This window comes from Pseudopipra pipra, chromosome Z (genome assembly GCF_036250125.1).
Source record: "Pseudopipra pipra isolate bDixPip1 chromosome Z, bDixPip1.hap1, whole genome shotgun sequence".
Lineage (NCBI taxonomy): Eukaryota > Metazoa > Chordata > Aves > Passeriformes > Pipridae > Pseudopipra > Pseudopipra pipra.
In genome coordinates, this window is record NC_087581.1 from 29,628,322 (window position 1) to 29,772,500 (window position 144,179).

A 144,179-nucleotide genomic window follows, 5' to 3' on the forward strand; every position below is an offset into this window, starting at 1 on the left:
TGGAAAAGACCTCTAAGATCTTTAGTTCAGCCTTTGATAGATCACAACCCTGTCAGCTAGAACCATGGCACTAAGTGCCACATCCAGTCATTTCTTGAACACCTCCAGGGATGATGACTCCACAACCTCCCTGGGCAGCCCATTTTAATGCTTGACAATCCTTTCAATGAAGAAATTCTTCCTAATGTCCAACCTGAATCTGCCTGGCACAGCTTAAGGCTTTGTCCTCTTGTCCTATTGCTAGTTGCCTGGGAGAAGAGGCTGAACCCCACCTGGCTACAACCTCCTTTCAGATGATTGTCTAGAGCAGTAAGGTCTCCCCTGGGCCTCCTCCAGGCTAAACCACCCCAGCTCCCTCAGCTGTTCTTCCTATGATTTAGTCTCTAGATCCTTGGCCAGCTCTGTTGACCTTCTCTGGACTTGGTCCAGGACCTCAATGTCTTCCTTGGGGTAGGGAGCCTAAAACTGAACACAGGTTTTGAGATGCTACCTCAACAGTGCCGAGTACAGGAGGACAATCACTGCCAATGGTATCCTGGCTTGGATCAAAAATCCAGGCCCAGCAGGACCAGGCCAGTGATTGTCCCCCTGTACCGGGCAAGCGTATATTCCACACTGTTGGCTCATGTTCAGCTGCTGTCGACCAGCACCTCCAGGTCCTTTTCTACTGGGCTACCTTCCAGCCACTCTCCCCCAGCCTGTAGCGCTGCCTGGGGTTGTTGTGACCCAAGGGCAGGACCCAGCATTTGGCCTTGTTGAACCTCATACCCTTGGCCTCAGACCATTGATCCAGCCTGTCCATATCCCTCTGCAGAGCCTTCCTACCTTCCTCCAGCAGATCGTGCCCGATTTGGTGTCATCTACAAACTGACTAAGGGTGCACTCAATCCCCTTGTACAGATCATCAATAAAGATATTAAACAGGACTGGACTCCTGGTACATTCTTTTGACATCCATGTAATGAGTTTCATTGCAGATCCAAAGACATAAAAAAAGGAGGGTCCTCTTGAGAAGGCAGAATGCTACCAGGCCTCTTGCCAACATCTGTATGCATTTTGTTTCCCATTAATAATGCTGCAGGGCACCTCTGTGCCTCAGAGCAAAATCGCAGAATAACAAAATCCAAAACACATAAACATCCTGCTGTAGGTAGGATATTCCTTTAGTTCTTCCTCCATCATAAGAAAAGTTGTCTAATTTATTTTCTCCCTCTTGTCTTTCAGTTCATTTTATTAGTATCCTTACCTTATTGCAAACAATATTATAACAGTCAGAATTAACACACTGTGTAAGATATCTGCTTGTGAGGGAAGAAAAAGGAGCAAAAAGCCTCTTGGTTTTTAATTGTTTGGAATGATGTAGTAAGTTTTAATCAAAGCTAATTCTAGGCTCTTGATTTGCAGTTTCATCCTCCTCAGGGAAAACTGAGAGCAGCCTGTGTGCAAACATCCTCTGGGCCTGAAATTTAAGCACAAGCTCTAGCAATAGTATCACCTTCTATAACTGACAGAAGAGTCTTATTTCTCTATTCTTGTATTTCAGGAAAGTAATTTACCCAGAACCACTAGTGCTAAAATGGCATGAAAGACACACTAAATAACAGACTAAAGCATCAATCACCTTGCAATAATGCCAGCAATTACTTCCATACATCTTCTTGACAGCGACTCCAGCTTTTCTCTTTAGCTGTGATATTCATGCTACCATACAAATTGATACTGATGATAGCCACTAGATTAAAAGAAGAGGCAGCATGTCCCCGTCTTTGAAAATCATGTTGAAAATCAGCATCCCCACAGCCACCTTCTTTTTGGGAAAGCTGTTCAGGTGAAGCCTCACTAACCAAGTTTTCTTATCCATCACGTGTATTGCCATTTTAACCTTTTACTTTTATTTTGTGACCACTGTTTATGTAAACATCCTGTCTCAGTGGGCAGGAAAGCAATTTTCTTTCTAGCACTCTTAGAATCCTTCATGCCAAGGAGAGCAAGATTTCTGGGATCCAGATGATTTTATTTCTCACAAACCCATCACAGTTGCTTCCACTGTGATAAATACAAGGCCAATTAGATTTAAAAAAAAAAAAAGAGTTTTACATTAAAAAGTTTTAAAATACATTTATGTCATGATTCCACATCAAACTAGTTTTGAATTTGTAACAATATAAGTCCCAAGCTTAACTGACTAACTATGCTTCTAAATTCATCAAACTCAAAAATTTAAATAGTAGAAACTGGTTTAGTTTAAAGATAAAAGATAGTGCTAAATTAAATATGGAGTACATCTCTGCAACTAATTGGTGTATGTACGCTCAACAGGCTGGCTGCCTCTCCATAGCACACCTCTGTGCATCTCAGTGCTCTTTTGAACAGTGTACACAGTCATCTTCCTTGCCTGTACTGATCCACCACGGCACTCAATCATGCAGATCTGTGACTGTATGGACTTCTCATTCCCACTGTTTGTTTTCTAGACTGCACCCTTAAAACTCATAATTCTTGAAGTTATTCTACCTTTAAGTTAACGTAACTAATGTTCTTTAGATTAAAAAAAATTATATACCCTACGTTATCCTGACCTTTTGAGAGGACAGTGAGTGAATATCTGTTAATTAAACTGGAAACATAAAATAACCTTGTTCATTATGATAGCAATGCTAATTCATTATGTTGTGACAGCATGACTGCAGTGTGTGCACACATTGCACACATGTGGAGGGCTTAACACACATAGAAAGACTGTAAACATCGTTCTTTAAAAAATAATTTATTCCTTGTGAAGAAAGTAGAATGATGATCTTACATAAACCCCCCCATATCTGTAGCTGACGTAGCATCAGGTTGCTGCATTCGACCCTCTACTTACAGATCACTATGAAATTATTAGGACTAGAAGGAAAGTCGCACACATCCAGTCACAAGGCATGGAATTTTACCCTAAATACCCCTGAATCTATTGCATCTGCTCTATTTTAAAGGGCAAAACACGCATACACTATTAAAAAAAAGAGGGATAAACCACAGAATTTTCACAGTATATGGATTTTCCCTTGAAACTCCCATATGTCCAAAAGCATTTAGAAAGCTGAATTAATTGCACATAAAGATTAAAAAAAAAGACATTTTCTAGGTCATTAAAAAAAAATCCAACCATTTTCTCAAATGGAGTATTTCTGACATAGCTGTGTTGAGCACCACTCACACTTCCCACACAAAGGGCTGTATGTGCACCATGCAATCTTTTATCTAGGTTCCAAAGAAAAATTGTGAGACTGTTGAATTTCCATGGAGAGAGGAAAACAAGCAAGAAGCACAGAAAGTAAGTAAGTGCACAGGCAAAAAAATCCAAGGGAAGTTTCTGAACATTCATCCAATAATAAAAACACAAAAAAGGTGGAAGACTATGACTATCTCAAACATCTATACAGAAAATGCAATTCCAGCTTTAAAATGTTACTTCCCTTTTTCTAAAAATATTTGCAACTGTGTAGAAAATTTCAAAGACAGGTACAATTCATACCTGGAAATGGCCACAACTATTTCGGTAACTGATAGTTTATGTATTTGATAAAGTTCTGAAGTACTAATGATTCTATTTAACATCTGTTCATTACATCAGAGGTATGTGCAGTTCAAGCTAATAATTTCAACAGGAAAAGAAAGATGCTGAAGTCTACCGTGGTTGGTTAATAAACAGGATCACAAATAAGAAACAGCAATTCATACATGGCAGTTTGCTTGTTTGCTTCTAAGAATTTTGGTCTGACTGACATTCCTTCTGCTATTTTTTGTCTAGACATTGTTTCTGGAAAAAATGCAGGGGAATTCTTTCTGTCAGCCTACTGTACCAAGTACAGTTCTTTGGTTGGGAACTGTCCCTGTCAAGATCTCCACTGAAAATGTTAACTGAACATGTGGTGCCTGCCACAGGGCTGTGCTGATAAACTAATGTAGTGTTACATGTATTTACTGAAGAGAACAGACAATCAGACATACTGAGAAAATTGTACTGAAGGCCCCCGGCTGAAAGAAGGAAAACAACCAAAACACCCAAACCGACCCGCCCAATTACTTCATAGCTGCTGGAATCCAAGCAATCCTACTTGTACTTCTAATTCAGGACTGCAGTTGGAAGAATGTTAAGTATGTGCAGTGATATAAATGCAGGGTTGTCTTTTAAATTTTCCTTCTGACAGAGCCCCTGCAGGAAGGACAAGACTCTCGCTAAATGAAATGCAAAATGCCAAAGGGTTTATACAGTACGACAATACACAATTCCATTACTGTGCATTTTTACAATTTGCTTCTTCCAAGAGCCACTCAATTCCATTTAGCAAACCATCTAAAGTTGCAGCTACATTGTCCTGCACCTGTGAAAATAAAAAAGAAGCTAATGTATTAGAGATATCAGGTAACAGGATCTAACAGTATTTTAACATCACTCCATGTCCATCCATGAAATCAGAAACAACCATATAAGATCTAAATTTTTATTATTGGTCTAAAGGTCCCTTAGATAAAAAAGGCTTCATAAGAGTAAGCAAACAAAAAAACCCCACATTAAAACCCATCAGAAAAGCTTTCACTCTTGGTACCAATGTGTGTTTTTTCTCAATCATTCCATCAGGTATTCTGGAACACTGTCCTTAATTTACAGATGACAATGTACTTGAAAATTCTTCTTGTAACTCTTAAAGCAAAAATGCTGCTAGCTCTAGACTTCTACGCATATTATTACTATTCGGATTTTGTAACTTTTATCAAGAGGTTATTACAAACAGTTTGGGTTTTTAAAAGCCTGTAAACATTTTCCTTATGAAAATGAAGGAATTATCTCAAATCAAAATTTAGGTTTTTTCTGGTTTTATTATTCTTCAGCTACACAACATTAACAAAAATTAATTATATGTGGCTGAATCATGCTAATATATACTGTGCTCGACAAGCATAAAAAAACAGGTTCAGGACCTCACATCCTATGTAAAAAACTGATTTGTCAAAAACTTGAACACATCACATCAAGCGAGCAACAGTCTCCTAAAAATGGCCCAAAAATCTATCTTGTTTCCAAGGCCTTGGGTTATGACTCAAGTAATTTAGATTTAAATTAACTGAAGCTTCCTTACTCCCTTCAAGACCAGAATTTGTCCTTCCTTACATTCTGAAGTCTCTTGTGTGTTCCTGGAGAAGCCACTGAACTCCCTATTCTCAGACAGACTAATGATTCCGCTTAGAGGACCAGAGAAACTAAATCCCTCACTTAAGTGGAGGGCTCATGTGCCGGTGTTAAAAGCTGCACACTTGCTTAGGTAGGAGTGGTTCAGGAACCTGAAAGCCTAAACTGAATGTAAGTCAAAAGAGAAACAGAGAATAAAGGTTTAAATGCAAGTACCATCCAGGGCTGACGTAGCAGATTTAGTTGCAACTGATGTGCCACATAAACACATGGAATTCTTTCCACACCAATGTGAGAGACACAGGACAAAACCAGCAGAGGTCTGTTCGGAGGCCCGAGGGCTGGATCAATCATGGCCAAAATACGAGCCCATTCCTCCTGACGATCATGCTCTGAGAAACAATTTTTAACATGAGTCTTAAATACACGCAAATCCATGGAAGCATTTTGTTGTTATTTCGGAGGATTTTTTTAATTTCTTTTTTTATTTCAGAGGTGACGAAATAGAGGGCTGGAAGGGCGAAATGATCTAGTTCTGCCTATCACAATACTGATTCACCTGCACTCATGTCACACAAATATTAATGTCATGTTTAGATGTTATTTAAGGTCTCCATAGATTCTACAGGCAACCTATTTCAGTCCTTAACATCAGTGTTTTCCTAGTACCTTACACAGATCAAAACTGCAACAAGCCATTCAGACATACTCATATACTGTACAGTCAGCAGCTCTTCCCTACTGGATGTACTTTTCTCCTTAGTATATCCCTTCACATTTTTTTTTACCCACTTCTTTTCTGAACTAGTCCTTTCTCTCCATTTAAAGCTGATGAACGTAAAGACAGTTACAGTAATATTTGGATTATTCTCTTACAGGACTATACTAATTTAGACTAATTGCATCTTTTACTGAAGTTTTCCTGGTGAAAGTTCTGTTTCCAGACTATTACACCACAATGTATTTCAGGCTTCTCCTGCACATGGCCAAGGGTTTTGTTTATGTTGTTTTTTAATCCATATATTTCCAACATGTAATTTAGATAGCAATCGTATCAGTATGTGCCCCAAACAAAAGAAGGAGCCATAACCCCTCAAAGGTTGATGAGAAAGTGTCTAGGATAGGGAACCTCTTCCACAGGATAAGCCATGAAGAAATAGCACTAATAAAGCAGATTTTGAAAGGATGAGAATGTGGATTTTGATGTATTATATATTCTTTGTAATTTTTATAACTTCCAATTATTCTCAAAGTGTGAATAAATAAAGATAAAGCCCTTACTTTTATGAGCTTCTGCATTAGCAACATAAATGAATCCATCAACTACTTCGCACACCTTCTTCACTTGATCTATTACACTGTAGTGCACGGCTTGCTGATTCCCATCTGTGCTGTTCTCTTGGTAAAACATCTTATTCACAGCAACAGCTTGCTCTGTCCTTGCTCTCCTCCTTTCCACACTGGAAGATATTTCAATATTTCAGTAGTCAGGTTAACTGAGAAAGCAAAACTCAATCCTGAGAGTCTAGGTAGCAGAGGAAAGGGACAAGAAAATGGTATGAACCAGCAAAATGATTTTGCTCCCTCCCGCCCCACCTTCTTTCCTGGTGTTCATATAGAGATGGCTAGCAATCTGCATATGAAAATACACCCCGGGACGAGTTTATATAGTGTTGCAAAAGGGAATCAACCAAGGTTTCAAGAGGGATTGAAGCACCTGTACTGTAGGTATGTAAGAGGCTTGGAAAAGGTTTATCACTTCCATGTGAAAACTCAGCAATTGAAAAAAAGAAAGGAAAAACAAAGATATTGATGCTTCAATTTATAGGGAATTTCGATGCATGTGAATGCACATATAGAAGTCACATGACAAAAAGATGAGGAAGGTATGAAATGAATGAGAAACTGTACTTTTTATTTAGCAGAGACCAAATCTTATCTTACCTGGTGGTGGAGTACAATGTCAGAATATTGAATTTTTGACTGTTATTAAACTGAAAACTGACTCCTGATCCAATTCCTACAGGGAAAAAATGAATACATGAGATTACAACTACTTGGCTACTGAATATAATTAAGTAGTAGTCTGAATATTCCAGTGGTGCTATAATATGGATATATTCAAGCCTAGATACTGCTGCTAGGGGTAGCAGATTTACTATCTTACAATTAAATTTTATACATGCCCTAATTGGTCAGACTATTAATTTAATGAAAATCAATTCAATTATGTTCAAAAAAATGAGGCATTTCCATATTTCTGATAATTAGACTTGAACCTAGAAACCCAAATCAGAAAGGAGGCAGACTTGTGTTTACCAGCTGAAATTGTCATAGCAAAGGCTCTAGTCTGTTAAAGACAAGCTGCATTGAAAAGGATGGAGAGAAATTAAAAAAAAAACAAAACAAAAACTAAAAAATAATTTTCACACTTCCTACAAATACAGTTTAATTATTCTAATTCTGATGTGCTGAAATAAACATTAGTTAAAAAGTAATACATTTTTGTCTCTGGTTTGGACTGAAGTGAAATTACAGATGTTCAAAGTTATTCTTTTACACACCAAAAAAAAATCCTTCACCTGCTCCTGTAACTCTTCTAAATGAAAATTACACCATTTGACATAATCATGTAAAGGATCAGTCTTGAGTTCTTGTATAAAAACAAAAATGTGGTTTTTAACCCCTCACTGCAAGCAGTAGTACCTAAACGAAGTTCTGTCTGCATTTATCCATTACAACAAGAGCTGTAACATGGAATTTTGGATGAAATAAGTACGAGGAGCAAAATGATCCTTCTGACATTGTGCAAATTTAGTCATAAATTCACTGCAGCTATTAGTTTGTCCCAAATGTTCTCTGCATTTATCCTTCTGAATGAATACAAAGAAAGAAAATGGGTTTTTTCCATGATGTTACTGACTTTTATGGGGACAAAAAAACCCATCCTTTTTCTCTGTTTCTCCAACCGCATTTTTTTGTGTTATATTTGTTCACAAAATATAAAGGTCAAAAGCCAGAACCATCATTACCATGAATTTGTCTATGAGGTAGGCCAGCTACTACCAGAATTTCTGGGCACGTCATCATCTTTTGCACTAACGAGTTGTCCAGCTCTTCCAAACCCGGCCCAAACATGGCAAAGCGAGGCTCTGCCTGAGTGACCAGTGATTGCAGAAAGGAAGTCACAGCCCCATATCGGGGTCGGCTTGATCTCAAACTTCTTCTACCCTGAGGACAGCTCTTTTTGTATCTGTGTAAAATAGATGCAACTAGAAATTAAACACAAGATACAGAAGAGGTATTAATCAAACAACATAAATTGACTTAGGTCCCACACTTCTTATGCTTTGCTACTGGTTCAACTCAGAAAGCATAGGTCAAAAATTATAGAGTTCCAAACTGATGCTTTCAAACACCAGTACAAAGCAGGCAAAGACATCGGTTCTCTTGAAGTCCAAATACTGACTTTTTGGACCTTGTTATGTTGCTATCAATACATCATTCAGTTTATTTAAAACAAAATAAAATAAATTAAAATAAAATAAAATTACACATTCCCCCACCCTCACTGAACACACAATACAGATAAAATAACATCAAAGCAGATGAGTCACATAAAAAAATAAAATTAGGAAAATTAGACTGTTGAGTGCATTTCAAACTTTAATTAGACTGCATCTGTGCTTGAAACAGGTAACCACCTGAAATGGACCATATCCCCTGCAGGTTCAGAGCATGCATGCTGTGAAAGATGAGTGTTGTCTGCAAGCTTATGCGCTTGCTTGGTGCACAAGCTAGAAAACATGAAAAGACTTTGGTAACCAAGGGGAAGAGTAACAGTAAGACAGATATCCTAGAGCAGCAGTTTCAGCCTGCTTCTGCAGTCATGGTAGACTGTTGCTGGACAAACCCCTTCTAAATGAAATTTACACCATGTGACGTGATCATATAAAGGATCAGTCTTAAATTCTTGTATAAAAACAACAAATGTGTGCTCTTCTACACCTACACTGAGGTACTTCAGTTGAGATCAGCAGAACCACTAAGTGCAAACAGACACAATAGAAATCAGTGGGAGGTGGTTTCAAACAGGTGATGCTCTGAAGTATTCAGACCTGAAGAGATTTAAATCCAATCTCAAAATCAGTATATATTTTGCACTTCAAATTCTGGGTGCATTGTTCCTGTCTGTAAAGTGCGGCTGAAGGGCACAGAGATTGCAGAAGCTAGTCCATTTAACGTGAAAAAACATGTTAAGCATCACCTTTGGAAAATTTAACTGCAAATAAATAAAAAACCCCAAACAAATCCACGAACCACTACTACAAATTAATCAATGGAATTGAATGAAGTTAAAAAAAAATTCCCACAAAATAATCTGCTTGTTTAAGAAGTTCTTGTCAGTCATCTAAACACATTGTGAGTGTTGCTATTCTTGTCAACTATACTATCTGAAACCAGTCTTTTACAGCCTTCAACAATCAGAGCTAAAGCAACACTACTTGTTCTTCTGTGCGCATTCAAAAAAACTTTTTTTTTTTATTAGGTCTTCCATGTAAGATGAAAAAAATAAAGATTCATTCCACTTGCCATAGTTTGAAAACTTCTTAGTACTTTTATTAAAGAAGAAATCACTTGCCATTGTACTGAGAGCAAAGAACACTTCTTATCAACAGTATGCAGAGCTTTTGAGATGACTGTATTTCTGTGGCATAGCAAAGCATAGTTTATGAACAGCTTTAATTAGCTCTTTTTTTACAATGTCTTACATTCCTGTTGAGCTACGAACAGAAAGAGCTGACCAGACCATCGAACAGCAGGAAACTGTATTTCCAAAATAAACAATGGATTTGATAAAAGATCAAAATTTAAACAGGAGATTACAGCAGAGCTTTATTGCTGTATACATGAAACATGCCTGTGGGCTGAGTATTACTTCTGAAGAGAGACTGAAAGTCATGTAAGGCAACACGAAGATACTTACACTGCCATGTAATCATACAGTGCCTTATCGCTGGCCTCTGAAAAGGCTTTATTAAAAACCTCTACATCTGGGAGCGACTTCCAATCAACAGACGTCCAGAGGGGGAGATCCCGCAGGAGAAAATACCTCCACAACAACGGGTCCCGCACCGCCGCCCTCCAGTAACTACTCGTGCTTCCCAGGCGGCACAGATCTTGGGGCGAGAGGAAGGACATGATGTTCAGCTGCACGTCGATCTGAAAACCAGGGAGAGCAGCGGTTTAAGCGACTCGGGAATGTTCCGCGGCGGAGCCGGGAGAGGCGGGATGTCCCGACCGGGCCCCACTCACCGGCAGCCTCTGCAGGGCGCTCGCCTCCTCCGCATCTCCCGGGAGCGCTGGATGCGGGGGGGCCGCGAACGCGGCGGGACCGCCGCGTTCGCGGCCCCCCCGCATCCAGCGCTCCCGGAGGACACGCAGCCCACCCCTCACAGCCGCTTCCAAGCCTCCTGCCCGCTCCTCTCCTCCCTCAGCAGCCATGGCGCCGCCGCCGCCCCTCACACCGCAGCGCGCCGGCGCCGCGGACTTTGGCACCGCCGAGGAGGCGCCGCCATCCTGCCCCGAGGGCTGGTTACTTCGGCAGCTTTGTTTGAGCGTGGGGGGTTTTTGTTTTGTTGGGGTTTTCCTCCCTCTCTTCCCCCCCCCCCCCCCCCCCCCCCGCTCCCCCGCCCTTCCCCCTCAGAAATACTTGATTACACTTTGGACCTTGGTATTCCAGTTCTTTGAGATTGTGCGTGTGGGTTTTTTTTTTAATGCAGCAGAAGTATACATTTCGATTTAAAAATTAATAATAATAATAATAAAAAAAAATAAAACCAGACACGGAAGCAGAGGCAAAACTCCTTAGTTGTGCTCCGAGGACATGGGGTTTCTTCCGGAGGTGGATCTTAGCTGTGGGATTTCACAAAGTCACGCAACATTTGTTTTGCCGTCGTCGTGTTCCACCCTTGGCCTTTTAAAGGTCCCTCACATACGGTCACATACTTCGTTAACATGTTTTTCCCTGTTTCTTGGAAGTCCAGCCACACGCTCTGTGTTCCGCTGCCCAGGCTGCTGTCACACACAGGATCTATTGACTCAGGGCTTTCCTGCTTCCCTTCTCCCCCGTGTTTCAGTCCCCAGTAGCACATTTCTCCACTGTACATCATTGCCAGTAAGTGTGTGTCACTAAATACACCTGCAAAAATAATTTATATGGAGTACTTTATTGTTCTAAGAAAGTACACAGCTTGTTAACTTTTTTTTGAGTTTCCTGGAAAAAAATTCCAAAATGACAGTCTCAGCCTGTTAAATAGGTAAACCAAAAAAACCAACTCTTAACCTTGGGATGACTGACAATGCCCAGAAGAGAACACAGATCAAGACTGTGCTTATTACTCTGTCCGTTTTGACCCTCCATAATGCTAAAATCTTTAAGATTGCCATCTAACCAAAATTCTGATAATTATGTTTGCCTATTATCGTTGAGAATTTCAGTATTACGCAAAGGCATGACTGTGCATATTAATGTTAGAATATTTCTGTGCCTCCCATAATTCAAGACTGAAAGAAGATAGTTCTATAGATTGCTCTATAGTAATGCAACTTACATAAAGCTATATAGGGATAGAGAGAATTTGCCAAATCTGAACAGTTCTGCATGTAGTTTTTACCTGTGTGAAGTCTTTAATTCTTTGTACCTGTGTTATCCTAGAGCTAAACGGGCAGACCAATAGGCAGACATCTAGCACCCTCTGCAGCCGTATCTGTGCCTTAAACATCTGTCAATTGTCAACTGGATGGCTGCAAAACACACATGCTCAGCATAAAACACCCGCAGTCTCAGTTCACCTTCATCCAGTGTGCTCAAAAACACAGCGAAAATGACCACTACCACTTTCTAAAATCTACGAGTCAAAAAAGAAGGGGGTGAGCACTGCTGCCTGCTTATTTGCCTCATTATTACCTTCTTGTTCTAAAAAGTGACAGGTTTTGAATACAAATTCAAAGAATGAAAACACACAAAAAACCACTTCATAAAGTGAAGCAGTTATTAAGAGGAGGGGGTTGTGGGTTTTTTTCAGGTTTTTTTGGGTTTGTTTACCTTCACTGAGTAATCTAGCTGTGTCTTTATCTTGAAGTAAGACATCTTCATTTAGCTGAAGAGGGCATCTAAAGCTAAGCATCTTCATCAAGTAATGAACTCCATCATTAAGACACTGAGTACAGTTAAAAATGAGGAAAAAATAAGTTCTGGTTAAATTAATGGTAGCCAGAAATACTTCTATGAATACCCCAAAACCCTACTAAAAAAAAAAAAAAAAGATAAAAAGAAAAAAAGATAAAAAAGCAGCCATATTTTAAAAGTGAAGAGTCAAACTTGTATTCACAAGCTCATAGAATGTTTTCATTTACTTTACCTTTTTAAACGTGGCAATGTTTCCTTGTAGCCATTCTCTCCTTTCTTTTGCTGTATGACAGTACATGTAAAGCAGGGCTCCTTTCCTCCAGTAAAGACATTCTAACAATTCTGCACCAAGGATGTTAATGGGCTGAAATAAAATCCAACAAACTGGGCTAACACAAAAATAACCCACCTGAACTAGTCATAAACACAGTAACACATGCAAAGAGTCTCTTACTTCAGAGGCTGTACTTGACAGCAACACTCAGAAACACAAGACTAACCGAATACTGAAAACGGTCAAATCAAACTATCATTAACATGTCATACAATCGTAAAATGTTAGTGAGAGAAATTCTGAGCATGCAACAAGTTATTTGAAACAATATTTTCAGGAATCAGTATTTAAATACAAGAAAGAGTTGAAAATTTTTCAAAATACCTCAAGTTCTGCCCATCAAAAATACAAACACTACCATCCTGTTTCAGATTTTTTATTTTAAAATAATGAAATAATTAATCCTCTGGTTCAAGAACATCAGTACTCACTTCTTCATCTACGTTGCATTCCCTCACTACATCTTCTGGTTCTGAAAGAATACAAATAAGTTCTTTAAGTTTTTGCAAGGAAGTTTCTTCTGGAAAATCGTCATCCACAAGCTGGTTTTCCTCAAAATACGTTATGTCTAGGACAGCCTATGAAAACAAGAAGACATACAAAGGAAAAACGCTACCGGCAAAATAATGAAGTAGTGGTGTGTTGTAACATAAAAAACTTGTTAGTTTATAAAACAATACAATTTGAAGGTATTTTTTAACATTTTGTTTATTAAAGGTGCAAGTTATAAGTATTGAAAGATTGCTGGCAGTGAACGTAAAGTCAGCCCCCTTTCTGTCCCTAAAGTATCAGTACAATTATTCTAGACTCCCAAGTTATCCAAGTCAACTGCAGCCATGTGCTTCACAGATGTTCACCGTACACACCAAGTAACAAGATATCCTCTTCTGCTCTATCCTCCTTTTTACATCAAAGCTTCTCTCACAGTATACACAGATTTTCTTGAAAGTCAGCTTGATGGTTTAAATACAATACCTGGGTATAGAGCTGAAAAAGAGCAGAAGGAGGCTCTTTCCCTTCGTTACAGAGGTCCTTCAGCTTCTCCAGAGCAGCTGAGCCTTTTGCTAGGAAGGTATCTGAAGGAAGAACATAATGCTTCCTTAGCACTGAAAGGCACTCAGCAGGAGCCTCGCTTCCTCTCCTTTTTCACATGGCTTCATCCACCCCCGCGGTATTTACAACAGCAGCTGGGTAACACAGCGCTTAAGCAAGCCAGCTGTCCTGTTAGCCCGCACCTTTCACAATTAAGTTGAGGGCATCCGCGGAACGCTCCGCTGTTCCCAAGCCGACCCCCACGCTCCGTTCGCGGGGATGCCCTACACCCCTCCCTGAGGGCCGCCCTCCGCCTGGTTCTCGGCCCGTCCCCCCTCGCTGTGCCGCTCACCGTCCCCGGCCGCGCCCCGGGGCGCCCCGAGCCGCCGGCCCAGCGCCGCCAGCCGGGGCCGCAGCGCGGGCACTGCCGGCAGCGCCATGGCCGCGCCCGCGCACACGCGCAGGCGCAGCGGGGCCGCGCCGGCGGGGCGGGAGCGGCGGGGCTGTGGCACAGCGGAGCCGCGGGAGCGGGGGCGGCGGTGCCGGGCGTCGGGGCTGCCTCACCTCCCTCAGCTCCCGCCCCGCCGGGACAGCCCTGCGCGCAACGAAGGCCGCGAGGGCAACTCTGGTTGTGTGGAGGCGTGAAAGCTCTTGAATGACAGGCGTCCATGGCGTCTGCGGATCCGTGTCACGGTTCCCCAGGAGAGCCGCTCGCGTGAGCCTGTGTCAGCAGAATTTATGTAGTGAACTTACATGTTGGAAAAGATCTTTGGGATCATCCAGTCCAAACTATGACCAAACACCGACATCTCAACTAGACCATGGCACTTAGTGCCACGTCCAGTTTTTCCTTAAACGCCTCTAGGGGCGGTGACTCCACCACCTCCCTAGGCAGCCTATTCCACTATTTAGTCACTCTTTCCCTGAGGAAATTCCTCCTAATGTCCAACTGAAACTTCCCCTGGCACAGCTTAAGACTACATGCTCCTGTCTTGTCTCTAGTTGCCTGGGAGAAAAGACCGATCCCCTCTGGCTATAGCCTCCTTCCAGGTGGTTGTAGAGAGTGATGAGGTCACCCCTGAGCCTCCTCCAGGCTAAACAACTCCAGCTCCCTCAGCTGCTCCTCGCAGGACTTGTGCTCCAGACCCTTTGGCAGCCTCCATGCTCCGTGCTCCAGCACCTCAATGTTCTTCATGGATTGAGGGTCCCAGAACTGGACACAGGAAGCCACATATGTGGCTTCACCAGTGCCAAGTATAGAGGGAGAATGACATCCCTGGTTCTGCTGGCTACACTATTCCTGATACAGGCCAGGATACCATTGGCCACCTGGGACACAGCTGGGCTTTGTTCAGCTGGCTGATAACCAGCACCCCAAAGTCCTTTTCTACTGAAAAAACTTGATGGGGGTGCTGTCCCCATCAAGTAATGCTTTCCAGTGTCACTGTAAAATAGGTGTTACCCATAAGCAAACTGAAACAAAGGCAGCAAGGATCAAACAGTTTATTTATCAATAAATGTTTTTTGTTTGTTTGTTTTTAAACTTACACTTTAGTATTGAATTACTTATCATGCAGAGGTACAGCTGTGAGAGTACACTTAAATCATCCTGAGACCACATACTTTTTGTTAGAGGAATCAGGCACTTTCTTCAACATTTTGTCCAGCTTCAAACAGCACTCTTCATGAACTTCAGAAGTGACGAGTAGTTTTCCTTTTATTTGTAACAAAATCTTGCTACTATGTGACAGTAAATCATGCACTATTTTATGTTGTTCAGTTATAATAATACTGCATTTCACTATACTGTTTCCCTAGCCTTCACCATCTCTTTACCTGCCTGGAAAAAGCTAATGCATCAATGTCTGTTGGAGTAATGTGTCACGAACTCACACAATATTCACGATATTTTTACTTGAATATTTAAAAAAAAAGTTTACGAAATACATTATCCCCTTTTCAAGTCATATACTGTTCATCCTGTTAGAGCTTGTGACCCACTGAAGTACTTAAGAAAAAGGTGCCATTTACTTGGGTACTTTAGACCATGAAAAGCTGTCTACTTGAAGGCACAGATGTTTTTGCTGTTGTCTGTCTTATGAAAGAGTTGCCAAACAGATCAAATACAACAAAAAATGTAGAACGTAAAAGGCAAAATTGTGTCTGCTTCCAGAAACGGTTCGATTTATAGAAGAAACCCGTGTTTTGATTGGATATGTATTGTTGTTCATTCCTGCATAGTCAATAGTCAGATACAATTTTTCATCTAAGGAACAGCCAATACTAAAAGTATTCTGGTAGTTAACTATATCCTACCTGTGAGTGGAAGAGGTGGTGCTTCATGTCTTAAGTAAAATACAATGCTTTCCATGTTGTCATCTTTGGGACTGAAGAATGCCTGCGACATTGACAAGTGCCCTTCTTCAGGTCATTTGCTTGCTTGATCCTGCCCTTACTTCTCTGTTCCAATACCCAGCTATGATTTAAATGTTGCTTTTTTTCACAATTAGTCAAGTGGGCAGGTGTGTCAGCCCTTAATAGTGAAGGAGACATCATCCAGCTTTCAAGATGTGTCCTGTAAAAAACTAAAAAATTAAACCCCCCCCCCCCAAGCAACTCAAAACACCAAATGGTTGTGTGCTGACTCATTTGATAAAGGAAGTGGTATGTTTTCTTCCTGTGCCTCAGGCACTGCTGCAGCTTACTTTAGCTCTGTCTGTTTTGAAAGCTGGATGTATATGCAGTGACTGGGTTTTTTCCAGAAATGGTTATCCATGCTTTCTTTAAATATATAGTGAAATATGGCTTTGACCTTATCAGTGCCTGAAATGGAAGAGGTGTGTGGCTGTTAACATCAGGTTGGGAAAATAGAAGTTGCTACAAATTTTTAAAAAGAGGGTGATGCACAGTTCTCTTGGAAGATTTGTAGGGGTTTGGGTTTTAATTTCCCCAAACCTGATTTTGCCATGAAATGTGTGAGGGAGCAGAAGACACCTCTAGTGGCATTTTTCTTGTATTATACCTTAAATACTCCCACTGGGAGATGGTTTGTGAGAAATAGAGGTGACAGGACTTCTGGGCAAATACCCAAGAGACTGTGGAGCCTGGAAGAGGGGCTGGGCTGAACTAGGATGGGGGTGGTGCCTCCTCACTGCAGTGGGGGGGGAGCCTTCACTCCTCCCTGGCAGGGAGCTCTGCCTCCCTCCTGGGTGGAGTAGCCTCTGGGCAGCCTGTGTCCTTCCTTTCTTTCCTCAAAGCTGTATTCCCTTTGCCACTAAACCTGCAAGCTAAATTTTATAATATGTGGAGCTGCCATACTAGTCTTTTCCCACACCTTCCAAAGTGCTTTGGTGTCAAGAGTGGTGAAAGATAAGGTGTCTGATTGAGGGAACGGTGATTTCAGTTTGCCTTTTGTTTTCACTAAGAATCTGTTCAAATAAACTCCCTGCCAGATATTTGAAAGCCAGTGGCCCAGTTAGGGCTTTACTGCCTCTCACTGTTCTTTTCAGGGCTTGGAAATCTTAACGTTCAGATTTTTAGAGCTTCACATAAAGTTGCATCACAATATTTTTTTTTTAATTTCTGATGTTTAAGAAGAAACATTCTTTCTGAGTGACACAACATAAATTATGTTGAAGCAAAAAATGTTTCACTCCATATTCTAGGGAACAGTTAAAGTAGGGTAAAATGATCTCAGGTGAAGGGATCCATGGGGGATTTGTGATCTGTCAGTGCCTACAACTACCTGGTTTTAAGGCTGCTGGTACTAATGAGGGAAGGTGTAGGGTGTTGACTGTTTAGAGACAGGCTCTGTTCCTAAATTGGTGGAAGAAAACAGGAAAAGTGTGGTGCCAGCAGTTATGGCTGATGGAAGAGAGAAAGCTGTGATTTTGCCCTTCAGAGGCATTGCCACAACTGTTTTCTTTTTTGGGATTTGTATATAAATCTCTCTCTATATATGCAAAGGTATATATGGTGTGAGTGTAAATTAGATTCTGTAGATTGCTACAGTAGGTTCTGATGCTTCTTTCCTTCCAAACTCTAAACTCTTCCTGTCCTTCTTGAGATGTGTGTGTAAATGTGTATGCTGCTGGTTGTAATTAAACATTTGGAATTATTTGTGTCCTATATATTCTGTCAACACTTACTAAGTGCTCTAATATATGTAACTGTGAAACTGGGCTAGCCTGATGTTTCTGAATACCTGAAAACTTTGAACATACTAGAACAAGTAATGTCTTGGATATACGTAATTGTCCTACTTTAGTAGTTCTAGGACAACTTATTTTTGTATTGAAAATTAAGCAGAACTTAAAACACAAGAGTGTCGTTCCTTTGTATATTTAATATTATTTAAACCAGGGAAATGTTTTTAGCTGTAATTAAAAATACAGAGTCATCTAAAAAAAGCAGATTTGCGCAGCAATGACTGATACATTTTTATCATTATTAGCAGCTTCAAGAACTTGTAAGTTTTGCAGGTTGTGCAAATTTTCTTGAACTAGGGCACTTTAAATAGGTGATAATGAACTCATACAAATTCTTGGAGAAAGTAGCCAAGACAGGAATTTTAGTGGGTTCGAGTAGGTTCATGTTCATAGAATCACAGAATACTGCAGTTTGGAGGGGACCTGTAAGGATCAGGAAGTCCAAATCCTTAATGCCCACCGTGAACTTCCCCTGATGCAGCTTCATTCCATTTCCTCAGGTGCTGTCACTGGTCACCAGAGAGAGGAGATCAGCAGCTTCCCCTCGGCTGCCTCCTCCACATCCCGTGGGGAAGGTGTAGACTGCTGTGGGATCCCCCCTCAGCCTTCTGATTGTGGATGTTTTGTTCTCTAGGAAGAAAGCTGAAAGAAAGAGGTTTTACTTTCAGCAAATTAGTCCTCTGAGCAGAGGTTACTAAGCCTGATGATGATCACTTGATTACTTACTGCTTTCTTTGGTTGTGAACTGACTCTTAATGTTTAAAAAAAAAAAAAGAGGAAGAAAAGGGTATGTGTGAAGGTGGAAGTAGTTAGTAATGGAAAAATTGAATGGAATTAGAGACATGGAAAACTACATGAGGCCTATTCAAACAAGACTCAAATAATGTCAGACATTATCCCTTATCTGGCAGATTCCTAACAGTTTTAGAGTTTGTGGTCAAATTTTGTATTTGAAATGAACAGAGAAGACATCATGGATATTAACACAGAAGTATTTGGCTAGTTTGAGTTTATAGCAAGTGAATCAAGTATAGCATGCTTCAAGTCCTGTAGAACCTGGGAGAAATGATAATACTGTATTTGGTACAGCATCTTAGAACGACGCTGAATTATTATAATTTCAAGGCACATATTTTGACTCTTGGGGATGGTCCTGTACAGGGCTAAAAGTTGGACTCCATGATCCTTGTGGGTCCCTTCCAACTCAGCATATTCTGTGTTTCTGTGATTATGTGAAATGTATGCCCTTAATAATGAGTGGCCCTCATAAATTATAATAGGTAATTTAAGTGTTGGACTGCAGTCTCTGAATTCTATACAGCAATTATAACTGAGACAGATGTGAGTTGACTTAGAAATTATGAGATAGGCATATTCATCTATATGATAGGTTTTACAAATGTATTCATTCTCTGGTAAAATACTTAAATCAGGAACATATTTATAAAATATTAGGCAGTAATGGTGTATTTTTGTTAGCAAAGAAATGAGACTGACTTACCTTCTTTGTTTTTTTTTTTATTTATGAAAACTGCAAACTTTGACAGTGAACAAAAGCATAACTGCCTAAATCGATAAATTCCATTTTATTGGTTCTTAGTGTGAATTCAGGATTTTATCAGAAATTTTTTGTGCATGGTGGACATTATGCTGATTTAGCTGTCTTAGGAATGAGACTGTTATGGTGCATCTCTAGTAACTAAAGAGCCACTTCACAAAAGTTAATAAAAAGTACCTGCTGTTTTTACTTACTTATATGTATTAATGAACATTTATTCATTTTTGCCTCTGTGGATTTGAGTTGCTCAAAATAAGTTTGAAGTTTATTTCAGATCCATCTTGTTTCATTTTGATGAGTTTTAGTGAGCAAAGAGGTGAACTGAAGCAATGTGCCTTCACAGTCTGTTCTGTGGCTCCCCTGGTCAGAGCTGCCTCAGCAACAACTGGATTGTTGCACTCAGTCTTAGCTGTCAGACTTGCACCATAAACTGTGTTAGCTGAGAAGTATGAGAAGTGTTGTTTATAAAACTACTGAATTTATTAAAATGTGTTACAGAATATTTGGTCCTCCACATATGTTTCATCACTATATTATTTGAAGTAAATATTCCTGCTTTTGAAAATAAGCAAAATAAATATTTGTATTTATGCACAAAAAAATATGAAACAGAGGTCATTATTTATTGTATGTGAGCTTCATTAGTTTATTGTATCTAATAATATCTGTAAGAAAGATGGTCAATACTATGGTATCACCTTTCAAAATCCTCAAATTCAGAAACCCTCAAAACTTTGGTATCACCTTTCAGTTCCTCAAATGCAAAAAAGGAAATGTAAGTTCTGTCTTGCTTTCACTGTGTGGCTTTGCAATTACCAGAGAAGGGGTGTAAACCCAGAATTTATTCAGAATAATGCTAAGAAAGGGCAGATAATTACCAAAGATTTCCTTCCTATTTGTGGGATGAAGGACTATGAAATAATTTCCAGAATCCAGTGTCATGTTGAATAATGTCATGGTATTGTTCATATAATCATTGCTCATGAAATTATATAATACAGTATCAAATTCAGTCAGTCCTCTTGAAATGAAGCTGTGTGTTTAGCCTGAAATTTATCTAGTTCAGAGCATTTGTTACACTGTCAATGCCAAATGTGAAATCAGGGAATAAGGGTGATCTGTAATGGAATTTTACCACTGTGTCAATTGATGTGAAATAGATTTATTCTGCAGAAGCATGTGAGTGCCAACAGTTAGTGAAATTGCGGGTGTGTCGTATTTTTGTTTGCCTAGCCTTACATGACTTTGTTCTGCCTGATTTCTACTTTGTATATAGTTCAGGTGGTGCCCTGACAAAACATAAACCAGCTGCTTTCTTATAGCCTGCTATTGGGACAGTACCTGATTTGAAAAGCTTCTGAACATAAAAAGTGATTTGGCAGTTTGATTTCTGGTTGTTAGAGTGGCATGCACTGAACTTTGATGTTGGAATCGCTCTCTTCTACAGAGACCGGCCTAGAAGAGGGGAGCATTAGAGGCTGACAAATAGGAACTTCTTGCTGTTTGAGGGAAAGCTGAACTAGCTTCTTTTTAAAAAGCAATTGTAAAGTGTACAATATTCTGTAAGGGAATGAAACAGTTTACTTGCAACAGGCAAGGAAATCTGTGTTTTTCTATTATATGGTTAATGAACAAAGAATGGTGTGTACTGTGGACACCTTCATCCAGAAGAATGCTGTGCCTACCACATGTCATTTGTAGGCTCCTGTCAGTGTTGGTCTGGTCTGGGAGAACTTGCTTACAGCAATCTCCATCTCAGTCTCCAACTGTTACAGATCACTGTGCGTGTAACTGAGAGTATTGCTTCACAGTCAGCTTCTAGCAAATGCAGAAGTAATGTCCTTTGGTCAACAGACTCATGTCCCTAACTGCATGTTCCCATCTTTAATTGTATTAATTCTAGAGTCATGTGATTGCTTGGTGTATAAGGTCTGCTCGCTTATCTGACTGAATGCTGCCCTTTTTTCCCACAGACCTAGTCTGCAGTTGGATCACCAAGCTGATCTGAATGGCTGTAAGATGAGACCGTAGCTTCCTTCTGAAACTGTAATATGTAGCATTCTGCGAGAGAACCTTTATTTGGCTTTTACTCAAGCTTTTTTGCCCCTCTAAGAGGTTTTATACAGTTAATTCCCTTGGGTCATAGCAAAATTAAATCTACTAATTTGTGTATTGTATTAATCTATGTAGCAGTCAGCATTAAAGTTTTTCCATTTCTTCTAGGGTTTCTCTTTATAGGAAAAAAAAACCCAAAACAACAAAACCAAAACCAAACAAAAAACCCCAACCAACTAACATTCCTGAAAGGATCATGGAATGGATAAGAAGCAATGTTACAACTGAGGTGTACAGAAGACAGGTGTCATGCCTTAGTCTGGTAAACATTAGTTTCAGAAGAATACTAATTTAAATGTCTGCTCTGCTGTCTTGCCCCTTCTTCTCCCTCTTTATGAAAAGGCATTTTAAGTTGTGCTTCTGTGATTGTATGCAGTGAAAATCCCTCACTCAGCACCCTTTGGGGTGAAAGAATCTACGGGAGACAGACTTTGTTCGGGCAGAACTCTCTTGTAACTTTATTACTCCATTTATATACAGAATAAGGATCTGAGCTATCAAGCCAGGCCAGGTGTTATCTGCACACATTCTACACAGACACTCCTGTGGCCGTCTTCACCCACAAAGAACAATCATGATCCAAGCGGCTTTCCAGCTTTACCTTGCGATTCTTTTCACACACACACTTAGCTCTGGCTCACTCAGGACCACAATATTTTTGCTTTAATATTTTATTCTTCTTGTATCATCCAGGTGGCCGATGATGTCTTTAGCTGCTCCTACGTTTGTATCTTTGAGATGAACACGACTGGGAAGCTCATCGCTGTTAAAAGCCTCCCCACCCCTCTTCTAGTACTACAGTTGAATGTTCAACCATGCAAATCTATGTACTGCTCTCGCTGGAGCAAGAAATCCATGTTTGTTGAACGTTAAGTGTGGAGTAGAATGTGAAATGTCTGTGGTGTTCTGGCTGGCTTGCTGGAAATCTGCTACCTGGGAGTGTAAGTGCCAAGAGTACCCTCTTGAGTCTATGTTCAACTAAATACCCATCTTTCAAAGTCATAAGAAAATAAATATAAACATACTGATTTTGAAGACCTAAGTTGTCACAGGTAATTCTTCTGTTTTGATGCAAACTGTTGAAGTGGCAAATTATGATAAGGTTTTACACTGTGAGGTAAATGGAAAATCCAAGATTGCTGACAAATTTTCTGATTCCTCTTGCAGATAACTTGCTAGCTGAGTGAAATTCTGGAAGTGCTTGCTTGAATTCTTAGCAATGTAAATGCACTACAAGCAAAAAGCATCATGTTTATCACTTGGATAAATGTTCTAGTCACGTGAATTACACATTTTAAAATTATGTGGTAATCTGAGACCCTTTTTGCCATTCCAGTAGTAATTAGTTTCAACCAAGTTTTTCTGGTTACCATTGGTACCTAATGTTCTCCATGCCACACGTGCTACAGAAGTAGCAACTCGTTGGAGCCTGTGAGTCTTAAGTGAGGACAGGCATTGGTGCTGAGAAGACAAATATCAAAGACCTCGAAGCCATTTTTGTTTGAGAGTTCAGCAGAATGCCACAGGGTGTCACCAATACGCTCAGTATAGTCCAGCTTTTAACCATGACATTTCATGGAAGTGATGTCAACATGAAATGATTGTGTTTACTGAAACTCTGCAAACCCCAAAAACTGGAATATAGAATTCTTCAGTGAACAGCTGGGGTATGGCTTCAAACTGACTCCTGAAAGAAACCATCAGGATCTTTGACAAGATGTTTTGAACTGGTGAGATTGTGAGCAAGAGGCCTAAGAGCTCTGTGACAAGCAACAATGTGCTTGTAAATGGAGGGAATCTGCTGCTTAGGCTTATCTCTGCTGCAGACTTCCAAGCTCCTTGTGAGTGTGTATCTGTAGAACCAGGTTTAAAATCCAACTTTACCAAAACCAGGGAAGAGCGGAGGGAAAATAGGATGCTCTAAGACAATGGATTCTGAAGGCCTTTTAAAAAGATGGAAGAGTGAATGGTAGGCATTCATTTTAAATCACTTTCTAAAAGAAATTTTTAAATTTTGCTATATATCCTGTGTGAAAGTTGTTACCTTCCCTACAAATTCTGTTCATGTGATTGTGACTGAGAAATGAAATGTCACAGTAAAGGCCTATCTGCTTTTTCATGTGTAAGTTTTGGACCGTTGAGAATATTAACCAAGCCGTTGATGAGCTGCCCACTGTAAGGGGGAAGCCGTTCTGACAGCTGTTCCTCCTGTAGTTGGATGTACTAGAAGAATTAGGCAAAACAATTGGCACCCAAAACAGTTGGAGAATGGATTGGCACTTGATTTTGTCAGTGCATGCAGGGAATTGCCTCCCTTGTCAGGAAATGATAAAGTAATTACAAGGGCTTAGGTTGCATGCATGAGTTTGTGTGCTAGACTCTTGTAGACAAGAAGCAGTCCTTTCCAATTAAGCTCCACACCCACAGAACAGATGGCAAAGTCCAAGTTTCAAAGGGGGAAAACCAGAGTTACAGGCAAAACTTGCTGCCAGGCAGGTGTTGCCTTTCTTCATTTATATGCTTGGGCCTGTAGCCTTGCTGTGCAGAACCAGTGAGGTGCGGAGTGAGGTGTGCGTGAGATCTGTTTACTCTGTACAACCTCTGCAAAACAAGGTTTGCATAATCATCTTAGGGCTCTGTTAGTTGTTTGTTTGTTTTTTTTTAATACACTGTGTATCAAACACAAGGAATAAAATTTCTTCACTCGTATTTTTACAAAGTCCACCTAGGTTCTGTGTTTATGGTACCTTCTATTGCTGTTGAGGTTTGTTTGAAAGAACCCTGTGGAGCTTATTAATGTAACATTGCACTGCAGAATCTGGAAAAGCCTGTTACAGTAGTGCTACCAAACATGAACTGACTTGCAGTGTGACAGCTGCTCAGGATTCCTGTTTACAGTTTATTGTTTCTGTAGCCACTTTTGCTGTGTTTACTCTTACAGTGCTATTGGTGTGTAGCGTAAAATAAACCCATTCTTTCAGCTTGTTCAGAGGGTGTGTGGGGAAAGACTTTCCTGTTCTGTTGCATTCTTGCAGAAAAAAAAGTGAGGAGTGAGAAATTAGTAGGATTTTCTGAATAGGAATTTAAACCGTCCTCTACAATTATCAATACACAAACATATGGTACTTATGCAGCTGATGTCTGCAAGTATCTGCTGAGTAAGCATTTTGGTTTTTCCTCACTCCTGCTGTAAAAGAATGATAAGTCACTTATCCTTTCTCCAGAACTAGTAGACATACTGACTGTCACCTTAGCTTGTTTAGACAATGTTAATGCCAGTTACTAAATGAGCAATATATGAACATGAATGGAAGTGCCAAGGATCATACTGAGTAACAGACTTTGTGGTTCCATTTAAATTAAAATGACACCTTAATTTTAAGTGCTGTATAATTAGATCTTGTAAGTACTGTGGTTTTGAATGAAGTTGCAGTGTTTGCACTGGTCAGAAAGCTTGAAGTTTTGTCATTTTTTTAAGACGACCAAAGTGAAGTAACTACTTAACTGTGGATTTAAATGCTGATATTTCAGGGACTATTTCTCAGTGCTGTCAAGGTTAATTAGCTGCGGTAACATTAATTCTCAAATTTTGCCCAAGTATATAATGTTCAGTGGCTTTTAAGAAGTTCTGCATAGTTGTTTATCTTAGCTCATAATAATGAAATAATAGTCTGACAAGACATAGAAGTTTCTGTATCCTTTATATGAGAGCAGGACATTCTACCTAAAATATGACAGCTGTTCCTAAAATTCTACCTAAAATTGCCCAAGATCGTTTTTCACAGCATGGACCTCCTCATCCAAGTAGTGGGGTTTTTTTATTATTATTTTCTTAATTAGATGACCTCCTGTATTCTATTAGGATATTAATTGTAACAGAAATATTTCATGACTTACTGTTATCTGCTCAAGAGGTCCTTCAGGGATAAAGAAGTAGTCTTGCCAAAGGATTGTTGATTCTTCCTTATTATGTAGCTTCATGATCGTTTCATAGTTTTGTGTCCTTCTTTATCTTCAGCTTAGGACTATGAACGAAAAATTGGCAAAGAGATTCCTCAACAACTCCACATGTTTCTTTCAAGAACCTTGGCTCTGTGGTTCTTTCGTTTGCTTTACATATGCATCTAGACAATAGCTTTTAGGGCTTGGGGTTTCTAATTGTTTTTTGTTTGTTTTCCAATTTAATTTTGCCTTTGGTATTTATATTTAGTTATGTTTGAACTTTCATTTGCCAAATCTCTCCTGATTTTTAACATGTGTAATTTTCATTAGACTTGCAAATATTCATTTTTCTTTGTAATGACCTTCCTTTCACTGAAATCTTATTAATAAGTTGAGTATTTAAGTTCACATGGTTTGCTCAGTCATGTAAGCATTGGTCATACAGGTGGCAGCCCTCTTCTCTTAGTTAATTATACATCCTGTAAGTGCTATGAGTTGATCTTAAAATTGTCAAATGTATTGCACAGGGGCTTGTAATTATTGTCATGTTATCATATTTATAATTATGTAATGCCTTTAGGTCAGTATCACTCTGTTCTCATAGGAATATGAGAATGCTGTGAAATAATTTTTCAATTTTCTTTGACTTTCCATCTCATATCAAAGGAGTCAGGTTTATTGCACTTTATGAAAGATGAGTTGCAAATGCTTTTAAATGACTAATATAAAAATACTTTAATATTTTGAGTAATAATCAAAAGTACTAAACACCAACCTCTTGTTTCAGAATTGGGACCTACTAACATGTTGAAGGTAAGTTTAGGTGTTCTCTGTGTGTTCTAGTTGCTGCATAGTTAAATGAGCTTTCCCTTCCCCTTCTCACTGTGGCTCTATATGCAGTTTTCATGCCTCACTAACTGAATTTTCTTGCCAAGTTCCAATGGGTCTGAAAGAAAGGTAAATTACTAAATTTTCATTAGCTAAAATCTGGATCAAGTATAAGCAAATTAAAAAAAAATGTCTAGAAACAAAGTTTTTCACCTCAGATTTCGGTTTGTTCCTCCTGTGCAGGTAAATGAAACTTGCAAACTCTCTGCTAACTCTTTGATGGCTTCTTGGGGAAATACTGTTTCACCGTATTGGAGTTCTGACTTTGACATCTTGTGCTTGATGGCAGCATAAGTAAGCTGGTGTTATACAGTGTGTATATAATGATTAACCTGTGGTAGCTGTAGAATGCCTACCTGCTGACTTGTTTTGGGCACCAAGGGCTCAAAACTCTCCTCATTTGTAAATGCTGTTAAATTTGGAAAGTGTTTTGACTCACATTTACTGCTGTTATGTGATTTACTTCACTGAACAAAATATTAAAAACATTCTTGATCACTTTAGAGACTTGTTTCACATTGGCCACTTAGTTGTAGTTCTTGTTGTGTGACGAGCTTTAAGACATCTTAAAAAAAAAGACAAATTAGATGATCTACTGTCCTTTATAAACTCCAAAACAAATTATTTTATCTACTCTTTCAGTCATGCTTTGAGCTTTTCTAAGCCAAAATAAGATACTTGCAGTCCAAAATATGTGGATTTTTCAATTTTTTAAAAAAATAATTTTAGTCTTACATAATCTGTAGCAGATGATAAGGAAAAGTTAGTTTAGAAACTGTAATTTATGCAAGTAGAATAACCAGCTTTGCATAATAGATGTTCCAAGTAGGTATTAATACTCATGCACATATACAGTTAGCCCTTTTCCTTCAGTCTGCAAGGAGGAATGCTGTTGGAATCCCAAATAGTGCAAACTCCATGCAAAATAAAATGCTAGCTGGGTATGTAACAAGTACTCAACGCTGAACACTTTGATAAGTTTGAGAGTGCACAGTATTGGTTTAAAGGAAGATAATTTATTTAACTGAAAAGAATAAACTTACTTTATTGAACTGAAGAAAATAAACTTAGTTTAGACAAGTTTTTCTATGCTTAGGGAAATTTTGTCATGAAAGGAAACATGACTTAAGGAATTTACATGTGTATATAAAATTTAGGAGGAACCAAGGTTCAGAAATCCAGCCCTGCGAAAGTTTTCTGCTAATGCTTAGCCCTGGAAGAATACAAGCTGTGCTGTTATTTTGGTTTTAATTCATTAAGCCTCTATAATTTGTAGCTTTTGACACCTGGAACTGGCCCAGACTTAACTGATTAGCTAAAATGATGAATAACTAGAAAAAGCTAACCAACTGAAAACCTTCACAACAGTCAAGGCACCACCACCACACTTCACTGGCATCTGCAAGGTTTGTCTGTTATGTGAAATATAACTACAGGTCCCACCTTTTAAAATGGATAGGAGAGTGGCATGCCACAGGCCATGAACCAGCACCTGCAAGGCTGGACCAACGCTCTGAATAAAACGGACAGGGTGTGTAGCACATTCTTAAACCTTGGTTTCCTTGTAAGTTATCCTGCTGCATGTTGATTACTGCAATGGCAAAGTACAGAGAGGCTGGCAGCTGCAATGGAAACAGCCTGGAAACAAGACGAGGAGCAGCATGACCTGCCAGAAGGGTGACTTGTCATGCGCATGAGAACTTATTTTCCTGCATCTGAACAGCTTCTCGCATTTTCCTGTGAATCCTTCTGTTCTATTGGGCATTGTTGGGGCATGCACTGATTATGTGGGGTATTTTTAGAGAGCATAAATAATGGCAGAGTCATGCTTTGAATTGTCCTCCTAGAAGCAGCAGAAGGGCCAGGAGTTCACCTCACGTGGCTGCTGCTTAAACGAGCCGACATCTATTCTAGTAATATTTTCCCACCCAAACATAGCATCCAAGCGCCCTGTGGAAACCATGTGCTTACTGGAGCCTGGCTCACCCAGGCTGTGCTCCGAGGGCTGTGCACTGGAAACGTAAACCATTCAAAGCCTCTGTCCTTTCCTTTATTCTTGTGGTGTTAGTCCTCAGCCAGAAAGTGATAGGGCAGAAATTTAAGCCACCTTAACTTGCAGGAAGACAGCTGCGATGGTGCATCTGAGCTGTCCATTTGCGGAAACCGTGGAGAGGAAAACAGGAAAAAGGAAAGGAAAACAGGAAAACCTGTTGTTTATTGAAGTGATTGTAACAGTGATGTAACACTGATTGCTTTCCCACCCGTGTGGGCTCTGATGGTTTTTATGAACAAAACCGCTGTCTGATGGGCCGGCGGTGCCAGTGGCAGCTACCGGAGTAGGGGCTGCTCCTCCCCGTGGGAGAGCGCCAGCGACGGGCACCCTGGGCTCGGCAGCGACGGGAGGCTGGACAGCTCTCCCGGCTGCCGGACGGAGCCGGGCCAAGGGGGCTCCGGCAGCCGCTATCCCCGGGCCCCCTCAGCCGCCGGCCCCGCCTCGGCCGCACCGACGTCAGCGCGCGTCAGGGCCGAGCCCCTCGCACTCCCCCGCCCGCGGGATCCGCCGTCCCGCCGCCGCCGCTCCCCTCGCCCTCTTCGCCCTCCGCCGAGCGCCCGCACCCGCCGCCCCGGCCCGGCCGCCGCCCCTCGCTCCGCTCCCCGACAGCCGCGCAGCGCGAAGATGGCGGCGTTCAAATTCCTGCTGCAGCCCCTGGGCCGCCGCATCCTCCTGCCGGCCGCGCGCAGGGCCGAGGTAAGGGCGGGGGGCGGCGGAGGAGGCGGCTCAGACCCCTCAGACCCCTCAGACCCCTCCGCCTGCCCCTGCCCGCCGCTGACCTCGGCGGGGAACCCGCCCGCAGCCGCCCATGCCGGGACCACCGTGTCCCGCGGGGGTGGCCGGAGCCCCGGGCGGGGGCGGCCGCCCCGCAGCCGCGGGGGAGGCTCTTCCCGCCCTACGGGGCCGCGACGGGCTTTGTTCGTGAAGGGTCTGTGCCGAGGGAGCTCCGTGGGCGGCGGGCGGGAAGAGGGAGCGCAGAGCGCGGCCCCGCGGCAGGGCCGGCCCCGGCGGTGGGTAGCGATGCGGTGACCTTGGGAGAGTGTCACGGGAGGTTTGGCTTGCAGGGTTTTTTTTTTTTTTGGGGGGTGGTGGTGGTGGTTTTTTTGTTTGTTTGTTTGTTTGTTTTGGGGGGTTTTTTTAAGTTTTTTTTTTTTTACATACTTTTAAGATTTATTTCCCCAGCATTTCAGAAGGCAGCACAGTTACAGCTTGTTACGGTGTGTTTCCACGTTGCCCTCACCGCCCCCGGGGGTGGCAGCAGGTGTGTGCACCTCGCTGGCAGCCCCGCCATCTCCTACTGCCTTCCTGCCAAACCTCATGGCTCTAATGGTTTCCAGCCCACATAGCCAAGTTATTTTCTTTCTTTCTTCAGAAAGAAAGAAAAGAAGAAGTCTCTTTGTGGCTTTTCTTATTTTACTTAGGTGAAACAGCTCACCTTCTCATGCCCATGTTTACTTCTCCTGATGATAAATCTTAGCACATAGCACTTCCAGGTTTTATTTTGCTAAGTCACGCTTTTGCTTTTCCATAAAATTTACTTCAGTTCAATTGGTTATTCCAAGAACTCATCCTTCTCTGTGTTACTTTCTTAAAACTGGGCTGCCAGAAGTGCTGCCGGATCCTGAGATCTTAGCTTGCTGCTCCAGTGTGCAGGACAGCATGGGTGATCCCTTGTCACCTCAGCTCCATGAAAGCCCACCTTTCAAACAGCAAGGGGGTGGGAAAGAGACTGAAAGGAACATATTTAGTATAGAAGGGCAGATACTCTTATAAGAGCTGTACAACCTGTGAATGCACGCTTGTGTAATACATGCTGCTCTGTTCACCACTGTAGCATGCAGACGGGAAGATTATAGAAAAGGTGCCACGTGGCCTCTTTAAAATATTTTCCTATGAGTAGGTACAAGGACACAGCAGAGCCCTGGCCTCCTTTCAGCCCTGGCCGTCGAGCCTGCTTGCAGCCCAGTTGTACTGCAGCTCACAAGGCTGCCAGCACTTAATACTTCTTTTGTCAATTGCACACCAAATGGGACCAGGAGAGATGCTCTTTTCAGCCTATTGTCATTATGAAAAAATGTTTCTAAGAGAATCGTAAATTATAGGATAGTTTGGGTTGGAAGGACACTTAAGTCCTCTAGTCCAAGCCTCCTGCATTCAGCCAGGACATCTTCAGCTAGATCAGGTTGTTCAGGGTCCTGTCCAGCCTAACCTTGGATGTTTCCAGGGATGGGGCACCCACAGCTTCTCTGGGCAATTTATTCCAATGTCTCACCACTCTCACAGTAAAAAAATTTCTTCCTTATATCTGGTCTGAATATACCGTCCTCTGGTTTAAAACCATTATGCCTTGTCCTATTGCTGCAGACCCCACTAACAGGTTTGTCCCCATCTTTCTTGTAAGCCTTCTTCAAGTATTGAAGGCTCTCTGGAGCCTTCTCTTCTCCAAACTGCATAACTGCAACTCTCTCAACCTGTGCTCACAGAGGAGAGGTGCTCCAGCCCTCTAGTCGTGGTTCCCCTCTGAACATGCTCCAACAGGTTCACTTCTTTCCTGTGCTGGAGACCCTAGAGCTGGATGCAGTGCGCAAGGTGGGGTCTCACCAGAGTGCAGCAGAGGGATAGAATCCCCTCCCTTGACCTGCTTGCCACACTGCTTTGGATGCAGCTCAGAACACATTTGGCTTTCTGGGCTGTGAGTGCACATGGCTGGATCATGTCCAGCCTCTCATCCACCAGCACCCCCAAGTCCTTCTCACGAGGGCTTTTCTCCCTGTCTGTACTCATTCTTGGGATTGCCCCGACCCACATGCGGCACGCTGTATTTGGCCTTGTGGAACCTCATAAGATGCCCATGGGCCAGTTCAGTGACCTTGTGCAGGTCCTTCTGGATGGCATCCTGTCCCTTGAGGTGTCAAGTGCAACACTTGGCTTGGTGTCACCAAGTTTGCAGATTTGCTGAGGGTGCATTCGATCCCTGTTCGTCATTGCTATTAAACAGTCTTGGTCCCAGTACAGACCCCTGAGGGATACCGTGCATCACCAGTATCCATAAGGACTCTGAGCCATTGACCACTACCCTCTGGATGTGACCATCCAACCAATTCCTTGTCCATCAAACAGTCCATGCAATCAAATCTGTCTCTTTTCAAATTAGAAGGATGTTGTGGGGGACCATGTCAAAGGCTTTACAGAAGTGCAGATAAATCCGTAGCCCTTCCCCCATCCATTATGAAGTCACTCCATCATAGGAGGCCACTGGGTTAGTCAGGCAGGACTTGACCCTGCTGAAGCCATGTGGTCTGTCCCAAATCACCTCCCTGTCCTCCATGTGCCTTAGCACAGCTTCCTGGAGGATGTGTTCCATGGTCTTCCCAGACACAGAGGGGAGACTGAGAGGTCAGTAGTTTCCAGGATCCTGCTTTCTACCCTTTTAAAAGATGGGTAGAATGTTTCCTTTTGGACAAATCTCGAGGGACTTTACCTGACTCTATGACTTTTCAAATATCATGGATCAGTGAAGAAGTGGTCATAGTATGATTTGGCATGTGGAAGGCTCTTGTAGTCTTTCTCACCTGACACTGTTTCTCATGACCCACATACTGATTTTTGATTGAGCCCATCAAAGCAGAGGAATGTCAATGTTTCCACTGGGAAGGCTGTAAGCTTCCATTCAGAAAGTCTTTTTAATATTCAGTATAAACTCTTGCAGCTTTAATTTTAGAAAGAGGACAGTTTGTGTAATCTTGAAACTGAGCCAAAAATTGTTGTCCTAGTTGTAACTGTATCTTAAGGCAACTCTTCAGGGAAGAATTTGGCTATTGTCTTTAAAACATTGGTAGACTACCTTGTTTATTTATTAATTTTTGTCCCTCTTTCACAATCTAAAAATTTTCACTTCTCCTATCAAATAAAGAAGTGGAAACACTAGTCGATAGTACTTTAGCTTCCAGATTTTCTCAATTTATTGAGACTGTATCAATGTAGTGACTTAAATTACAATTTTTTTCTGGTGCCTGAACAAGTACTTGGTTAGTATTAGTGCATGATATTAGTGGGAAATAAAGGGAAAAAAAGGTGACTGTAACCTAAGAACGTTATAGATGAGTTATTATTTCTCTCTAATGGCTTTGCATTTTGAAGTGTCTGTTTGGGGGTGAGACTTACGCTGAGTTCCTCTTGCCCTCCATATGTCACACATTTTTTGGAGTCTCCCTGGTTCTGGGCTGTTCTTCAACAACACAAAGAGAGCCTTAGACTCTGTTAGGAAGCATTAAGACTACGTCAGGAAGATGGGGAAAGTTCACTCTGTTGAAGGGTGTCCCTGCATACTATACTGCCAGTACAGTGCTGTCCTTCATACTGTTCCTTGGCTTCCACTCAAATTCTGTGGTGATGGTGCCTCTCTGCTTCAGCAATTTCTGTTTATGTTTAGTGTCTGGATATCTTTGAAGCTCCACATGGCAGTATATAGGTTTGAGAAGTCTGTGGATTGCTGTAATTTGTGCTGAGGAATTCCATTTGTAAATCTGTTTGCAGTAAGTCACAATTTGTCAGCAATTCAGGATGGAATTCTTTTGTTTTGGAGACCTGTGGCCTTCTTTCCCCCATGTCCCCATGTTAAGTATTTACAGTAGGAATATATTTTTTCATATATTTTCCCTTTCATGTAACCAGAGGCATGGTTTTCATTATAAAGCTACTGTATAATGCTTTTTGTTCATTCGCTTGTTTCTTTTATTGTTCCAGATTTGTGGATGCTATTTTTCTACGAGCTCTCATCGCAACACCAAATTTTATACTGATCCTGTGGAAGCTGTAAAAGATATACCCAATGGGGCAACTATACTTGTTGGTGGTAAATATTTAAGTTCCTTAAGGATGCAGTCACGTTCTGTTAATGAGATACTTTTTATTCATTTACCATGTTTCTTTTAATATTAACTAATTTGAGAATTCGTGGAATTGCATGGTTTTTTTAAACAAGTGGTTTCCTACTCTGCCCGTGAGGGGCATATTCTTTCAGTGAGAAAATCCAGGTTGTGCCTTAGGGGAGGAAAAAAGCCTCAGAAACCTCATTACCTTTCTTTCCCACTAAAAAAATATTGGACTCTACTTATCCTAGTTTGAATCCAGAAAATCAACGTGGGCTCTTTCAAGATAGCATAGTTATTTCACGATTTGGTTTGATTATTTTTATGGTAACATTCTCTGTACCCTGTATCTGCCTCTTCTCTCGGTCTCTGTGACCTTGAACAAGTTGCGTAATCAGCTTTTGCTGTTAGGAAGTGAAGATATATATACTTATAATAATACTTATCTATGTTACACTTAATCGTTATGTGTGGCATTTCCAGAAGAGTCAAGAAGTTGTATCATACTGACTTTCACTGTGACTTGAGCCTTTGAATATTCTAGATGCCTCCACAATTTCATACTGTTCCATCTGTGTGAAGAAAAGTGATTTCTGTATTTTGAAGGTTGTTTTGATATTGAAGAGGTAATGAATGTAACATTGTAAAACATGAGAAACCTCACTGGAGATGTATAATGAGGCAAAATTCCTCGTGGGAAAATTTTTTTTTGTTTGGTTAGTTGTTGGTTGGTTGTTGTTTGAAGAAAAGATCTGAGGCCACGATAGGTTGGACTTGATGATCTCAGAGGTCTTTTCCAACCTGACTCTGCAATTTTGTGAAATGATAGTACCTGTAGTGTGACATGGTATTTCACTTTGGGCATACTGGGTTCTTGCATAACAAGTGGGAGTGTGAGGCACCTGTGCCTGAGTGGAGATTTTGGTTACTGTGCTTCCAGTTACACATCTTCCCAAGGGTGTTCAGATTCCCAGATTTTTATCACCTAATTATAGGCTAAGTTGTATGGGATGCGCAGCAGAGATCTGAAGGTTGGGTGGGTAGAAAGAGAAGGAGAAATAATGAGTACAGGGGTTAGGATGTCAGGAGAGCCAAGGCCCTGGAGCCCTTCCCCAAAGGCCATTTGTGTGTGAGCAGATCCCCGATGGCTAAAGGGCTTTCATGCAAACTGGGAAGAAGTCTGACCACGAGATTACAGTACTACGGTGCAAATCTTTCCAGAAGTGTTGATTTATTTAGTCAGCTAAGGAGCTTGTTTTACTCAGAAAAGATTTTTAATTCCCAGACTTCTAAATAATCTGTGTTCTTTCAAACAGTTATTACATATTCAGTTTTCTTGTATTTTGTGTAGGTTTTGGATTGTGTGGGATTCCTGAAAACCTCATTGGGGGTTTACTGAAGACTGGAGTAAAGGGAATAACTGCAGTCAGTAACAATGCAGGGTAGGTATTCATGTGTCTGTGGTTTAATAGGTACAGAGTAAATATTCCACTCACAGAAAAATGCTGATATATATGAAAAACCTTTTATTTTCACCATCATAATTTTCATATTAACCACACAGCTTGGTTTGAAAGTGTTATTTTTTGAATGAGCCCAGAGAGTACAGTATGTATGTATACTCAGCCTTGTCAGGGAAGAGCTGTCACTGTTGTAGAGAGTTGCAATTATGTACATTTATATATATTCAACTAGTTGACTGTAACTAAAAATTCTGATTTAGATGCTTTAAATGTACTGTCAGTGATTTTATGTTTGTGCATGTGCATTTCCAAATGATGATATACTTTTAAACTCAATTCGGTGCTTTCTGACCTTCCTACTGTATTTTTGTTACTTTAAAAAAACCCCAAACAACACAAAAAACAGTGGAAAACATCTGCAATAAAAGAATGGAGAGGCTCTTTAATAAGTCTTGAAATTTTTGATTGATTTTTTAAAATATTTGCACATTAGTGGGTTTGACAGTGAGAATAGTTCTTCCACATACAGTTTCTCAGCTTCTCATTTGGCCTAATTTTTACAGCAGCTGTTCATTGCAGTAGACTCCACAATACCTAATGATCTTCATATAGAAAAATATTTACAGCCACTTCTGTTGAATGCCTTAAGAAAATAGAAATGAAATTAAATAAAAATATTGATATGCAAAATATGAATTGCACATTCATTGGATAAGAGATTATTTGTTTTGGTATTTGGTACATACACAGTAAAATTTAAGCTCCTTAGGATCTTGTGGGAAGCAATTTTTGCTGGAAGAAGGAGAGGGAAAGACAGTTTTGAGTGGAAAGGTCAATCACTAGGGATCATTAACTTTCTTCATCGTCTTATTTTTGGATGACACACATATATGTCCATAGAGAGATTGCACAGATGTTTCCGAGAGGGAGGTGAAAGTTTGACTGTGAGGAAAAGTGGAAAGAGGAGCATTGTGGAACAGAATGGAGAAGAAGATGTTTTGCATTGTTTTCTGCATATAGTTTGTGATGTTATAGGTTAGAATTAATTTTCGTTGAAATAATGTTAACTTTCCTGAAAACTCTTTGAACTTTGAGGCTGAAGTGATTTCTGTAAAGCTTTTGGTTGCTGGCAGGAAAGCAAAATTTAATTCCTTTTTTCCTGGAAACCAGTTTTCCATTAACATCATTTATGGAAGTCTGGGGAGTTCCTCACAGAACAGTGTAACAATTTGAAAATGCTCAAGGACATCTAGAGTTTTCAAAAAGTCTAGTTTGTAAAAATACAAGTTTTTCTCTCAAGTTGAACAGTATAATTTATTTTGAAATTTAATTAATAATAAAATACTTGTTTCATCTGTTGTTTTTATTTATTGAATTATTTTTATATGGAACTTAGCCTACTACAGTTTGGTAGGATTTGGGAACCAGGTGAAAACACAGGTGTTGTCAGTAATAGAGTCAGAATTCTCATCGCAGGAATTGATACCATTTCTAATCTTCTAATTAGCATGTCAAAAAGCGTGCTTTTCTAATACTGTGCATCTTCTGATACCATGTCCAGAAGTATAGTGGTATGATCAAGTATTGCAATACTAATAAATGTCTTTACAACTGAAGTAGCGCAGCAGTCATATTCCCTGCAACAGTAGTATTCAAAGGGTTAATTGTTCCTCTAATATGGAGATGTCGGGCACTTTATGGGATGAGTAATTGGCCACTTTCAAGATGCCACGTGATTCAGTGTATTTGCTTTGGTGACATTGTGCTGCAGTTGATGCCCTGCTGTGTTTCAGCTTCCTGACTGCAGCTGTTTTCTTCTGGCAAACAGGAGGTAATTGGTTGTGGCTAGGTTTTCTCATTCTGCAGTAGGGTTAGCAAGCAGCTTGTTATTGGAGCAGGGAAGGAGCCAAGTACATAGACAGACAACCTATTCTGGAGAGCAGTGCAGCAGCTACATGGATTAAATCACATGCCTGTGAACCATGGAATGTGTCAGAGAGCTATCTGTTTATAACTAAAATAGCAGCAGTGGAGACAGCGATTCACTTACATCTAGGGAAAAGCAGTAATTAGGAAGTCCTGAAGTGTTCTTGCCAGCTCTCTTTCAGCTGGACAGAAGGTTCAGCTTGGCAGTCTCTGGAAACAACTTTAAAGGAGTAGGATGTTCACAAGTTCACATCCTACTTACTGTTCTGTGCTGCAGTGTAATGGGGAGGAGATTCCTCCTGCAAGAACTTGTTCTAGTCATATAATTGCTGGCAGGTGAAGTCCTTGTTTTGGCCTTTTTATTGGGGCCCTGGTTAGAAACATCATACTGCTAAACTTACTGTCTGCTGCTGTGCATTGCAGTAGTGCTCACACTGTGTGCTAGCCAGTGGAACAGCACCTTTAAGAGCAGTTACTGTTTTGCCAAGCCAAACAAGGCAAAGTGTTTGAAAGGGAAGCAGTACAAATATCTAATACCTCTGCTATTTACACAACTCGCAGGGGAAACTGAAGCTTGTGAAGCAGGGTGATAGCGAAAGATAACCTTGATAGGTGGATGTGCTTCTAAAATACAGCCTCTCATATCTTCCCTTATAACTTGTTTTGCTCATATAGTTCATATTTTAAATAGTTCCTTTACACTGTGTTTTTTAAGTCCTTTAAATTTAGAGTATTTTGTCTTAGTAAGCTACCAAAATCCATTTTATTAAAGTTTTGCTGCATTTTTGTTTAAATTTATTCCATTCTACATATGTAAGTAGGTCCTTGTTTTAAGCATTGATTCAGTAAATTCCCAGCATAATTGTGATTGTTATACAGTACATTCTTGCATGTGGCTGTTTTTCCATCTGCTTGTAACTTTGTGGTATCTTGTTGCATTCTGATTTCAAGTTACTTGGAGCTTGGGACTTGGAGGTTTTGGGTCAGCCTATGCTAAGCCTAATGCCTAATGCCTAATGCAGGCTATCAGACCTGTTGTTTCAGGATCTATGTTGCAACAAAAGATGTGTTCTTGTCAGCATAGCCAAATATTTAAAATGAAAGTTTAAATAGTCAAATGAAATTATTGTTTTTAGTTAATTGCGCTTAATGGAATGGATAACTAATTCTGGGTATAATCATATTCTGACATCAACACTTCCCCTCTGTCTCTACCACCTTAGTAAGCTGAATTTGTGCTGGATATAACCGAAGCCCACTGTCTGTGGTAGCTACAGACGTGGTCTGACTGTTCTGTCAGAATTGGGCTTTGCTTTTGGGAGTTAAATATGCATACTTTTTGAATGCGATAGTGTTGAACAGAAGGTTTTCACTTACAGTAAAAATAGAGAAGTCACAGTTAATGTCTTAATTACTAATCACCCGAGTGATCATCTGAAAGGAGATTGACAGCATGCAGTCAGATTATCACTGGTTCAGACAGTGTTCTTAAAAGGCATTACCAGCTTTTTGAACCTTTGGTCTCTCTACTCTTTTTGAAGGTCTTCTGAAGTTACAGTATTATACATTAAGAAGGAGAAGTATAGCTTTGACATAAACATTTGAACTGTTGGTCATGATGCCTGAATGGAGTTACTTAGTTCTGTTGAGCATAATACTCTTGCTTTCCTAATGGGCTGGGCTACTTGTGGTTCCCAAATCTCTATAAGGCACTATTCTATGGGATCAGATGCATTGGTAAACTTATGCACCCCATATTCTAAAGCACAGAAGGCAGTTTTATATTCTTAGCAATTAAATGTTTTGAATTCAAGACAGGTTTGATAAAGGCTTTGTATTTTAAAGTTTAAGGTTTTCTCATTTTTCAGTCATTGCTTGGAATTGTATGTTTCTGTTAAAACCAAAACATGTCCGCCATCTTTGCCACAGACTCCCCATTGTTTCTTGCATGTAGCTCCTGTGGCTTAATTCCATCATTATTGCTACTAAAATTATGTCTGTCTGTCTGTCTGTCTGTCTATCTATCTATCTGTCTATCTATCTATCTATCTATCTTTATCTATCTTTATATTATGTTTATTAAAATACGTTAAAATGCCCATGTACAGATAAAAGTACCTTCAGGTGGAAGTTGCATTCCAAATTCACAGGAACTTACGAAGTTTTTCAACATAGTATTAGGTATTAAGTGATTTTAATGGAATGAATTTGACAATCTCTTGATTCAGAAAGCTAAAATGTAACTGAAAAAGCCTGAGAGACTTGGAAGGAGGCTTGTATGTACACAAAGATGGGATCAAGGTGATGCTCAGTGTGTCTTAATGTTGTGTATGTCATTTTTGCATATGCATAAGAATTCTTTAAATGTGCCAGTTAAATTTACTTTCAGAAGTGAAATACAAGGTTGCCCAGGACTCTTATTTCACTTGGTAGAGAGAGAAGAGTGGGGTTCTGTAAAATCCTGCACATGGCAAGTTGCCAAAATCGGGAGGCAAGGTATATATTTTCAGTGGACTTGATTGTTTGAAGCAGTTTACGTTTTTTTAAAATCATCGCCATTTTTCACAAAGAATCTAATGAGATGCTTTTTTACAGCTCTTAAATTGGTGACACTGTGTGAACTGCAAATCCCTGAAAATCTGCCCAGGTCATCTAGCTAATTTTAGTGTGGAGGTTATTTAGGATTTTGGCAGGGCAAATTGTACTAACTTTGCACTACATGGAACTATTTAGAAATCAGCTGTGCAGATAACTTTCTAGTTATGATTGGAAATGAGAACAATATAGCTGTGGAACTCAGCATGGTTGAGGAAATGTGTCAACTTGGTTACAGAAGAGTGACAATGAAAGTTAAACCTATTTTTCAGCCAAGTGACTTTTGAAGTATGATATATTCATGATGAAATTCAAATATTTATCAGATTAACTCTATACCCTATAAACTTCATTGTGCAGGAAAACTATGGTGAATTTTAAAAGTTCTCAATAGAGTTGTTTTACTTGTAATAAATACACAGTATGCCATTTCATAGCAAAAAGGAATGTGGAAGAAGGAGATCTTGCTGCTGATGTAACCATGCAACGTACAGTACTTTGTCCTCTTAAAAATTATCTACCTTTGAACCTTTGGATGGACTGGGCCTATATGCCCAGTCATTCTCACAGGATATTTTTGTAGGATGGCAGAGGAAGAATACTGCCATTTTGCTGTGAAACTGAAGCTGAGAAGAGCAAAGAGGACAGAGTTCCCATGAGAAGACTGAAGTAGCACAGGGACAAGGGTACAGTGCAGACACTGTAAAGAACGAATAGAGGGGGATTAAGGCTGGGCCATGCCAGTTTGCATGCTGAGCTTCATGATTCCCCACAACCACAGCTCCCTTATTTTCTTTTTTCTTCCTCCCCTCAAAGTGAAAGAAGTCCCAGGCTGATGAGCTGAGAGATTCAGTGCACTGTTTATTTTGTCCTTTGCCATGGACTGAAAAGTTGATGAGACAGTTTATGTGGTTTCTGGGAGCTGTGATCCACTGCCCCGTTTTCTGTTCTACTTCTTCCTTCTCCTGACCAGGACTTCTTTAGCATATGGCAGCACCCATACTTCTCTCTTCCTCCTCCTTTCTCATCACCTTCCCTGAGAGAACTTCAGCGTCTCTTTTCTGCCTTCCATTGAACAATTTGCTATTGGACAGGTGGAAAAGTGTCCTAGGAAAAAGAAGGTGGTTAAGATAGTGTCAAGACATTTGGCTAAAGACAAGAATCAACAAGGCAAATAAACCTCATACCTCTGAGTAATTTACCTTTCTATGAACTGAATCTGTTTTTCTCTCTCTCTTAGTTCAGTCCTATTCCTCACCTTGCCCAATTCTGTGTACTCATCTGGAAGTGATGGACAGAGAAGGAGAAACAGAATATCATTTGAGCTGGCTCCTTAGTACTCTTCCAGTGTAATACATGGGGAGATTATTGTGGGACATAGTCTCATTGTTATGAGCCAGCTGTAAGACTGGGGAAGTAATCAAGAACTGTTACATGACTGATTGTCCTCATTAATTTTGCCCTTGGTGAACCTGTACTTATGTTCCATGTCTTCTGGCAAAAGCCATCTAGGTAGGCATCTACTCATTTTCTGCACAAAGACTATAAAGAATCTCTTTCTGGTACTGCCAGAATTATATTTTATTTTTGTGGACCTAAGAACACAGATGGTGCTTTCATCCACATACCCTCTTTCATGTTGGTAAAATTTCAGGCTATAGTCAGGCATCTCTGAGCCTGAAAGCTTAAGACTGTGTTACTAAGAAACACAAAGTGATTCATGCATTCTTTTTAGTTGGGGGGCATATCGGGTCTTCCTTAGGAATTGTGGATCTATCTGAAGGCATAATTGCATGTAACTTGGAGGTCTTTTGAACACTGAGAAGCTGATGTTTATGAAGAAAAACAGCCTCTTCTACATGGAGAATGATAGAGGAAATTGTTTTCTAGCCTATTGCCAAGAAAATTTCAAGCTCGGAACAAGTCCATCTGTTACTAAGTTTCAAGTGTTGCTTCATTATGCAACACTTGGACTTGCTGGATGGCTGCAGAGACTGCTCATCTAACTCCAGAAGCTGACTAATGGCTTTACATAAAGCGTTCCCCAGGAATAGGACCAACCATTAATATGCTTTTTCTCTGCAGCAACAGCTAGTTGCAGGAAACACTAGTTTCTGCCTGAGGCGGAGTCTTGCCCCAGGATTCATATTGCATGCTTTTCTTTCACAATCTGTAGTCTTCAGCGGTGATGTAGTTACCCTCCCATCTTTCCAGTCCCCAGATTATGAGAGGAGAAAGATTAGGTTCGGTATCATGTTGGCTTCTCATTGGTGAATGTGTTTTAATCTCCAAAACTTAAGATACTCATGGTAATTTTTCATAACAAATGACTTCTGGCCTTGTGGGATCTCCCAGGAATATACTGTCTCAGGTTCTGGAGAATCTTTTAACAATGAGTGTAGAGGAACACATCACTTTAAGAGATCTAGAAGGAGTCCCTCATGCTAATTGATGCTGCTTACCTTCCAGTGAGGGGAGCCAGTCTGTTCTGACACTGCCACTTTTTTAAGATATATATAGCTGTCTTCACAAAGGCAGAGAGAGAAGAGAGTTGTAATTATCTCCTTTTACTCAAAAAAACCCCCAAACAATAAGCAATCATATGTCTTGTGCCAGAGTGTGACATTCGAAGGATCCTTTTTTTGTGCCTAAGAATGCAATTTGCTATCCCTTGCTTCATCAAGGTGTGTAGGGCTTGTTGATGTGTGAGGCTTTTATCAGCTTGGAAACAGGTAATTTCTTCTTCTGTGTGATGCTGTAGAATGTGTTTTGCTTGAGCCACCAGACAAAAAGGTCTTAGGGCTGCAGATTATTGTTTATCTGCAGTGAAACATCAACATGTTGCCTTTGACTTCCAGTATACTGGAGATATGTGGGCTAGATCTTTGCAGTTATCTTTGGCTGCTTTTTTTAATTAGAAAAGGCAGGCATTAGTTTTTGACAGGAAGGTTTTGTAGATATGAGAGGGACAAAGCAATAGAAAGAAATGTTGCTAAACAACCAGACCTCTGTAATTTTTCTTGTCTGCATCAGTAGAAATGGGGAACTTGGGTCACCTACGTCCTTGATGAGTGCCTAGTGAGATCTCTTTTCTGATATATATTTCTTGTATTCTGATGATTTACATTTCATCCTAATACAGAACAGAGAAACTTCTAGAAATCTTAATAATTTTGAGGGCAAAAGAAAGCATTCTCTGTCTAGCACTACTGTGTACTTTCCATTTTCCGATAGCACATATAACAACCATGTCAGCTTCCACCACACCTTCTTCTTTCCTATCTAGGGCAAAACATTTTTATTGTACTCACCTTTGTTTAAATTTTTAAAGGACTGAATGCAGCTTTTTAAATAGAGATATAGAATAGGTTCTTTCCATTCACTCAGTAAAAGCTCTATTTTTCTTTTTGTAGTTACTGTTTGATAGGGAGAGCATTGCCTAAAAGACAAATATTTTAGGGGTAACACTTTCAACATAAAAGTAATTAAAGCTAAAAAGTTCAAAAACAAACTTTTGTGCCTGAAACAACCAAGAAAGCAGCAAAATATGGGAAGGGAAAACAACTAACTTGAAATGACCGTAAAAGTGTTATATTGAAGGAAATTTGCCCAGACAATGTTTTTCTTATTTTAATATCAGATAGAGATGTGAAATGACAAGCAAAGGGTTGGGAGAACAGAAGTGAGAACAGCATTTTATGTGTGCAGCGTTGGTTTTTTAGAACATTCAAATGTAAGAGAAAAACATAGGAAACATAAAATGGGCTGAAGTCCTTAAAATGAGTTTTTGGAGAGAGATGAAAACTGATATATGTGGAAAGCAAGAAGGTTATTTTAGCTGAAAACCTGAATGGAGGTTACATCCTTTAAAAAGAGGTGGACAATGATATATTTCTTTAAAGAAATTTACTTCTAAAATGAATATATGAGTAACAGCAACAGGATTTTGTGATGCTGCTCTAAAGATTAAATGTATGTGAGAGTTGAAGTAATTTTGTGTTATCAGGCAGGCAGAGCCTCCTGGTGCATGACTTTTGAAAGGTAAAATTCTTGTTCTCATTGGGATAGGGAAATAAGGTTCCTGTAAGACTTGTGTGCTCAGTGACAGATCCTCACAGCAATTTTGTTTTTGAACAACTCTGGCTGCATTTGAGGGACAAGAAAAAGTGACTTAAGTGAAGAGCTACTTGGCATGACTGTGGCAGAGAATAACTTTTGGCCGACTTTCTACTTAATTTCTTCGTTTTATTTGAGAGAAGATACAGTAGATTGGGGAATCAAGTGTATCCATATGGGATCCTGCATGGAATCTTGCAGGATGATATGCAAAATCCAGTTAAGGACGGTGTGTTCCAGTAGCTGGAACACAGGAACATAGGAAGAAGGATTATGGATCTTAGTGAAATGAGGCAGAAATTTCTTCAACCATTAGAGATCAGCCCCTGACCTTCTCATGTTGCCATCCTTTCTCATGTGAAAGAGCACTCAGAATTTAATTGTCTGCATACAGGAGTCTCGTGTCTGCTTGTTTCTACTTGATAACTTCCAAGTTTTGCAATGATAAGAGTGGTGTTAACCACCCAAATGATACACAGAAATTGCAAACTCTGGTTTGCAAGCAGGTCAAGCTGCCCCTTGTTCTTGCACTAGAGAACACTGCACAGTTTTTAAATTCTCTGTACTTTTGCTACACAGCACTGTAGTTATACCAACCCATTAAACTGACATCAGATGTTGACTGATTTGTTATATTTGCTTACTACCTTTTATAACGAGAAGTCAGGGTTTGATGGTTTTCTTTTGAGGGGGACTATCCTGATTTGAATGAACCTATACAGGAAATTACGGCATTTTTATTTTTATTCTCCTTTTTAATCCCTTTTGCCCACAAGACCTTCTATTCTATTCCCAGTGCTTTCAGTTTCAAACTGCTAGATTTTTTTCCTGTGGGGAGTTATAAAAATACAGGTTGTTTCCAGGCAACACACATTTTAGTCTCAAGGCTTTGGCACCACAACATTTTTGAAGTTGCATCAGAACTACATTTTAAATTCTTCTTAGTAGGTCAGAGTTGGAGAATGGAGCAAGCTTTGATAATATGTCACATTATTTTATATCTAGAGAACATAGAATAAATTCAGAGAACCAGATCAGAGAAGCTTGTTTCACTTCCTCCCATGCAGTTTCCAAAATGCCTGAGTGTGCATATTAAGTGGGCCATCTTCTTAAAATAGTCCTAACCTTAAAATAGTGCTCTTTATGCATGCAGTTGCACAGTCCTTCTGACTGCGTGTGCATGTCTGTCCGTGCAGCTGTTGAGAGTGTTGTGGTTGGAGGTGGAGAGCTGGTGCTGGTCCTGCTCACTCGGCCCCTCTCCTTTCACCTGCACTACTGCAGCCCATGTGTGGGATGCCAGTGCTGGCAAAGCATTACCAGTCTTATATTTGAAAGTGAATACTGCATATTAGTAAAATTTTTTAATCTGGTCCTTTTCGGAGCTTTCCATCAGCAGTGGTGTTTTCAACAGTGTGCATATATTGTAAGCACGTGTGTGTTAGTTACAGCATGCTGAATCTTAAAGGATTATTCTAATATTTTTCAGTATTTCTTATCCTGAAATCTCAAGCCAGTGTGTGTATAACTAAGTTTATGTTGAACTAAGCCAACTAGTGGCAGATATACATCACTGTTTGTAAGGTGTTTCTGGATCATGGCATGTTTCCCACGGGGGAGTGGAAGTTCCGAGTTCTCTGCTCATAAGTTGCAGAAACCAACATAAATGTAGAAGAGGTTTGTGTAGATGTAGCAGTCTGCTGCCATCCTGCATAACGTGTTGGAAATGTGATAGAAACATGCCTTTACAATATTGTCTATGTTTATTTCCATTTTTATATTTTAACCTTGTATTTCCTCAAATTGAAGTAGCCTTTTTTGTTGCAGGAATTCTTGAAATATATTCCTGTTCCATTAGTACACAATATATAGGATGACAAACATCACAAAGAATCTCAGAATTTTAGAAGCACTGGCACAAGCAAAATGTTGTATGTCGTCTTTGGCATTCATTTTAAGCTGACACAGACAAGATAATCTTGACTGCAGTGCTAAAACCCTGTTGGAGTAGGCAATTTCTTAGTAAGAAATTAAAATATTTACTATAATAAGAAAATTTGTACAAATATTGTGTTACCTCATATGCAAACTAGTGCTGTAAATGTGAATGTGCCTTTCTCCTTGGACTTCTAAGCAATCACCTTATTTCTGGGGAGCAAGAGTGTAAACAAAAATATATCTTTGTTCACTCAAAGCCATGTATGACTATTAATTGGTAAGACTTTTTAAAGGATATGTAAAATATCCACTTGTCAAGCTGTTATTTGTAGCTGTTAACATGTGAAATGTCCTTAAAAGGAAGTTTTGGAGGTATTCTGTGCCTAGGAAGAGATGAAGTCTGAACACTGAAATCTTAGATTTTAATTATAGCTTTAATGTTTTCCTGCCTACAAGCTAGAATTAGATTTTTGTCTTCAATTCCTTATGCCTAGTGGGGGGAGATAACTTTGTTCTTTCTTGTTAAATCATTAAAGCTTATCAAGTGCTTTGTTTACAACAAAACTCTATTGTCTGGCTTTTTCTACACAGTGTTGACAATTTTGGACTTGGTCTTCTGCTTCAGACTAAGCAGATAAAACGCATGGTGTCATCATATGTTGGAGAGAACGCTGAATTTGAACGCCAGTATTTGTCTGGTGAGCTTGAAGTTGAGCTTACACCACAGGTAAGGAGTGTCTGAGAGACTGGTGATTTCTTTTAATCTAAAATACTAAGTAGACTAATGCATAAGTACTCTTATAAAATTATTTTGCAATCCAAATGTTTTGCCTGTGTTCAAGTGACTCTTGCCATCTGTGGTGGGTTGACCTCACCTAGACTCCAGGTACCCAGCAAAGCCACACTGTCACTCCCCTCAGCTGGACACGGGAGAGAAAATATAACAAAGGGTTCATGGGTTGGCATAAGGACAGGGAGAGATCACTCACCAGTTACTGTCACGACAGACTTGACTTAGGGAAATCAATTTAGTTCATTACCAATCAAATCAGAGTAGGATAATGAGAAATAAACCCAAATCTTAAACCCTCCACGCCCCTTCTGCCACCCTCCCCTTCTTCCTGGCTGTAACTTCATTCACAATGTACTCTACCTTCTCCCTGTCAGCAGTGCAGGGCAAGGAGGGAATAGAGGTTGTGGTCAATTCATCACACATTGTCTCTGCCACTCCTTCCTCCTCAGGGAGCTCCTCCCACTCTTTCCCTGCTCCAGCGTGGCATCCCTCCCATGGGAAACAGTCCTTCACAAACTTCTCCAGTGTGAGTCCTTCTCACAGGCTGCAGTTCTTCATGAACTTCTCCAACATGAGTCCCTTCCATGGGGTACAGTCCTTGAGGAACAGACTGCATCAGCATAGGACCCTTCTGCAGCATGCAGTCCTTTAGGAACAGACTGCTCTGGCGTGGGTCCCCTGCAGGGCCACGAGTCCTGCCAGCAAACCTCCTGCAGCATGGGCTTCTCTCTCCATGGGGCCATAGGTCTTCCCAGGAGTCTGCTTCAATGCAGGCTTTCCATGGGTAACAGCCTCCTTCAGGCATCCACCTGCTCCTGCGTGGGATCCTCCAGGGACTGCAGGTGGATCGCCGGTCCCCCGTGGACCTCTGTGGCCTCAGGGGCACAGCTGCCTCACCATGGTCTGCACTACAGGCTGCAGGGGAATTTCTACTTGGAGCACCTCCTCTCCCTCCTCCTTCACCAACTTAGTGTCTGCAGAGCTGTTCCACTAGCACATTCTCACTCCACTCTTTTCTGGATGCACTTGCATCTGTGCCATAAGTTCTTTGTTCAGTATGTTATCGGCACAGGTTCTGTCAGACATGAGGAAAGCTTTTGGCATCTTCTCACAGAAGCCACCCCTGTAGCTGCCAAAACCTTGCAACCCCAATGCACCATCTTAGGATCATGTGCTGCAACTGTTCTGTTAAGAACTGACCAGCTGTACTGTGTGAATTCCTTTTATAGCTTGTTACATTATATTGATTTGAAATATATGTATTTTTATATATACATACATATACACACACATGTATGTATATTTTATTGAACATTTTTTGATTTTTGGATTTTTTTTCTTACCACTTGTAAAAAATGACATGAATTATGCTCACTACTGTGGCCCTTGTAAGGAGAAGGAAGTCAGGGAACTGCTCTGTTCCCATCGTGGTAGCATCTTTTGGGGATGTGTGCAGTGTCTGCCATCTAGTGGGCAGGAATCAAGTTAGGAGATAGTGTTATGCATAGTGTTATGAGACAATTTACGACTTTAATTTTTAGTGCCATAGTTTTAATTATTTTAGCACTGCTAAGCTACCCAAATCGCCTGAATGCAGTGAGATCCTAAAATCATCAGTAGCAGTAACATTCTATTGAGGTCTCCTTTGAGACATTGGTGCTCTAACTTTAAAGCATACAGCGTGTTAGTGTGTGACATTTTAAGAGGTGACACATGGCCTTTGGGCTTTAAACAGATATTTATATAAGTTTCTGGAAAAAACAACAGTCAAAGAATCACAAAGAATGTTCTGTGTTGGAAGGGTCTCAAGTTTTTATTGAGAAGAGTGTCTTGGGCTCCATTTCTTGGGAAGCACAGAATCATAGAATGGATCAGGTTGGAAGGGACCATAGTGGGTCATCTGGTCCAACTTCCCTGCTCAAGCAGGGTCATCCCAGAGCACATGACACAGGATTGCATCCAAACAGCTCTTGAATATTTTCAGTGAGGGAGACTCCACAACCTCTCTGGGCAACCTGTTCCAGTGCATGGTCACCCACACAGTAAAGAAGTTCTTCCTCATATTCAGGTGGAACTTCTTGTACCTCAGTTTCTGCCCATTGCCTCTTGTCTTATTGCTCAGAACCACTGAGAAGAGCCTGGATCCAGCCTCTTGACACCTTCACTTCAGATACTTATAGGCATTGATGAGGTTTCCTCTCAGCTGACTCTTCTTAAGGCTGAACAGGCCCAGCTCCCTCAGCCTTTCCTCATAAGAGAGATGCTCTGTTCCCTTCACCATCTTTGCTGCTCTCTGTTCTTGGAGCTCTAAGTCTCTCTTGTCCTGAGGAGCCCAAAATTGGAGACAGCACTCCAGATGTGGCCTTCCTAGGGCTGACTGGAGGGGCAGGACCCCTTCCCTTGACTTGCTGCCAATGCTCTTACTAATTCACCCCGCAATACCATTGGCCATCCTGGCCACAAGGACTCACTGCTGGTTCATGGACAGCTTGTTGTCCACCAGGACCTCCAGGTCTGTCTCTGCTTTTCAGCAGGCCCCCAGCCTGTACCAGTGCCCAGGGTTATTCCTTTCCAGGTGCACGACCCTGCACTTGTTGAATTTCAGATGGTTCTTTGCCCATCTCTCCAACCTGTTGGAGTCCTTATGAAGAGCTGCACAACACTCTGGGGTGTCAACCACTCATCCAACTTTGTGTCACAGAATCATCAGCAAACTTGCTGAGGAGGCATCTGTCCCTTCATCCAAGTCACTGATGAACAAGTTAAACAGTACTGGGCCCAGTGTAGGACCCTGGGGGACACCACTAATGACAGACCTCCAACTAGACTCTCTGCCACTGATTGCAACCCTCTGGGATCTGCCATTCAGCCAGTTCTCAGTCCACCTCACCATCTACTCATTCACACTTTCTGAATTTGCCTGTGAGTATGCTGCAAGAGAATGTTTCTTAGAATCCCTGAGATGAATGTAAAAGCTCTTATACCCAGTCAGCAGACATGAAAATAACTAGGCACGTGTCGCTTCCCATGTTTTGAAAGTCATAAATCTCATAAAATATTTTTTCTTCCTTTCCAATGTTCAGCCGTTTTATCTACAAGACCTTGAACTCCTTAGACATATAATTGGCTTTGTGGAGTCTAGATAAGCTGTGTAGATCCAACATGGAAATAATGGGTCTACAGTGTATAATGGTAAACAGTAATGTAAATTAATGACTTGCTAGGAGCTGGGGGGATTTCAAATATTTGTGTCAAGATAAAATAACCTGTTGTAAAAAGTTAGGTGTAACTTCAGGAAAAATGGGAGACTGTTGTGTCCTTGTTAGACAGTAAGGGAGAGGTCATGGTGAGATCTTGAAATGCAAAGGCTGCTTAGAACAGGGCTTTACATGGTTTGCATCTGCCTCTTGCCACCATTTTGAAAACCTACCGAAGGTCACTGTGCTTCTTGCAGGATAACTGAGGAAAATGCAGCCTATGTTGTGGAGATGGATAATTGACCATGATGATCTTGTCTTGCTTTGACTCTAGAAAAATATAAAAAAAAATCTGGGAAATGACGTTAATGAAAACAAGAAGACACATCTTTGACCATAAGTCCATAACTAAGGCTGATGAGGACTTTGCACTGTTAATGTCTGTAGTACAGCTGGACATAGAGCAGAGTGTGGGCAGGGTGTCAAACAGAGTATAAGGAAGCTCTTTCAGCTTCTTGGTATTCTTGGCATGGGCAACTGAGATCACTGGATTCCCTCTTCCTTTCTTAATCTGCCCTCCTTGGCTGTTTCAGCTCGGAGTGAGTTCTGAAGTTTTCTTAAGATGTTGAAGAATGAAACATCAATATGGAGGACTTACACAGAAAAAAACCCCTTCTAGGATATGTAGCCAGGTGGGAAAGAGGAAAAGAACTCTGTACTCTTCTCAGAGCAATGGGTTGGAAAACAAGTTGAAGGAGAGGAGGCACAGCCAAGTGCTGGGGCTTGGTAATTGGCAGAGAGTTGTGTGACAGCACAACTTGAGCAGCTTTTGGCCATGCATCAAGCATTTCTTGCCGTATCCACTACTAATCCCACAAAGGAGAGCTAAAATGGGAGGGAGAAATAGATGATCGCATCTGTTGGCTGAGAACAGAAGGAAAAGCTCCAAATGAGAGGATATAAAATTAATTTAATTCAAGCCATTCATTAGAGTTTGATTTATTGTTACCAAATGACGAGTTCTTAAATATGTCTTCCCATAGGGTACACTTGCTGAACGTATTAGAGCAGGAGGAGCAGGAATCCCAGCATTTTACACCAGTACTGGCTATGGGACGCTGGTGCAGGAAGGGGGTGCACCCATCAAGTACAACACAGATGGCACCATTGCCATTGCTAGCCAGCCAAGAGAGGTAAGAGGTCTGTTTGCCATTAGGAAGCCTTCAGCTTTGAAAAATGAATTTCTAACATATTTCCAAGAGAAACAAGAGCCAAGTTTAACCTTGCTATATGGAATTAACTACATATCTGTGGTACCAGGCACATCAGTTTTGCTCTGACTGCTTACTTCTGTCCTTTGTGATATGTTAAAAAAGTTTTTACAGCTTTAGGGCGAGCTGGTCCAAGTGAAAGCCTGCCTTGCTGATTTAATCTTCACTTTACTGTTCTCTGATCAAGTTCATTGTGTATTCAAACAAAATCTTGTACCAGGCCACTGCAGTGCACAGAATGGTCTGAGAACAACCTCCTGCTAGTGTGGCAGGTGCTCCTTAAATCCTGTGCTATGCAGTAAGCAGCCCTGCAGCTGCACGTGAGGCTTTATCTTTAGAAGAAACAGGACATTTTCTTGTTAAACAGGGAAGAGCTCAGTTGACACAAATTCCAGAATTGAATTTCCCAACATCTGAAATACAATTTAGTCTCAATGTTTAAAACAAAGAAATAAAAAGAGTGTGGCTTTCAAGTGAGAAACAAGTGCTTCATTTTGATATTGGATGTAGAATTTGAAGAAGGGAAGATGTCTCAATGCCATAACTGTACTTGAAAAAATAGGTGTGGCTACTGCTGTGTGTTCCAAGTAGGCTGCATACAGTATTAAATTTTACCTTGAGCACATCTCTGGGATAAAGGTAATTCCACCCTAGCCCATGATTTTCATGTATTTTATACACAACTATTTGCAGTATCTGGACATTGACTTAGTCTCTTTTTTTCCCTTATTTTTTTAACTGCATATGTCATTATGATGTTTTACCATTTGGAAGAATGCTTTGTTTATTAAATAGCTTATAATTTTAATAACATTTTTCTTCACTTGTTTTCCTTTTGACTTTTGTGGGAAAATCTCTCTTAAGTCTCCCCAGTCTAATAACTGGGGGGGACTAATTCCATTCTCCACATCCATTTTGCATGGAAGTATTATTTTATAAAGGCTCAGATCTCCTTTTATGGGACTGACAAACTGACTTCTGGTACCCTTTTGTCATTCTTCCTTCCCCTTTCAGAAATTTTAAAAAGCTCTCAAGTACTATTTGTGTATACTCTAACTACCTACATTGTTAGGAGAAATGCTGTTTCATCTCTCTCTTTAGGATTAAAAGACTAGCTATGAGTCAATTCCATATTTTGGCTTCAGGCACAGTATCATTCATTGCAAATATTGATCATAAATGCAGGGAAAATCAAATGAAATTCCGCCTGTCAGATGACATGATTTGAGTACTGTGTCTCAAATCGACTTCACTTTAGAGTTGGGGTTTCTAGTGTTGGGCAGTGATTATGGACCTTTTCAGCAATTCTGCTTTAGCACTTCAGTTTTTGGTTAACTTGTAGATGTGCAGGAAGAAGCATGTCTAAATCCAGTAGATGGAGCAGGAGGAATATGGATTCACATGCAGTTCTTGAGACACTATAACAAAACTGGGGTTTACAGCCCTTCCATGCTTCTCTATTATTATACAGTTTTTCAGATAAAACTTTATATAGTACAAAAAGAAGTGTAAATATAATAGTCTGTAAAATTAACCCCATAAAATAAATTTAACATGAGAAATCTGTTGGAAGAAACCTACATCTCCATTTTGTACTTTTCTCTGTAGGTGCGAGAGTTTGACGGCCGTCACTTTATTCTGGAGAAGTCAATTACAGGAGATTTTGCTCTTGTGAAGGCATGGAAGGCTGACCGTGCAGGAAACATCATTTTCAGGTGTGACTTGTTTACCAGTGGAAAAAGATTCTTTTATGATTTAGATAATGAAAGAGAAGGAGAATCCTGACTCCTGTGTGATGGCAAAAAAATATTTTACTGATTTTGCTTTTTTTCATGTTGCCTTTCCCTACTCTCAAATTATACTACTATAAAAACCCCAAATATAATTGCTTATTCTAATGACTTTTGAGAATTCAAACATAGGTGTGAAATAAAATATTGGTAGTTTAAAATAAGACACAGCAGACTGAAGTCATTACAATTACTATTGAGAAATTTAGTGTCTTCTATTCCATTCAGTTTTCGTGTTAGTTTGGGTCCTTTTTCTTGAGCAATGAAGTTTGATCCATTCATATATGACAGAAGGGAAGGGAGCTGAATCAGTCTTCTGGAGAGTCAGTGATGGGAAAATTGATTCTGTATAAAGAAAGCAGTGTTTAAAGTTGATTTGATCTGAGTGGTGTAGGGAGAGGCATCATACGAATTTAAACATCTTTGCAATGAAAAATTTGAGTGTTGCACTAGTAATTACATCTTTTATATGAGTTGCTATCTTTAAGTTCTAGTTTGTCCTGAACTGAAGCAGGAGAGGTTTGCTTATGTTTAATGCCTGGTTTTTATTTGTTTGTCTTATGGCTATCAGATGAAAAGGTAAGTGTAACAATTGCTGCATTTTGCTACAAGCAGACTGTGAAAGACACAGTCTGTCTTTGTATGTATTAGAACAAACAAGGAGTTGAAAAAGCAGCTGAAAAATACATGTATAAAATAATACTCATAAAATAATGCTTTTCTTTATTTATGTATACATACACATGTATTCACATTAATTTTATCTATATATCTTATTATAATATTGAATTAAAATACTTGAACATTAATAAATAAGCTTTTTTTTTGCCCAAATCTTGACATCCTGGCTTGCTCACTGGTAAGACAATATGGCTTCTGATTGAAAACTTAACTTTCTTGTGTGCATGCACATGAATTTGAGGACTGTTAAACTGCTTTCCTTAGGTTCTGGTACACAGAATACAGGAAACACTCTTCCTCCTTAGGCTTCTTTTTGTTTACTCTTGAGCTACTACTGTCTGTGCTTTTACCCTGTATCTATCTACTGATGCATAGTTACCTCTGAAAAATTCTTTAATTTTCCACGGCAACAGACTGGTTGCATTCTCTCTTTTACCCCTCTTCCTTTATGTCCTGTTGGTCTCTATCCCTTTCCTTCTTCCTGTTTTTTTCAGAAGTCTTCATGTGTCTCCCACATTCTCACAGTACAGTTAATACCAGATACTATATCCATCTGGAGTGAAGATCTAAAAACCTTGACTCCTCCTTTCAAGTGTAACTAATCAAAGATGGAAACATCATCATCCAGTGTCTTACTCCTTGTAGAATATTACTAACTTAGAAGAATTTGCTTATGGTAAGCAGTGTCCCATTCTGTTTTGGGATGACACACAGATTACCTGATGACCTAGAACAGAGAAACATAGGCTCATCTTATAACCTGCCATCTGCCACCACTTTCCCAGCAGTGTGGTACTATTTATAGTGTGTTTCCCATGACTGGTATCTGTGGAGCCAATAGGTAAGGAGTAACTGTCTGCCAAACTGTTAATCACCCTCAAGCTAAGAGGTTTTTTAAATCTAAAGGTGTACCTTAGGTACACTTAGTTTGACCACAGGCCGGCATTAATTTTTTTCTCTATTCTCGTATGTGAAGCTATACTGTTTTCTTGGGAATCCAGAATGGCACTAACTTCTTTAGAAAGCAGTTTTTTAAGCTGCTTTTTTTTTTCTTAATGTGATACTTCATGTCTCCTAGATCTTTTCTTCCATACAGCATATTGTGGCTACTTTCATTCCAGGCATCTTCAAGCTGAGTAGACTATTCTGTACCACAGCTTTTGTCTAACAAGGAAGCCTATGTCTAGCCCAGTAGATAGTAACTTTTAGGTATAGTACACTATTAGTAAGACAAATAATCCAAGACTCCCTCAAACATAGTGAAATAGTCTCACCTTGTTCCTATGATAACTGAAAGGATGCATATATGGTCATTTTGCTTTGTTAGTCTGATGTAGATGCTAGTTCTGCTTAGCTGAACAGACTGTCTCCCAGTCTTGAGCTCCCTTGGAGCTTTGTTCATTAGGGACAACATCAAGGAGTGCCACTGCTTTTGTGGACAGTCATCACAGAGTCATAGAATGGCCTGAGTTGGAAGGGACCTAAAGATCATCTCATTCCAACCCCCTTGCCATGGGCAGGGACACCTATCCCTCAGTCAGATTGCTCAGAGCTCCATCCAGTCTGTCCTTGAACATTTCCAGGGATGGGGCATCCACAGTTTTTCTGGGCGACTTGTTCCAATGCCTCACCACCCTCACAGTAAAGAATTTCTCCCTAATATCCATTCTAAACCTACTCTCTTTGTCATGTCACTGCCTGCCCTTGTAAAAAGTCCCTCTCCATCTTTCTTGTAGGCTTTCTTCAAGTACGGGATGGCAACAATTAGATTTCTCTGAAGCCTTTTCTTTTCCAGGCTGAACAATCCCAATTCTCTTAGCCTTTCCTCAATAGGAGAGGTACTCCATCCCTCTGATCAACTTGGTGACCCTCCTCTGGACTCTCTCCAACAGGTCAATGTTCTTCCTGTACTGGGAACCCCAGGGCTGGATGCAGCGCTCCAGGTGGGGTCTCACTGGAGCAGAATAGAGGGGCAGAATTGCCCTCCTCAGCCTCCTGCCCACACTGCTCTGGATGCAGCCCAGCACACAATTGGCTTTCTGAGCTTTAAGTGCGCATGGCCAGTTCATGTCCAGCCTCTCATCCACCAACACCCCCAAGTCCTCACCAGGGCTGCTCTTGATTCCCCAGCCTTTGTTCATACTGAGGGTTGCCCCAAGCAAGCAGCAAGCAGATGTAGCACCTTACACTTGGTCTTATTAAACCTCATGAGATTTCCATGGGCCCACTCCTCGAGCTTGTCCAGGTCCCTCTGGATGGCATCCCATCTTCAAGTGTGTTAACCACACTGCTTGATTGATGTCATCTGCAAACTTGCTCAGGGTGCACTTGATCCCATCATCTATGTCATTAATGAAGATATTAGTTAGCACTGGTCCAAGACGGACCCCTGAGGGACACCATTTGTCACTGATGTCCATCGGGGCTCTGAGCCATTAACCTCATTAACCTGGATGTAACTGTCCAACCAATTCCTCACCCACCAAACAGTCCATGCAATCAAATCTATCTCTTTCTAAATTAGAGAGAAGGATGTTGTGGGGGACCATGTCAAAGGCTTTACAGAAGTGCAGATAAATGACATCAGTAGCTCTTCCCTTGTCCACTGATGTCAGTTCACCACAGAAGGCCACTGGGTTGGTCAGGCAGAACTTGCCTATGGTGAAACCTTGCTGATTGTCTCTAATTACCTCCCTGTCCTCCATGTGCCTTAGCACAGCTTCCGGGAGGATCTGTTCCATGACCTTCCCAGGCACAGAGGTGAGGCTGACAGGTCAGTCATTCCCAGGGTCCTCCTTTCTACCCTTTTTAAAGATGAGTACAGTGTTTTCCTTTTTCCAGTGCCTGGGACTTCATATGACTGCTGTTATTTTTCAAATATCAGAGAGTGGCTTCTCTCCATGATATTTGAACCTCCTTTGGTTCCCCTCTCTTTTTATCTTGGTACCATTCTGCTTTGGAGTTGTTCTAGCCCAAACAAAGCTGTTACTTGGTGCTGATGAAAACAGACTATTGACAAAGGAACAGAGATGTTGAAGGGATAATCAGAGTCAGGGCCTCTGCTGTCACAGTCATATCAGATCATCTCTTCATACTTCAAGTGGTTCCACAGTGTATAAAATTCACCTTGTATCTGAGGTGTCTCTTCACCTCTGTATCATTAGGTACATAGTTCGTTGGTTTAGTCTGCCATGAAGTAGTTTGCTGTCTTTTGCCTCTGGGAGAAAACACATTATGTCTTTAGGTCAGCTTGGAAGTCCATCACTGGAAAAATACATGTTGTAGATGTTGCTGAGACTAGATGTCCAGAAAGCCATCTTAAAATAAAAAGGCAACTTCGTCTAGCTAGTTTCTGAATTTCATACTCCTAACCCCTTAGCATTATTTGGTGTTGGAAAATAAGTGTAGTGCTTCTGTTTTTTTCTCCTTCTCGATGATGTGCTCTTTAGAAATAAGGCCTTTGATCCCATAAAGCTTCTGGATGCTGTGTTCTTCAGAAATAAAGACTTTGATCCTGTAAAACTTCTGGATCATGTGTTCTATAGAAATAAGGCCTTTGATCCTGTAAAAGACTGCTGCTTCTGAAACAACTTTACTAACCCAGGAACATTCTAAATGGCAGAAGCTTTTATAAATAGTGTCAGAATAGAGCCCATTAGCTCTTCTTAATGTTAAATTAACATTGAAATGTTTTCTTGTAATTTTTTCCCTATGTAAAAATAATTTTATATCAGTTTTTTTTACTGGAAGATTAGTCATTACAATCTTGTGAAAGGCTTTGGCTCAGAAAAATAGTTACACAGGATGAAATACTGAATTCTTAGTTTTCACATCTGCTTTCCCCATCTGTATGCATTTTCCTGCTATTTTAATTTGGCTTTTGTAACTCTGTTTTTGTTCTCATTTGCTACTCTACTTTGATTAGGATAGTTTTTCCTAAATCACTACCAGCTAGGATTGTATTCATGCTCTCAGAGAAGGATAGAATGCAAGCTGTGGTTGGTCGGGTTTGTTTTGTGGTTTCCTATTCTTAAATCCTTTTGGGTTTACATAGCCACTAAGAAGATTCGTTGACAAAAGATGTTAATAGAATCATAGAATATGCTGAGTTGGAAGGGACTCATCAGAATCATCAAGTCCAACTCCTGGCCCTGCGTAGGACATTCCAAGAGTCACACCATGTGCCTGAGAGCATTGTCCAAGTGATTTTTGAACTCTGTCAGCCTTGGTGCTGTGACCACTTCCCTGGTGAGCCTGTTCCAGTGCCCAGCCACTCTTTGGGTGAAAAATTTTTTTCTGATATCCAACCTAAATCTCCCTCAGCTCAGCTTCATGCCATCCCCTCAAGTCCTGTCACGAGAAAAGATCAGTGCCTGCCCCTCCGTGCCTGCCCCTCCTCTTCCCCTCACGGGGTCTAAAATGAGGTCTCCCCTCAGTCTCTTCCAGGCTGAACAGACCAAGTGACCTCAGTGGCTCCTCATACGGCTTCCCCTCAAGGCCCTTCACCATCTTCGTTGCCCTCCTTTGAACTCTCTTTAAGAGCTTAATGTCTTTTTATATTGTTGTGCTCCAAACTGCACACAATATTCCAGCTGAGGCCGCCCCAGTGCAGAGCAGAGCGGGACAATCTCCTCCCTCAACCGGCTGGTGATGCTTTGCCTGATGCCTCCCAGGACACGGTTGGACCTTCGTTAGAGGCTTCCCAGCTTCTGTGTATTGCCAATAAAACAGCATTTCCCTGAAATATGTGTCTTTGGGTATAGCTTTGATTGTGTAGATATCTGCACTAGAAATCCTGTTAGCACTCACTGCCTGTTAAGTCTCAGGATTTGACTGTTTCCTTTCCGTTCCTCCCCGGAAGCCACGAGGTGGCAGCAGCCCCCCAAAGTTCAGAGTGGCTGTGGTACTGGGCATGGTCCTTGCGGGAAGGGAAGGAGAGAGGAAAACACGTTGGAGATTAACTGTTGGACTTGATCATCTTATGGGCTTTTTTTCCCACTTAAATGGTTCTGTGAGTCTATGAAATAAGTATGGTTAAGGAAAAAAATACTTCTGTGTAAAAAGGATGGAGGAAAGGAAGTTTTGATTTGTTTTGGACCCTGATTTCATGAATTCTGATGAAAATTTTTCAGGAATTCTACCTTTTTTTTAAAAAGAGAAGAATGCTGAGAACACCACTAAAATCTACAGAGCTTTTCTTAATTATTAAATATACCAAACAGTTTTGTTTGGTTTCTGGAAAGTATAGAGAGCAGCTGACAAAGGTTGCATGTTTTTCCTTGTGCCTACTATGATCTTGGTGCAGATCCAATATGTGTCGTGTTGTTTTTTTCTAGAGATTCTTTTTCCTTGGTACAGAAATGTTGTGTGGGAATACATAGGATCAATGCCAGAGTCTTGCAGTGAGTGCCAAAACTGACACAGGGGTTTTTTTGATGAAGAGAATTGGATTACATTTGCTATGCAGAGTGCTATCCGAAGTCCTGATCTGAGTTATGAAGGCATACGGGGGACTTGAGAGATTGTTAAGCCCTGTGCTGGCCCCCCTGTGGAGATGGATTTCATTCTTTGTGAAGTAAAAAAATGTGAAGGCACACTGTACAAAGTCCAGCTTGCCGCTGCGTTTGGATCTAATAAATGAACATATCAGCAGCACACTCAATTTCAATTAAACAATGTGCTGATTAAAAATCAAAAGAGCTGTAATAAATATTTTCTAATGTAGCAAAATATGATTAAATTTCAGATGCATCTTACACAATTCCACAGTACTTTTTCCCCTTCCTACTTTTTTTTATTAGTTCTCAAGCTATTTGACAAAACGATTTGTGATGTTTATATTACAGACATACTTGTAGTAGCTTATCTCTGAAAAGTCTTTCATTGTACTGTTATGGCTTTTAATGCTCATTAATTTTCTTTTGTTTTGCAGGAAAACTGCAAGAAACTTCAACCAACCCATGTGCAAAGCTGCAAAGACAACTGTGGTAGAGGTAGGGAATTGAAACATGATAAACTTATCCTCTTGTAGTCAACATACCCCTTTGTTTTGCGTGGTGTTCTGGGGACACAGTGGGGGGATTTCAAATCACTGGAGAATTTGATAATAGGGGCAGTGGTCTAACCTGTCTCCTTGGATTGCCTACTCCTGACACTCTGCTCTGCTTTAGTGATTAGTTCCTCAGTTTATTGCTGTTCATTTGATCCTGACCAGGACTTCATGTTCACTGTGATCAGCCTTTAAAAGGGAAACATGGCAACAGCCTTCTAGTATCTTAAATAAAGCAATATGTGGATGAAAGAGGAAAACAGTAGGCTCAGCCTGTACTTGAGAAAATTCACCTAAGACTTTATGAAAAGCCTTCTGAAAATAAGAACATAACAACACAGATGAGGTAAATCATAGAGATATCACAGCTGTGGTCTCTAAAATTTAACAAATTACATAACTATCAGTCCAGAATGAGATATAGATGTTTGGTTAAGTCTTGAGAAAGAGAATGGACTAGCTGACCTAGAAAGTTCTTCCAATTTCTTTGTCCTTTTTCCTTGTCTGAAACGATAATGTTTAAAAACATGGAGCAACCTACACTGGAAAAATATTGGTGGCTGGAGTGTTGCTAGGGAATAGCAATAGCTAAAAGACAGAGTGCTCTGTTAGCTTTTACTTCACTCTCTAGTAAGTTTTTTTATGCCTAATAAAAGCTAAATATGGTTTGTTAGTAAGGTCAAGACAAACTCTTCTAGACTATTTCCGGTAAATGCTATTTGGAAGAGGCTTGTGTTTCTTCAGGGATTTTGGTTAGTTTTGGTTTGTTGGGGGCTGGTTTGGGTTTTTTGTTTGTTTGTAAAATGTTATCAAGAAAATATATTTGTTATATAAACATCTCTGGATAATACATTTGGGAGCTTGAGTTATTACTTTGTGTCTTACAGAATTAAGACAAAAAATGCCATGATATTTGCCACACAACTTACAGTGACAATGCAGCAACAATGAATTTTCACATTTTTTTTCAAGAAAGGTTTAAAGTATTTTTCTATTTAAAAATTAAATGAAGAATCTTTCCCTCTAGACACTTGTCCTTCATACCTTGTTCAGTCTGGCATTTAGAGAATTTAAGTAGATCAAAGCCTTCCACCTACATTCCATCTCACTCTCTGTCTCTGCTCTTCTATCCACTTATGATAGGGTAGAATTTTCTTGTCAGTGAGCAACTATTATGTGACATCCTTCTTTCTGTAATTCCACTTAAGAGTCATTAGTAGATCTGCTGTGAACTGTGTCCACTCTGAGTCTTATATTTTCAATACCATTTGAAAACTGTCAAGCTTTTTGCAAGATGGCATATTAATATTATTTTACAATGCTGTTTTTTATGAGCAAATTAGGTGAAGAGGCATAACCACGTATTTAGCACAAATTTAGAGCCAAATGCAATGCATCATTGGCTTTACTTCTACACGTCATTCTTCCAAAGTGGAATTCAGAATGTTGTGTTTAGATTTAAGGGTTTAAACCCAGGAATCAGAAGGAAATACCTCAATATGATGCCTAGTACGTTCTCAGTACTGAGCATTGTCAGCTGTCTAAGCTCAGCACTAGGAAACTGAGGCAACTGAAAATCCGAGTTTTGCCTGACTCCATAGATACTGTTGTTCAAGGCTGAAGGGTGAAATGAGAATTCCATTGACAGGGAGAAGAAAAATGTTTGTGTAGGGTAGTAATTCAGATACTCTCTTGGCAACAGGGATTTCTAAATTTTGTTATCTGTTACTGGCTCTGTTTCTGTTTTTCACTGACTGAACATTTAACTGAGTTTAAGTAGACAGTCCCAGTCTCTAGAAGTAGAGATTTGAAGGCAATCCTACTCCTTGCCGTCAAAACAGCCAAAGGTCAGGCTTGTTTTCAGAGTCCTGCGGTCATTAATTGGGATTTTCAGAACTGTAGTTTCTCCATCTGGCACTTTCCTCAGATTTATATTAGTTTCTGATCATTGATAAAAATATGGAATGGTGTTTGGCATAGTAAGATCCATACCAAGGAAATATAAACTACTGGAAAGCCTATCTGTGGGTGAAAGTGGGAAGTGCACTGGAAATCAATTGCATTTATTAACTTGTCCTTCTAAGTTAACCTGAGAAGCTATGAAATATAACACACATGCACAGTGAAAGACACTTTTTTCTTTACTTAAAGCTACTATTCTTTAGCTTTAGTTAGTGTGGTGTTTTACACACTGATAGATGACACAATTTTTGCAACAATTCAGAGATGAGAGAACTTGGCAGCGTTTGTGTATGTGGGGATAAGAAAAAAAAAAAGAGACAAAAACCCCCAGCTCTCCATCTCACAAACTGATACCTATTGCTTGCTTACAAACCCTTGTGCGTTGTGAGTAGCAAGGCTGGCCGTGCTTAGAGAGGCTTCTAAAGAAGGAGGAAGTCAGGCTGTACCATTGCCAGTTATGTCTGGGACACACAGTGGAGAATTACTGATTTTTAAAATTCCACTAGAACAAATTTCTGATTGAAGTATTTGACCTTCAGCCTTGTTTATTTTGAATAGGCAAATGGTCAGAAGTAGCCATGCAGTACTCGTTTTGGGATCAGAAATACATTGATTGTAATCTTCTATGAAATGCAAGAGGTGCTTACAAATATTTTGGACTGTTACATGCATTTCTTTTCTTTAAGTGAGAGGGAGTGGAACGTTCTATCATGATAATAAGGATTTATGCTGAGACACAGATAACTGTAAAAATCCAACTGCTGGGTCCAGTGGAATTTTTACTTTTATGTGAAGATGACCATTATTAAGGGTCAAAAAGATTTGTGCAACTGAATTGCATGATTCCTGTTATTTGGAAGTTAACCTTTGCAGAGAAAAATGTTAAATAATCCAGTGTTGACAACATCAGTTAGTTTGGCTTTATCTATATGTAAAAGCAAAATGGTGCAGGAGTTATCTCCTTCTCACTTTGTCTTGCAGAACTTGCAGAAGTTAAGCACGCTGTCAGAGGTGTAGTTTTGTTTGAACCTGAGGCCTCATGCACACACTCAGCCTGAGGCTTCCAGTTGATTTTCAGATCTATAAACACTTTCCTGCTCCTGTTGCAAAGACAGAAGAGCTGGGAAATCAGCTGATATATAAAAGGAACTCGATGATCACAAGTTACATACAAGCCACCAGCCCTTGTGAAGGATGAAGGGAAGAGCTTGACATGTGAAGAAACTTGAGGGATTGTGTGGGGTTACATATCTGGTAACAGTTCCAACACACTGTTGAATGAAGGTCATATCTGCTGAATTCAGCAGGTGTCACTGCTGTCAGGCCCCTCAACAGAGACAAGTAATTGTGTGGTGGAAAATTAATTGCATAGCAGCTTGGAGTTACAGGGAGGCCTCCTGGATGTATGCCTAGACTGGTGGGACAAGGGCTGTGATAGTAGGATGCTTCTTAAGATGTGCATCTCCCTGTAGAGGCTCCTGTGAGCAGAGCCCCACTAGGAGGGACAACTGGTTTTTGTAGTGAATTGAGGCAACCCAAAGCCACAGGAAAAAACGTGGTGTGACCTTGCCAGATGTGGGTGTCATGAACAGCACGGGAAAGATGAAGGGTGATATAGACTTAGGCTGTTGTTTTCCTCCATGGAGGAGAACATAAACATGTGTAACTGCCCCAGTTGTCCCAAGGCTGTTACCTGTTTTCTTGCCATTCTTATTCTCTGCTGTGAGACCTACTGAATATTCGTCCCTGGTGAAGTGCTTTGAGATCTCAGCCATTGCCACAGTGTGTTTGATAGTGGTAATGGTCAATATGTTTGGAAATATTTATTGACTTGCTGTTTGAATATCCAGTTTGAATAATTTTCTTGTTCAGATCAGAGAGGATAGCTAAATATATCTCCTTGTGTAAATAGCATTTACACCTCAATATCAGCAGAGGGAAAAAAGAGAGTGGGCTTTCTCATAAAAATGCATTAAATAAAAATCATTAACCCCTGCATTTTATCTCTGGTTGCCTAGTAACAACACAGCCACATCAGTGAGCACCATTTTCTCAGGTACAATGAACTGCGCTGCACTAAGAGACAGAATCAGAGTGAAATAAGCTATTTGTATCCTGTTATCTGTGCTAAATCATGGCATCGGGCTTTATTGAGGAAACTGGAAATGAACCTTTTCTTCTGTGTGTCTCTTCCTCCAAGTACTTTAACAATGGCAAAACTTTCCTCAGATGCATAGCTCTGTTCTGAGGAATTTTTCAAGGTTTTACACAATGACAGGTTACTGTAAAAAGCCTGTAAGCACTATTTTAAAGTGAAACAATAATCTAATAGAGTCTTTCATCACCTGAATGCCCCAGCTGTGGAAACTGAACCCTGGTGCAGGATGTGGTTCTGGATTTGGGATGGGCACAGACTTCATGTTCGTATGTCTTTCTGTGAAACCACAGATCAGGATGTGAGGCCAAAGTGGACACAGAATTGAGGTCCTTCCTTGCAAACGCTGTAACCATCAAGCTGTTGTGTTGCTATAGCTTTTTTTGATATTGTTTAATTCCTCAATGATGATTCCGTGTGTGCTTCAGGCAATGGTTGCTGAGGTAGTGTCCCATGTATCTGCAGTGGTGGAAGTGCGTTGTTTGAGAATCCCATTTGGCACAGGATGGACACTGAGCTGCTTATTCCTGCCGCCTTACCAGCCACTTCTGGCACAAGTGACAGTAGAATTCAAGTTGCCATAATATGCTAGTATAATAAATGCAATATATATATATTTGATATATAAATATATATATTTTAGTGTAAATACAGAAATCTTTGCATCTTAAACATGTAGGTAGTTAGTCAGGAATTTTGACTGCATGATTGTATTTACTTGCCTAGGCTTTGGCTAAGTCCTGAATCAAAGATGCCTGTGGATATGAATTTAGATAACCCAAACCTAGTGTATAAACATTACAATATCCTTTTCAGAGGAACCTTGATTTAACACTTGTGGGGAGAGTATCTTTGAAATGCAAGCTCATGATCCTTAGAAAGCGTAGAAGGGAAAATGGCCAAATACCAGGAATGTCTCTTAGGCAGACTGATTTCATGAGCTCAGAGACTTGTAGTGATGAAGCCTTCTGGGAGGTATAGCTAAGAAGAAATAAGTTAGGGAAAGACTGTGTTAATGAGCTTGAGAATAATATATTCCAACATGGAGAAAGCATTGGAAAAGCAGTAGGAGTTTGACCTTGATCACAATCGTTGTAATTTCATACACAGAAAAGCAAAATGACAGAAACTGAGACCAATGTCAGATGTCAGAGGCTAAGCATTAAAACCCCAAACAAACCAAAAAAGCTTAAGCTTTTGAGAAATATCCAGCCCAGTACAAAATAAAAAATACTTGAAAATAACACAAAATCTTTTTAAGAGTACATATATAATGGACTGTCAGACAAAGCATGTTGATACTTCACGGATCAATGAAATGAATAAAATTATCAATGCAGATTGCAACGAAGGCTGAAGTGCTTAATGCCTTTTCTGATTCCATATCCAGCAATGTTAAAAAATAGTTTGGTGGCTATTATGATGCCAGTCATAAAAAGTTAAAGAGCAAGTCAGAGAAGGATTGGAATTGAAATCCAGGGACTACTAACATTGATTTGAATAAACAGCTCCTAGAAACATTTGCCACAGTAATTTTAGTTTGCCAAAAAGATTCCCACCCCTAGACTTAAATACTCAAGAGTTGGTTTTATTTCCCTTCATTGTATTTGGTTCCTTGCTTCGGTGTGTGCATGTGCTTATTAAAAGCAGAACAGAAAAAAACCCCACATTTGTACAGCTGTTGTGGAGACCATCTTAAATTATTTGAGAAGTACTGGAATAGACTGGGCTAGAATAGAGTTCATATGTTAGTTCCTTTTACATTTAGTTAACATGCTTCTGATTCATTATGAGATTTTTGGGTTGTCCTGTGCAAGGCCAGAAGTTGGACTCTGATCCTGATGTGTCCCTTCCAGCTAAGCATATTCTATTCTATGATTCTGTTCCGTTCTATGATTTTCAGGGGAGTAAACCTTTTTAGTAGTTAACTTAGCTATGTGGGTGTTGTAACTTTTTTTTTGTTTGTTTGATTGTTTTTTTTTGTTGTTGTTGTTACTGTTGTTTTTTCCTTTTCTGTTTTGTTTTTTTTCCCCTACAGTTGCTTTTCTTTTATATGTAACATAATTTGTGGCTTCAGATTTGGCACTTCATTGCTGGGGTAGTGAATATTAAGGGGTTAAAATTCATAGCAGATCAAATTGTTGCTGTTTGATGCTCAGATTGCTGCTCAGATGGTTTTACCTGCACACAGTATAAGATTTGAATTTGTTTTTATTTTATCTGTCTCCTATATTTTATTCCTTTCTAAATGATGCTTTCTTGAACGAGTATCATGGTTTTCTCAGCATTCAGTTTCAGAAGTTCATTGCAGATGTGAATATAATCTTGCCATGAAAAAAATACTTTTATCCTTGTCACATATGTTAAGAACAAATATGACATTCAAAAACAAGAAAAAGCAAGTCCGTGGTTATCAGTGGATACTGCAGATTGCCGGCAAGTCAGTGTGCTGGAGAAACTGATGGAAAGCCTCTGTTTGCTCCTAAAGCTAAATTTAGAGGTTTTTTCATTATGTTTTATAGAAAGCCTGATAGACTGTGCATTTGAAATATATTTCACTGCCAGAACTTGTGTCCTCTGTCATGAGAATTTGAAAATTAAAAGGATTTAAAATACTCTGGATTTTTCAGCCCTACTTTTTGTATAAGATATGTTAATCAATCAATGACTTATACGTCTCTGCATTTGAAATCATGTATTATTATAGCATTGAAAAGATGGTGCAGAGAAAGTTTTATGCATGATTCAAGGAATTTACATGCATATATACTTTTACTTCTGTGTCTCAAAGCAGTAATTTGTTTTCTGTGCTAATAGCATCTCTAATGGAGATTTCTAGTATAAAATGAGAAAGACTTGATATTCAAACTGAAAATCTTACAAAAAATTACCTTCTGACACGAAGCAAATGCATTTTTTCAGGTAGTCAAAATACTGAGATTTGAAAAGCTGCAGCCTTGTAACTATTGCTGCAGTGAGGATTTTTGAATAATTGAATCAGTTGCTCAGATTTTAGTTTCCTCTTGCAGAATCCCTCCCCTGCAAATGCTATAGAATTATTCAATTTAAAAAGTAAGTATTTAAAGAGGAGTAATGAGTTGAGATACCAAGACTGTCTTGACTTCAGATCGTGCTGATTTTTCAGGCTGCAGACAATGGTAAAAGAATGAAAGAAGACAACAGAGTAGTTTTCCATCTCTGTCTCTCAAACAGTCACCTAGTTTTTCTTCCTCCCCCCCCAAATATTTTATTAAATTTCTTTATAACCCACACTCATAATGTCCAGTGTGTGGAAATGCACTCCCATTGATATTCCCATGAATTAGATACTGAGATCCTTAATTTGCCACTTCTGATTCAGCTGGAGACGGCCATAACTAAACATTAGTAAAACAACTTTAAGTTTAAACAGGTGTTTTGTTTTTTTTATTATAGAGCAACAAGCACATTCCTTATTTTTGTTAAGCTTTGAAATAAGTTAAATGTATTTTATCAGTTTTCTTCTTGTTGAAAGAAGCAGAGAAAGGCAAAGAGGAGAGCTAGGGAATAATCCTGATTAAAATGGGGGAGATATGTAGCCAATTGGCTATGTAAGCAATAAGATAAGGAGCATTTATGCCTTCAGGGTACTTAGAGTGCTGCATTTCTCAAACACTGAGCATCAAGAGCTGCAAGTGGTGGTACAAGCTCATCTAGCAATTAGATTTTTAAATAAACTAAATTTTTAAATGAAAATATTTTCAAGTACTTTCAAAACAGACAGTTTCATTTTTGTGCCAGAATATTTGCCTGTTTTAATTCCAGACTGATGGAAGTTATACTGATGTCTCATGATTCTCCCTTGTCTTTTAAGTGAATTAAGTAAGGTCTTAAGCACCTTTGTTTCTGTTGCTTTGCGCTATTGGATTTTTTTGTTTGTTTGTTTGTTTTTGTTTTGTGTATTTTGAAATGTAGCTTTTGTAACATCCAGGGATAGGGCCAGCTGAGAAACAGGCTTCCTAGCTTGGACAGCAGCACATTCTTGATGCTGTGGTTTCCGATCATCTCCTGAAAGACATTTAGGAAAGGTTATGTGGTTTGTGTTTGCCTTTGCCACCAGCAATTAAAAAAGACTCCTGTGCATCCCCCATTCACACCAAAGGAGACTGTCCCTCGATTATCCTGAGCTAATCATGCATTCAGTTTCTGCTGGTGTTCATACATTGGGAAAAGCTATTTTTACATGGGTTTGGTCTTAAGTTTTTCAGAAATTATAGATGTATTTCATCGTTCAAAATTAGAACTAATTTGGGATTTTAAGAAATTCTATATTTAAGGGACTAAATCAAGCCATCGTACAAGTAGAAATGAGTTGCTGTTTGTGATGGATTCCATCAGATTCCATCAGGATTGAACATAAGCTAACCAATGTATCCTATTTAGGTGTGTGGCAGGAGGCTTGAGGGAGAGGGGAGAACCATCTGAATTATATGAAGTTAGCCACCCAGATATCATCTAAACTTTCAGACACAAGAAGAACAAACTTGCTAAATGAAAGTAAAGGTTTCTCGGAGTGCTGAATTTTTCTTTGATCAATTGAGAGGAATCAAAGACAGCAAAGAAATGGATCATTAATGTACTCCTATTTTGAGGGGGCTGGAGAGGGAGAGGTTAAAAATCCAAACAAATAGTTTCTCTAAAATTCAGTTTAAATAAGTTGTGTAACAGTTCTATTGGAAATATTAGCCAATTAGTATTGGCTTGATGTGCTTCAGCAGTTATTCTACCTGATTTATAAATACAGAGACAGAATAGAAAACTTGGTATGATCAGGAGATTAGGGGTTGTACTTGTTATGACTTTGAATATTAGATGTTCTAAAGACAATTTTTCCATTTTCTAGTGAAATCAGAATTTTCTCATTAGGCTGTGATAAGCAAAAAATTCTATTTTTATGACTTGAAGGACTGTTTTAACTATGTTTCTGTCAGCTTCAGCATCAAATAATAATTTTGGTTCTGTAAAGCACATAATAAAATTTTGGTGGTGGGTTTTTTGTTTTTTTTTTAATTTCCATGCATGCCTAATGCTCTCCTTTCCAGGCAGCTTTCAGGAAGGATAGTGATTAAGTGCAAGAAAAGTTTAATTTTTCTTAAAATTTGTTACTGACAGTCTCTTTATACCCACATTCCTGTGGTCTGTTGAAAGTGTCTAAGTGGCATGACATACTGCCAGCAGTTGTTTTTTCTTCCAAGCTTTTCCTTGAAAAGTACTCTATCTACCTTCTTCCTCAACACTGGAAAAGTTTTATCATCTTGCATGTTTTGGATATTTGGGATATCTGCTATGTTTCTGAAGGTGAAATGGACTACACCGATGCCTTGTTGAGAAGAAAGTGGTAGCATGTAAAGCAGTTTTCAGAAATCTTTGTAAACTGCTATTGTCTAAAATGAATATCTGAAATAAGGAGAACTAATACATGTGTGCACAGAATGTGTCGTTTTAAGATGATGTCTTATTGTTGTCTTCTCTTTCTTAGCAGAGAGAACCAGCAACAAAATTTGTTACAAAACAGCTGCTAATTTATTGTTTTACTGTGATTGCTGTATGTCTCCTGCTTAGCATGCTGTGGTCTGATCCTTAGAATAGAGGTATTCCTTGAATTTGAAGGTGCTTTAGTTGGACTTATGTAGACTGTAAAGTACAAATATTACCGTCTTGGATAGTACAATTAAATCTCTAATTTTTTCTTTATTTTTATTTTTATTTTACTTTTTTACCTCTCCCTTCAGTACTTAAATTGCAGTGAGTAAGCTGAAAAGCAGTAAAACTTAAATTTATCTCCTGACCTTTAAGTTATATTTCTTTGAATGCGTAGGATAGGAGATCTCTTTCATTCTCTTTTCATTCGTCATTTCTCTGATATGAGTAAGAAAATAAAATCTTTTGTTCCAATTAAAGTTGATTTTTTTACTGGGGGGCGAGAGTTCAGTTATTTGTGGTAATACGTGAATAATTTCAATAAAAATGTTATTTTTTTTACTTTCTAATCAATTAAAAGGCTTTCAATCTAATGTAATTTGAAAATAAGCAACAAAGTACAGGAATAATGTATTCAAAGCAACATAATGTTTTGTTTGGAAAAACTGTTAAATTAAGTCATTCTGGTAGAGTTAGTATTGTTAGCAGCTATTCTGTTCTGGAGTGCAAGGATTTGAGGTGTGAGCAGTCACCTTATTCAGCAGAGGTACCTAGTACATGTTAAACAGGTTCATTAACAAACCCTTAAAAAATTAAAACTACATTCACTGATTGTGACATTTTTGCTTTCCTCTGGCTCTTCTCCCATTATTTATTTCATTGATTGAAAAGTAATTACATAATGTAATCTAAAAACAGATTTTCCAAAATTGCCATCTCCAGATCTGAGAAAAATATTTCGTATATATTCCATATGGATTTTTACATTTTTTTTTAAGAACTTGGATATTGAATACAAATTGGATGCTTTATACTTAAAAGGTGAGAATGTAATTATATTGCTTTTTTTGTTATCACTGCTATCATCCAGTTGAGCATTGTAAAAATAAGCACTGAGCACTATGAAATCATCTCATTTAATCAAGAAAACACAGGTCACAAAATGTGATCACAACCAGCAGGAGTTCATTGATGGCTTATATGAAAGCAGCCACAGGGTTTCTGAAGGAATTTCTCCTTAGGTGTGCCTGCTGTAGGAGGCTGGTTTGGTTGGTAATACTGGGACTGGTAGTTTGCTGGATATTAAAGCAATCTCTTGTGCTTTTAATTCAGGTAATTTTACCATAGAAAAATAGTGTGAAATCCTAATGAATTAATTAAAGGATGCAAGAAAACAGCTATCATCACTTCAACTTTTTGATGCGTACAGAATTATATAGACCTGCTTCTGCAGATCATCAAACAAGCAAGTCAGTCAATTTAATGGAGGCACTTCCTTTGAGAAATGTTAGTGTTGTCTGACTTTGAACATGTTCTTGAAACTTAAGACTGTTGTGTATCCTGGCTGTGCATTATGTGACTATCTTAAAAATTTCTGAAGATGTGTACATGGGAGAACCTCTCCCGAGACTGGTGGTTAAATTTTTCTTACTCTTTCACGCATGCACACAGCTTTACACATGGATAGCTTTTGCAGATAATCACATGCTTCCTCTTTTCTTTGCGGTGTTTATCCCAGAATTACTGTGTGTGAGTACCTAGAGGAGGTAATTTAGTGCAGTCTGTTTTCTCCTCTGCTGTCAGCAGTACTGCACAGAGGAAGATGTCAAATGCGTGGAATGGAAAGGGGTGGTTGGAGGAAACATGGAGCAGGTGCAGAGAAGTGTGGGAGAAGAGTTTAGGCCTGAGGCAACTAGAAGTGAAGGTGGTAACTAAGGAGATTTAGAACAGAGAAAACAAAGGTGAATTGAGTATATTCTAGCAGGGGCTCCTGATTTAGGTGGATGTGTATCCACATGACAAAGAACCTGGAGACAAACCTACAAGATTTATGTCAGCTTTGCTCCTTAATTATCGGATACAACATACTGAGAACACAGCTCACTGTTTTTCTCTGTGGTGTTTACAAAGTGTTACAGTCTATTAGAAACCAGGAAAAGAAAACTGTTCGTTCCTGGTTCGTCAGAAGCTATGAAGAAGGTGGTCTGTGTCCAGCCTCTGACTGAGAACATCCTTAAACTGCACATTGCTAGTAGCTGGGAGAATATAACCAGAAGTAGCACATACTACCTTGTAAGCTCCTGTTGCGAAGAAGGAGGGACCTTCAGTGTGACCTAGACCAGTCGCATTAGGTGAAAGGTTCTCTAACAAATATGAACATTGCACATCTTTACTGTTCCCCTGCCCCTCAATACGCTTATGCATGTATTCCAAGTCTGATGTGAGCATAATATAGTGATTATTGACCAGGATGTGCCTTTTTCAGGCTATTTGATACTTGCTTGATTTTAAAGTTGTAAAAGTCTCATTTTCAAAGTGGTTGTTGACTGACTGTCATTCCATTAATACAAGATTTTGACTGAAGTAGAAATTTCGTGATCTGGCTGAACTTAGAGTCAGAAAAGAAAAGAATTGAACTCAGAAGATTCTCTGTTTCATCTCCCTGCGTACAGGCAGAACTGAGTAATATTGACCTGAATTTCATAAAAAGCTTTGATGCTGCAAAACAGTGAAATATAAGTATATATATACAAGTTCATATATATATATAAGTATATATATACAAGTTCATATAGTGTGTTCTTAGTTTCCACTGAACTGTTTTCAGTGTGTATTTCACTGTTTTGCAGCATCAAAGCTTTTTATGAAATTCAGTCTAAACAATTAAGATTAATGTTTTTTTCTCTCTTGTTTGTCATTAACCATGGGGGTTTTGTGATCTTGAGTAAACTAGAGACATAAAATTTATTGTCCTAGTCCTTATTATGTATTTTGATTTTTTAATTCTTATTACTTTATAAATGTTATACTGAATTATGCAGTGACATCATGACTTTTCCAGTAGTGAACTGAAGAAGGACTCTGATGAGGCTAAATTTCATTTCATTTCCCTGTTGTTTTGGACATTTAAGGAGTCGTAATGTTTTATTTTACTTAAGTTCTGCTAGGAATTTTCATTATTTCAATTTTAATAACTGAAGCGAACTAGAATAATTAAGATAGTGATAGCGAGATTTAATAAAGTCAGTGCAAAAATAAGCTACTTACAAATGCATAGGTTTCTCCCTCCATCTCTTTCTTTCTCTCACCCACACGTTTTTGATTTTTTTCCTGTAATGAGGAATTATATTGTCATTTCTGCTTATAGCTTGATTTTATACTGAGATTTAAAACTAAAACAGCTGAAAACGTTTCACATATCATAACATACATAATTAGGCTGCAGAAATAGGTAAAAGGTATATACTTAAAACAAAGGCCTTTTTATTTTGATCAAGTGTTTGGCATGAAAGTTTGTGTCAGTGTAATTTCCTCACCTATTTTTGGTCAACAATCAGAGTTCTTTATTTTTCTTACTAGAAGTCCATTCAGAACCTTTCAGAAATTCTGAAATAAAGGTGAAGAATAGATGAATTTTCATAAGTAAAAAGAAATCAAACTACTTTAAAAAGGAAAAGTAGATGTAAGTTACAGAAGGAAGTGATATTGTGAAACAAATGACCATTGATTCTGTGAGTGCTGTTACCAAAAGGAATGGCAGAAGGCTCTTGTGAATCATAGTAGAGAACAGCTTTTATGTTCTGGGTGTACTTGCAGATAAACCAGTATTCAGAAAAGTCTGCATTTGTTCATCCTGCTTCCACTGTCAGCAGTCACAGAAGATTTGCAGAAACCACTATACCCAGGAAGAAAAACAACACTTTGAAACTCTTGAAACAATGAAAAGATTTTTAAATCAGATATCAGAGCCTTCCCAAAAGACAGAAGTCAGCTCATGTGGTCTCCTGAAGTTACCTTTTAGCTCTGCCTTTGTAGCAAAGATGTAAACATTTTATGTCTTTTAGCACATTGATGAAATTAAGATTTAAACTGAACATATGTGCTCAAGGCAATCTAAATGGTATTTTGATTTTCTAATTACAAAAAGTGCATGAGGTGGTCTGCCCTGATTAGTTCCCTCTCTCTGCATTCCCAGAGTTGGTGTCTCTTGGGTGGGATGCCATGTAACTGTTTTTGATGCTTACAGAGGTTCTTCTGTGCATGACAAAATAAAGCCTGAGGCAAGGTGACTAGAGAGAAGAAAGAGCAGAAGGGAGAGCAGAATAGGAGAGAAACTCACATCCTTTTAATTATTAATATGGGACCTCTCCTGCCTGTTTCCTTGTGGCTTAGGCTACAGATGTGTTCCAGAGAAGACACCTAAAGAAATATGAAACCTGAAAGGGAAGCGAATATGCCCAGTGATGGGACTGTTTATTTTTGCATTATCATTCTTGTCTAGGAAGATACTTGGGTTATGCCCTGTGGTGAAGTTAAGGTGCTGATTCCCATAGCCATCAGATTTCCTGGTGTCTCTTCTGTTGGCACAGCTTCATCTCTGGCAATACTGATGGTGGGCAGCCCATCTACAGTGCCTTAACTGGAGCATCATCTGGTTCCCTGTGAGAGGAGTTGAGAGAGAGAGCTGGAGCAATCAGGTGGCATTTGTACTTCCCCTGTGTGAATTATTCTTTTCCCATATAAACATGCTGATTAATTTCACTTGCAGAACTGGGAAATAGTTATTTTTGCATACATCACATGCAAATTCTTAATCCCTTTTCAAAATTCCACTTTATTGCTGTGGGGTATTTGAACTTACTTAATTTTAGTTCGATTTGATGCTTATTTCATATAATGGTAGAACATGGAAATTGCAAAACACCAGTAAGAATAGTGGAGGGTTGCCTGTGCACAGAAAGGTGTTGCAGTCTTCAGGGATCATTAGGCTTATCTGGAATCCTGGGACAAAATACGATTTGCAGTGTTATGTTCATTTAGGATAATGTTTGGAAATATTAGAGGAGAAGCTATCATGCTGACTGCTGTGTCCAAAGAGACAAAATACAAACCAATTAGCAGAATGACATGACTAATAACAAAATTCAACAATTTATTGTTGGATCAATTATTTATCCTGTGTATTCTGTGGGGTGGGGTGGGAGAGACAGTGTGTCAAGTTTTCTAACAGCATAATTCTATTGGAGTTGGTTGAATTGTGCCAAGATTCTGGTTTTATAATCTCAACTCCTGCAGCAAATAGATGTAGTTCTTTTGTGAGAAAGTTCCAATCAGGACCAATTAGTATTCCCCAGGCCTAGTTTTCCACCTGATAAATGAAGAAAAATTTAATTAGAAAGGATGAATTTGAATATTCTGCTGGTAGCAGATGATTTTGCTCGCCTATGACTGTTGAAGAGTCTTGTCTCCTGCTTCTCCTCCCTTTTGAGCATATTCTGACAGTAGTCACTGTACCAGGAGTGCAGTGTGCTTCAGCTGTGTGCTTCAGGAGTTTATCCCATGTTTGATTTGGTCTCCATATTAATCTTAAAATTCACATATAAAATAAAAAAACTTGAAGTGAGATGGATGCAAGTGGAGCATTTTTTCATGAAAGCCCTGGTTAGAATTTTCAAAATATTGATTTGATTATCTCTCATTATCTTGTGGGTAAGGGCTTTCTGGATGTGGGATTCTGCTCTGCATGAGCACTGAGTTTAGTGTTGCTGTGGCTGTTATTGCCTCGTCCTTAGCACCTTTATCTCAGAGATTTCAAAGCTCATCTTTTCTGTCTCTTTAATCCAGGGCTTTTTTAAGGGATCATCTGAACCTGATCCCTGGTCTTTAGTTTGTTAATTTTTCTTCTCTGTCTGCTGCTCTTAGGGTGGATTGGTTTGTGTGTTTGTTTGTTTATTGTCACAATTCAAAGCACAGTAGGAAGGTAATTGTCTATCAGATATACTATAGATTTTAATATTGATCACATTGTGCAGTAACAGTAGGATGTCAAATTGAATTTTAAGCTCTTTAGTGTTGCTTCACTGGTGATGGCTGTTAAGTGATGTACCCTTACTGATTTATCATACCCTAGGTCTTGTTTTGGGGTTATTAAACTACAGACATTCTGGAAAGTTTAACTAATTCCTGGTAATAAAGGAATTTGGAAACGTAGTGAATTTCTTTTAATCTTTGAATAGATTGTTATGTTATCTTTGACCTCTTGTTCTAACATTACATGTTTTCCCTGTGGTTGGATTCAGGTACAACACTAACATTAGTGTCTGTTTTGTGGGAGAGTGAGATGTGCTCTGTGCACCTCAGACCTGTCAGGGAAAGCACCAGACGTGACTGAAGGTCTGTGCTGCAGGAAGCTGCCTATAGCAGGATCTCTAGCTAGACCACCTTGAACTCAGACTTTTAAGGAAGGAAAACCTTATTGTCTGTGGTGCTCAAAATAGGTGACATTTCTAATCTGTGTGTGGATGAGTGTCATTTTGTGCTGAATCTGTTTCACTTACTGTAGAGACTTCTAGATCTTCATCTTGCAATCCATTATTACAGTTCAAATGTTTTCTATTTATTTTGAGTACACTGTGGAAAATCTTTGAGCCAGCTTCTATATTTGTATCCTCAAAATTCACACTTCTACTTTATATTTTGTTACTAGCATATTGGTTTCCTCTGTTTGGACAAAAATTATTTTTGGGTACAAAAGCTCTGACGTAACAGTACATGTTATATTTCTTAAAGTTGGCCATATAGATTGGGCTGTTAAAACATAAACTACTTTCAATTTGTATGAAGAAATATCCTTTGAAAGAAGAGGACAGATAAGCATCTAAATTAACCTATTTTAAAGGCTATATGTATTTTGCCCCATTCCTTAGTTTTCTTGATGTAATACACCGTATACTTAGTATTTGAAACTTTATTGTTATTAAACACTTTAATTGAATACTTTTTCTAAATATTTTCACTTTCTGTTTTTTCTGTAGGTGGAAGAAATTGTTGATATAGGAGCATTTGCCCCAGAAGACATTCATGTTCCCAAAATCTATGTCGATCGTCTATTACAAGGAGAGAAGTTTGAGAAGAGAATTGAAGTAAGTAGCTGAGATTCTTGGTCATGATGTTTTTCAGTTTGGAGCATTTTCGCCATACCCACCGATTCTTAACACTGAGAAAACAGTGTGAGAAAGACCTGTCAAGTTTTGCTAAGTACTGGAGGTTAGGTAGGTACTGGTGACGTGGGCGTCTGGGAATTTATCCTTGTTTCTTAAACCTCAGACCCTATGGTTCAGTCCTTGAATAATTTAGAGCAACTGCCTTCAGACCTGGATGGCTTTACCACAGCTGAAAATTTGGTGGAAAATGCTACTTCATTCTCCTTTCTTCCCTCAGTTCACTTGCTGTAGGCACAACAGGGGGAACACCTAGACCAGGAGCTGACTTTGACGATTAGATGCTGTCTTTTCCACTGGAAAGCTCTTGACATGGGCACATAGGGCCAGTCTCTTTTGTGCCATGTGTTGAATTATGTTGTGCTGCAAAGGTATTGGAAACTTTTGTTTCCTTTTCTTTCATCAGGAACTTTTTTAGCCAGTGGCCTTTCTGGTCTAAATAAAAGATGTCAGTAGCTGTTAAAAGTTGCAGCAATAATATTCTACCACTGAAAATTATGATTATATAACTGTTGTCTGTTGTTTCTGTGGCTTTGCCTCACTCAGTCTATGTCTCTGTATTCGTTTTGATGATGTGACAATGCTTTTAAAGTGCAGTTTAAAATTCTGTATTTCTCTTGTATCTCCATACTTGGGAGGGGAATTTTTCAAAATGTCATCAGAAGAGCTGGTGGAGAGGGAGAAATATGAGAAGGAAAAAAAGTTTGGGGTAAAAAAAAGGTGCAGAAAGGAATTCTAATAGTTAAACTTTCATTGTTAAAACCAAGTCACAAAATGCTGGAAAGTCATACAAGGCCTTTTCTGTGAGTAAACTCTTCCGAATGTTAAAGTTAAAAAGCTTTTTTTTTCTTTCCATCTGTTCATTCTGCAAAAACATATTGCATGTTGTTAAGTAATTGACTGTAAACAGATGTGTCAAACCTTTTTTTTTTACCCCTCTGGTCATGTCGGGTTAGATTGCAATTAGTGGTCTATCTCCTTCTTCTGAATGGATGCATTATCTCACAGAAAAGCTTTTCACCTTACATGACAGAAATCTTTTTTGCATTTATTAAACTGTTGCTTTTACTGCATCTTGGGTAAATAAGTGAATACACCTGCCTAGTCAACTGCCCCCTTCACTATATGCTTAAGAAAAAAAATAAAGGGAGGGTAAAGAAAGCTACTATAAACTGCCAAGCAAAGTTGTAACAGAGATTAATTTGGGTTGTGACAATTTTGTAATTCTGGCAGTGGCACCTCTCATTACTAGAGGTATAGGAAAGAAATGGCAGATTTATTTACTCTTCCATTACATTTTATATATGAAGTGGCTGTACGAAGTGTTGAGTATGATAAGTGGTGAGGGAACATGAGGAATAAGAGAAATAAAAAGAAGCTAGTCTGTCATAATTCTTACTGGCTCTAAATAGCAGTTCCCGCCTAATATGGCTCAGAAGTGGTCCCTCTCATGCAAGTCATACTTTCTATCCAGTCTTCTCTTTGCTGCAGAGAAATCCTCTGTAATTGTTCTTAATTCTTCTATAATCTGCAAATGAAGCAATTCTAGGGAAAATAGCCAAGGCATAAAATGAAAGTTGCTGGGAAATTCAGGAGGGTTGATACTACTGGTTTCTCACTGCCAAGGGTGAAGGTGACTCTGCAAAAATTCTTTTGCGATGATGAAAAGTAACAGAGGATAATTTTTCCTGATGTGCTAATTGTAGGCCTGAAGTAGGAGAGGATGTGAAGGCAAATGGGGGTGTAGGACATGGTGTTGTCCAGAGGAGTTTTATATACATAGGAGAGATGAGCAAAGGACATAATCTATGTAGACAATAATTTACAAAAAAGGCATCACAAACTTCTTTAATGTCATGGCTTTTTCACCAATATGTGATTGGTGAAACATCAGCTTAAGGCCAGAAAATTGCAGGAAACTACTTGAGGCAGATGTATGGAAGATTACAGAGATTTTTGTTAGAAAACTTCTGTTTCTTAGCTCCACTATCTTTAGATGAATGGCGTTTGTCTGTCTTATGCTTATAAATCTAGGATACCTCATTAAATTGAATGAATGCAGAAAGAGAAAGATATTTGTGTTTTCAGCTGACATTTTACAAATCTATTTAGGTGTCTCTGGGGTAATGAATCTCAGACTTGCTAGTATTTGCACTAATGCTTGGTACTTTCTTCACCACTTGTCTATGTATCAGGCTTGACAATACAGACCAAAAAAATAACATTTTGCTGTAAGGCCGTCGTTGGCAGTATTTGATGACTGCGTTGGCCTAGATAAGCTTGAATGGATAAAATAAAAGGTCATTTTTTTGTAGAAGATGTAGAATAAATAACTTTATTCTCAGACCAAGTGTCTCAGTGCAATCACAAATCAGGCTTTTGTGTCTTGAGAAGCAAGAATCTGGATTCTAGTCTTTACTTATGATTATTTCTTATTTTGCAGCGTTTATCAATTCGAAAGCCTGAAGACTCAAAAGCCAAACAAAAGCAAGGAGACAATGTGAGGGAGAGGATCATCAAACGGGCTGCTTTGGAGTTTGAAGATGGCATGTATGGTATCCTTCAGCAGTGCTATAGATGAAAATGAGGACTGATTAGAATAACAACTGCAGCTGGCTTGTTTAGGACAGGTTAATTAACATGCTCATTGTTTTTCCCAGACCCTCTGATTCTCTCATTTTGTTAATATGCAATTGAAAGAGAAGGGATGCTAAGGCATAGAGTACCTGGAGTTTTTATCCAGGGGTATCTGAGGGGTTTGTTAGCAGTTGAATGTTTTGAAAGAATTTCTTGAAAAAGTTGAAAATGAAGCTTTACTTGCACTGTCATTTTTTTGTCATGTAAAGGATTTGACAGAATAAAATTAGACAGTCCAAATGGCAAAATAATTCATCACAAATATGAGACATATAAATAAAAATGAAAGTGTTTGTGAAGAGAACAGTTCTAGTCTAATCATTTTACAATGATAACTTGTTTTGATTTACTAGTTTGCAGTAAATGTTTGTGCCTTAACCACTTCTTTTCAGCTAATCTGGGTATTGGAATCCCACTGTTGGCCAGTAACTTCATCAGTCCAGACATAACTGTTCACTTACAAAGTGAAAATGGAGTCTTGGGTTTGGTAAGAATATATTGTGGTCACTTATTACAGTGTTTTTATCTTGGAGTGGCTAGGTTTTATTCCCCACCGATCTCCAATTTGATTATAATTTTACTAAAAAATCATATTCAAATATATGCCATATTACATCATCATAAAATTCTTATTGTACTGCAGGGAAGTTTTTAAAGAAATGCTCACTTTATGATTATAGTGCTACTTTGCTAAGGATCTTCTTAAGTACATGTTTTGCTGGAATCAGAACCTTCACTAGTTTGCAAGACCAAGTATTGTAAGTCTTAGCAAACATAATTTTAAATAAATCTTAATATTATATTCACTGTCAATATAGCTTTATGAAGTTGCAGTTACTTAACTTTTTCTGAAAAATGTCTGTCACTTTGGTTAAGAACAAAAAAAAAACCAAATCAAACAAACCCCCCACTTCATGGTTGTTTAGTAATTCTAACAGCCTCTGACAATATGTCCATCAGGCCTGATATGTTAGTTGATGTAAATTGTTGCTTGTAGTGTCAGGATTTTTTTTCTGCTGAAGATAAAAAAATGCATCTCTGTGATGATCTGTTTTCAGTAATAAGCATTAGAAATAATAAAGCAGTTATGAATTGTATTTCAAAGGTATTTTAATATAAAGCTGACATACATCTTATTGTTGTCAGGGTCCTTATCCACTTGAAAGTGAAGTAGATCCAGACCTGATTAATGCAGGTAAAATATTTTAATTAACTTTAATTCATGGAAAGTAATTATTCAATTTAAAATTATTCATTTAAAAATTTTCTTTTGATGTAGTACTTGAACCCAGAATTCTGTTTTATTTGTTCATAAATATTAATATATTTGTCTTCCTTTAAGTAAAGGCTGGTTTTGATCAATGGAGATATTTAATATTCTTGGTAGAGGGCTTATACTTTGATGCATTTTAGTAGCTACTAAAGGAAACTCTCTCCCAGGCCAGTCAGTAAAGGGTCAAATCATCATTTTCACAAGTGAGATTGTTTCGTGCAGCCTGTATGGAAATATGGGTTTTTTTCTTGCTGCTTTTCACCTTGTGTTTTTTAGAAAATGATTTTCAGTAATTTATGCTTGGGACACGTTTTAAAACATCCTGTGTATAATGGCCTGGTTTATTCCTGGCCACGCTGTGTAACTCATTTGCATTCAGAGAGGGAGTGGCAGCCAAGGCAGGGGGAAAGACCCCGCCCAGATGGGACCTGGCACAGTGAGGGGCTCTGCTGGGGGCAGCTGCTTTTGCCACTTTAGTGGAGGAGTGACAATGCTCATGTGCTGGTTTTACCCAGCTGTTTTGGTGCATTTCACCTCAGAAGCAGCCATGCAATGTAAAAACATAAGCTTTTTATGATTTAGCGCATCTGTCTGATTTTTTTTTTCGGTAAGTTGTGATTATGTACATTTTCTGTTTCCATGTAAAATAACTCTTCTATATTGTGTTATGACAAAGAAAAGTGGGCCTTGGAACCTTCTCATGGATGTTAATGGTACAGGTTATAGACCTGACACATCTTAGAGTTTTTTTCATATGGCAAATATATACTTTTCATATTTTTTTATTGAAGTATACATATACATACATACAAATACAGGTATGCGTGTGTACATATATATCTATACAGACAGTGCCTTTCTCAGTGGCTGTTAGCAAGTACAATTAAACTCTGAAAAGTCAAAGAAGATAAAGCACTGACATCAAATAAGCTTTTAATTTAATATCAGGGTGCGGTCCAGCAATTGTTCATTGACTTGAAATATTTGCTGCTTGGCTCAACTAATTGATACCATTATCATACTGCTATGTAACTGCCCCTGTTACAGTACTGTATTTTAAATACGAAGTTATCTGAGGCCATCTTCAGGTTTGAAATAAAAAATGATTAAGAAATTGAGTCCATCATTTCACCAGTAGCTACGTAATTCTTTTGATACACTGTATGAAGGAATATTTCAGAGGTGTCACGGGCAGGAAAACATTATTTAGAAGAAAAAAAATACTATAAAAGGTGAAATTATTTTCTTGTCTTTTAGAACTGAAATTTTTATATGGGTGCATACGAAAAATGCACATGTTAACAGAGTGACAATGGAAAAAATGTCAAAGAACTTCATAAATTCCCTGAAAAGTCATTGTGCTTTAATATGGAAGTCAAGATGATCTTGAATTGTTATTTGTAGTTGATAAGTATTTTTGCAGAGAATCTGGAAGGGATCAAGCTGACATAAGAGGTCAGAATGCAAAATGAAAATCAGATTATTCTAGTATTGGGAGTTCAGTGTTAAGCAGCTTCACATTTTCCTCTGAAGCTGCAGTAAACTGGACATAGGATAGGTGAACCTCAGATCTACCACCAAAATTATTATTGCTATAATTGCTGAAACATTCAGAAGCTGCTAAATCCCACTAACACATGACTGGATTAAAACCATTCTAGGTGCTTTCCAGCCAAATTTATAAAACAAAGTGCAGAAAACAGAAGCTAAATGGCAGAGGAATAGAAATTGATTCTGTTCTCATTCATGCTAAAATATTTCGGTTTGTTGGTTTTTTTCTCTCAAGTTTCCCATGCTTAGTTTATAATTTCACCTTTGTCTATCTTTCTTATGCCTTTTCAGAGGCACCCTGTATATGTGGTTGTTGCTTAGACTGATTCAAAGAATTGGCAGGAAAGGAAGAAAAGAGCCCTGGACAGACAAATAAGATGCTTCCAGGTGTGCTCCATTGCTTGACCCAATCATTGTTCAGAGAACAGTACAGCACTCAGAAGCACATTTTCTTGTGCACTTTAACAAAGCAAGAATAGACTAGACCTGTCATTTATCTTTCTGTATTCTACATTGTTAGCACTATAAACTCTGTCACTCTTTCTTGCAGCCTCCCTGTCTCCTGAAGACCCTCTCTTTCTCTGTTTCAAAAGAGTTACTTCTCACTTTTTCTATGAATTGTGCAGAAAGCTGAAGTCCACAGATATTTCTTACACTCTGGTTTTAGTGATGTCTTTCCTGGAACTGCAGGTGGTCAAAGAGCAGACAATCCTATCATTAAAAACTGAAAACAAATTGCTTCACAATTCAGTATGACTGATTAGGGTAACATTTGACATAGTAAGGGTAATCAGGTCCATAGTTGTACTGACTCCAAAGGAATTTCGTAAAAAACCCTTATTTCTTGGTTAATGGCTGTGACTTGATTTGTCAAAGAAACAAAATACATACATACTGTAGCTTATTTCTTTTACAGGTAAGGAGACAGTGACTGTTCTTCCAGGTTCTTCCTATTTCTCTAGTGATGAATCATTTGCAATGATAAGAGGGTATGTAACAACACAAACCCTGATCTTTTTGAAACAGGAAAAGAATAAACTGAGTCTGATGACTGAACTCATTAGTATTTCTTTCAAATGTGGTTAGCATTTAAAAACCTGTAAAATTATCATGGACTTAATCAGTGATGGTTTACAGAGGATTTAGCCTAGCTGTTGGAAATAAAAGAACCACTGTAACTAATAGATACCGTAATGATGTTTGTGCCTACCACCACCTGGCCATATATAAACACATTTATAACTATGTTTTAACAACTACTTTTTAGTCATTTCCAAGTATCTAATCTGTACTTGCACTCTATATTTTTTTAGCTCAGCTTGCAATTGTGTTCCTCATTCCACCTCCTTCATGGAAATTCACCCTCTGCACCTGTTTTTTGTTTGTTTTTCGGAAAGGAGGTTGGATGCAAACAAACACTAAATCCTAATGGCTCTGAAAGGATAATGAGTGCATGTAAATATGTGAAGGAGTGCACTTAAAAGTACGAGTTCAGAGCTGATTGAGTGTGCATGCAATTAACCAAAACTAGACGAAAGTAGGAATGTTTTTGAGGCTCAGTAGGCATAAAGAGAAGTTTGCACCAGCGATACATCTAGAGGGGAAAAAAACCTAGCTATATGCATGGCACAATGGTTGCTTTTTCTGTCATGTGCCACCATTTTTAGCTTGATGTAATGAGAATGAAAAAAAGCTTCTTAAGGTTTGTGGGCTGTTACTTGAACATGATATGCTAATTACAATTTTCTGTTGCCAGCGGCCATGTTGACTTGACAATGCTTGGAGCTATGCAAGTGTCCAAGTACGGTGACCTGGCCAACTGGATGATTCCTGTAAGTAGGTGTTTGAACTACTGTCACTATATTTAGGATAATATAGATATAGCTGAGGGTCAGGTGAAGGAGAAAAGAGCAGAAGTAGAATGTGGGTTGTGAAGTTCAAAGCATTAAAATAGAGAGTATGTGCATTTTTTCTGCATATTGCTGGCACCAAGCAATCTGCTTTCCTCTAAAACTATGGTTGCACTGAGCACTGTGAAAAGCAAAGCATGATTGATGCAAGCCTTTTTCATTCCTCTCATGCCTTTCAAATGTCATGGGTTTTTTGCTGAGGGTTGATGCTTTTTCTTGAGAGCGACAACTCTTGTATGGTTCCACCTGGAGCAGTGACTTGAAGAAAAGTGTAAAATAGCAAGCAACTCATTATAAAATTATAAAAAAATGCCTGCATTAGTTTTCTGAATGTTCCTGTTGACAGATCACACCATTGCCCTTTTGAATACATTAAGAAGCAAGCAATACCACTGTATTTAGCCAAGCAGACCTACAGGTTAAAGCCACAGAAATGTAAGCTAATTCCAGTATTATTTAGGCAGCTGATGACATTAAGCCATTCTTTGAACTTTATGTTTTAACATTAAACAACATATGTAACTTTCATACTGTTGACAAATTTGATATTTTCAATGGCTTTCAATATGATACGACATCTAGACATGTCTTTGTGTCAGAGATGTCCAGAAACAAATTTTCCTATTAACCTGGTTTCAGGTATTTTTGTCTGCCTGAGCGGTGCTAAAGGTCTTGGGAAAGTCTGTGAAAACTGAAAGCTGAGTACAAAAGTTTTGTCGGGAGGACAAAACTGCAAAAGAATGTCCTATCTCTTGGAAAGCGTTAATTGAGCCCAGCAGTCTGTAACCTCTCCAGCAGACCTGTGAGCATGGAAGTTGTGGAGCAGTGGTTGGAGCATAAGGTGCTTTTTTTGAGAGAGGACAAAGTCTGATGTGGGAGTACACAAGCAGATGTGGGAGAAAGGGTTATGTGAAGGGCTATTCCAGGTATCTGTGGGCAATTGTAGTGCATGTGGAGGAGTTATGGCTAGGTTGAAATATGACACATAGAAGAGATAAATCTGTAAGAAAACAGATTTCCTTAGCATGTGTTTGCTTAGGTGTTCTCATAGGATAACCTGTTTTTATGGTCATACATCTGAGAACAGCTGGACTAGTGCTGACTAGATCTTTTCAGACCCCACTGATAAAAGTGCTTACTTTTTCAAGACTCTTTTCTATTTGCAGTGTCCTCCAGTTAGTATTGTGAAAAAATGAGGTCTGAAAATTAGTGCTGCCATTACTCCACCACTCTGTGTGCTCTTCTATTGGTGTTTTATGTCTCTTTATAGAACTTGGTGTTTTAAACATAATCTGATGGTCAGGTATATTGTAGGAGTCCATGTATGATGTGCATTAAGGTTATACTGGTTGACTTTGCTTTGTCCTATTCCAATTTCTTTTTTTTGTCTTGAAGTACTGGAACTAGAATTCAAAAGTGATTAATGAAACTGGACTCCAGAGAGTAACCCACACACACTTAGAAATGTAAGGGATAAATCGTATTACATGTTTAACCCTAGATTTGCTATTTGAGCCAAGGCAAAATTATAGTAGTGTAAGTTTTCAAGGAGTTGAAGTCTTAAGTAACTAAGATTGGAGTCCACCTGATGTGGCTCTGATTCTCAAAGTTACCCAAACTCTAATTGCGTATTTTAAATAGCTCACTTAAAAAAACTTACATGTTGTAAACTGTATTTTTTCAGGTGTTTGATGTAAACTATTGTAAATAATCTAAACTATCAGCCTAGTACTGCAGGTATATGTCAACGAGAGTCTAAGCAAGGTATTTTGCCCTTCATATCAGGCTAAGAACTACTCTTTTGTTTTAACTGGGTGAAGTAGAGCTGGTTTAGTGAAGGCACTTCTTTTATGTTGTCTTGTGGTGGCTGTGATGTACAAGTAGAAACTAATTGCTTACATAGTGGCTTTTAAAAATTACTCTGAATTATTACATTTCTGTCAAAATTTTGAAGGTAGACTAGAAAAATTATTTAAAGGTAAGTCGTCATAGTATAAACTAAATGTTTTTTTTGTAAATGATATTTAGAAGTTTTTTTGTAGGCGCAGTTCTAGATGATTTTAATCTATACATCTTTTTATTTCAACTGTCAGACAAATTCTAGGTTTCGTTTAGCTGCGTTGCCTTAGTCTGACGTTCTCTTTATTATTTTAGAAAATGAAAGTCACTATATAAATATGTCCTTAGGCTATACTTTATATTCAAGATTTCTTAACTCCTGAGATTTTCTTCTTTGACAATCCTTTGATCCTACTAAAGCAGTGTTGAATGTTTCTGCACCTGGTAAAGCCTTCTGTTTACTCAAGCTGTACATTGAATTTAGGTAGGAAGAACTAGTTTCCTTGCTTTTTCGTTGCTTTTGTAAATTGAAGTGGCAAGAGAAGTATTCTTCAAAATAGCCAAGTGAACAAGTAATAAATAAAGATTCCTGCTCTAAAGTATTCCTAGTAAACCAGCAAAAATGCATCTCTGCTTGTAGCTCATGAGGTTGAAATGTTTGGAAAAAAGTACCCCTGAATAATCATTAATAATAATTATTTTAAGGCCAAAAAATGCCAGTTGTTTCAACCAACCATATTGGTATCTGAGGATATAAAATTTCATGCAGTTACATTTGTACTGAATCTAAGAGCTATTCAATATAGCAGTCATTCTTGAAAAGCAATGTCATGAGCTGGAGCAATTAACCACTCTTTTTTTGCTTGGTTTCATCTGCTTGGGATGGTTATTTGAGTTTTGAATTCCATTCCCGTTGGCTTTTCCTTGGACTTTCCTTATATGTTCCAAAGCTTTTTAGCAAGCAGTGTTCAGGGTTGTTATTCATTATAGTAAATAGAGTTACTTTTTTGATTTAAATTAAAACTTGCAGTTAAAATCAACATATTTTCTCATGCCAACTTTTGGATTTTTTTCATAGTTCTGTCAGTTCTTTATTTGGCAAATTAGTCATGCCCAACAAGCGTTTTCTAAACTTGATAAACTACATCTATTTTTATTTAATACCTCAAGGTGTATTTTTATATCGTTTAAGCATTGAATCAAAATTAATTTTTACTCGTAGTATGTTTACAGTTATCTTTTGAGGAAGAGGTGAAAATTCAACTTTTGCTATATGTAGATAAACTTCAAATTCTACATATTTTCCCAATATAATTAGTTGACTGTCTAGAGCTTGTTTAATTCCTGTTAGAATCAGCTTCCAAAGATATATCACAACTGGAGAATATCAGAATTATTTTTATGGTTTTTTTCAGCTTGCTAGAAACATCTGTGTTGAAGCAAAGCATGTGACAGTCTAAACTGCTTCTAAAATCTGAACTTTAGCTTGTGTCCTAAATTAGACTGAACAAAAGCACAGCATTCACAGATACTGCAGGCACAAATAATACTTACAATACCCACACAGTCCTTTCAGGGACTAACATTCACTTTTCCAGTAGCTTTTTGCACTTTTTACTCTCTTTCAGAATACTTTTTACTATAAAGAAGTTAAACTGATTTTTGTGATGATGTTGAAATTCTTTCACTGAAATTTTGTGTGACTTACCTTCCAAGATCTGAACAATCAGAAGATGAAGGTGGCATTTTGTTCTAATGAACAGATTCATTTACACGTATATTTCTTGAAACATTGAAGCTTAGATTGATTGTGATCTTTCTCAAAACTGTTCAGATTTACTTATTACTTCCTTTGGTGCTTTATGTTTTCTAAAAGGTACTGATTTTAGTTTTTCATTCATATATATCAAGAACATTATTTTCCATATCTGGTGTTGCTTATTTCCTATGAAGATGGTTCTCCTTTCTGTTCAACCCCAAATTTATGAATAACTGGTATGTTTTCAAAACAGGGAAGTATAAAATCAGACTTTGGGTAGAGTTTGTCTTTTTGTTATCTTTGATATGTACCTTTTTACTTCATACTACAGCATACACCACATGGGTCCCTATGGCTTTTTGCTATCTCTATTTTCCACGCTTCCTAACCTTTGGGTGTCTGCAAATTTCTTCTGCAGTAAGTTTTTATTTATCTGTGAGTAAATATGCCCAGTGACACTCCATAAATCCAGCCAAGAGTCTTTCCAATCAGCAGTAATTTCTCCTTGGTTACTCTTATTGAGATCTGTTGGATGGATGATTCTTAATCTGCTTTATTGACATGTCACTTGTATTCTACAGTACAGATTTTTAAAATGGGATTAACCAGCCCATAGACATTCAGATCATCCTGTTTTTCTTGTAAATAAGATGATATTTTATTGTCAGTTAAATTTAATTATGAGCAAGATGTATTTCTTTTTTAGTCACAAGATTTGTGTAAGGAAACTTTAAGATGTATTTTGTTGTAACATTTTTCACTTCGCTTTTCATCTAGCTTTGGTTAAGCATTTCTTATACACTGTAGCTTTTGAATTCTTGTGTTGATGGTATTTTCAGAGGCAAGTAATATCTCTATATCTTTTGAATAAGTGCCATCATGAAGCAATCCTTTCTATTCCGTAAGAGCTTGATAACACTTGAGCCCTAGTGCGTGCATGTGTGTATTTACTTGCACTTATTATTAGGAACTGAGCTAAGGAAGTCTCATTGCAATAATTACAGCCCCTTCTTTGCTCTTATCTGCTGATTCTTAATGGAGAGAAAAATCCCATGAGTAAAGGAAGAAGAGAGTGAATATTTTAAGCACATGCAGTAAACAATGCTGTTCGCTTAGGCAGAAGTTACTTCCTAAACACTGGTGTTTGTTGGTAATTTTATTCCATTAAGCACTACTATTTAATGGCTTTTTGTCTTCCTCACTTTGGTATTTCTCCAAGTAACAAGAGTGTTTCTGAGGAGGGAAAGGAAAAGGAGGTGGCAAATTTCTGTGGAACCCCTGGGAGGAGTGTGCAGTTGGGAGAAGTTGGTCAAGAGAGGTAGAAGAGAAACACTGAGGTCACAGGCATGGAGTAGGGCAGATAGGCCAGAACAGATAGCCCATGACTGCTGGGAGCTACTGGATGGAGCCACATTTCAGTTCTTGAGTGCAGGACACATCTGACCTATCTGTGTGTCTCAAGCTAGCATCAGAAATTGCTGCTAGCAGGGCAATCCACAGCATGTACAGAGCAGCAGCAAGACCATGCGCTCTCACAGCGGTGCTGGCTCCTGTGGCAATTTAAATTAATTGTCTCACTTGAGCTTTTAGAAGTTGTGGGATCGACTGCACATAACCCTGTGCGTACTTGCTTTGTTTGTAGTTCCTTTCTTCTGATGTCCTTCTGAGACCCTCAGAATAGAAGCATTTATGAAAGAGTTTCCACTGCCTTCTGCAGGGGCAGAAGCTTACTACAAAGTACTACAGTTACAACTTGCACAAAGTACTGCTTTTATTTTCTCCATCCTTCCTAGTAGAAGGCGCATAACTATGATTGTTGTTGTGACATATATCAGAGGCTGGGCACAGGTCAAAACAAAATACCAGAGCTTCTTCTGTGTTCCTCTGTAAACACCAAAACCTCTGTCTTTTTAATACGCATTTCTGAACATCCCTTATCATTAAACTACACTGATATAACTACTGATACAGCTGGCATGCTGTACTAGCAGAAAAACCGTAGAAACAATAGTGAAGGGACCCTGCAGGTGGAAGTTGATGAATCTGAAAGCACAAAATGGATGAAATGCCTGTGACATCAGATTTCAGTAGGGAGAAACTTACTACAGGTGAAAAATATAACTGTGCAGCATAACATTAATGAGAAGGTAGCATATTCAGGAGGACTACAAGGGTGTCACAAGGTTATGCAGGGAGACTATTAGAAGGACCAACTAGAAATTAATTTGGCTACTGCTATAAGAGACAATAAAAAGTGCTTCTGTAAGTACATTAACAGCAAAAGAAGTGCTAAGGAAATTCTCCATCCTTTACTGGATGCAGGGGAAACATAATGACAGAGGACACAGAAACGGCTGAGATACTTAAAATACTTTCTTTGCCTCAGTCTTTTATAGTAAGACCAGTTGTTTCCCAGGTACTGAGCCCCCTGAGGTGGGAAACAGGGACAGGGAGCAGAATGGAACCCCCATAATTCAGGAGGAAATGGTTGGTGACATGCTACACCGCTTAGACACCCATGGGTCAAGGGGCCAGATGGGATCCATGCAAGGGTGCTGAGGGAGTTGGTGGAAATATTCACTGACCCACTTTTCATCATGTACCAGCAGTTCTGGTTAACCTGGGAGGTCCTCGGTGACTAGAGGTTGGTGGATGTGACACCTGTGTACAGAAGGGCCAGAAGGAGGATCAGGAATTGCAGGTCTGTCAGCTTGACCTCAGTGCCAGGGAAGGTCCTGGAGCAGATCATCCTGAGTGCCATCATGCAGCACATACAGGACAACCAGGGCATCGGCCCAGCCAGCACAGGTTTGTGAAAGGCGGGTTGCTCTTGCTTTGAGCAACCTGATCTTCTTCTATGACAAGGTGACCTGCTTAGTGGATGAGGCTGTGGCTGTTGGCTGCCTTGACATCAGTGAAGCTTTTGACACCATTTCCCACAATATTCTGGAGAAAGTGGTGGCTCGTGGCTAGGATGGGTGGACATTTGGCTGGGTAAAAAACTGTCTGGATGGCCAAGCCCAGAGAGTACTGGTGATTGGAGTTACATCCAACTTGGGGCCAGACGCTAGTGGTGTTCTCCAGGGCTCAGTATTAGGACCAGCCCTGTTTAATATTTGTATTGAGGATCGGATGGGGGGGGATCCAGTGCACCCTCAGTTTGCAGATGACACCAGACTGAGAGGAAGTGTTGATCTGCTGGAAGGCAGGAAGGATCTGCAGAGGGATATGGACAGTCTGGATCGATGGGCTGAGGCCAGTGATATGAGGCTCAAAAAGGCCTAGTGCTGAGTCCTGCCCATGGATCTCAGCAACCCCAAGCAGCACTGCAGGCTGAGGCAGAGTGGCTGGAAAGATGCCTGGTGGTGGAAGGACATTGAGGTGTTGGAGCATGTCCACAGAAGAGCAACAAAGCTGGTGAGGGGTCTTGTGAGCAGCAGCTGGAGGTGTTCAGCCTGGAGAAAAGAAGGCTCAGGGGAGACCTTACTGCTCTCTACAGCTAATTGAAAGGAGGTTGTAGAGAGATGGGGTTCAGCTTCTTCTTCTAACAAGTGACAGTACAAGAGGAAGCAGCCTCAAGTTTTTTCAAGGGAAGTTTAGATTAGATGTTAAGAACAATTTCCCCACCAAAAAGGTTGTCAAGCATTGGACCAGGCTCCCCAGGAAAGTAGTGGAGTCAGGATCCCTGCAGGTATTTAAGAGATGTGTGACACATATGGTACTTAGTACTCATCTTAGAAGAATACTGAGGACTTATTAATGTGTGTAGATTCACAGAGGCAGCCAGGATACATCCAAAGGTGCCAAAGAAGCTGGCCATTTCCTAAGCCACCAGCCAAGTGGCCAGGATTAACAAGCAACAGCCTCAGGGATGATACTGGGCCTGACACTATTTAGTATCTCTATTCTCTACAAAAAATACAAACCAAATACAATTTTGAGCAAGAAAATTAACTCTAACTTTGTGTATTCTTCTGGTGGAGTATAAAATTAATGTTTTGATTGCTAAGATAATGCAGTTAGTTAGCTGAGGAGAAGAGTCACGTAATTTGTGCAGGAGATGTAGTTTAGTTACATAAATCTGGATCATTCTTGGAAAAAAAAAATCCTTGAATATTAGAAGCAGTAGCCTTAGATTTTAATGCTCTGAATTGGACTAGCCAAACCTAAAGGATTAAAGCATTAATAATGAAATACGATGAAAGAAAATTATAGATATTCTAAGCTTTATCAAAGAAGATTATCTGAAAAGAAGAAATGAGGAAACCCAATTCCAATTCAATAATAAATCTTTTAATTTACAATCTGTAGAGGTGACTATAACCTAAGGCATTAGGAATATAATTTTATACATTATTGGTAGTTTTTCTACAGAGCTGCAAAGTACATCTCTTGCACAATTTGGGACGCTTTGACCATGAAGTGAACTGCATATTCATTAGTAAAGACATTTTTAAAAATAAAAGTAAACTGGCAGAGACCAACTGAGCCCGTGAATGTGTGACGGTTTTTTGGTTTTATTTTTGCCTTTAGTTGTTATTTGTAGTGCCAAGTCTGGGAGCAGAGGGCTCCACAGCAAGAGTTTTTCCTACTTGAAATTACCATTTTTAATGATGGAAGAGAGGACGAGTCTTCATGAATGCATCCTTGAATGCCTGACAGCACTGTAGGTCTTCTCCAAGGCGGCCTATTGCAGCCTGTTTGTCACTTGGCTAGAATAGGAGTGTCTTTGCACAAGGCTTATTTTCATTTGGAATCCAAACACACTGTCTAGTAACTCTCCTAGTTCTCCCAGTATTTCTGTTGCACTGAATGCACTAAACTGTCTGTGTTTTGTTTCAACTTGCAAGAAATTTTGAGAAAGGTATTTTAACTATTAACTGTAAAAATAAGTTAAGGACTACAAATTGGCTAAATTCTGTATGAATAGAAAACATGCAGGTTAATTATGCTCAGTGACTGGGTTTCTCTCAATACTTGTATCAAGTTGTCTGATGTTTAGGACTAGTGGGGCTGCATCAGTATTTGAATGAATCAGTTACCTAGAGTCTCCTTGGAAATCTACTTTTCAATGGGACATTGTTTTAATTTGCAGATGTATTAGGTTTTTGCAGACACACTTCTTGAAATTAAGTCTACAGTAGTATATAAGCTTGCTGCTTATCTCCCAACAAACATGCCAGAAAGCCCTGCAGAGCCCTTGCAGCACATAATTACCACCACTGGAAGAGTCCTGGAGCCACAAAGGAGAAAGGGAGCATATTGTGTTAGCTCTACTTCTTCCACCCTTTTGAGAGCTTTCTCTGTCAATTTTCTTCCTGTTTATTTCTCTTCAGACTGCACAGAAGGAATGTAGGAGCTCCTTGATGGTATTTTATTCATACTCTCTTAAATTTTCAATGTGGGAAGTGGCAGCTGTGCATTAGGCATCTGTATAATGAGAGCTGAAGAAATTCTGCCTGTCTCAAAAATACAAGCATATGTCAAAGGACTTCTGATCTGTGGGTTAGTGATAAGAATTGTTACTACGATATGGAACCATCACTTTCAAGAGAGACTAGTATTATGTTAGCAGTAAAATTTAATTATTGCATGCTATGCTGTGTGTTTTGGAAGTGGTATGCGAAGGTAAATGGACAGCTTAATTGTCCCATTACACTGAAAAACGCTCGTCACTGGAACGCAAATCCATTTCAATGAAGCGTGTCACAGACTGTTTTACATTGCTCCTGAGATGCAGTTTCTTGGTGTATTCATTTGAATTTCACTCTGTCAGTGAAAACTGTTGCCAATGGTTATTTCAAGCTAGGTTTATGGGAGAATAAAAGAATAAAATTTGACCAGCTTTCTTCACACATATCTTATGCTGCCTTAATATTCTGATTATGAAAAGTAAAGATGAAAATATAGTTAGTGCACATATTTGTGTGTGTTACATTTTAAGGAAGAGTTATTAATACATTTTGCCAAGAAAAAGCAGTCATTCAAGAACTTACGCTCCATTCTTTCAAAAGTTACTTTTAAATTTTGCTTTTCATTTTGTGTGTGTGTTAGGGAATACCTGGTAAGCATTCTTGAAAATCAGGCCATTTTCTGTGTGGCTAAACAGTAAAATTAATCCTTTTTTTTTGGATCCTTTAAAAAATACCTTTGCTCGATTGTGCATTTAGGGTGTGCTCAGTTTTGTTGCATTCAGACAGTATTAACTTTTTCTTGTGTTGTTGCATTACCCACTCTACTGATTGAAAAATCCCATTAATTATTTCTTTTTTTTTTTCTCAGAATAAAATCTAATCCAGCCATCCTAGTTGACAGTAGAATTACAATAATTCTGTAGGTGGGACATATAAGGACATAAAATCAGTGGAAAATAGGACAGAAATTGTAGTTCAGAACACTTAATCTTGAGCTTTATCAGTCTTTTTTGATACAATTGTCATCCATTCCTTTTCACTGAAAAAATGGAAAGTGAAATCTGAAAGAGTTGTGGCTTTCATTTTAGAATCAACTACAAACACACCTCTACTTTAAACATGAGACAGGACTGTTAGGAATGGGCAAAAGATTGTCATCTGCGTTTTTATGAAGTTAGAGTAGACGTATGCATATTTATTTTTTTAATATTACCTTCTGATTGGTATCTTTTTTGTACAACCTGGAGGTTTGAGCTAATATGCACCACCCCCCCAAAAAAACAAACGAACAAAACCCAAACCAACCATATGGAACTCCACTGCAATTGACAAGATATTTTTGTTAGATAGGTGTATGTGGCTCTGATGACCTCCCTACCTGTGCTGTGTGTCTCATTTGATGCTGGCACATCTGTAAAGGCAGATGGTACCTATACAGAAAGGGAGCACTGTGTGTCTGATGTGTGTTAGTAGTGCCTACACACCACTGCGGAGAGGGGCAGAGCAGAAACCTTTGGAGGGCTCTTAAGTTCATGCTTTTGATTGCAGCGTTAGCACGACTGTGGTCATGATGGCAGTATCTTGTGTCCACTACATTATCTTAATTTCTGCTTTTCTCTGTGGAGTTCATACTGTTCCAATTGCTCTGAATTTTAGTGTCTGTCCCTAGCACGATACAGTCATTTCCTTCCATAAGGAAGCTAAGTCTGGCAATAAATTCTGTACCTGCCACCTAGTTTGTGTCTGTGGCTGTCAGACACAATGCCGACATCTTTAAATTCTTTACTCTCTCATTCTAGGTAGCGTGTTCAAGGTCTTCAGGGGGATGTGTGAAAATTGAGATTGAGTGGGAAGCCTGCAGGTTAAACTAGAGGCACTGGTTATCTTCTGTAAGACTTTTTGAAACAGCAGTTTCACTAACTTTGGGCGTGTGAGGCATGTATTCTTTTATCTGATAGAAGGAAAGAGAAATTTCAGACTAAATGCTGTTTGTTTAATAGAGTGTTAGGGCTGCTGACAACATTGGCAAGGACTCTTAACAGGGAAGTGGCTCAGTTCCTTTCCAAACGGGTGTACATTTTCACCTTGCCTGTCCTTTGATACTCAGTTTTAAGTGGAATTACTCAAGCTGCATTCTAATATGCTTTTACCACTGATAAGTTTTCACTGTTTCTTGAACACATCATTAGCATCTGCTTTGCTGCACTGTTCATGTGATATGTGTTTGTCTCAAAAGATTATGTTACTTTAACTTAACCAGAACTGTTCAGGTGCATTTTATCCTATGATGTTGGGAGTAGCTATAAAATTCAATTACGGAAAAAAAATCCGTATTCCCTGGGGAATGTAGAGGAAAGATTTAAGACACCAACATGGATTCAAGACCTTAATAGTGTTAGAAGGCTCCTAAGTTTTCTTCTTTTCTCTCAGCTACCTCTTTTTAGTCTCTTTGGATGTTCTTATAAATTGTTTCCTGCTTGCTATGACATTTTTCTAGCTTGCTTGAAATACCATTTTGGAAAAACTTCACATTCTCTTGAAAAATATCTTGACTGTCTCATCCACTCTGGAGTACTCACAAGTTTCCTCTAGAATGGCAGGTTGTCTTGTGTGCCGCATGCGACCAAATGAATAGAAAGGTTTCTGTTTAGGAATTACTGTTAGGCTAAATTAATTCCTCGAGCTCTTTAATGTTATGTTTTGACCACTCAAATGATATTCAGATATGAGGACATTAAATGAGAAAGTATGTACCCTTCTCTCATATTTTCTTAAAGATGCCCCATCACCACAATAACAGTCAATTTCTTATAAGTAGGCATTACAAGAAATTACAGTAATTTTGTGTGGATTTATGATGGTGAAGAAGCAGAAGAGTTGATTACCTCAATTAAAAAAGAAAAATCCATCAGGTCCAAAATTTCTGCATCTTATTTGGACTGAGACTTAGCAAGAAGTGCTGATGAAAACACGATGGGAAAAGCAGAATTCCCACCTTTTGTTGTAACTGAGAAGGTGCAAGCAAATTGTCAGCTTGTGTCCTCTACCTAACACTCTGTATAAATATTGCCAAAATTTCACCTCCCAGGAACCACATGATTAATTCAAAAATCCTTTATTCTCACTTCAAGCTGTTGCTGGTGAAGTGGGTTTTATAACAGTATTTCAAATTACTAATGCTCTACCAGTGCTCTAAGCCTTTGCTTCTGGTTTCTTAAATTAGCCGTGCCAATGCAATTGGGACCTAACAAAAATCGTCTTAAATAAATAAATGAAGAGAGTTGGGGGGTGGGGGGCAAAAAGGGGCAAAGTGTCTTTTTGGAATCACCTTTTAGTCTTGAATATTTTAATTCCAATTTAGGATGCAGCTGGCCAGTATGATGTGGGGGAAAGTGCAAGTTGTGGTAGTTTGGTAGATGCACTGAAGGCACTGTAAGGGTCTTCTGCTTTGGGTATTCCTCAACATGTAATTACTTGGCTGGTTGCATGTAATGCTTAATTGATTTGCTTCACCAGGCACCACCCTACAGTGATGAATATGTTTTCCTAAAAAGCAGGAGCAGATGAAGCTCCCTCTCTTTGACTTGCATTTTCCTGTTTCTGTGTACACAAAAGGATGATGTCTCTTCTCTCAGTCCTGTATGATTTCTCCAGAAGTAGATTTGTTGTTGACCTTCATCAGCACTTGGTTCTTCAGGTATTTACTTGTTGCTGTAGGTCTTTACTAGTTAATAGAACTAATAGGCCTGGAAAATGAACTAATGGCATTGTCAGGACAGGTACATTGATAGCATAATCCTCATTGCAAACGTATTCTGAGTTACTGGGGAGATAATATGTCATCTTCAGCTTCTGCATTATCTTGTAAGTGAGCCTCTGGCAGGTATGTGAGAGATCACTGAAGTCTCTCTAAGAACTCTGTATTTCCAGGTAGGATGGAGAATGATCTGAGCAGTACCAGGAAGCTAAGGACAGAGATAAATACATTTGTATTTGCAAAGAAATATTTAGTAGTCACGATAATTAATATAATTAATATTAAATATTAGTCTGGCCAGAGCAATTCCAAAGGGATTTTTTATAGATATAGGAAGGTGTGATTTATTCTCCTCTCTGCAAACACTAGAAAAGTATTATTTGGGGGAAGGGAAGAAGGGGGGACAGTGGTGAATATTCCCTTCACTACAATCAAGAGACCATAATGATCAACAGACTAATAAGTTGCTGGCTTGTCAGTTTAATGAGACAAGTCTCTTCCATATGTTTTTTATCATGGACCATAGGTACTGATTCTTATAAGGTACTGAATCATATAGCTGATAGAAGGAAGCGTAAGAGAAAAGCTTTGTACTAGGAAGTTTTCCAGTCATTTAACCATAAACTTTTAGGTTTTGTATATAAAACAGCATATGTTGTATTACCATCCATATAATCAGTCACAGCTTGATGCTGTGACCACTTCCCTGGGGAGCCTGTTCCAGTGCCCAACCACCCTCTGGGTGAAGAACGTTTTCCTAATATCCAAACTAAATCTCCCCTGATACAACTTCAGACCATTCCCACAGGTCTTGTCTCTGCTTGGCAGAGAGATCAGTGTCTGACCCTCTGTTTCCCCTCACAAGGAAGTTGTAGGCTGTGATTATGTTTCCCCTCAGTCTCCTCTTCTCCAAGTTGAACAGACCCAGTGCCCTCAGTTATACGGCTTTCTCTCAAGGCCCTTCACTTTGTTGCCCTCCTTGCATCATGTTTCCTACTAACCTCTCCTATCATGGTGTTCCACTCCCCTTTTTGCGCTCCTCAGCAACTCTGGATTGGTATATGAGGTTGTTGCTATGTTTGATTATTGGGTCTAGTGCTTGTTGTTCAAAAATGATTGCTCTGCTCATACTGCTAGAACTTTAAACTTATAGTCATTTCCTGTCAGAAGTGTGCCAAGTTTGGATCTGTTCTAAGATCAGGTGCATCCAGTTTAAGGTGATGGAAGCAGGCAGGGATTGAATGCTGTAGCACTACAGAAACTAAAAGTAAAGGTAGCTGAACACCAAGCCATAAGACAGCTGCTGTCATAACAGGTGCAGTTCTGACACTCTTTGAGAGCAGAATGAGTCCTGAGGCTGAAAGCATTGCTTAGTTTGAGGCACAAACACAAGTGATTACTGAGCCACATTTATTTATTTGCCCATATTCTGAAATGACCTCTACATACATCTGGAATAGATCAAAACATTGGTTTGTGCTGATACAGTGATGCAAGGCATGACTTTCTAAACTGGCAAGTGACTTTCTAAACTGGAAGGTGGATAGTGCTCAGATGTTCTTGTTACTAGATGCCATAAGCCAAGATTTCTTTTGAGGAAGTAATGACATTTTTGTCAATAGGAGGATGAACACTTTGCTTTTCTAGTGACAGAGCCATTGGAACTAAATTCATTGCTCCTCAGTGTCAGTGTCCCATTAAGCCAGTGGTACTACTCAGATTTTGGTTACACCCCAGGGCACCAGCCATAGCAGTGGGTCTCCTTGTTCTACTCATCATTCTTCTTCTATTTACATCATATAGACCCTAGAAAGAGAAAGCTGTTTTCGCTCTGGTGAAGCTCTGTTGGTGTTTGAATACAGTGGTTATGAAATAGGTGGGCTTTCAATGCAGGAAAAAGTGACCATGTTGTGCTGTCACTGCAGCCAGAATATTCTCTCTATTTTTTATTTTTTTTTTTAAATAATAAAAATGTTACATTTCCATTAAAATTTAATTTTAGGGTAAGATGGTGAAAGGGATGGGGGGTGCCATGGACCTGGTATCCAGTGCACAGACCAAAGTCGTTGTCACCATGGAACACTCAGCCAAGGTAAGGCTCTGCCACTTCTTTCTAAATGAGTGTTTTGTGCTATACCAAAAAAAAAAAAAAAAAAAAAAAAGAAGTAGAAAAAAGAGACATTAATTCTGCTTCTTTGTGAGATTTGATAGTTTTGCTGTTAGTTATTATGGTGGTGCAACTGAGGCTAAGTTAGGATGGTTCCTTTCTTCTTGTAAGTGAATCATTCACCAGGCAGAAAAAAATGAAATATTAACTTGGTGTTTAAAAGCTGCACATGTTTTTTTAGCTACTTCATGCAAATTTAATGGGGGTGGCAATTGCCAGAGCTAAAGTAGATGCTGCCCTACTCTTTGCCTCAAAATAATCTGAAAAATGAGGTTCCCCGTGGCTAAATACTTGTTATGATGGAAAGGTATTTACCTTTGAATTGCCAGTCAAATTGGTGCCGACAGCTTAATAGAACAGATCTTTTTGATGAGATGCAGGCTGCCTTACATCATTATGTGTTAGTGGTTAATTGAAAGACTTCTTTGTGGGTGCAGTGCTATAGACATAAGCAGTCCCCCACAAAAGATCGTAGGAAACTCTTCATTTGAATCTTCTAACATGGGACTGTGCAAAATATGAGAAAAATGTACTGAAGGAAAAAAATCTCTATACCAAATGTTTAAAAATGCACTTCTTGTTTAATTTCTGGGTTTGTGGTATTCCAAATTTGTTGTATGTCTGCAACAAGAATTAATGTGTATTGTTGAAAATAATATCCTTGTCAGAATGCATATAGGCAATCATAAGGAATTTGCATGGTAAGCTATAGCAAATACGTAAATATGAAAGTAAGTATAGTAGCAGTTGTGAGATTTTTAATGAGATTTGAAGAATTAATTTTCACTTAAAAAAAAAATTGAAAAATATAGTAGTTTCACAGTTTATACTAAGCTGTGATCTCCAGGGGCACATTGTCAGTGACAGTCCTGAGTTTAACCCAACAGTTTTCATGCTGGTACACATAAATAAGTAAATGAAATTAAAAAGCAAATTCATCCTTATGACTTGCATCACTAGCCCAGAGCCTCCCAAAAACTACATATATAGTTATCCATTTGCTCATACACACACTTCAGGTGTTAATGTGATCTCAATAAATATTTATGCTAAATTTCTACTTACTGTGGAATTTGGTTAAGGCTCAGAGTCCAGGAAAGGTGTAAGTATTCAAGCCAGTTTTTCTATTTAGAGACACTATTGCTGAAATATATTTTTCAAAACAGTGTTTGAAAATTGGTCTCTGGGTTTTTTTCTCTGTGAGAGTACTGAAACCTGAAAAAATGAAACCACAGATAGCTTCACTGTTATGAACGGTCCAGTCATTGTATCATTTTTTTTAGCGCATACATATACCTACTTTGGGCACTAACGTGCATGCTGTGCCTCCTATGCACTTCAGGAGAGCCAGTTACAGGCTTTCATAAATTATTTCTTCTGCTTTTGTGAGAATGCATTGTCAAACTAAACTCTATGCATTATTTTTATTTTATTCTTTTTTTAAAATGGCACTCTTTCCTCTTACCTAGTATGTTTTTGGGGTCTTCATGCTAATGCCTCATGTTTCCTCAAAAGTTAAGATGATGAAAAATAGAAATCTCATGTTTAGAAATCAAAAACTGCTGTTAAAGTTTTCAGGTGCTCTTTTTTTTTTATTTAAAAGACAAGCAAATATAGCACCCATGAGGCCACTTCTGGAAGTCAGAAGCCTTTTGTTGGGTGTGACTGCTTTTTAATTTTTTACACTGAAGATTTTCTTGCAAACTTATTGCATCTGAATCTATGTATCAGAGGAGCAGTGTTTCATCCTGCTTAAAGCCCAGTGTGCTATTGAATGTCTGCATGTACTGAGACACACTCTTGTCTGTTGGCTTTTGAGTAAAAGGCACAATTCTGTCATCTTACTCTCCAAATAAATAAGAAACCTAGCATCAGATGCCAAAATTTACTGTATATCAACAGCAGTCAAGATTTGATGGATGAAAATACAGTGGAAAACATAGAATATACTCAGTACCTTCAATGGAAATGTTCAAGAGTTGCTGCAATAGGTAGTTCTTGGGCACAGTTTTGTCTTGTGAATGATCTTTCAATCCTTATCAAGATTTTTTGTATAATAGTAATGGCTTGTTAAACATTAATATTTTCCGAGAGTTTAATAGCCCTTCCCTTTTTAGTACAGACACTGAAATTTTTAACATAGAAATAGTCTGAGTCCTTGCAGCACAGGCAAAACATAATTTACAGTTAATTATGAGGATGAAACTAGTATCTGTCTTAACACTCAAATACTCAAAGAATTTTCCTCTTTTTAAATTCTGATATGTAGTGTGTTACAGATACAAATAAATACACTCAGTCCCAAATTAACTACATTTTTAATTACCTAAACTTGTATGTGTATTGAAAAACAAAAGATACAGAAGTTGGATGAGAGAACATGGAATGAGATTTGTAGAAGACTCTTCAGCTTAAGAAGCACTATTGAGGAGAGGTAACGAAGAAATATACATAATAATGAGGGCACAGAGAAGGTGGATGCGGAAGGGCTTGTCACTGCCTTATAAAAGAAGTAGGGATACCTAAATGAAATTAGCAGCCTGCGTGGTTGAAACAAGAACAAACGCTTTTCACAGCCAGCTAACGAAGTTGTGGATGATCAATAGAACGATATAAGATCTCAAATAATTAAGCCTATAAGAAAGGGACTAAACTGCTTTATGAGGTTGAGTTCATCAAGGACAAATAGCATTGCCCAGAAGCAGTCTCTGCATCAGAAAATCTGTGTGTCACAGCATATCAGAAACCAGGAGGGCTTATCTGTAGAAGGGTGTTCCAATTTTTGCTCCGTATGCTTAGGCCACTGTGAGACACTTGGGAAATGAACCTGAAGTCTAATTCATTAGCCTCTTTTTTAATTTATTTTTTGCTAAACTACCTCTTTGTTTATAACCATGAAGAAAAAAAAATAGAATAGAAGGCAGTTATTTAATGTCTAGACAGTGACTATGCATCTGTGTCTGATCTGCTAAATTCTGCCTGAGGGAATTAAAAGTCAAGTTCTTACCCCCATACCATCATTGACATGTTTTGCAAAACATGGTAAAGTAAGGCTGGTAATTGTTCCATTTTGTGAAAAGAGTTTTCTACACTATTCAGAAAAATAGAATGGAAACTGGTTGAAAGCACTTGATTTGGACATGACTGAAACATGGAGCACTGAATTGAAATCTCCTTTCTCAAACTGTGTTGTGCAAGATTAAGGACATTTTGGTTCTTCAGCAACAGAATTTTTTTACTTAAAGCAGACTGGAACACCTTAAGGCTTTATATATCTACACAACAGTCTTTTCCTTTATCTGAACAAGTCCTGTATAAATTCAGATGGTAGAAAAGCATTCCATTCAGATTACTGTTCTTACATCCTACCTCATGGATGTCTTCCAAAAGTCACAGAATCGTTTTGGTTGGAAAAGGCCTCTAAGATCATTGAATCCAGCCTTTGAAAAGATCAGGAAATGCATGTCATCTTCAGTGCCAACTGGTAATACAATATTCTTCAGCTCAAGTGTAAAGAAGCTCAAATGTATCAGTTATCAGGGACACAGGAGCCATTCAAGCTGCCACCTCTGCAAGTCCATGCATTTAAATCTCAATTAGGTCCCAGAAAGAGACACTTCATTTCATAGGGCTGAAAAGTGTATCTGATATGTTTATGATTTATGAATAGCGCAGATTAGTCTTGGCTCTTAGGCAAAGTGCATAAGAATGTCCTCAAGAGGGACAGGATGTAAGTAGATCAATTGAAAGTAACAAGAATGAAGAAATAGTTCTTCACAGAAAAAAAAATATATTCAAACGCACATGGATTGCTTATCTTGTTTTCACTCGGGAGTCAAACTGGCTGCAAGGTGGTTCCTGAGTTTATATTAAGCCTTAAGGCAAACTGGTGATGGTAAATTTTTTGAGTATTGCATTTAGATGGTTAAATGAGACATGTTACACTCTGAGAGTTCTGAACTGAAAATTGATAATTAGAGAAAAAAATAAAAGGATGGGATAATGGGAGAAATGTGCACTTAATGGTACCTCTGTAAAACACAAATACTGATGAAAAATGTAGCAATCTATTTTTTTTATATCCATTCAGAGCTCTTGAAGCCTACATTAATTTAGTAGGTTCTAAAGCCATTTGTGAACTCTTACTAAAAGAAGGAAGAAAAAAAGAAAAAAAGGAAATTAAAAAAAGATGAGGAGATCACTCCCAAAAACCCACGACCCAAACCTTACCTGTCCAGCTTCATATCAGAAGCTATGTCTTCTCATGAGGTAATATTTTTCCCAGGATTTAGATTAACTGGCATTTGATGCCCCTGAAAAGAAAATGCTTTTAAGTAAATCATGTTTTCTATACATACATTCTTTTCTACTACGTGCTAATTTGTTCTGTCTAAAACAGAGATAATGTAACTTCAGCCAACGCTTGAGGATGAGCATATTGCACTCATCTCTCAGTCTGCTTTTGGACTTTACTGGAGAGATAGAGGGAATGGGAATTCAGTGTGGGTAAGGAAACTGTATTTACTATTTGCAAAGCATAACCTTGCGTTTGAGCCCTGGGGGTTTGAGGTGCCTCTGTATATGGTTGATTCTGCACATATTGTTTGTGATAAAGTATAAGACAGAGAAATATGTTTCCCATAATGTTGTTCCCTAATTTTTTTCTTTCATGTGTCATCAGTGAGGTCCCATGTATTTCTTGTCCTCACATTGCAGCAGGAAGGGCAGATTATTAAGCAGCAGTATGCAGAACTTCTAAACTTAGGAGTCCACTCAGTGATACAGTAAGATTCTTATTGGTCATCTTCCTCTATGTAGGATTTAAGTAATAACTGTCCCAAATTGCCAGAGATGTAGTCTGCCGTAGGAGTGAATTCGAAGAGTGTTCTGAATATATTGAATGTTTCAATAACACAGAATGACTACAGCTGTGATTTTCGTGTATGTATTTGAATTCTGAGTAAGTTGTGTTGTTTTTGAAAATTTTTGTTTGTCTCTATATTATTAAACACAGGGCAATGTCCATAAAATCTTGGAAAAATGCAGCTTGCCACTTACTGGGAAACAATGTGTTGACCGCATCATTACAGAGAAGGTAAAGTACTTTTCTTGAATCCTTGCTAACAAATTCCTCCTCCATCCGAAATGAAAGTAGTAAAGCTTAGTAAAAATGAAGCATGTGTTTAGTATCTGTTACCACTGGAGGGAAAAGACACCCTTGGAGCTCAGGTCCAAAGGTCTTGGGGCTCATATTTTTCCTTTTAAATCTATGACATGTTGCATGCTGAACTGTACACTTAGACACTTTCAGAACAAAGATGCCATGTATGACAGGCATGAAAAGTGTGTATCTCTTTATTTTTCCCAAAGTATTCCTGAAAATTTGCTGTGAGATGCAAATCTTAGAGTACAGCTGTAATCACAGCTTGGGGTTTTTCGGTTGTTTTATTATTTTTGTATGTGTGGCTGTGGGTGTTTTGGTTTTTTGTTTTTCGTTGTTTTTTTTTTTTCCTGGGGGGGGTTTTGTTTGTTTTGAGTTTTTGTTTGTTTGTTTGTGGGTTTTTGTGGTTTTTGTTTGTTTGTTTTTTGTGTTTTTCTTCTTTTTGTTTTTGTTTTGGTTTTGGCTTGGTTTTTTTGGGGGGGGAGTTTTTTGTTGTTTTGTTTGGTTGGTTGGTTGGTTTTTGATTTTTTTTTTGTTTTCCCCCAGCAGAGCACATATAAATTAGACAATTGGCATCTTTCTCGATGTGTACTACAGACTGTTTCAGATATACCTGTAGCTGTAGCAGAGCTTTAAGTCTTTTGTTCTTACTTGATTCCGTTAGTGAAGCAGTTTATTCTCCTGTGCAAGTATATATGAGTATCTGATATTGCTGCTTCTCAAAGTACATTAGTGGATCTTTTCAGCAAAGGATAAGTGACTTAAGGTTTTTGCTGTAATCATACTCCTTTTATAATCAGTGTTTACATTTTTAAGGACTTACAGTAGTCCCTCTGTGAGCCACCTATCATGCCAAGTAGAATGCATCAAAGGTGCTGATGTAGAATTTGCTTTCTCCAGTGGTATATCGCTACATTTAAAGGATTTTTCTTCACAAAGTAAGGAAAAATAAATTAAAATATGGAAGTTTTTTCCAGTCCTCTACTCACTGGCCACATACAAATATAAGGTACAAAGAAAATGAGAGGGAACAAAAACTGATATAAAATAAACAATAAGCAAAATTTCTCTTAAGATTCATCACTTGCCAGATCTTGTGGCTTTATTGGGAGATGACACAAATGTACAACAGCATTTAGATAATGTTGCAAATTCTGTTACCACAGTAGCATCCTAGTGTGCATGTTCCTTTATGACCAGCTTCTCTTTTAAGACTTAGAGGAGCTGTCATTTTTTAGTCCCATAAAGTGGTCTCGTGCCCAGAGGACAGCTAGTCTTCAGTACACTTCTGTGATGAGCTTAAGACTGAACTTTTATTTCAAGTTCAATTTTCACTGGTCTTTTGGTACTGAACTTTTATTTTTAAGGAAAATTACTTTAAACCTTATGGTTTCCCTGGCAACTAGCTTGCAACCTGTGTATCTCCCTCTGGTAGGCACTATTAAAGTGCGCATTGTTTTACAGGTGTTTTTATGTGATGTGCTTGTAAGTCTCAGAATTGGATTGCATATCTTATGAAGACATCAGGAACTTTGCTCCTTCAGCCATTTCCGCCCAGGCTTTCCATTGAACATACAGCAAGAAATGGTCATTGCTAGCTTCTGAAAATACTAGCATTTGCACTGGGTGTGCAGTAACTGTAGGAGAAACTTACAATGAGACAAAGGTGATCTGTACTCTCTACTGGCCTTAAAATTAAATAAAACAATGAGGGAGATGTTCACTTTTCCTGTTTCTTTCATGGTCTCTTGCTGGGCATTGTCTTGCAGCAAAGAACATTTCAGCCCTTTCCTTTGAACTTCCCATTCTCACCAAATGGGAGTGGCAGGCATGGTCCTCATTTCCTGCAGGGATAAAGAGTTGTACATTTGTCCCACAAAACTAACACATGTAGTATTTTAAATTCTTTCAGATTCAAAAAAATGTAGCAGAAATCTTTATTGATCAGTCAGAAAAGTGAAACCAATTGATAGTGGCATCTTTTGTTACTGAGGGAATGCTACCTGCTTCAGCACACCGTTTTGTACAATATTACCATTTACATCCCTGTTTGCTGCTTTGGTAATAAAAAAAAATAATTGTGTGCTTTTTGATCTTTGTAGGCGGTGTTTGATGTGGACAAGAAGAAGGGATTGACTCTCATAGAAATCTGGGAAGGACTGACAGTGAATGATATCAAGAAAAGCACTGGCTGTGACTTTGCAGTAAGTAATTTTACAAACCCATATAGTTAGTCTGGAGTCAAAACAAATATTCTCCACAAGTGTTCATCACATGAAGACTTGTAGATGAAGTAAGTTTCTTCTTTATAGGTGAGGACTGAATAGATTGCCTGTGGGATTTACAATAAAGACGTAATTTAAGGCTAATCTAGTGTGATTATGTCAGAAGCATCAGATGCTAGGAAAACCAGGAGAGATGGAGAAATGACTAAAAGGACAAGTGGAAAGGAAACTTTTATGCTTTGAAGAGGGAGCTAATCATTTTGGAGAAGTGGATGAATATTTATTTTTCCACTGTATAAGTCAGTTTACCTAAGTGTATGTTGCTAATTTTCCATGCTGTCTTTAGGTGGAGTTGTAAGTCTTCTCAACAGGAGTGATATGTGTCCACTCTCTGTTAGTAGTGCCAGTCAGTGAACTGTTCTACCATTGATATCTTTGCTTTGTCTCTCCCTTTGGCTTCTACGAATGGAACTTATGCTCTGCATTAATTCAGAAAGCCCCTGCCTTTTGACATTTATTCTTGTCTCATTTACAAACACAAAAATGGGTTATTAATGGAAAGCTGTAGCACACTAGGGTGTAACTGAATGCATGTATGGTTGATAATATAGTTTCTTCATGGCCTTCCCCTGCATGAACATCACAAATTTTTTTCTTTTGTTTTGTGAAGTCTTTTGGGGCAGTTCAGCCCTCCTTTGGCAAAGACAGCAAGTATGACTATGCAAATGCTGCTGTAAAAATAGTTGGGGAAAATTTAGTAGTGAAACAAAGTACTCTTCTTCTATGCAGAGTTTCATGGCAGAGCAATAGAACATAACTGAAGGACTGCAGAGCATTCAGTATGTGAAAGGGTTTCTTAATAAGGCTTTGAGCATACTGTTGGTAGTAAGTAAAACTTTCAGAGCAATGAGCCTGTGAAATTCCATTCGTTTCCTGTGTCCGTAAGAGAGCATTTCTGATAACTAAATATGATAGCGTATGTTTTTCTTTAGAAAATTTTAAATAAAGAGCTATTCACTGCTGAAAATAGCTTAATTTATCTGAGAAAAAATTTTGATTAAAGACAATTGGTCTGCAACTGCAGAGTGCAGAAAGCTGCTACAGAATCACTTTGGTAGGTTACTAATTTTCCAGGTAATGTCATTATTATTTTTTAATTTAAAGTGGAAGCAAACTTCCATATTCAGCAATTCTGTGTGCAAAAGAAATTATTCAGCTTCTGACTAGGAAAAAATTATCAATTTTTTAAAACTTTGATAATGTCAGGATATCTTTTTCTTGCACTGATCAATCTGTCAAACAGCTAGCATCTAAAATTAAAAATGAACTTTGTAGGTTTGCGTCATGGTTTGAGATAGCCCCAAAAATCTAATTCCCTAGTCTAAGCCCCCCCCCACATCTCAACCTAATGTGAGATGGGTTTTTCCAGACAAAACACACCAGACTCCAAATAGGGGAAAGGGAATATATTACAACGACTATACAAATAAATATTATAATACATTATACACATGATCACAACTATCTCTACCATGACATAAGTATTTACAATGGATCAGATCTCTTCTCCCCTCCAAATAAAAGTCCAGGAGGGAAGAAGGACAGATTCCTCCTAGTCTCTGAGCAGCAGGATGTTCTAAGGCAGCAGGTTCTCCTCATCTGTCTTCCATGCAGCAGTTGATAGCTGGATTGTTGTAGCTGGATCTCTTTTCAATACACACAAGGGGGTCTCCAAGCCCCTCGGCTCTCCTTCGGTCCAAGCGAAGGTCTCACCCATGGACTGCCAGCAGGGACAAAACTCGCTTCACCACAGGTATATCACGAAATGCAGGGGCATCTTCGTGAAAGTCCCTTCCTCAGGGGATTCACCCCTGAGTCAGAACATCTTGGGCAGCTTCAGTTGCAAGCCTTTGCCTCAAGAGTTCCACCAGAGCTCCTGTGCTCTGTCTCAACTGCCAATGTGGCAGCAGCGGGGGGGGAGGGGAAGCAAGGTCACCCCCTCTGCATTCCATCTGGCCATCCTGGTCCAGCTCCAGGACGTCTTTGAGCTTCTTAGCTCCTCTCTCTCTCCGGTACTGCTATACTCCAGAGCTCCTCTCAAATAGGAGTCCATCTACTCCTCCTTTCTCGGAGGTCTCAAAGGAGTTTGGGGGGTGTCTGGTTTAGTTCTTACCCCCAAAACCTCTGTCTCTCAGCTGCTGGCTCTCTTTTTCCCGGCTCTCCTTCCAGGAGTCCTCTCTGCGGTGCATGCCGTTTCTGCTGCTTCTCTGGTTCAGTTCTTATCTGTCCTGGCTCTTAGCCAGAGTCTCTGAACGCTGCATCTCTGCTTTCTGCTCTGTCTCCGCTGCCCACAGTGGAGAAAAACATCTCCTGGCTTAACCACAAACACTTAGCCCAGTCTAACACTGTTCCAAGTCTCTGCAGTCCACCCCCAGCCAGGGGCTGGGGGGCCCCAGAGGGCCCAAGGGGCTCTGAGCCCCTTCCTCGTGGCTCTACAACATGGCCACCACTCCAACAACAAACAAACTACCACTCTTCTCTTCCATTTGCTTGTGAAATGTTTACATTTTCCAGGAGCGCCCATTGGACAGAACTTCAAAACTTGCAGGGGTTACCACCCCTTGGGGTTTTACCATTTTTCTTAGCCTCTGGGGGAAAACAAGATTCAAACCACTACAGTTTGTAACTATTGCAATCAGTCACTTTGTTTTGTTCTTTTGTATTTAATTTGGGGAGTAACTTCATAATGAATTTGAAGGCATGATGTTTAGTAAGCATTTGCATAGATGTAAACTACAGGAAAGGACCTCTGTTTTCGGAACACACTAGCCCTTATTTTTTCAAAACCTGCTTATTTGGAAGGATCTGGGGCTTTTTTTTTGTTCAGGTGACCAATATATATGTATTCAATTAAATGTGTTTTTCCCAAAGTAAAGGCCAGAAGCCTGTGCTCAAGGCAATGAGGACAGAAGCAACCAAAAAATTCAGAGAGAGAAGTGCGAAGCATAAAATGATGGGCTATGAGGTAAAGCTTTGCAGCAGGTGTGATAGGGCAAGACTGTTAGGTCCAAAGAAAAGATTAGCACCACCCAGCAAGTTCCTTGCTGCTTTTCTGGAAGTGTTACAAAGGAGAGGTATAAATTTCAAATACTTAATGTAGCCTGAAGTTAGCAGTTGATGAAAAGTACTGGAGCAATCCACTGTCTGGGTCCCTGGGATATGTCTTACTAGGATCAGTAAGGGACACTCCACAGGCACAGTTTCCTTCTTGTCCAGAGAGCACAGTCTGCTCCACAAGGCTGCCGTAGTCAGGCATGAAATCATGAGTTGCACTAAAGCACCTGTGGGCATGAAAAACGTAGATGCTGCTTGGCTTATCCATCTACAGGTACTTTCCTTGAAAGCAGGTGGCTTGCATAAATGCTTTCAAAGTAAGGCATTTGCAAAGTGTGTACCCCTGCCAAAGTATGCACAGGAGTCAGTGTGACATACAGGTGAGTCATTACAAAAGTGCTTGAAATCTCTACAGCACTGTGGATGGAAAGCATTAACCGCTGATTTGTTTGTTAAACTTGTGGCATGGAAGCACACTAGCTCGCTCTTTCCTTCCTTCCTTCATTCTTTCCTTTCTCCCTCCTTCCCTCCCTCCCTCCCTCCCTCCCTCCCTTTTTTTGTCACCCCTCCTCTAAAGCGCATTTCCAGACCACAGTGTCCAAGTCCTCCTCTCATTGAAATCCTTACCAAATCTGTTGAAATCTTTGACAGCAAGACTGGGTTACTGTTGTATAATATTGGACCCTTGATGGCCCAGTTTTCATCTATACCAAACAATGGTATGTCCTTCACTTAGTCTTGAAGCTCAGAAAATAAAGATTTGAGCATTGTGATAGGCATTTATTCAGAAAGCAGCATTCTTGGTCCTTTATTCCATGTTTCAAGACTCTGCCTCAGGCTTTCTTGCAACAGTAGGTCTTGTGCTTGTGATTATTTGTGTTCACTGAATGAGACATCTTGGTTTTATATGGGTGACAGGAGCTTTAGTGATACTGTATTGCCACAGTAAAAGCAGGATCATATTTGCCTAGTTTGAAACAGAACTAATTGGGGAAAAATGAAGAGTTCACCTCTTTTTCTAGCATCTTTTTTCAGTGGATGCAGTGAATGATCTGAACTAAAACAAATATCTCTGTAGGTTCACTAGAAATGAGATTTTAAGGGGTTGCTATAGCTTTGTATATAACTACCTCACCCCATGCAGACTACTCCTATTTGCAGAGGAGAACTTCATAGTCTGCGTGGCCTTATTTGTGTCACATTTGATTATACAGTCCCATTTTCACAACCTGCTTACTTGGAAAAACATCTCCTAAGGAACATTTGCAACAACAAAATGTCAAAGGAAACATGATTTAAACTTAACAATCTTCATTATAGACTGGCTCGTATAAAACATGAACAATTCACCCTCAATTTTACTGTGCTGTGAAGACAAAATGTTGGCTTATCTTGTATGCTTAAATCAGATTTGCTGTAGCCTAGCATGTAGATCACCTTGGCAGGCAATCTGTTTGGGCTTGTACTGGCTTATACCATTGATGAAACCATGATAGGACATACTTTTGCAGATGTATTTCATTATAAAAATAATCAGGATAAATCTAAAATCTCCCCCCTCTCCCTGCCTTTTTTTTTTTCTTAATGTAAAACATCAGTTTTACAAAATGTTCTTGAAAGATAGTGTGGAGAATAGGAAAAGCATCTGCCAAGGCAGATGCTTAAATAGAAATGTTTAAAAAGAATGTTTAAAAATAAATTATTTATGTTTAAAAAGAAAGTGACTGTCCAATTGAGTACAAAATGGTACAGGATATTGGTTTTATTTTCTGGAATTACATTTTCCTTTGAGAAACATTTTCTTTTGAGGCTGTTGCAGGATTGACTTGATTTTTAAATGGATGTTGTGTTTTTGTGACTTTTGTATCATATATACATATATATATATGATGATGGAATTTTTTGATTTTGTCTGAAATTAAATACAAAATAGGAGTTAATAAGAAAAGCAACTTTTATTAATTTAATGAGGTAAGCAACTTTTAACAAATATGCTAACTTTTTTTTTAGGGTCTCTTTTTACATTTGGATCAATAACTTGCTTTTGCACACTGGTCAAGGTTACCAACTTATTAAGACTCAGCACTATTCAGAATCAGGCCCTGAAAGAACATTTGCTACATTGAAAAACAATTAAATGAGCACAGAGCTGTTTGTGTAGCTGAAAAGTATAGTTAGGGTTTGGAAATCAGACAGTCAACAGGCTTGAATTGCAGGGAATCTGTGAGGCTCTATCTTCTTACCAGTTCAAAGGCCATGTACTGGGCTGCCCAGGCAAACTTCTCCCTGTACACCTGCTCAACATAAGCAAAGTATTTTGAAGCTTCCAAGATAAGATGTTCTTCCCATAGGTGAAATAATAATGAGAATGTTGCTTAGGAGGTGCTGTAAGAAAGTATCCACTCTGTAGACTGTGAAACAGTCTACATTAAGGACCTTCAGTCCTTACCAAATGCTGTGCTCTTAGCACAGCGTGACACTGAATTGGCTGCAGTACTAGGATTTAAAGTAGTGGGCTCGGGAGGCTTTCCTCATATCAGATTTGAGTACTCCTTGTTTTCTAAGCACAAACTTGTGTTACACTTGCATTTTTCTGCTTATTTAATCACATGTTATGTAGAGCAAAGAATTTGGGTCCAGTTTAGGTCCAGTTCTGAGTGTTGCTGAGCTCTTGTCACCTCCATTACCTTCAGCAGGCATTGTGACACATCACACTCATGGGCCCCAGGCCCTTTCTGAAGCAGAGTGTGATACACACAAATGACAGCTGTTAGCATCAGATGGGCAGACATTACATTTAACATAATATGCTCATCAGATGTGAAACACTTGATGTTTTGATGGCACCGAAATCTGCAACATTAGAAAAAGAGTAATCTCCTCCAGTAGTTGCCTTTTGTCATTTGCAGAATACAGTTCTTGGTGGTTCTATCTTCATCCTCCAGCTTTTACCTTTACCTCAATGGAACCATCCCTGGTGGAGGCAGAAATAGGCCTAAATTATGCAAGGCACATCAGAACTTGCACTCTGAAACGTTGAAAGATTTCTGGAACTACCACAGGAATGCTGATGCACTCAGGGAGTTTCTCTTCTACACTTGTACCTATTAGATCTCTTTATTATCCTAGTTCACACACAACTTTGAAAAAATCAATGAATGGTTGCCATCCATTGAAAACATTTCATTAGCATTTGATACGTAAACACATTCTTCATGAACTAAGCTTTCCTCTGTGGCTACTCTCATAAGGTAATAAATGATGACACATACTGGCTGGAGGAAAGATAGCAGAAATAACTGGTACAGAAAATACAACCCTGTACTTCTAAAAGAAAGAGGCTTTAATGCTTGAAAAGGCCCTTATATCATTCTTTCATGAGTTAGCGTCATTAGTACTTTTAACTGAAAAAGATGGGTTAAGGAGGCAGAAGGATGCAGTAGGTGAGGTTTCCATGGGACACATTAATCAACTAGGAGACAGATTGTCCGTGGAACTGCTTTTCATCCTGAACAAGCAAGATCACATGAGTTATTTTTGCTCTTCATCCTGGGGCACCTATTTAAATAGGGCTGGGAACAGGAGATAATTAAAGGGGCTTGGATCTTCTGTGGAGACCTATTTGTCACGGTATTTCTGTAGACCTGCAGTCAGAGTTCAACCAAATGTTAACCACTCATACGCTGAAAGGTTTTTTCTGTATTGTTCCTATTTACAAATTCTTTCCTTCTCCAGCTTCCTGTTTAGGCTTACTGTGTTTTATTCTTGGTTTGCTGTACATTTATAGTATCACTAACTGATTTTTTGAGTATAGGGAATTAAAAGACTAGAATACATAAATGTGTCCTCACACAAAAATTAATGTGAATGGAAAAAGTCAAGTTCTTTAAAAAAAGTAAAATTAAAATTTTTATACTATACAATCATCAATCAAGTAAAATTGAATGTGAATGGAAGAAGGAAAATTTTACAAAATAGGAACAATTAGAAGTATTCTACTATATTATCATCAAGCATTGTCCATCTGCATTGAACTCTCCTACTGCTGTTCATGGCATTGAAAGCCATGTAAGACTGCAGGAGGCAAGTGCGGGTTCAACTGCCCAGGTTTAATCTGCTTGCATTTTTACATCAGTAACCCATCTCAAAATAGATGAAGTTGGGAGGCTAGATGCTGATACCACACATCAGTTATATTCTTGCATCAGAAAATTTAGTTATGGGAGTGTTTATCTCTGAAATACTGGACATACTTCAATTTAAATAAATACAGTGTCTGTAGTCTTCAATGGTACATAGTTGGTAGAGGTGGAAGTGAATGGTGGGTTGTGCTGCTATATCTTATCTGTGTTATCTGTGTATCTGCTATATCTTATGCTGTGTTTTTTTCCCTCCTTTCTGCCAGGTTTCGCCGAAATTAATACCAATGAGGCAGATTTAAATGCGAAATACAGACTGGGCTTAACTTCTCAGAAGGCTTGTTTCCAAATGGGAGAAATCGGTGACTGTTTGCAGTTCTACTTTTTTTTTCCTTTTCTTATTTTTTAAGGGCTTTGTAAGTAGTTTCCAGATAGTTAAGCTCAGGCTTTGACTATAAGCCTAAATTGTATTCTGCTTTCATAACATTACCAATTTTAATGGAAGGGTGAATATATTCCCTAAGTTTTGAATCCTATTATACTAAAATGTTAATGACGATTGTAAAAAAAAAACAAAAAACCTTGTAGTCTGTCTGCCAAATACTGTGTTTTTTACGCAGAATTAGAAAACAACCATGCAAAACTTATGATTGCCTCTGTGTATCCTGATATCTGTTGCTCTGGAACTGCGGCACTTATCATGTCTGTTCTCCTGTAAAGGTGTGGGGTTTTTTTTCTGGAGTCATCTATAACAAGTGTACGTATCTGTAGAGAGACATCGGGAATATGAACTTTCCTTTTCCTGAGCCTTTTAATCAGTCTGTGATAAAACTATTTACACTGGTGGAAATAACTGGGACCTAAATGTATCTGCTGCTTCCACGGTGTGCATCTTTTGGTATTAGGAAGCCTACACTTCCCAAAGTCCAACTGTGACCCTTTATATTTTGATCATACAAACTAGAATGGGGCTGGTGTGAAGGAGGAAGATTAAAAAGGCTCCATCCCCATGCAGACAACTGGTAGCTGCACAATTTCCCACGTTAACTACTCTTACTCTCCAGATATAATGCTTCTCCCCAGATACCAGTCAAAGGCAAATGAATATTGTTTCTGGAGTGAGGTCTGTCCTTCCAGTGTTACACAGAGAAACAGGGGAAGAGAAGGTTGTGGACACCTTGAAGATTCTTAAGAAGGGAATATGGATAGTTAAGAGTAAAAGCATTAAATCTGCACCACTTCCCAATCAAGGCATCAGAAAAATCTAAAGAATTTGTAACCCAAACTTATAATAAGTAGAATAAATGCCATAAGACAATCAAAATGAAAAGACATTATCTCAGAGTGGTTCTGCTGTTTGGTGAAGGTTTTTTTTCCCCTGTTGTTAATTACAAAATTATTTTTATATTTTGTTATTTTTGGAAATAGGTGACATGACAGCATTGAATCTCACATACCAAATCAGCACAATATGTCTTTATTATACAGAGCATGAACTGACTGGAAATCAACATTTACTAAAATATAGTGTTTTCTCCGAGCATAATGGTTTCTGTCATTTCTGTCATTTGTATAAGTAGGAGCACTTAAAACACTTCAGTTAAAATAATTCCTGATATAATGTTTGACATCAGGACTGGAACATATTAAGTGACTGAAAAGCATGTAAAATGTAGATACACGAAGTGTACATAATGCCTATCATACATGTAATAAGCAGTGTTGGGACACACTCAGGAATCAGATAGGAAAATCTTGCAACATTTAGCTCCTGTACTAACCTTTATACTGTTTTATTTCCATTCTAATAAGAAATCCTTCTTTTTCATGGAACAGCTACAGAATTTGCCTTGATCCACACACAGGTTTTATAGCAGTAAAACTGTTTTGATTGGAGATACTATTTTGTATAGTTGCACTTACCCTAAACAATTCTTTGACAAACTCTTGGTAATACTGTAACAGGTTATCCTTCACCCTAGAAAGAAATAAACAAAATGCCTTTGTAAACACCATTATGCCAGTACAAAAGTGCTCCAGTAGTATAAGCTGTATGAGTTGAACTTGTGGCTGCTAATGGGTGGTAGGCTCTTGTACAGCCTGAACCTGTAGGAAAGACCTGATGCTGAGCCCATGGGAAAGACTTATATTGTACAAAGACTAGTGCTGATGTCATGATTAACATATACCAGTGATTTGGTCAATAGGTAATTTGCATTGAAGACTTGAACCTACATTTATCAGAGTGCTCCAGTGTTCCTTAACCCAGCATGTTAATTTTCATGTTTTCTCTGTTTAGATGTATTCCCTGTGTTACTCATTCCAAACAAGTTATTTTCTTAAAAGTTTGGCCATTTATGTTGCTATAGAGGTGGACTGAAGTTCTGCTTACAGAGGTTTTACAGATTAAAAATCTGTATATAATAAAACCTGACTATTTTAGCTCGGTATAAACAGTTTTGCTTTTGGGTAGAGCAGCCCAGAGTTCTCTTCCCCAATCCATACAGACAGTTCAGTGACAATTCTGACCCTTGTGGTGCTGTACACAGCAAAAGGTGCCTGTCCTTTCCTTCAGGGCCAGAGATGGGTGAAGAGCTACTCTGAGGGGATAGGTATCATCCCTGAAGGGGATTTCATTCATCTTCACTCAGACTTCTCATAGACAGTACTCAGAATGGATGCTGGTTTTCGGGGAGGAGTATAAAAACTATTATACAGGGGAAGGGAGTTACTATTAACTTCTCCAAAAGGAAAAAATAACCGAACAAAAAAAAAAAAAAAAAAACAAACCCCACAACAAAAAACCAAAGAACACAAACATTTAAATAGATGTGAACAAGTTCTTTAAGAAATCTATACATGAAATGTTGATCTATTGCTACATTAGTTGTAGGACTGATTAGTTAATTATAGCGAACATTTACTTACGTTTGTAAAGTACAGGAGAAGTGTCTGAGGGCAGGATCAGGTGTACTCTGCTTCTGCCATAGAACTATGCTTTGCTGGCACACGCACAGAAGCCATTGTTATCATTAACATATGGCTATAAAAAGACTAATGACCTGGTAATGTCTGGGAGTTTAATACCTTGGTTTCTGAATCAAAGAATTAGGAGCCAAGAACTCCTCTGATTTTCAGCTTTTCTGGTTCTCCACTTACTGCCTTGTGGAATGTCTGCTGTGTTCTCTGCCTTGTCTCCTGTTGCTGGAAAAGGGGATGTTTTTCTTCCTACCTCACAGGGATGTTGTGAGGTATAAGAAGCTAAGATCTGTGCAAGAGATTATCTTTTCCTCTTCAACTTGGGGATCACACTTGATCAAGAGTGTACAAGAGTACTTGTAGACTGTCTAACATGCTGTACATTTGAGCTCTGTGTCTTATTTGTATCAGTGTTAATGCAAGAGAGAAGAAGTATATGGTGCTGAAAATTGGGGATAAAAGGAGAACAGGCTCTCTCCATATATAGCAGCGATGCTGTAGCAACAGGAAACAAGGTATGGATGTCACACAGGAATTTTTTTATCTTGAGGACAATAAATGTGGTAGAATATTGGTATTGTTATGAAAATGTCATCTGTCCGCACAAGCTAATTGTGACAAGCTCTGAATCCACTTTTTTAACTCACTTGTCAAAGAGGATTAGAAATTAAAGCACTCCTAAGCATTTCCCTCTCTGTGGACGCAGATGTGGTTCATAGGTAAGGTATACTCTGAGCAGTAGTTGCAATGATTGGTGTTGCAGGGATGAAGGTTTATTGGGACATCACTGAAATCATTCCCTGCTTGACAGCACTTCATGAGACAAGTTGATACTCTTTGTCCTGAAGAAGATGATGATTCTACTGTATTATCACGTTGGACTTATTTCACTTTATATTTTATTGATTTTTTTCCATGAAAATGCAAAAAAAAAGAAAAAGGAAATATTCTAGAAAATGTAGTTGTACTGTAAACTCTGCAAGTTAAACATCAAAGTCCTTCTTGTATTTGCAAAACAATCAATAAAGTAAAGATGTAAAATCTCAGGTTTTGTCTATTGGTACCATTTCTCATAGTGTTCTATTCTGCTATTAGGAGCAGTAAGAGATTAGCTCATGTTCACACCAGCATGTCACACCTCAGCACATGCCAAAACATCAAGGTCTTGGTTGAATGTGGATGGGTTTGATAAACAGAAATAATGAAGCTCGAAACTCAGCTAACAGCTGGATTCTCCACGTTCTCTCTTCTGGCTGATGCATCTGTTGGGTCAATCTCAAGCATAATTATCACACTCATTTTCAAAATGACTTGTTTTTCAATCAAGTTAAATAATGGACTGCATATGTAGTCCTTAGAGAAGTGATTTTTTTTACCTTTTGATTAAAACTGCTGTAGAACTGATCGCATTTGAGATGTTAATCATTGATGTTAGCGTGTGGCTGCTCTCTGAAAATAGTACTAGATGACACATGAAGACAAATTCCATTAACCACCTAGTGGATAATAAAGTACATGATTGCAAAGGGATGAAAATACTTGTCTGTGGATAGTAGGGTTATCCTTCCATACCTGTCATAAGGTCATGAGTAAATACGTCATAGAATCATTTTCTCTTCAGTATCATCAGAGAACAGGTTGATAAATGTGAAGAAAAATGTTTAGTGTCATAAAAAATCCCTGATGATTTGCTCTGAAATGAAACACTTCAGTAATTTATATGTGTGGTCAAAATCCAACAGTCTCTCACCCCTGTGAAGGGGGCTACGAGGTAAGTGCCAAAACCACTGAGATGAAACACCAGTCTTGCAGCTCTGAAATCCAATCACACAAATGTGGAAGGTTAAGTTTTCCTCTGACAAGACGAGCAATTTGTTTACAGGCATATCTGAGCAGTTTTGTGGTATCTTGTGTAAGTTCTGTTGTTGTCTGTTGTGCTGGTTTGGGCCAGGATAGAGTTAATTTTCTTCACAGTAGCTCGTATGGGGCTGTGCTTTGCATTTGTGCTAAACAGTGTTGCTAACACGGGGATATCTCCCTTATTACTGAGTAGTGATTACACAGAGACAAGGCCTTTTCTACTCCTCATCCTGCCCCACCAGTGAGGAAGTTTGAGAGTCACAAGTACCTGGGAGACAACACAACAAGGACATAATTTCTGTGGTGCACAGCAGTACTCTGAGCCCCTCTTCTCCCCATATCCATCTGCTGCTGTACACCAGAGGTCAGCTCTGGATATACCTAAACCACAGGATATGTGGCAGCTTTAAGGGAAGAACTTCAGAAATGCCAGAGTGGGGAAGAAATTAGTTTTCTCTATATATTTACGTAACATCAGATTTTGAGGCTCCAGGAAAAGTTAAAAGTAACTATTGTGTTTGTGATGTGAAAACTTGCTGAGCCTGGTTCACATGTATATGTACATATTTAGAAGAAGTGAGAGCATGGAAGAAGTCCATGCCACCTCGGCACAGTACAAAGTGGGATTTTTCCTTTTAAGATTAGATCGCCTAAATGAATCAAATTCTCTTGCAGGTGCCAGTGTTGTAGTGGTTTGAACTAGGTTTTCCCCCTGAAGCTAAGAAAATGGTAAAACCCCAGGGGGTGGTGACCGCTGGAAGTTTTGAAGTTTTGTCCAATGGGCGCTCCTGCGAAATATAAACATACCACAAGCAAACAGAAGAGAAGGTTAGTTGTACTTTGGTTGTAGAAGGGGTAGCCATGTTCTGAGGCCATGAGGAGCAGAGAGCAGAAGCCCTCTGGGGGGCTTTGGCCCCCCAGCCCCCAGTGGGGGCCTGCGGGGACCTGTAACAGCATAAAGCTGGGCTAGGTGCCTGCAGTTGAGACCTGAGAAAGTTTTCTTCACTGTGAGCAGCAGCAGCGGCGGCGGCAGAAGCAACACTGGCCGGAGAAGGTGGCAGAGAGCCAGGAGATATAAGACCAAGCGGCAACAAAGGCATGCAGCACCAGAGAAAGAACTCCTGCAAGGAGGGAGGGAGAGAGAGAGAGAGAGAGAGAGAGAGAGAGAGAGAGAGAGAGAGCAGCAGAGAGACAGAGTTTTGGGGGTAAGAACTGAACCAGACCCCCCAGACTCCTTGGAGACCCCTCACTTCCTAGAAGGGAGGGGTGAAGTGCGACATGCACTGCAGAGAGGAGCTGAGAAGCTCAAAAGCGTCTTGGGAAGCTGGACCGGGACGGAGAGGAATGCAGAGGGGGGTGACCTTGGCCTTCCTTCCCCCCCTCGCCACTGCTGCCAAGGTGGCAGCCTGAGACAGAGCACAGGAGCTCTGGTAGAACTCTTGAGGCAAAGGCTTGCAACTGAAGCTGCCCAAGATGTTCTGACTCAGGGGTGAACCCCCCTGAGGAAGGGACTTTCACGAAGATGCCCCTGCATTTCGTGATATGACCATGGTGAAGCGAGTTTTGTCCCTGCTGGCAGTCCATGGGTGAGACCTTCGCTTGGAGTCGAAGGAGGGCCAAGAGGGGTGAAAGGAGACCCCCTTGTGTCTTGAAGACCCTTCGTTTGGAGACGACGGGCCAAGGGGCTTGGAAACCCCCTTGCGTGTATTGAGAAGAAATCCAACTATCAGCTGCATGCATGTGAAGAGGACAGATGACTGTTGCCTTAGAAGATACTGCTGCTCAGAGTAGAGACTAGAAGGGATCTGTCCTTCTTCCCTCCTGGACTTTTATTTGGAGGGGAGAAGAGATCTGATCCATTGTAAATACTTACATCATGGTAGAGATAGTTGTGATCATGTGTATAATGTATTATAATATTTATTTGTACAAGTCATTGTAATATATTCCCTTTCCCCCATTCTGAGTCACGTGTTTTGTCTGGAATACCCATCTCACATTAGGTTGAGATGTGGAAGGGGGCTTAGACTAGGGAATTAGAATTTTGGGGATCTCAAACCATGACACTGTCTCAGTTACTTTGTTTGGGTAAGTTCCTAAATATTCCATTTGATTCTGTTGCTGAAAAGTACATAATACATAGGTAGAAAAAGGAAGTGAAATCTGTAAGTGCAGGAAAAATGTTTCAAAAAGAGCAGGGATTGCATCCAGGAGGAGAATTAGTTTGCATAAACTGAACAAAATCAATGTGAAAAGCAAACTTATCTGTTACACCCAAAAAACAAAGGCAAACCACAGAAGCAGCATCTTAGTACTACCTGAAGTATATATTAATTCTAGGACAAATTTAATCTCTTCTGTCTAGGCAGTGAGTGAATAAAGACTATGAATTGGATCTGATGCCCATATCCTGCAAAACTGTGCTTCTCTCACCCCTTTGGAAAATCTGGCTGTATGAGCAATTAACACTTGCACTCAGATTTGTCCAAAAATAAGGCAAGCTGTGCAAAGCTGTCACTGACAAAGCTGTCTTGTCCAATAAATATTCCTAAAAATACAAACTTCAAAGCAATAATCAGACACACTGGCATTCCAGTTATTTCTGTCTACTTCCTTTTTGGATTTGTCCCAATAAAACCCTGCACCAGTAAAAGCACCTGTGCTTTTCTCTTTCTGGCACCGTGCTAATCCTAAAAGAGTAGCTCCCTCTGCCCAAGGTAGACTGCTCAAATTTCACCAGTTTTCCTGCTTGCCTGGGCTCTTTCTTGTATGAAGGAGTGCAAGTAGAAGTGTGTGTTTGTTCCACAGAGCCAGTGGGGGAAGCAAGACCAGAGGAGCAGAGTGGACAGCATGGGCAGAGATGGTGCTGGGGAATGGTCTTACAGAGCTACTGCTGAGCATCAGCACCTCTGGCTTGCTGGCCTGTTTCTAATGCAGTGCTACTCATGCATCTCCTGCCAAAAAAAAAATTAAAATAAATAGATGCATGATATGTTCTTCTCTAAGTTTTTCATTTTATTTAGTCTTGGAGATCACGTGGAGGCTCTGTTTGAAAAATTAAAATAACGAACTCCTGTGAAGTGGATGCATCTGAGCGAAGAGCTGGAGGCTTGGCTACCCAAGCCCTGGGCGTTCTCCTGGCTGCAGTGCCCACTGGGGCAAGGAGGAAGACACCAGGCTTGGGCAAGGTTGTCCTCAGACCCTGGATGCTCATCGTATGGGCTGTGCTTATACAACGTTGGGGGACAGGGCTTTAGCTCCACATCTGTCTGGCTTGGCTGAGAATGGCTCAGCATGGTTGGAGCAGGAGGCAGGACTGAGATCTGGGACTGAAATGGTACAAAACCACTTTTCTGCCCTGCCTGGCAGAACTGCTGGCAGGTCCATCAAGGCAGGTCCATCAAGGGATGCTTCTCATGGTCTTGCTAATACTTCTTCAGGATTACAAGCTGGTATTGCTGATTTTCTGCTGATGTATTTATTAATACTTACATTTTCAGACTCTTCTTCAGACAACCTTCAGCCTGGAAAAGGAAACAGAAAAAAAAAGCCAACTACATAAATCTGCTAGCTATAAAACTGAAGGATGGTGAAATTAGTCTGCAGCAGCATAACCATGTTCTCATTAAGAGCAATTCAGCATTTTTAGGACATGTTGACTGCTGCAGTGAGGGGAAGAGGCTGCAGATCAATATAAAATAAACCACAGCCTCGCAAAAGCCAATTTATAATTTCCAAAGTACTTTCCCTTAGTTGTGCAGGAAAGTCATTGCTGGTATGCCAGTGGGGTGATAGTTACAAAGAAAGCCTCAGACCACTTTGAGTCTGGAGTTGCAAAACTCATACAGTCTGAAAAAAATCTCCATCCTGTAATGGGGATAACCTGAGGTAATCTGTACTGCCACAGAGAAACTGAGATGGGAATGATCACCAATAGTTTCACTTCAAAAGTGGACAGGTCATGAGTGGTAATTAATTATACAAATCACCCCTATGTATATCTCTACCTAACAAGCTGTCTGGCCATTTGCTAAACAGCCCCCCTGGGAAGGCATCAACCTGAGACCTTTTTTCCAGAGGGATTTTAATTGTGCAGCAGATTATTTTCACAGTGGAGATGGAAGGGATAGAGGGACCAGGGAGCAGCAGCATCGTGTCATGGCACTACTGGTCCTGGGGCAGCAAAATCCTCTTTTGGGTGATCTCTACAAGAGCACACATTGTTTAAGTATATCTTTAATCAGATCTAAGTGTGTGATTGGGGACCTCCAGGGGCACCTTGAGGAGCATGAGGTTAGAGGCAAAGGCCCGAGGAAGGCCGACAACAAGCATCCTGACCTGAGAGGGCTTTTTGGCTCCAGCAGAGCATGTCCAGGCGGGACCTGACAGCTGCCAGGAAATCTGTTTGCAGTGTGTGCAGGACACACTGCTGTCCAGGGGATGGTGGGGTAGAAAAGCTGGGAAGTGCTGTGCAATGCTGCTGCTGGTCTGACAGTCTCCCCATGACTGCTAATCCCCATCTCTGAGTCTGATGGATGCTGGGTAGAGCTGCCTGACAAGGGGAGATGCTTCAGCCTGTTCTGCAGAGATTTTGCATCTTTTTCCAGGGATGGTTAGTCCTAAACCCTGGCTTGGATGTGCACATCTGAAGGCTATCGTACACAGAACAGCTCTCCTGACATGACAAATTTTGTCAGTACCTGACAATTTTAACCCAAAGGGAGACCAGTTCTTAGTACCAGACAATATGACAATATGTACAGCATGATGCTCCAGCTGGGGCATGGGGAAAGTGTGTGTGGAGGTTGCCCAGAGCAAATTTAGCTAGTTAAGCATTAACTTCTAAACATGTATTAATTTAGTGAGCTTGTGGCCTAAGGATCCCAGAATTACTGCTCCCAGGTGTGGACTTCTATCACTGAGTACACAGTAAATGTTTTAAGCATGTGGCTTTCAAATATTGAGAAGGGTTGCACTAAAGTCTAGAAATAACCTAATAATAACATAATCTGAAATCTAAAAACTGTATTTAATTTGAGAGGTTCTGTAAAAATGCAGTAAAGAAAGAGAGCAGGAAGAGAAGGGCTTTCCCCATGATTTTTTTGCCACTTACCACTCCAAACTTTGTACATTCGCACGGTGCTTCACAGTTTAAAAGAACTTTGGCAAATGAAACCCAGCAGCAGCCATTCACCTTTATAATTACTGGGCGCCAGAGAAGATGAAGCAAGCTCTAATTTCACCACCCCTATTCATAGGCGAAGCCTTCAATAATAAAAACAAATACAGCTGGAGTCTTACAGTGAACCTTTAGGGTGGAAAATGAAAAATTATAACTGTGTTTGCTGAATAAATCAGCACTGTCATCCCTGCTGGGTAATGTGGTTACCTGCATTACGGCAGAAGGAGGTCAGTGTCCTGTGCTCAGGCTTTGTGCAATCACCCAGAGGAATGATGGTGGGGCTGCAAAGACAGCTGGAAATAGTGCACCCAGCATATCCTCATCCACAGAGGGGTAATATCCAAATGTGCTGAAATGACAAAAGGTCAGTTCTTTACTTGTTTCTGCCACAAAAGCCCAGGACTGCAGAGGAGGAAAGCTGCTATGTTCTCTTTAGGTAATTTAAAGTGGTGGTCTAAAATGAGCATTAATTTCTCCCCAAAGCATGATTTGCTGGGGTGGTGTGAGCCGTAGGGTGTTGTCACTGCCCTAGCTGCGAGGCTCTCGGTGGCAGGGAGCCAGACAACCCCCACCAGCACCTCCTTCCAGTTTTGTTGCTGTTACTAATTTTTAAGGCATCACAAAACAATGGAGGTCTTTAAGCACGATGTGGAGCTGTGGCTGAGATATTATTCAAAGAAGAGGACTCTGTCTGCTATTTGAGTGGTTCAGAGTAAGATTGCAGAGCTATTTGTTAATCCCAGTAAACAAAAAAAAAAATCCTTGCAGCTGAGAGCCTCCAAAAATCACAGACAGGATTGGCTGTCCCACATCATTCTTCCGCTGTTTTCCTTCTCTCTCAGTCATGTACCAACACAATATTTCTCACCCTTTGCCCTGTGTGAGGGAAAAAATATCAAATTTTTTCTTGTAACAAGAGATATTTTAATTTTTTTTCATACCTTTTCTTCCACAGATGCTAACAGGATTCTCAGCATGTGTACATCTGTATGAGTAGTAAGATAAAGGGGTAGAAGATGGCAGGCAAATGTTACAGTGATGCTAAGTGGCATGGGGATAGAAATGCTGCAGTTTAAGAATAATTTAAAATCTCTTTGGCCAAGTCACTCTCTTGTTGCCAGTCCCAGAAAAGTAATATTGCATCATATTATGTATGAGCCATAGTGCCTGAAAATCCTGTGGCCACTTAAAATGAGGGAAAAGTGAGACAGCAAGTAGGTGAACAGTTTGTTCCTTGCCCATACCCATGGCTGGAAAAAGTCCTGTGAAACTTGTTTTAAGCAGAAACTTTTGGCCAATAGTGATAATTTTCCTCTTACCAGAAAAGTTATTTTCTTTACCTGCCATCTGACAGCATCATTAAAAGTTCATCCTTCCCCTTAAACTTCACTTCAGCTCCTAATGAGTGTAAAGTAGGTTTGACCATCTGTATAATCCCCCTATTAAATGCTGTTTTCATATTTAACTATACAGTAACTCTCCCAGGGTGATAAGTCTGGCAAATAACAGTATTCTAATGCAACAACTCTTTTCAGGTTAAATCTGCTCCAAGAGAGAAGTCACAAGGGACAGTGCAGCCTTCACCCATGTCCCTACAGCGGGCTCATGTCTTGGATGTTTATGGCAAGAGATGTACAGGGTACTGTTTTTCAAGACAATTTCCCAGGTTGCTAGCAGTGAGAGTCCTGAAGTAACCCTGGAAGAAAAAGAGGATATTACATGACTATTTCTTGGGATTTATCACACTGTGTAGAGCATTGCGGAGCCAGAGGGAAGTGCTGCATGAAACACAGGCAGAGGCTCATGTTCCTGAATTATCAGCAAGGCCGGTTTCCTGCTCTGCCACAAAATAACACCAGAGGAAAGTACTCTAGTCTGGCAAATGAGACTGCTCTCAGCAGGAAATGTAAAAAAAATCACGATTTTTTACCCCTTATCAAAGCTGGAAGCCTTCAGCCCTACTGAAGCTGTGCTGCCTGGTTTTGGGTACCACCAACCCACCTCAGCATGCCTGGAGCCATTCCACCCTGGCATCTCATACCGGTCCAGCAGACACTTCAGGAACAAAGGAATATTCCCCTTCAGGGAAACTGCAATCCTGGCAAAAGCCTGGGAAGAAGAATTGAAGGCAAACAAATGGCATTTCAGACCATGTTTTTTTCCTTTTAGCAGGGGTCACTGGAATGGTTGAGCACCCTCCCACCAGCTTCCACAGCAGCTGGTCCAAGACCCTCCTCCATCGCCCTCTGCAGAGCTTCACCCCTGTTTGCTTCTGTGGTCGTGCTGCAAAGGTGCTGGTTTCAATTTTTTGTCTTGGCAGCCTTTCATGAAATTATATTATTTATAGTCCTGTGTCCATTCACATCATCATTACTCTCTAACAATAAACTTAATAATGCCTTTGCAAGCCTTTGTTATTTGCTGAATGCTGTGGGGTGCTGTGTTTCGGAGCTATCATGCACTTTACAGAGCCTATGATTTGTCTCTCGGGTATGTTATCTTGCTATTAGCTGTAAATAGGGATCTAGATAATGTTTTACATCTGTACCATTAAGAAGCAACAAATTAGACTCTTCCCTAGCCTCTTCTCCTAGCTCACTAATCTTTGTTAACTGCAGGAAAAATGGAATTAAAAAAATCATTGTTCATAAAGATACAGGCAAAGCTCTGCAATTCATATACTTGAGACTATAACAATTGAGATTTTAACCACATCTGGTTGAAATTCAATATTCCTTTTCCTGGGAAAGCCCCAAAATGTTGCTTTTTTTTTTTTCATAGCACAATGAAAATGAAGCCCAAAGCATCAAACTTTCCTTTACCAAATGAGGTAAATTAAATTAAATTAAGTTCAAATCCATCATTTAGAACATTTTCTTTAAATGAAATACAAAACAAACCATCATCATCATGGCTGGGCTTCGCGAACGAAGATTTGGGAAGGCTCTATCCACATTTGTTACAGGCACGTTGGTGGCTTATGAGGCTAATACTTGATAGACATATCCGATTGCAAAAGGCACAGTAGAAAGACTCTTTAGATGGTATATTCTGCAGAACACGGTTCTTTCTGCATTGCCTTTTCTCCTCGAGAGTGATCCTGCGTGTGTTCTCAAAGGAGACAGCTGCGTTATAGATGGCGTGTCTCCAGGCCTCCCGATTGGAGGCCAGAGTAGACCAGTTATGGTGATCAATATGGCCAAGGCTGAGATGTTGTTTCAGGGAGTCCTTGTATCTTTTATTTGGGGCTCCTCTCATGCGGCAGCCAGTGGCAAGTTCACCATAAAGCAAGATCTTAGGGAGGCGGTGGTCCTTCATCCTTGAGATGTGCCCTGCCCAGCGCAGCTGTGTTCTCAGTAACATGGCTTCTATACTTGTGACTGCTGCTTGCTCTAAAACAGATGTATTGTCACATAATCTGACCAGTGGATGTTTAGGATTGAACGGAGGCAGCGTTGATGGAAGCGTTCTAGGAGACGCAGGTGGTGGCGGTAGATGACCCATGATTCGGAACCACACAGGAGAGTAGACAGCACTATGGCTCTGTAAACACTGATCTTTGTACTTTTCTTCAAGTGTTTATTACGCCATACTCTTTTATGGAGTTTTCCAAAAGCACTATATGCCTTTGCTAACCTGTTGTCTATCTCTCCGTCAATCTTACCATCCGAGGAGATGAGGCTACCCAGGTAATTAAACTGCTGGACTGATTTGAGCTCTGATTGGCCAATGGTGATGTGGGGATGATGGGGGACTTCCTGAGGTGCAGGTTGATGGAGGACCTCTGTCTTCTTTAAGCTGACTTCCAGCCCAAAGAGCTCAGCAGCGTCTGCAAAGCAGGATGTTAAATGCTGCAGAGCTGCTTCCGTGTGGGCAACAAGGGCGGCATCATCAGCATAGAGCAGCTCCCGTACAAGATGGTTTAAGGTCTTAGTGTGGGCCTTCGGTCGCCTTACATTGAAAAGGCTGCCATCAGTACGGTATCGAATGTAGATACCGTCCTGATCATCGAGGTCTGCTGGGGCCCTTTGGAGCATCATGCTAAAAAAGACTGTGAATAGGGTAGGAGCGAGAACGCAGCCTTATTTCACACCATTCTTAATTAAAAAGGGCTCAGAAAGTGCATTGCCATATCTGACTTGGCCGTGCTGATCCTCATGGAGTGAGATGATCATTTTAAGGAACTTGGGGGGACATCCTAAATGTTCCAAAATCTGCCACAGACCTTTTCTGCTCACAGTATCAAAAGCCTTGGTGAGGTCGACAAAGGTTACATAGAGACCTTTGTTCTGTTCCCTACACTTCAGAATAAAAAGCCATTCCTTCTTGGTGCAACAGAAGCATTTATTTTTAATATATTTTCAAAACAAAATAAGCAGCTTCTAGGTATTCTCTGGAAAGTTCTTTTCACAGGTTGACTAGACAGCAGCTTTCAAGTTGCAGACACTTGAGCAAGAAGTGCTGAAGTTCTCCCTCCCCAGTGCTGGAGAGGTTTTGATCAACTTCTGCAAGGCAGGGGCACAAATGCTTTTTAAAATTTTCTTTCCATATTGACAAAGCTCCAGCCTTTTGGCTTTCTTAAAGTAATGATTCAATATCTGAGTCTAAAGAGCTTCAGTAGCTTTGAAGCTTAAAGAGCAGAAGGACAGAGGGGCTTTGCAGACAGATAGCCTATGCTGGTCAGTGTGCCAAGGTGGTGGGACAGACAAACTGCTCAGGGTCCCTGCTGGCCCCTGGCCCTCCTAAGACACTGATGCTTTACCTGGCCTCTCTGCAAAGGGTGCATCTCACTCAGTATAACATTTTCAAAAGTGATGTGTTCAGAGGTTTGAAGTCCTGGCTGAGCACTCTGAAGTCAAGTTTAAAGATGATGGATAGTTTTATGACACCCAAAGGGGTCAATATCATCTTGTTGCATGAACTCCAGGAAACAGCCCGCAGGCAGTTTTTTGCCTTTTTTTTACACACCTGATTTTTTCACTAGGTTTTTCCTTCCTGGGAGCACCGTCATTAGCACCTGACACTGATGCAAAAGGACTTGGGAATTCACTACCAACCCAATTGCATGAGGAGACCATTGGAGTCCACTAGATATTCTGTTTGTTCACCAAACTCATGTTTGTCCACCTCTTAACATATCAGTGTCATGAGCCAACCTCTCTGCTTACAGAAACAGACTGATTTGTTTTGTTGGAAACCACCACCAGGATGGAGAGTGGACCTGTCAGTGGCTGAGGAGACACTGGTGCCTGTGAATACGTCATTTGTGGGTGGTGCTTGGAGTAAGGGAAAATCTTTATATCACAGGATCAGTGAAATACTGTGAGCATTATTGCCGGGTGAGGAAGCTTAGTGCACTTTCACAAGATCAAGTTAGCACAATTTAAGACTTGGGGAATCCTGACATTTGGGAAGGATGTGCCTGCTGATGGGCACCATGGGGTGTAAAGTTCTCCTGATTTCTCATGTGAAGGTAGATGGGGTTCGACACAGCTTATCAGCATCTCACACTGCAGTAATACGTGTTACAGTCAGAACACAAAAAATGTCATCTCAGCCCATAGGCACTGGTGATGTGTAGGATGGTATCAGCTGTAACAATGGCTGACAGGAACGAATACAATTTTTATGGAATATTCATAGCTTTCTTAACTGCTCCCTTTCTACCTTGAAGTGATCTCCTGACACACTGGGCTAATTTTGCTGTGTTGATTTCACTGCCTTCCAGTTTTCGCTGCTGAATTTCACCTGCTCTTTCTTCTGGATCCACAGCTGTGTACTGATCCTGCCAACAGGGTGCAAACTCTCAGGGACCTGGAGATGGTAACTGGCTGCTTCTCACTGAATGCTTCCTAAGAGAGACTCACCCCCACTTCAGGGCTTTAACACATTTGCCTGCTGCCCCTCCCTGCCACTTGCTCCAACACAAGTTTCCCCTTATTTGCTTCAACTGTGCACTATGCAATTAAGAACAAAGACCAAGTGAGGTATTTTCAGTCCCTCTTCTTTAAATCCTGCCTCCTCATTTCCCTCTAGGCGATTGGGTGATTTCTTCTACTTTTGGTTCATAAAAGCCAGCAGTCAGAAGGGTTACCTGTAATTTCACTCCTTTCACATACTTGGAAATGTTTCTAGAAGAAGCAAGCTAAAGCTGTGGTGTTGCATATCTGCAGATGTAAGAAAAAGAATTGATTTTTCTTCACAGAAATATGGGCTCATATAGATTTACAAGATGAGTTACTGCAAAGTAAGAGACTGTTGTAGCACCAGGTGTGCAAATGTGGAAGCTGAAACCATCATTTTTTGGATCCTAGGGGAACTCAAGCCTTGCTTTGGATGCCAGACTATAATTGCTGGATGTGTAGGACAGGAGGGACTGGGCAGGTGCTCCCTTTATTTTAATATGTCCAAACAACCTTCTTCAAAGCTATGCCTTAGAACATCTCAGGGGAACAGGAGGCAGGACAGGTACATGGATAACCTGAGGATTAGGTACTGCCTTGTCCATACTCAAAAGCATGGACATAAATCCTTTCCGTATCTTTTGTTTCTTTGTTTCTCTCATTTCCCACCCCCTCCCCTTCCCTTACTCCCCCCCCAGCCTTGTAAAAAAACACTGAATTAAAATATCCCTGGAATATCAGGGGTGAGTGGTGAAACACCAAGAAGGCCATGCTGTCCCCTGGTGTGCACCCAAAGGGGCTCACAGGTGCACCCAGGCATTTAGACAGTTGTTAGTGAAACATATGAACACCAAAGGGGATTCCAAGCAGATCAGCTGTATTAGATAGTATAAGGATAGTGATGACACTGAGTGGGTGCAGCAGGGCTGCTGTGGTTGGAATGGCCCCAGGGAGAGGTGTAGGAAGACACCTGTTGTGCTTCCTGCAAGCATCCCTTCCCCTGCATGTGAAAAAAACAAGGAAAAGAGAAAAACTAAACTCATGGATGGAGGGCCTTGCACTTACTGGGTGTTAACCCACTGCCAGGGCCATGCCCAGGCTCTGCACTGACATCCAGGCTGCAAAATTCCCAGACTGATCTGTCCAAGCAGCTCCTCTGGGGGGCTGGGCTGACTGGTGGGTATGTGCCACAGCAGCAGGCACCTGCCAGGAACAGTGTTTGATGCCTTTCCAATATTTGGGGGAGTGCTGCTGCAGCAAACTGTGAAATCTCAGCCAGTGTTTCCCCACAGGTCTGCTCTGCCTGGCATCAGGGATGGTGGGGTGCTATGGGGAAGCCAACAGGCTTTGTTCCACTGCAGGCACAGATTTAGTTTGGAGCACAGGGAGGCTGCAGCCACCAAGCACACTGCCAGCAAGGCAATGGAATGGGACAGTGCTTGAGTGTTGCTGCTTGCCCCTGGGGTGGAAAGGCATGGTGAAGTGCTGGTCCTCCCTGGTTGGTACCATTTAGAGAGTTTGCTGGTTTCTCATTGTAAGCTAATTTATGGAGGCATTAATATTCTGAGAGGGCAAACCTGAGTATAAGACAAGATGTGGTGTATATAGTCTGCTTGTGCTAATAAACCTCCAAGTAGAATCCCAACTGGTCACAGTGGTTTACTCAGGCACTGCAGGGCCTGTGCAGGCAAAGGCAGCCTTCCCTGCTTGTTCTGGTGCCTGGCACAGGGGTGAACTGCTGCTGGAAGTATTTTCATGCAAGAGGATTATGGATCACACACAGGAGCCAGGACTTTCTAATTCTTTTGATTCTTTCATCCATGTCTCTTACAGTTGGACTCCATCTAAAAGGTCTTTTCCAAGCTAAATGATTCTCTGATTCTTGCCTTAATTTAGTGGGAAATATATTTGATTGGACACATCTAATGTTGGTGGAAACTCACTTTTATAGCTGTGATAAGCATGACCTGAGAGAGATAAACTACTTTTTACGTTGTTACATGTTGGAAAAGGCGAAGTTGAAATACTTTTGACAGTGATATCATGCCTATCAGCTCACTGCTGATGCCTTGGGCAGCCCAGAGAGGATGTGCACTCTCCATCCCTGAGGAGGTTCAAAACTTGACTGAATGCTGCTCTGAGCAACCTGCTCTGGATGACCTGATTGAGCAGGGAATTTAGGCAAGATGACCTCTTTCCACCTCACTCATCCTGCAATATTACAAATTATGAGCATTCAGAAGCTTTTGCATTCTTTCTATTTCTTAAGCTCCTTCATATTGCCTTTGGATGAAAGTGGAATGGTCTATGGATCTGTCCCCCCGTCCCTCTGGCTGTGGTGGGCCTCCAGCCAGCAGCAGCTCTGAGGGCAGCTGCAGGACTTCTCCCTTTCCACGTTTGCCAAGGACACCAAAAGGCTTTGAAGCCCAGGCCTTGTGCAGCAAACTGAAAAAATGATGGAAAACCTCCAAGTGAGACAGAATAGAAATAAGGGTTTAAAAGAAAAAAACAATCAAAGAAAAACCCCACCAAAATCCCTTTGGTCCTTACTGCACCCTGCAGTCTGGTCCTTTCTTTCAAGGCTTCACTCACTCCATAATGGGTTTACCAGTTTTCCACAACATCCTGTGCTCCTCAGGAAGCAACAGCCACATCCAAATGTGGCCTGCCCTCACCTCTGGTGGGATGTGATCAGCCTGACAAGCACATTTCTACTGTAGAAAGTGACAGAACTGTCTGCAGACAAACTCAGGTTCTTGGAAGTGGGCAAAACTGGAGCTGTATTCCCGTGTGGTGGGGTGTGTCCCTTTGCACGTGAACTGCACAGAAACTATTTCCATTAACCACTGTTTTGTCTCTCACCCACAGCTCACAGGCATGTTCATGGGCAGGTGCTGTGGGAGGGTGCTCACTGCAGAAGACGTACAGAGACAGGAGAAAGGGCCAAAAGAGACTTGCCTTCTGGAGTGGCATTAGCTGCAAAAATCAGATTACCCTATCTAAAGGCTTATCTGATTTAAAAAGAAAAAAATCTTAAAAAAATGGACACATGAAAGACTAAAATGTTGACAGTGAGGAAAATTGGCCTCCAGTCCTTCAGAAGAAAGAAATTTAACAATTTGGCTCTGTCTTGCTTTAATAGTGTTTTAAATAACCTACTTTGAAAATAAATTCATGTATTGCAGTTTCCCCACAGTATGTGGCACTGCTGAAAAAATCTTTTGCTGAAAAAAAGGATGTCATTAATGTGTAGTGAGAAAATGCTTGATTGATTTTTTTCCTAGACCTAATCTTAACATATCTAAATTACAATGTTTTCTGGTTGCATCTGTCATTTCTGAGACAACAACCATCAAATGATATTTTTGATCATTGATTTTTTTGCCAAAGCTGGCTGCACATGAAAACCCTGCTTTTCAGAGAAATTGGCCTTTGAATAATGTGGTTTTGTGGCCTTTTTTGTAAGTTATATATCAACACTTTTCTTGGCATCATCACATGAGGATATTCCTCTGTTCTAGCACCTCTCCCAGGTGAATCCCTTTGTGACTGAAGAAAAGGCAGATAATATTTTCCTTCTTTAGGATATTTCCTTGAGGATTCGGGAGCTGTATAAAATTGCAAGCTCTTCCAACTGCAGGATCTTGGCTGGCCCTTCATACTGCTGTTGGGTTCTTGTTCAGGGGAGGGAAAGGGAGGAAAACCAGCCTCAGCCACACACTAAATGGCACATGTGAAACTCTTGCCTGTGTTTGTGTGCTGTGTCTGGCAGAGTCAGGCTGCTCCTGTTGTGTCAGGGAGGCTGCACACGATCACATTGATGACCATGCAGCCTTGTGGTGTTCAGTGGTTGGAGCTCCACATGCTGATGAAACCTGAGCCCGTGTTTAGATATACTGAAAGGCAAAATATCCTCCAAAGCCAACAGTAAAAATGAGGCAAAAGGAAGCAAGGAGTTATTCCCTTTTAGAGAACAATTTCTGTTCTTCACTTATTAGCTCATCCTTGACTTGCCATTTGAATTTTTAATGCATTAATTGTGCTGTGTATATTGTTGGAGACTTCTGAAAATGTCAGTGAAATTAGATTATTATTTGAATGGAACATAAAGGCTAATTTAATTTAAAGTCATATCATCTTCAAACTGAAATCCTGTGTTCAGGTTATATCCTGTTACTATTTATTGCTTATACTGTCAATGTGCCTTGGAGCCCAAATCTTGTGTGAAGGATTTAGGAAAAAGGGTCCTCTCTGCCCCTCTCTCCATCTCTTCCTCCAAGGACCTGTGTTTTTCTTTTGCTTATGAATGATTTATGGGCAAGACATATATAAGATCAGTTGGAGCCAGGACTAATCCAGTGAGGAAAGAGCTGCAGGGATGTAATCCCACAAGATACAAGCTGAAGACAGGCTGAGAGAGTTGGGGTCATTCAGCCTAGAGAAGAGAAGGCTCTGGGGAGACCTTGAAGCACCTTCCAGTGTCTATGGGAGTGGTCTACAAGAAAGCTGGAGAGGGACTTTTTACAAGGGCATGTATTAACAGGACACAGGGGAATTGCTTTAAACTGAATGGGGTAAATTTAGATTAGATATTAGAAAGAAATAATCCTTCACTATGAGGGTGGTGAGGCACTGGAACAGGTTGCCCAGAGAAGCCGTGGATGCCCCATCCCTGGAAGTGTTCAAACCATGTTGGATGGGGCTCTGAGTAACTTGGGGTTGGAACTACATGATCTTTGAGGTCCCTTCCAAACCAAACTACTCTGTGAGTCTATGATGTGTGACCAAATCCTGGTCCTGGCGTGTTCTCCTGAGCAGCTCTAGTACACATTGCCCAAAGTGACCCCTCCCCAGGAGGAGTGGTGTGCAGAAGCTTGGGCAGTGTGCTGCCATGAGCCACCTCAACTCATCTGCACAGCACCCTTCAGCCATGTGGTGACATTTGCATCTTCATCCGTCACCCTGTAAATGAAAATACAGGCATTTGTTTTGCTGCAACACTTGTCTTCCACGAATGTCTTGACATTTATGTACCACCAAGAGACGTTACATTATGTCAGGATTTTATTCTTGTGGCATTATCTACCCTAATTAAAGCTGTCACTACATGGCTGAAGCAGGTAGGAAAGTAATGAAGTTGTTTGGATGTCTGATTCCTTTTGAAGTTGCAACGAAGGAGGCAGTTGACGCCAAGGGGATGGGTGCCACATCTCTGCAGTCTGCCTCGAACACTGCTCATTGTCATGCCATACAGGAAACTCTCCACGGTGTGTTCTGAGCAAACCTGTGTCCTCAGCTCTGGGTGGTGCCAAAGCTGTGTTCAGCAGCTCCAGCACTGGAACAGCCACTATTGCTGAGCATATCTGCATCTCTCTTGTAGATCAGCTACTATAAATTAAAAGAATCATGCTTTCTGGAAAGCTGGGAAAGACCAGGCTTAAATCAGATTGAGCAATGGAAAAAGCACTTGCCAAGTAGATGAGCGCAGGCAGTGCGCATCTTTATTTTCTTGCATCTATCTCCCTTTTCTGGTGTGCGCTGGGCAGGTAGTGGAGCAGTGAGGCAGCTCTGTGGAGATGTCCCAGGCTCTTGCATGATTCAAGTGTCTCAACACCTCCTGCAGACAGCCCAAGCATAATTTTGGGGCCATTTGTTCACCTCCAATTTCTGCCAGATGCTGTATGCTGTGTCCTCTCTTCTAACCTCTCTGAGATGAACTGGGGCTGGGCCAAATACCTATAAGGCCACTTGCAGGATGTAAACTGTGTGGTTTGCCACGAAAGAACTGTAGTATCCCATTAGCATGTTTTTGCTCATGGATGAAAATGTAACAGCTTGGAAAAATGAAATGCAGATGAGGAAGAGAAATAATCTACAGCTTTTACAAGCTGTATCAGACTGCAGGGCAAGGACATTTTGCTTCCTCTATGCAAATGGAAGCAGTTTCTCTATCATTTATAGAAGCAACTTTGTCCTGGCTTCAGCCGGGGTAGAGTTCATTTCTTCTTAGCAGCTGGCGCTGTGCTGTGTTTTCGATGCAGTGTGAGAATCATCCTAGTGACACTGACGTTTGGGTTGTTGCTAATTAGTGCTCACCTTAAGTAAAGGACTTTTTCAGTGTCCCATGCCCTGCCAGAGAGCAGGTGAACAAGAGATCTGGGTGGAGGATGGCCAGGAGAGCCCAGTATATAAACTGGGGAAGTTACCTGGAAGGAGGCCAGTCAGAGTTCAGGAATGTGTTTGGCATCAGTCAGTGGGTGCTGAGCAATTTCTTGTGCATTACTTGTTTTTTTCCTTGGGTTTAATTTCTTTTTTTTTTTTTTTTTTTAAATTTTGATTCTCCTTCCTGTTCCACCAGGGTGGGGCTGGGGTGTGGTCTGGTAAGGGAGTGTCTGCATGGTGCTTAATTGACAACTGTGCTTAAAGCATGACAATCTTTTATATAGATGCACATATCTATCTACAGTTCTTGGACACATGGGGATGCTGTAAGACTCATTGTGATTGAAGTACAGTGAGACAGAGAGGGTAGAGGGTTCACCAGCTGATTAATCCTTCTTGCTGGAGTAGTTTTGTATTAATGAAGTACCCCTCACCTCTGCAGGACTCTAATTCGGACAAGGGAACAAGTGCCTCAAGGGTACTCTCCCAGGCCCTCTCTTCCCAGGCACTGGTGAGCAGTGCCATGTCCCAAACACGGCTTCATGTCCACTCACTGACTTCTTGGAGAAGACTCTAATTAAAACCAGAGACTTCTTTTTCTACTGTTCTTTCTTGGAAATTAAGTGTTTAACATATTGAGTGCTTCTGGTTTAATGACAGGGCCCTTCCCCAATGTGAGGCCAGATTTCCCTGTTCGTTTTTAGCTGCCATTCAACCTCTGACATACCAAAGTAAGAACATAAATGTCTAAAATCACAACTTGGATAAAGAAATAATTTTATTGTTTGTTTGTTTTAAATGGGTGAAAAGAGACTCAACTTGACATGGAGCCAAGTAGGTTTGGCAGCCTATGTCAGTGGAAAGCAAATTCACTACTAACGTGTGAAGCACTGCTCCTCAGCACAGTCAGTCCTCTGCCCCCCACTACAGATAATGCAGTGGCTGTCTGTGCCGTGGCTGGAGGCATTTCCTGAGACCACGCTGGCAAAGGCCAGAGGACGTGACAAGAGCTGTTCCAGCTGGAGGCTGGCTGGATGCTGGACGGGTAGTGTAAGTGAATTATCACTTACACTACTGTGTAAGTGTAAAGTGAATTACTTCATTTCATACTGTGTAGTGTAAAGTGAATTATCCTTATCTTTAGTTGGAGATTTATTCATTGCTGTGTTTCATAGGGAAATGTGTATTTGGGAAATTAATGATTGTCTCCAGCTAAACCCTCTAAGGCAGGTACCTTCACATTGTAATTGTTACTACTGAAGTCCCCTGACTTTGTAGTCTCTCTATTCTCTCTTGTTAGCAGAACTGGTAATTGCATTTTGAAATAATTACAGCATTTCCTCTGATGAGCTTAGCTCATTTAGCCAGGTCGAAGAAAGGTTAGAGGAGATGTAATATCTTCTAATAAATATGTTGGGTGGTAAATGCTGAAAAGAGGAAAGAGCTCTTTGATCTGAAGGATAATATTAACTCTGGATCGAATGTTTATATATAGGTTAGGATAAATTTACACTTTAAAACAGAAGACAGTTTCTAGATATCTGAAGAGGCAAGTTGTGAAGAGCTTCTTCAGTCAGAGTAGTGGAGGGCTTGGGTTTGTTTTAAGATGAAGTATCATGGCCCCATGTGAGGGGCAGAATAAGTGAAGGGAGGAATTTGTGTAGTAAAGGGATGAAAACAATGTGTTGTGAGGCCTTGGGTGCAGCAAACTAAATCCAAAGGAGTTTTGAAGAGGTACTGGGTTCCTCTGCTAACGTTGTGCTTTGTACTGTCATTCCTTTTGTTTCAAGCTCTCTGGGGTGCTGGGAAGGACATGTCTCCTTGGCTTTACCCAAGACGGTAGCTGATGAACAAGGGCAGTGGTAACCTGCACTGCTGCTGCTGGGGATTCACTTCAGCGAAACTTGGTCTAAACAGAAGGACAACTGAGGGCTTTTTGTGTTTACTCTGTCAACATGAACCTTGTCTGCTTTGTTGGTCCCTTCAAAACTAATTTTTCTTAATTTTTGCAATATCACATCAATTTGCCAATTGGAGAGCCAGTGATGTCCCTGATCTCTCCTGATCTCTTCCTGTGGGTAAATCTTGGTTTATCATCATAAGCTCTGAGTTTGCTGCAAAGGTGGATGCTCTATGGCCTGCAGTATGTCTTGGCAGATGAGTAGGTGTCCTGGGGTCCCTCTAAACTTGACACTTGCTGCTTGGCACCTTGAGATCAATGCCTAGCTTGGCATTCCTGTAGGTACTGAGTACTACTGTCCATTGCCCTGCAAGCAGCTCTGAAAAGCAAGAGATGCTGCTTTGTAAGGTTTTTAGTTCAGGGTGAGTTTTCACAACATTATCATCACTAAAATTACCCCTCTGTATCCACTTGCTGTGCACTTTTTCCAGCCTTCATACATGAAATCACAAAGTTCTATTTAAGTGAATTTTTTTTTGCTTAGAATAAACTTTCTCTTCAAAAATGCTAATTCATATCAACCGGGCCTATGATTGCTCAAAATATAACATGGGAATTGTTTGCATAGAATCCTGCTTGTTTGACTGTGCAGTGTGGTCTGTTCTAGAAAAGCAGGTTCTTTCTTCCTATATCCCTCTGCACTCACTGTTTGAATACCTTCTGAAAGCTTAGTTCATAACCCACCACAGACTGAGAGCCAAATCTGTCTTAGGGTGCAGCACCTACAACTTCTAGGACTATGAAGGAAGGTAAATCAGGCAGCATGTCCATTTTTCTACTACTCATGCTCCTGCTGCATATGCTTTGCATGCCCCACTCTGGAAGGCAGATGCAGGAAAGCTGTGAAGTTTCCCATGTGGCAACACCAGCATGCAACCCTGCTTTTTTTTTTTTCCCACATTTTTTTTGTCTGTGGTAGGAGGATGAAAAAAAAAAAAAAGCTTGACTGAGGAAAGATATCGTGAAAGCATTGATTCAGTATCTGCACCTCAGATCAGTCAATAGTTCTTCAGCTCCTCACTGCCTAGCTCTTTCCCTCTTTCCTCCTCTGCTGGAGCAGGGTACAGAAGGAGTATTAAACTCCAGTGATCAGTTTTGGTAAATAGAGGATGAAAGACCAAACTAGTTCATCTGTCAGGGAGATTTCTTTTGGAAATGCCAGCAGAGTCAGACAGAAAGCGAGAGCAATGGCCCAGCAAGGAGACAAGTCTGAGAAAGACAGTCTTTGGGCAATTCCGAAGCCTGGAACCTTGTATTTGTGTACGTGCAGGCAGGTAGATATAGTGTGTCAGTGGCAGCAGTAGTCCTTTTTTCAGAACAATATTTCCTACTGACATTTCCTACTGACAGGGAAAATTTTTTTGTTTGGAAAACACAGCTTAGGAATAATTACATTTACTTTATATTATATTTTTGATTTTAAGCACTTTACCATGGGCAAGCTAATTAAATAATCATAGATACCTTAATAAAGAAATCCAGTAGGTCAATAAATTGTTTATAACTGTGGCTAATTATCTGTAATCAGAGATGTGCACGGGACCGTCTCTAGTGGTAGCCACAGGAGTCTGGCACATCATTTAAGGATTCTTTACAAGTAGAGTCTGCATAGAAATTGTGACCAAAGGTTATTAAAAGCCACCCTTTTCACAATCTGCCACCTCCCTAAATGAGAAGTGTGTAGGGCTGTAGTGTCAGCATCCTCTTTGGGGGTGCATAGTCACACGTGCGTGGGGAGCTCTTGGGTCATGAAACAGCAGAACTTGCTGTGCTAGGTGAAGTTTTCTGGACAGCTTTGTCATTGTCCATAAGCAAAATCAAATCAGTCTGAATTGTTGGAGTATTGTTGTCAATCTTCCCAGATTACAGGAATCCTGCACATTTACTTTGGGGGAAAAAAAGTAATTGTCTTGTCCTTTGAGGATAGCCTTTCATTACACAGGAGCTCAGGTATGTATGCTTGTAACCCCTAAAATGTAATTCCCTCTTTCACTCAGAACGTTCAGCAGCATACTGATGGTGAAGAACACTATCAGTGCCATCAGTTGAAGACTGGAGTTACTACTGTAAAATGAAGGCTTCTCTGGACCATTCAGGTGGTGCATCCATGCAATGTTACTTGTTTATTCCTCAAAATCTCCCATTGCTCATGGCCATTTAGTATCTGATGCACAACTCATGCATGAAGACATGTGCTGTCTGCTCCTTAGGCTTACAAGTCCTAGAAATAGTGGCTGAGCAACAGCTTTGTCACTTGTTACAAAGATCTGCATTTTGCTGGTCCCATTGAACACTCTGACTCTTTGTGAACAGCAATGTAGCAAAATCCACATAGTGCCCAGTGCCGGACCAAAGCAGGCTGTGGGGATGGTGCTGTGAGACACCTGCAGGCTCTTCCATTTATGTGGCTGAAAAAATATTTCAAAAAGCCCTTGAGTCTACAGAGTTTAACTGCTTTATACAAGAAACAGTGGGCTTGTAATTCATTCTTATACAATATTAATGACATTGAACAATCTTTTCCCAGATGATCAGAACAGAGATTGTTTCCTTCATCCCATTTAGATTTACAGCAGAGAATAAACTTTAGAAGGCACTACATGAAGCAATTCACAGTGTTTCCTTGCAGAGGCTCTAATACATATTATTAACATCTCCCTTCTGTATATGCATATGAAATCAGGATTGTACAGATTTTATATAGGCTTTTACAGAATACCCATCAGTGTAGTGTCTGGAGGGTTTCCATGGTACTTCATGGGTCATTCTGTAATATGTCTTCAGAGAGAAAAATGTAGTTGTAGAAGAGCATTTTATTTTGTTATATTTATAACCATTTTGAGTTTTGGGTTCTATTAACTTTACATAGCTACAGTTCTGGTGGCATTAATAAAAAGCTGTGAAACCAAGGCTGAGACACATGTGAGGATGGGAATAAACCTCTTGCAGAGACAGCAAGGATGAAAGCACTGTTCATTGATGTCACCTGGCATCAGCACCATGAAAAAAAAGCATATTTCAGGATGAACTTTGTCTGCGTGCAGATGCGCAAATAGAAGCCAAGCCCTCCTGAGCCATCGAGTATAGTTTCCCATTATTTCTGTCTGTCACTTCACCTTTTCCCATTCACATGTCTACCAAGCCCACTTCAGCATGTCGTCTTGCCCATTGTCCAGGCTGAGGGACTGCTCCAGAGACTCTGGTGGTGGCATATTGTCCTCTCACTTCCAGCCTGACACTATTACTGGCAGTTTGTATCTTTTGATGTACTGCCAAACACACATCTCTTTCCCTTAAAAATTCCTCTTTCTGTTGTTTAGTTTATCCATACTGTATTTCAAGAGAAAAATCCCACTACTCCTTGAATATGGTTTTCATGGCTAACTGCTCCAGGTTGTTTTATGCCCTGGGGACCAGCCACCATCTTGATTTGTGCCTGCTCTAGTCCACATTAGTTTATACTGCAGACAAATTGCTTTCATTGTAAGCCATTACATTTAAAAATCAGATTATGTTAGCCATAGTTTCTAATATTTTGTAATAGTATTGCTTAATGTTAGTCATTGAATGATGTAAGGCCATAGCCTTTTAGATGGGACCTCTTACCCCATTTTTGTGTGTGGTCACACTCACCCCCTCTGCACCCTCAGGACTATTTCATTATCCCTTGCAAAGTGGCATTCCAGCAGAGTCCATAGTTGGTGGTTTGTGCACTCAGGCAGATACTGTGTACTCACACCCTTCTAGGTGAGGTTTCCTCATGGAAACCCACATTATGAGTGTCTGGGCAGGCCCTTGGGGTCCACAGAGTCTTTCCAGAGTGTTGATGAATGAATGTGGCAGGAGCGAAGGTTTTAAACTGGTGACTCTGCATCCTGGGTTAGCAAATGGGAAGTTTTAGGGCTCTAGTGATGCAGTATACCTTGAGCCATTTCCCTGGCTAATGGGCATCAGCCCAGCCATGGTGACCTGGGGACCTTCACCCACCTCTTCTCCAAAATGGCAGAGCACAGCGAGCTCAACCTATGGCTCCCTGACATGGATGGGAAACTCTGTTTGAAAGGCAGGCATGCTAGGGCAAGGATTTTTATTGCACCATCACCATCAGCAGGGGGAATATCACTGAAACAGTATGAGCTAGTGGTTTGATGTTACCTGGAATATTTTTGAAGAAACCATGGAAACAGCCTTCCTCAAAATTAATAGCAGCTTTGCTGTCTGGGAGCTCATCCTGCATCTGCTTAAGCTGTTACTGGTTGCTAATCCCTTTCCTCTGCTAGGGCTGCCTGAGCAGGTGAAGCCAAGCACCTGAGTACTTGTCTGTGAGTTTAGTCATTCCACCATTGTGGCTTCAAAGGAACAGCAATTTTGTCAGTGAAATCTCTGTGTATACATATGAGTGTGTGTAAATTTAATATATTCATGTATAAAAGCTCTTGCAGTTTGCTGTTTGTCCTGCCATTGTTCTTGTACATGGACAGTTCATTCTTCAACACCATGTCAGAAACAATTACTTTTATGGCCTGGTGAAGATCTCATTTTTCGTTATATTTTATCATTCTGCTTTATACTAAACTGGAACTGTTTGTTTACTCAAACCACAGTGGTTCAGCAGTATTTCTAGGTACTTTGCATGGCAATGCGAAGTGCAGTGAAGAGAGCTGCTCTCTGAGTGTGCTTATTTTCCCCGTGCTCAGGGCTGCCAGCATTACAGATGCAGGGCAGAACCCACACTTCACTTATTCTGCCAACTCGTGTGTATTAATGCTATTTAATATTCATTGTGAGGAGGGTACTTTGGAGGACTTCTAGGGATCAGTTTAGTCTCAGAGCTGTTTTATTTGATGAGGTCTGCTTTTTTTTATTTTTTTTTTTAATGGGGTTGGTAAATAACATCTTCTCAGCAGCTCTTTCAAGAACTTCTCTTGTTGTACCCTGGGGCTGTTTTGTACCTTGTGGGCTGTGGCAGAGGATATGCTGCTGCGTGGTGCTGCGGGGGGCTGCGTGGGGGGAGCTGGGCAGTGCTGTGACAGCTCCTGTTCTTGTCACCCAGCTCGCACAGCAGGACCCAGCGTGCAGGGAAGCCACCGTGTAAGAGGCTATGAGGCTTCCTCCCTACTTTGCTGCAACTTCCCAGGCAGCTGATCTGTTCTGCCAGCCTGAGAGTGAATTAATAGTCATAATATGATATTTTTTCCAGAGATTTCTGAACTGTACTGTCACAATCAAATGGAAGAATAATTAATTAAAAAAAAACTCCAAGCATTCCAGGCCCATATTTCTTGAGGATTTTTTAATGAGCATGAATCACTGTTATTAAAATAAAAGCTATTTCCCTAGTTGCTGCAAACAGAGTCAATGTTTTATGGTGGAAGTTCTTTTAGCTGCATCTGCGTAGAGCCTGATGCTTTTTATTGAGTCAGAGAGAGAAAGAATTTGAACAATACATTACAGCAAAAGCAGAATCTCATAATTTTGTTGCTTGATATGGTGATACATCTGTAATTCAATATCAGCCATATATCAGATGGTAATAAAATCACTGTGAGACAAAGTACAAATCTGATGGTGTTTTTTTTTTAAACTGAATGGAGGTCCTTTCAGCCTTTTTTTAGAGGCTCTTCTCCCTAAGAGCACAGAATTTGCTTTTACTTGATCCAATTTCACATTACTACAAAAAGTAAATTTCATGCTACGTTTCATTTTCAGATGTAGGATATAAAACCATGAGCTACAAAAGAAAGTTTTATACTGTTCTTATCCTTTGCCTAATAATAAAACAAATAAATAAAAAGCATGGAGAAAAACACAGTTTCCTAAGGAAAAAAGCCCCACCATACAGGAGTGAAATCAGGACCCTTTGTACCTTCCTATATCATATGTTGTGGCTCTATTTATTTAATGGGCAGTGATTTGCCCACTGGAAGGTCAGGAGTTTATATCCCCTGCCTACCTCGGTTCCTACCTGAACGCATGATCCTTCATTCACTGCTCTGGTTGGTTGACTAATGGTTATCAAGGCTGGAAGTTGGCTCTAGTTATTGAGTCTGACCCATACACCACGTGCTATAAAACTTCACCCTGGCTCATTGATCTATGTGTGATTTATCTTCCAGAAAAATACCCAGTCTTGATTTAGAGAGACCAAGTGACAACTGAATGTCAGTGTCTCTTGGTGCTTCGTTCCAGCTGTCAGCATCCTCACCTGCCAGACTTTGTGTCCTCATATCTCCAAGGTGATGTTTGCCATCCATTCTTGTTACTCCTAGTCTGTGACAGAGATGGCTTGACTTTACCAATGGTTATATTTCAGCAGGTGGCAAAAGGAACCCTCTGTAGAGCTTCTGAGCTCACCTGAGCTCTACAGTTCTGGGAAGCCCTATACCTCTTTATCCAACCCAAAAATATGTAGTAATTTTTAAATGATATAATTTATATGTTATTCTAAGACTATCTAGCCACAATTAGACGTTTGGCCCTTATTTTTGGCTGAGGATTAAACCTAGCAAAGGACATTTCAGATAACTGACCTTTTATTTGAAAATCTTGAGACAGTATATTGCAGGAAAAACATCATCTGAGCATTTTCAAACAACACAGAAGAAAATTCACTACCACTGATGAAATACTACGAAGTCTGATCACATCAGATCAAACCTAGCTGCATGTCCTCAACAGCCAACATTTCTTCATTTGTTTTGTGATAAATATATTAAAAGTAGGTAAGAAAATCTATGAGACATCACAATCCCTGCAGAAAACTCATTCTGACTCAAAGTAAGCACAGCTGAAAACTCTTGATGTCTTTCTGTGTTGCCATTGCAACAGGTATGCAAGTAATCTCTCTCCCAGGCACAACTGTACCAGTCAAATCCTAACTACTCTAACAGCTTTGTGTGGCACACAGGTAATCAGTCCTGCGGGTCTGTTATGCTTTCAGGGGTTCTCTTCTTGTTTCTGAATAAAATTAGAGTGATTTTTACTTAGAGATAAGAAAACCCAAGAAATGGACTTACTGAAACTTGTGTCTACCCTCTCCAACAGAAACGCAGGAGACTGTGTTCTGCTGAATCTCTGTCTGTCCATAGCATGGAGGCCATGTGGCCTGGGAGAACAAGAGCACCTGCACCTCTGTGGAAACTGTGCCTGACCCACCATCTGCAAAAGGATATTATACATAACTTTGACATCAAGGAGTGTTAAAG

The 144,179-nt window shown here is 39.8% G+C and overlaps 3 protein-coding genes across 4 annotated transcripts; 1 reads left to right on the top strand and 2 right to left on the bottom strand.

Moving 5' to 3' along the window:
• Window positions 1-2,751: 2,751 nt before the first annotated feature.
• FBXO4 (F-box protein 4) lies at window positions 2,752-10,996 on the bottom strand. 2 transcript variants are annotated; one of them, XM_064642770.1, is made up of 7 exons: window positions 10,907-10,996; window positions 10,164-10,399; window positions 8,209-8,429; window positions 7,121-7,196; window positions 6,458-6,636; window positions 5,393-5,568; window positions 2,752-4,370 (listed from the first exon to the last, which is right to left on the bottom strand). In XM_064642770.1, exons 1-7 carry the CDS (start codon window positions 10,970-10,972, stop codon window positions 4,281-4,283), a joined length of 1,044 nt encoding a protein of 347 aa, XP_064498840.1. In that variant the 5' UTR covers window positions 10,973-10,996; the 3' UTR covers window positions 2,752-4,280. The 2 variants fall into 2 exon arrangements, with proteins under 2 accessions (XP_064498840.1, XP_064498838.1); XM_064642768.1 differs by lacking the exon at window positions 10,907-10,996 and adding an exon at window positions 10,493-10,808.
• Window positions 10,914-14,234, bottom strand: RIMOC1 (RAB7A interacting MON1-CCZ1 complex subunit 1). The gene is made up of 6 exons (XM_064642771.1): window positions 14,087-14,234; window positions 13,678-13,778; window positions 13,134-13,280; window positions 12,601-12,732; window positions 12,285-12,399; window positions 10,914-11,378 (listed from the first exon to the last, which is right to left on the bottom strand). The coding sequence occupies exons 1-6, from the start codon at window positions 14,172-14,174 to the stop codon at window positions 11,089-11,091; spliced, it is 873 nt and encodes a 290-aa protein (XP_064498841.1). The 5' UTR covers window positions 14,175-14,234; the 3' UTR covers window positions 10,914-11,088.
• A 14,630-nt stretch (window positions 14,235-28,864) lies between these two features.
• On the top strand, window positions 28,865-116,953 carry OXCT1 (3-oxoacid CoA-transferase 1). Its single transcript, XM_064642009.1, has 17 exons — window positions 28,865-29,194; window positions 33,245-33,353; window positions 34,721-34,811; window positions 45,996-46,131; window positions 50,438-50,587; window positions 52,274-52,380; window positions 59,069-59,129; window positions 75,797-75,904; window positions 78,426-78,537; window positions 79,012-79,106; window positions 79,766-79,814; window positions 82,360-82,432; window positions 83,200-83,275; window positions 98,125-98,214; window positions 103,304-103,384; window positions 105,553-105,654; window positions 113,195-116,953. The coding sequence occupies exons 1-17, from the start codon at window positions 29,123-29,125 to the stop codon at window positions 113,228-113,230; spliced, it is 1,548 nt and encodes a 515-aa protein (XP_064498079.1). The 5' UTR covers window positions 28,865-29,122; the 3' UTR covers window positions 113,231-116,953.
• Window positions 116,954-144,179: the final 27,226 nt, after the last annotated feature.

Coding starts and splice junctions, on each gene's coding strand:
- OXCT1 (XM_064642009.1), top strand. CDS start 29,123: ATGGCGGCGTTCAAATTCCTGCTGCAGCCCCTGGGCCGCCGCATCCTC. Junction 34,812..45,995: donor GCAGTCAGTAACAATGCAGG/GTAGGTATTCAT, acceptor TTTTCTACACAG/TGTTGACAATTTTGGACTTG. Junction 46,132..50,437: donor AAGTTGAGCTTACACCACAG/GTAAGGAGTGTC, acceptor GTCTTCCCATAG/GGTACACTTGCTGAACGTAT.
- RIMOC1 (XM_064642771.1), bottom strand. CDS start 14,174: ATGGCGCTGCCGGCAGTGCCCGCGCTGCGGCCCCGGCTGGCGGCGCTG. Junction 13,779..14,086: donor CCGGGGCGCGGCCGGGGACG/GTGAGCGGCACA, acceptor TTCTTCCTTCAG/ATACCTTCCTAGCAAAAGGC. Junction 11,379..12,284: donor AGCTAGATTACTCAGTGAAG/GTAAACAAACCC, acceptor TTATTTTTGCAG/GTGTATTTAGTGACACACAC.
- FBXO4 (XM_064642768.1), bottom strand. CDS start 10,681: ATGGCTGCTGAGGGAGGAGAGGAGCGGGCAGGAGGCTTGGAAGCGGCT. Junction 5,569..6,457: donor TAATGCAGAAGCTCATAAAA/GTAAGGGCTTTA, acceptor ATTGTTTCTCAG/AGCATGATCGTCAGGAGGAA. Junction 4,371..5,392: donor TGCTACGTCAGCCCTGGATG/GTACTTGCATTT, acceptor TTATTTTCACAG/GTGCAGGACAATGTAGCTGC.